We start from the raw sequence: 144,179 nt of genomic DNA on the forward strand, positions 1-144,179 counted from the left end.
ACGTAATTTTTATCTTCTTCAGGTCACTAATTTGATTGATAGTTAGGTAATGAATGAAGGCACACACGGTGAAATTTGTTACTTTGACCACCAACCGAATCACAAAATATAGAAGATGTCCCAGTAAGTATAGTCAATATTCACAAAGAAGTCCGGTAAACATCTGCTCGCCTTAAGAGCTATGAGCACTTGTTCATCTTCTACTGAACAAGTACTGATACCTCTTAACTTATGCACTTTAGAGCATGCTCTGAATGATCGGACATAACCCATTGGTATTTTTTGTGATCTCTCAAAGGCCTTTGATTGCGTAAATCATGGAATTCTTTTAGATAAGCTAAATCATTATGATTTGAGTGGGGCAGTGCACAAATGGTTTAATTCATACTTAACTGGAAGAATGCAGAAAGTTGAAATAAGTGGTTCATGTAATGTTAAAACAACAGCTGATTCCTCAAACTGGGGGGGGGGGGGGGGGGGCTATCAAGTATGGGGTCCCACAGGGTTCGGTCTTAGGTCCTTTGCTATTCTTGATATACATTAATGACTTACCATTCCACATTGATGAAGATGCAAAGTCAGTTCTTTTTGCCGATGATACAAGTGTAGTAATAAGATCCAAAAACCAAGAACTGAGTGATGTAATTGTAAATGATGTTTTTCACAAAATTATTAAGTGGTTCTCAGCAAGTGGACTCTCTTTAAATTTTGATAAAATACAGTATATACAGTTCCGTAAAGTAAATGGCACAACTCCAGTAATAAATATAGACTTTGAACAGAAGTCTGTAGCTAAGGTAGAATTTTCAAAATTTTTAGGTGTGTCCATTGATGAGAGGTTAAACTGGAAGCAACACAGTGATCGTCTCCTGCTACGTAAGCTATTAGGGTTATTGCAAATTTTGGTGATAAGAATCTCAGTAAATTAGCTTACTATGCCTACTTTCATTCACTGCTTTCGTATGGCATCATATTCTGGGGTAATTCATCATTGAGTAGAAAAGTATTCATTGCTCAGAAACGTGTAATCAGAATAATTGCTAGAGCCCGCCCATGGTCATCCTGCAGAGATCTATTTAAGGATCTAGGAATCCTCACGGTAACCTCACAGTATATATTTTCACGTATGAAATTTGTTGTTAATAATCCAACCCAGTTCAAAAGTAATAGTGTGCATAGCTATAACACCAGGAGAAAGGATGATCTTCACTATGCAGTGTTAAGTCTGACTTTGGCACAGAAAGGGGTAAATTATGCTGCCACAAAAGACTTTGGTCGCCTACCAAACAGCATTTAAAATTAAATTATAAGACTTTCTAGATGACAACTCCTTCTACTCATTGGATAAAATTTTAGATATAAATTAAGGGGAAAAACTTAAACATTAGTGTCATGCAATGTTTTGTGTAATGTAATATCTTGTACAGACATCTTTTATTAACCTGACACGTTCCACATCATTACGAAGTGTCGTATTCATGGTCTATGGAACAAGTATTAATCTAATCTAATCATGTTATTGCTGTCATTATCACTAAACAGTGACCATTCTTTTTTCCTTTATTGTGATTTCATTCCCCTACCCCACATGGGTAGGGGAGGGCTGGCAGTGACACAGTCCGCCGGCCTTCAGTTGAGTGACATGACAACAAAAGGAGAAAACTATACAAATAAAAAGACAAAAGGGGGACATAGAAACAGAATAAGTGGAGACAATGACCATTCGTCCTGGGACACCCTTTATAAAGCTCTTCATCGTCCTCACACAAGGCATGAGTTATTAGTGAAAACAGGAATGATGTCACTTCATTTGCGTATTTTTTCACAGTGCATTCAGGAGGAGCATAAAAGAAAAATGGCTTTCCTGTGAGAAGAATATCGATACTGATCGAATACATCAGAAGTTGCCACCCAACATATACATCATTGGTTGCCGTATTTGGTAAAGATACATTTTTTGCAAAGTCTATGTAGATAGGGACCTTATTGTTGTTTCCTTGCCTCGAGTTCATTGGGGGGGGAGTGACTGCATCAGTATTCTGTTTGTTCTGCCCTCTTGTGGCTGGATGAGTAATCACTGATTTGTCTGCTCCTCTCCCTTGAAAAATTGACGTAACTGGTTCTTTCCACTTACAGAAAATCTCTGGAAATGTTTAGGATTTTTTTTCTCTTATAGCCTTTTAACATTCATGTATGATCAGTCTGAATTGGACTGTAGCAGTAACTCGGTTTCGAGAAAAGAGTGACTTACCTGGCATTTTTTCCACTGACCCTTTACGCTTGTTTTCAGTCATTGAAACCTGCACTGTCAAAGGCCATTTACCTCCACTTTAAAGTGGGGTTATCTCCCTTGGAATGCATTGCCGGCCATGTCTCCGTATGATATCTCTTCCTCCTTAACATCTCAGGGACCATTTCCTGCAGTTTGCTACCATTTCGCAAAAACAGGCCATGTTTTCAAATACTGGATTTATATCTTGAGGCAAAATCGACATTCTGACACAATAGACCACAAGGTCCTTGACCCTGGTGATACATACCGCTTATTGAATTTGATAAGGATTTTGGTCTGTCTGAAAAGGCAAATGAACACTTCCGGAGCGCTGAGGTCACCAGCCACCCCTCTTTGTGCCGTGGCAAAGAAAGGCTGCATTTTGCCTACAGCCAGGCCAATAACCCGGTCATGAGCTTGTACCATAGGCGTTAAGTTGATTTTAGTCTCCCACAGAGAGAATGGCTGTCCTACATACGGCTTCTCTACAGATCTTTACAACACATGCTATCCTTTCACTGAGCACAGTTGTTGGTATCTTCTTTTATTAGTCTTCTTGAGTGGATGAAGGAGAATAATATATATATTTCATTGAATGCTCAATGCAATAGCGGGTAATGAATAAATCGCAATTTATTGTCTTCTTGAAGTAGATTCTCAGATCTTAAAATAAAATGACATTAGAAACGCTGACTGGCAATGCTTTGAAAGACGAAACAGCATTGTTTGTCTCATGATACTTATTTTAAATACAATTGTACGGATATTTTCACCATTATCTCTTGAATATTCTTTCTTTTGTCTACTGCCTATTGTTCAAAATAGGATACTGTGAAGCACTAAAGAAAATACAATATTGTATCAAATATTAATGGCATGTATAAGAAGTATCCAAGAAAGTCAGGAAACATTCCCCCATCTCGTGATGTTATGCTATGCATATTGGAAACAATTTGAATGCGTCCATGCAGTTACTGCAGCCATACTGTTACCTCAATACCAAACATATCAGTCACGAATAAGGGGTGAAGCTTATTTTCAAAGTGTGGAATAGCAAAAGGCCTACGAAGAAATTCTCCACTTTGAATTTTTGTCTCCATAAAGAGTTCTTCACTGTGGTTCGTATTACACTCCACCCAATCTTCTGAGAGCTTACATTCCAGCCCTCTCGCTGGCGGTGTGTGGAGGACGGAGCGAAACTCGCGTCGTCGCGGGTGCTGCCCTCAGACGGAGGGAGCTGGAAGCGGGAGGTTCGCCGACTGTGTGGGACCAGCTTGGCTGGCGTCATCGTCGCTGACGCTGCCGCTGGCCTTGGCGCTGACGTCAGAGGCCGGCTTGGGCCCCACGTGGAAGACGACTGGGGACAGCTGCACTTCCTCCGTGTCCTCCGAGGCGGCCCGGCGATCGCGCGCTGCGTGCTCCTGGGGGCGGTAGAAGCCGTCGTCGGCCGCCTCCGTGCCCTCGTCCTGCAACAGTGAGCGCAGGTTTTACTGCCGCAGCCGCAGGTGCTCCACTCCACCCATCATACACTCTGGAAGTCACAAAAGCTCCCTCAAATTCCATCATATCCAGTTTACATCCTTGTGCAACAAGTATCTTCTTTAGATAAGCTCTTTTCAAAATCCAGGCTATGCTATTGGATGAACTACTTGCAGATTCAGGCTACAAGACTTTTACCTAATAATTTACGAACCAACCGTAGCTTGTGAACTAGCATACAGAGCCAACATAATAAGCATCCAAAAGAAAGCCTACAGCAGACTACATTACTGGTTGAACATCTTGTAACGCCATAGCTTAGACACTATGTTCCTTTTGTTGATTCATTAAGCTTTCTACTTTGTTCAACATCCCATCGTTAAACTTCTATAATTAGTGTACGGTTAATTCGATACTGTAATGAAGTATAATCTCTGTAATGATATGTTTTGTCTTTCTTACATAATCTCTTTGGGTATCTTTAAAATTAAATAATTTAATTTAAATAATTTTTTGTAGAAATGTCAATATGTGCAAATGTTCTGTTTTAATTAACATGTTTGGTTACTGTTATGTAAACTGCTGATCCTCCTTTAGGGTTCTTAGTTATCCTGTATGTAAAAGTTGTTGTGGTTCCCCTCGGGAACGGAACTTAGTAGCGCACGCAAGTTGTGGTTGGCCTAAGTAGAAAAGGTGGAACAATAGTCAGTTGGGGACGAGCTACCAAACTGTGCACTGCCCAAGTAAAACTTGTATATTGTGCTGGTTCCGAGAGAGGCTTTTCCTGCCGCTTTCCTATGCCTCGGATGGGTGGATAAAGAGCTGGAACTATTCTGGAATTGATGTCTATCATCGCCACCAAGAAATGACAGAGTCCCGCAATTCTACCTACAAATCCACCTATCAACATGCAGTTGCCTCCACATTGCGCAATCACTGTAATGGAACACTATAGTCATGTACACTGAAGGATCAGCTTACTGGATGTCTTAGTGTTCACAAATATAAGGTAACTTATAACTGAATTTATGTACCAACCTTGATTTTTTTTCCTATCACAACACCTCTCAGGTTCCTCTCCATTTGAACTATGATTACCGAGTGTCCTAGTTTGTGGAAAAAATGAAAGCCTCAAAGCCAAATAGTTAATTAAATAATGTTGTTTGATCTTCGGTAAGAAGGGAGTATTCAGATTTACTGTGGATTTAGTGAAATTGTGGGAGGTAGTAAATGTAGTCTTGTGAAAGTCTCCCAGTGATGGAAACAGTCCAATTTAAAGTTTTTTTGGAGTTTGGAAATCACTTATTTAATCATTTACTTGAAACTAGAAGACTGTGGTAATAAAGACAATTTGCTGTTTCTTTTAAAAACTAAAAGTTCTTAAAACTGAGGCTTATAAAGTTTTGCTTAGTTAATGATCATAGTTCTGCCTGTAGTAAATTTTAAAAGGTGAATCAGTTTCTTGTAAATTTGTCGACATTGAGTCTCACTGCAGTAAAAGTCGTGAATTGCAGTTGTGGAAAGTTGGATGCTTGCTAAGCACTTGTTTCTTTTTGGTATTGAAAGTGCATATTAATAGTGTAATAAGATCCACAGGTTATCCTTTACCACTATTTATGAAAACAAAAATTTCCTTATTCAAAAGACAGTGAGAAGTAACCTGTTAGTGAATTCCATTTAACTTTCATTCTAAATAGAATAGTATTTAGTTGAGAGATATTTGACCTATGACCATTTCATAATTTTGCAGTGAATTACATTTATAATTTTACGTCAGCTAGGAAAATGTTTGAACAATAATACTGAAACTATGTACAATTAATGATTCTGCAGTGAACATTAATAGTAATGTTATGAAGACCATTCAGTTTGAATAAGCCCTAAAAGTAATAGTGTGTTTCGTTATCTGTTATATTTATGCAAATAGTTTGTTCAGCTCAAATCTTACCGTCAACATATGCAGGTTTCAGAGTTCATTGCACTCGCATGTAGCAAAGTATAGGTTGTGTTTGCCCGTTAAGGTTACTCATACTTAATTTCTTGAACAAGAACGTCAATCATCCTCTTGCCTAATGAGGCTAGCGACCGTTTTCCTTGTTTTTGAACAGTGTAGACAGGCAAAAATATTGTTTGTTACTGTTCGAATATTTACGTAATTCTGACTTTCATTTCCGATAAGCCATTTCGGTTGGGTACAACACGGTCAACCTAACAAAATTCCTCTCAGAGGGTAACACTACTCTGTTGCATTATACCATAATTGCTTTAATAAGATAGTTTTATTTCACAACCTGCCTCCAGTTTCGAGGTTATGGTATAGCTGTAGCAGACGCCAGGGTTATAAGTGGCTTTTTCCGTGACAGGACTATTTGTTCTGTTGGGGCATACTACGTAATGATTCAAACTTGGTATTTGATTACATAAGCTACGTAAATGCAGTTGCAGTGTTATAATCTCTCCATCAATATCCATCTCTACATAGGCTTGATCCAAACCTTCCTGTCCTATAGCAATACCCTCAATATTTGTTCCAACCACCTTCAGTCAATCCTTTCATACAATTGAATACAATACATTCAATTGATCTACCAGAACCCATACTCCTCTGTCTGAATTCCATGCTAAGTTATACAATCTCTGTCCCTCCTCACCCACATAGAATACCTACAAATGTGATACACATCCTGCAAACTTTGTACAAAAAAATCAATCGTTACCTCTGTAGTTACCAATTTTTGCAAGGTATTGTGAGTTGAAGATAAATAAAAATGAGTTTTCTAACATCGTCAGTGTACAATCGCTCTTTTCAATACTTTAGAGATTTAAAATATATTTTATCATTTTAATGTTTTTAAAACTATCCTACTAACTTTTTATAACAGGTTGGTGCAAAAGTTAGTAGCGTTTTTGTTTTGCTTGTTAGCACTCTCGTTGTTACGGGTTTATTTATCGATTGTCATTACTGATTTGTAGTTCACTTTTGCTATCTGAGGTTATTACGTATTGTCACTTTGCCATTTGGAGATAGCGAGTGGAACTGTGGATGCTACAACATAAAGAGCCAAGTGGAGAGGTCGGAATATTTCCGAGATAGTCTTCTGTATGAGTTCAGCAGAGATGTGAGAGTAGTGGAGGCGGCAAGAAAAATTTGTGTCATGTATGGGGATAATCCCATTGGAGAGAGCACGTCAATAAAATGGTTTTCTCGTTTTAAGGAGGATGGTTTTGGCATCTCCTCATACAGGGAGACCATCGGGGTTTGATGAAGATCGTTTAAACGCACTAATCCACAATTATCGACGTCAGTGTACTAGAGAACTGCCAGATGTGATGAATTGTGATCATTCGCGCGACATTTGCAAGCAATGGGGAAGGTTCAAAAAAAGATGTACGGGCACCTCATGCTCTAAGTCGAAAACACGAAAATCGACATGGGCCATTGTTATCCAGTATCATTACTGGGGATGACAAATAAATTGTATCTTTAAGCTAACATAACGAAAAGAAAGGCATGGTCGAGCCCAAACAGAGCAGCAAGCTAACATAATGACAGAAAGAAATGGTCGAGCCCAAACAAACAACTCCCCATACAAAGACACGTGCACATCCACAAAAGATAATGTTACGCATCTGGTGTAACCATTGTTGCTGACATTTATTGTCAACAACTGATACGTCTTGCAGACTAAATCCAAGAACACCTACCAGGAAGACCGTGTCACGCGATGCTACTGCACGATAACGCCCGCTCGTATTCTGCTAGACTGGACCGACAAATACCGCTATACGGGAGATGGGTTGGGAAGTCATTTTGACCTAACATGGGTCAACGAGTTCATTGCCTCAAAACCACGTGATTCCTACAATCGTGGAATCGAGAAGTTACGCCAACGTTGGCAGATTGTCGTAGACAGTGAAGGAGAATATACAGGATGATTCAAAAAGAATACCACAACTTTAGGAATTTAAAACTCTGCAACGACAAAAGGCAGAGCTAAGCACTATCTGTCGGCGAATTAAGGGAGCTATAAAGTTTCATTTAGTTGTACATTTGTTCGCTTGAGGCGCTGTTCACTAGGCGTTAGCGTCAGTTGATGCTAAGATGGCGACCGCTCAACAGAAAGCTTTTTGTGTTATTGAGTAAGGCAGAAGTGAATCGATGACAGTTGTTCAGCGTGCATTTCGAACGAAGTATGGTGTTAAACCTCCTGATAGGTGGTGTATTAAACGTTGGTATAAACAGTTTACAGAGAATGGGTGTTTGTGCAAAGGGAAAAGTTCTGGACGGCCGAGAACGAGTGATGAAAATGTAGCACGCATCCAGCAAGCATTTTTTCGCAGCCAAGGAAAATCGACTCGCAGAGCTAGCAGAGAGCTGCAAATTCCACAATCGACTGTATGGAGAGTCCTACGAAAAAGGTTAGTTATGAAACCTTATCGTCTGAAATTGGTTCAAGCACTGTCTGCAGCTGATAAGATTAAAAGAATCGATTTTTGTGATTTTATCCTTGCTCAAATGGAAACAGATGAATCTTTCGTTTCAAAGATTGTGTTTAGTGATGAAGCAACTTTCCACACTAACGGGAAAGTCAACCGTCACAATGTCTGTATATGGGGCACTGAGAATCCGCGGGAAACAACTCAGTATGAATGTGACTCGCCTAAGGTGAACGTTTTCTGTGCCATTTCAGCCAATAAAGTTTTTGGTCCCTTTTTCTTCGAAGGTGCTACTGTAACTGGACTACAGTATCTGGAGATGTTAGAGAATTGGCTGTTCCCTCAGCTCGAACAAGAAGCACAACAATTCATATTTCAGCAGGATGGAGCGCTACCACATTGGCACTTATCTGTCCGTAACTACCTGAACGTCAACTACCCGAGGCGATGGATCGGCCGCCAGGCAGCCCGTGACAGAGCACTTCATCACTGGCCTCCAAGAAGCCCTGATCTTACCCCCTGCGATTTTTTCTTATGGGGGTATGTTAAGGATATGGTGTTTCGGCCACCTCTCCCAGCCACCATTGATGATTTGAAACGAGAAATAACAGCAGCTATCCAAACTGTTACGCCTGATATGCTACAGAGAGTGTGGAACGAGTTGGAGTATCGGGTTGATATTGCTCGTGTGTCTGGAGGGGGCCATATTGCACATCTCTGAACTTGTTTTTGAGTGAAAAAAAACCTTTTTAAACACTCTTTGTAATGATGTATAACAGAAGGTTATATTATGTTTCTTTCATTAAATACACATTTTTAAAGTTGTGGTATTCTTTTTGAATCACCCTGTATTATTGATGACTAACGTCTCTGTCAAGTGTATCTGTTGTGTTTATTAAACTTAGGGAAGGGCGCTACGGACTTTTGCACCAATCTGATAAATTCTCTTGGCTGAAGAACGACAATATACAGCAGGCAGTTCAGACAAAGGGAATGAAATAATAATAACCCTTTGGCATTAGGAGTTGTTGTTGCAAGTAGCATCGATGGCTATAGGCAAACAGGCCCGGGCCAGTCTTCCCACCAATAACTGAGAAATGTTTCAGATGTACATCAACGTACTTCAACCCGTTCTAAACATATGCATATGTCAGTAAAATAGGCATCCGTCTTACTAGTCACTGGCAATCTCCAACTTTGAAATTAATGAAGCAAGTGTTCACTCACATGGTTTGCTGAGTGCCTGGCTTCATAGAGGAAAACGTACATTTCGAAGCAATAACATCCATCTGCGTTACTATGATCGGGATCTCAGAGACAGCTGATCTGAATCTCAAAGATGGAATAAAAGATTCGCCACGGCGATTTTTAGTGGAAATGGAGGGAAATTTGTTGTGCACTTTTCTTCGTCATTAGGACACGAGCCACTGTCTTGCATTAAAACTCAAACATCTCCTAAGTGTCTCATGGTATGAAGGTGAAGTAATATTGACAGTGCAACATGTGTTTTAAAGGAAACCAGTCCGTCATTGACCGAATTTTAAATTTTCCCTTCCTTATTCACTAAAAATATTACGTATAAATTCCACAGAAATTACCCATTTCGGCCGTCACAAGATGTCATATGTATCGTGGTTACGAATGCTACACCGCTGGTAATGCAAGGTTTGACGACATGACAAAAGCAGTCACGTGAGACGGTGTACTTACTTACCCGTCATTACAGCAGGGCTCACAGGAGCTGCCCCTAATTCAGTTTCTCATGAATGTATCTCAATACGGAAAGATGTCCATCGTTCAGGACCAAACGTATCAATACATTGACAGGAGTTATAATATGTTTGCGTAAAAACAAATGTAGTGTTTACAGAGAGCATGAACCACTACATGATGTCCAGAGAGTAAGAAAAAAGCCTTAGCAAAACCATTCTTTAATCATATATAATACTGTTTTACGACACTTCTTCGCGTAGTAAGTGAACTAATTAAATGAACATAAACTAGCGTTACAAATATTTTACCATCTGATAATTCTTAGCTACAATCATTTACTTTCTGATAAAGCTACAATGATTTATATGTTTATCACAATTACCATAGTCTGACTTGTTGGTCTAGTGCTAAAGTACGGACCTGGAGACCAAGATCAATGAATCGAATCCCGATCAAGTAACAAAATTTTTGTATCTACCTTTGCGCTAGACTTTACCTCTCAATGATTCGAAGGCATGCCGAGAACTCCACTTCGTACGGATTCCTGTTAAACGGTAGTTATTCATTCTCCAGTGGGATTGCTGCGGTGGGTTAAGGGCGTGCAAGTGCACGAAGTAGCGGCCAGTTGAAAGAAACTGCAAACACGTGCGTGAACAACCCTCTTGAAGGACTCGCAGCGAATCATGCCGTATGAATTACTTTTGTTTTTTATAACTAACTTATCACCCTCAGACTAGTTTTAAATATTTTAATTTGTCCCACATCCTTGACTGATGCTTCATTAAGGATCTTTGGAATGAAGCATGTTAGTCTAAGTATATTACTTATTGCGCATAATTTATATCCTTTGCTAGATGAGTAGTCCATCTGCTCCATCCCGCTTTCTGTCAGTCTCCTTCTGCCACCTCTCTCTGTCCATCTTCTCCCTCCCCCCTTCTCTACATTCATCTCTTCCTGCCCCTCTGTCTGTCCATCTGCTCCTCCTGCCCCTAGTCCCTCTCCATCTGCTCTTTCCCCTCTGTCCTTCATTTTGTTCCCTCTCTCTCTCCGTCTTCTATTCCCTTTCTCTGTCCATTACCTCCTGCCCATTTTCCTGTCCTCCTCCACCCTCTCTTAGTCTATTTCCTCCTCCCCCATAGCTGTGTCCTTCTCCTTTTTTCCCCTCCCTGTCTGCCCATCTTTTTTCACCGCTTCTCTGTGTACCTCATCACCCCAATAGGAGGTTGCTCTTTCTTACTCCAACCATATCTGTCTCCAAATAGTAAGTAATATTTGTGTTAAGTTTCTCTGAAATCGATCCAGTGGTTTAGGAGGAGATGTGGAACATCCATCCACTATTATAATGTGTATTGATTGCATTTCCTGGCATCCACAAAGACGGCAAATTACACCACTTTTCCTTTTTCTTTTCCATGTCAGTACAGGTCTAGTTGAGGGGCAACAAATAAAACACAACTTAATCTTTGGTGACCAGCCACCCAGAAGGCAGAGAGGACTAATCGTCAGCTGGCATAGCGTGAGGTGGCGCAGTGATTAAGAAACCTCACTAGTATTTCAGAGAAAAGGAACACACATTCACGTCAACCCGTACAGAACTAAGCCTCCCGTAGTTTATCTGAGTGGATCAAGGAAATCGTTGGGATTGTTTCTTCCCTTCACTGGTGCAATCCGAGCTTAGGCTGTAACCAGTGACTTCGTTGTCCACCGCCCATTACAAGCTAACCTTTCCCCCTCGCTGCCCCTGTTAGACGTGCCGCGCTACTCACGTGCTGCTCCACGACGTTGTCCCTCCAGTCGGTGCCGTTGTCCGCCCTCTCGTCGTAGTCCTCCGCTGGGGTCTCCGTGTGCTGCTCCGACCGGTAGGATCCGTCGTCCGACGCCTCCGTTGGCTCCACTGGGGGCGTCACCGAGTTCTGACCGCTGTCCGCCCGCTCGTCGTAGTCCTCCCCCTGCCACCAAAGTGCTACTCGAGTTTCTCCAGCAGACAGGAAATAAAGATACACTACTGGCCATTAAAATTGCTACACCACGAAGATGACGTGCTACAGACGAGAAATTTAACCGACAAGAAGAACAAGCTGTGATATACAAATGATTAGCTTTTCAGAGCATTCACACAAGGTTGGCTCCGGTGGCGACACCTACAACGTGCTGACATGAGGAAAGTTTCCAACCGATTTGTCATGCACAAACAGCAGTTGACCGGCGTTGCCAGGTGAAACGTTGTTGTGATGCCTCGTGTAAGGAAGAGAAATGCGTACCGTCACGTTTCCGACTTTGATAAAGGTCGGACTGTAGCCTATCGCGATTGCGGTTTATCGTATCGCGACATAGCTGCTCGTGTTGGTCGAGATCCAGTAACTGCTAGCAGAATGTGGAATCGATGGGTTCAGGAGGGTAATACGGAACGCCGTGCTGGTTCCCAACGGCCTCGTATCACTAGCAGTCGAGATGACAGGCATCTTATCCGCATGGCTGTAACGGATCGTGGAGCCACTTCTCGATCCCTGAGTCAACAGATGGGGACGTTTGCAAGACAACAACCATCTGCTAGAACAGTTCGACGAATTTTTGCAGCAGCATGGACTATCAGCTCGGAGACCATGACTGCGATTACCCTTGACGCTGCAGCACAGACAGGAGCGCCTGGGATGGCGTACTCAACGACGAACCTTGGTGCACGAATGTCAAAACGCCATTTTTTCGGATGAATCCAGGTTCTGTTTACAGCATCATGTGGTCGCATACGTGTTTGGCGACATCTCGGTGAACGCACATTGGAAGCGTGTATTCGTCATCGCCATACTGGCGTGTCACCCGGCGTGACGGTATAGGGTGCCATTGGTTACACGTCTCGGTCACCTCTTGTTCGCATTGACGGCACTTTTAACAGTGGACGTTACATTTCAGATTTGTTACGACCCGTGCTCTACCCTTCATTCGACTCCTGCGAAACCCTACATTTCATCAGGATAAGGCACGATCGCATGTTGCAGGTCCTGTACGGGCCTTTCTGGATAGAGAAAGTGTTCGACTGCAGCCCTGGCCAGCACATTCTCCAGATCTCTCACCAATTGAAAACGTCTGGTCAATGGAGGCCGAGCAACTGGCTCGTCACAGTACGCCAGTCTCTACTCTTGATGAACTGTAGTATCGTGTTGAAGCTGCATGTGCAGCTGTACCTGTACACGCCATCCAAGCTCTGTTTGACTCAATGCCCAGGCGTATCAAGGCTATTATTACGGCCAGAAGTGGTTGTTCTGGTTACTGATTTCTCAGGATCTATGCACCCAAATTGCGTGAAAATGTAAACACGTCAGTTCTAGAATAATATATTTGTCCAATGAACACCCGTTTATCATCTGCATTTCTTCTTGGCGTAGCAATTTTAATGGCTAGTAGTGTAGCTTAGATACGCGTGTTCAAAATGCACCATGTTTTATATATATTCACAATTTGATACGGGCGATACTAAGACACATCAAGCGCAGATCTATATGGTTTCCCAGGAGGAATGGCTGCTGTATAGATGTATGGTAGGAGCGATAATTTGGAACAAGAAACTTATATTCTGAACGGTTCCGTGACAGAACGCAAATTGTCATCGGTGTGGTCAGCCTGATGTACACATAAATAAAATTTTTCGTAGATGACTCTATACAGCTGTTAAATATTTTCAAAAGAAAAAGCCATAGTTGTGCCATCAGCTGTGCAATTGTACGTACATACGACGAAAATATATTTTTGATCCATTGATGTACAATATTTCTCACCAGTGAAGATGGCTGTAATAACAGAAACCGGCAGTGAATCAACATACAGCTGATGGCTCAAATATGCTTTTTGAAAATTATTAGCGTATATTCACCAAGACGATTACACACGTAAAAGAAAAGTGAAGTACCAGACATGCGGTACATTCACGTTAAAAAACCTTTAAAACAGCCTTTGCTGCCTTCGTTCAACACTGACGCAAGTCGTCCCTCAAGGTTTTGTTCTTAGTCCGCTTTTTCTGATCTTTGTTTATGATTTGCTCATCGGTGTCAACATTCCAGCAGTTCTTTTTGCGGATGATACATTTGTGCACAAGTTGGGTAGGGAAGATACATATGAGCGTACCACCAGTCCCGAAACAAATGTACATTAAGTGTGTTCTATGTCGGATATCATTAAGAAAGAGATTTATGTCCTTATGAAGTTTCTTACTTCAAATGAGCGTTCGTTCCTGCCATATCCCTAAAAATTGGGCATTCCTCTTGGGACACTCTGTACATTCTAGGATCTGTTCAAGGCTTTCATGGGAAGCTCAGAATTTGTGAACCACAGCTTGCCATCACATATCGTGTAATGTGTGATGTATATGAAGGGCTTATATCAATAGTGGTATAAGTCCATTACCTCCACTTTTCTGCCTATAATGCTTCTGAAATAAAGGATCCAAACAAACAGAAAGAAATGTTCATCTCTAGCAAGAAGCCATATGCTTGAATATTTCTGGTATCTCAACTGCAGATTTTTCAGCGCTCATTTAACTTTAATATTCTGCATCTCAATATGAACAGAAATGGGCTTGGACCAATATTGAAATAAGTCCTTCATATAGGGATTAACAGTCATGACATCCCAAGGAAGCATAATTCTTACCAACACCCTTAGTGTTCTCAGGCACAGCAGTCCGTCACAAAAAAGAGGAGAGTGTACTCAATGGCTGATGATTTTACAGTCCTAACTGAGACAGTCTGTAATGAGTTTGTTTCATTTCCCATTGTTATATTTTAGGTTGCTTCATTATGTCATTCCCACTCACCACTGTTATATTTTTTTACTACATGCACCTACATTTCAGTCTGTTTTGTGCAGGTAGTATGTCACAGCTCGAGAGCAATTGAAAAAAATTAAAATTTCAGAATCATCAAGAGCTGATGATAAGTCTTTATTAACTATCTGTTTGACTCAGCTGATAGTCTTTAGTTATCATAAAACGATTTATTGGGTCAGAAAAAAATCATGCACTTTACAACAGTCTGTCTGGCAACATTGTTCAAAAAACGGATAGGACAGCTGGTTTCCTACAACGGCAAAACCTTTTTATATATCTCATAGTACTCCAGCATAGTGACTATATCCGCAATCACAACGGATTTGATAGAAATATAGACAGAAACAGTCAGATTATTGAACGTTCTCACATTACTGACAAGGCGAACTGCTTGCTAGGAAACTGAGTGGATCATGATGTGAAATGACCCAAACCATGCCTCTGTTTCACTTATTAAATTGAAGTTATCGTATGTGTAACAGTATAATTTATGTAACATTTATCATTACAGGGCTCACTTCGAAGAATGATCACGACGAAGTAGAACCATAAAACATATGCAGCTTTCAACAGCTTTTGAACGTAATATCAGTTTCAAGTACTCGCACGTAGGCAATTAAACGACGTCAAATTGTCCAGCAGCGCTTTGCACCCCTTTTCAACCTGATGCCAGCGGCCATCCTGACTAATAAGCAACCAACCGACAGTTGTTGGAATTTTAGGAGAAGGATCCAAGGAGCGTGTATCTGTCACGTTAGTATCCGAGAAGTACTCAATGTGGCAGATGTCAGGTGAACCAAGAAAACGAAGCAATCCTAAAACTATTTTGGCGAGATTTGGATTCGGGGGCGAGCTGCAGTGTCTCGTTCAATGTACACGTGCCTATTGGAAACTGTAGGTGGACAAACACGAGTGCATGGTCAGATAGCAAGTTTCTGTTAGAGCACTGCGTCCACACATTAAAGCTGCATGAGCGGCAGTGGGTCTCTGTCATTCACTTTTCACGCAGGTGGGTGTTACTCTGGTGGTAGTTCTCTCACTCGCCTTCCCCCAGGCGAGATCGGGCAGCATGCGAAACAAAAGCGTGGTCTACGTGGGGAAGAAAACATGGGGATTAGAAACTTCACATCACAACACTAGGTGTAGCGGTAACTGAAGGAAGCTACACACACTGTGACCGAAGGAACCTACACACACTGTGACTTGGCCGCCTACGCGCAGGTGGGCACAGCTTAATGATACTTATTTAACTTACAATGTCAGGACATCAGCATGTCTGAAGCAATAGACTTTGTGAGTGAAAAGAGTGTTAAATGCCTGGACAGACAAAATGACAAGACTAATACTGATCTTGCTTCATTTTAGCCTCATATGTCACGGGGACTACGTAACGTACGTGCATAAGATATGTTGATAATCCTGAGAGAAAGTAAAACAGAATAACAGGATCTGCCGAATGGTATGAACAACGTAGTGAGTACCGAATGCGTATGAGAGTAAACCGAAGAAAGACGAAAGTAATGAGAAGTAGCAGAAATGAGAAGACTGGAAAACGTAATATCAGAATTGGGGATAATAATAGACGAAGAAAGGGAAAGCTGCTATCTAGGCAACAAAGTAACCCATAATGGGCGGAGCAAGGAGACCGTAAGAAGCAGGCTAACACTGACAAAAAGGGCACTGCTGGCTAAGAAAGTTTCGTAGTATCAAATGCAGGCCTCAGTTTGAGAAAGAAATTTCTGGGAATATTCGTTTGAAGCACAGCATTGTATGGTCGTGAAACATGGACTGTTGGGAAACTGAAACGGAAGAGATGTGGTGCACAGGTGAATATTGAAAATTAAGTGATCTAATAAACTAAGGAATGAGGAGGTTCTCCGCAGAATCGTCGAGGAAAGGAATGTATGGAAAACACCAGCAAGTAGAAGGGTCAGGATAATAGGATATCTGTTAAGCTAGCGGAAGCTGTAGAGATTAAGAACTGTAGAGGAAGACAGAGACTGGAAAATACCCAGAAAATAATTGAGGAGTTAGGCTGCAAGTGCTAACCGAAAAGGTTGGCACAGAAGAGGAATTCGTGACGGGCCGCGTCAAGCCAGTCAAAAGACAAATGAGGGGAGGGGAGAATTATAGACGGTGTGGCATATGGAGGTTCGGTTCGATCCTGGAAGCGTTTATAGGTAGGCGACCATTCACAATAAGAATGAAATCCACGTTAGAGCTCTGGTCCGCCACAAATTTTCATGTGTCACACATGGATACTGTATCTAAACCTGAAACAGCTAATGTCAAAGAACTCACCACCAGCGAATAATTTCGTACAACTGAGTGAATTCTGTATGGACATACTCTTCTAGCATACAGCTTCTCTTACACTCTTCGCTATTTGCTCGCTCTCTCGCACACCGCAGCTAAGTGAGGATCTGGCAGTTTACCTGGGATGGAAGTACCTACAGTACACCATTCTGTGCCTCCGCCACTCATGTCGAGTTCCCACAAAGTGGCCAAGATACCGTGAACCTTGCCCATTTCACTGTCGCACCAGGACAAGGTCTGAGGTCATGCCCATATTATGACATTTGTACTGTTAACATGTACATGTTTCCTGCAACTCAGTAGCTAGTTCTAATCCAGCAGGTCATGAGTTCATTTTTCAGTAACACGGAGACATGTTATTTACTGGAAGTGATTTGTTGAAAAATTCAGGAGGTTGCACCAAAGAAATTTTATTTCCTTACTAGTTACAGAGACGTTGCGCCCTTCTACAGAAGATTATAACTATCGCTTAAGCCAGCAGTCCGGGCTTCCCAGGCACGGCACCACTCCAAACGCAGCCAGTTGTGTTATGGTGTTAACGACAGCCTATTGTTCCGACGGTAATTTCCTACTAGCCGACCACTAGTGCGTGATAAGACAAAATGTTGCACGGAGTTCATTGTATATATAAACTGGTACACCTGCCTAATATCGTGTAGGGCCACCGCGAGATCGCATAAGTGCCACAACACGACGTGGTTTGGGCTCGAATAATGTCTGAAGGATTGCTGGAGGGAAGTGACACCATGAATCCTGCAGGGCTGTCCATAAATTCGTAAGAGTACTAGGCGGTGGAGATCTCTTCTGAACAGCACGTTGCAAAGCACCCCAGATATGCTCAATAATGTTCTTGTCTGGGAAGTTTGGGGGCTAGCGGAAGTGTTTAAACTCAGAATAATGTTTATGGAGCCACACTGTAGCAATTCTGGACGTGTGAGGTGTCGCATTGTCCTGATGGAATTGCTCAAGTCCGTCAGAATGCACAATGGACATGAGTGGAAGCAGGTGATCAGGCAGGATGTTTACGTACAAGCTACCACTCAGACTGGTATCTAGACGTCCCATATCAGTCCAACTGCACACGCACCACACTCTTACAAAGCCGGGACCAGTTTGAACAGCCCCCTGCAGACGTGCAGCGTCCATGACTTCATGAGCTTCTCCTCATACCCGTACCCTTTCCTTCCACTCGATACTATTTGAAACGAGACTCGTCCGACCGGGCAACATGTTTCCTGTCATCAACAGTCGAATGTCGATGTTGACAGGGCCAGACGAGGCGTAAAGCTTTATGTCGTGCAGTCATGAAGGGCACACGAGTGCACCTTCGCCTCCGAAAGCCCACATCGATGACGTTTCGTTGAATAATTCGCACGCTTACACTTGTTGATGGCCCAGCATTGAAATGTGCAGCACTTTCCGGAAGGGTTGCACTTCTGACACGTTGAACGAATCTCTTCAGTCGTCGTTGGTCTCATTCTTGTAGGATCTTCTTCCGGCCGTATCGAGATTTGACGTTTTACCGAATTCCTGATATTCACGGTATACTCGTGAAATGGTCGTACGGGAAAATCCCCACTTCATCGCTACGTCGGAGATGGTATGTCCCATCGCTCGAGCGTCGACTGTAACATCATGTTCAACCTCACTTATGTCATGATAACCTGCCATTGTAACAGCCGTAACCGGTCTAACAACTGCGCCAGACACTTGTTATCTTACGTAGGTGCTGCCGATCGCAGTGCCGTATTCTGTCTGTTTACATATCTGTGTGTTTGAATACGCTCTCGTATACAAGTTTCTTTCGCGCTTCCATGTATATTCTCAAAAAAGGACACAGATGTTATAGGTTTAGTACGTAAATGGTGTACAATGTGGTCATTCTCGCTTGTGGTGGTCACACGTAGTCGTCCGGAACTTTGACGGCAACTATGTATGCCCCGCGTCTCAATGTAGTCCGACATCGGGTCACTGCCACATCCGAATACCACACAGTTCAGGATGTTCCACGACTTACCCAGCTGGCCAAATGGAGACCCACAAGGAAACGCCTTTCAAGCTCTGTCAAGTGCTGATACCCCTGTCTCTGACTACTCAGTCTCCTTCATAGTGATCGCTTATGCTCTGACGTCCGTTATAGGTCCTACCAGGTCTGGCGACAACACTTAACAAGAACAACACTAAATACTAACAATACAGCCGGCCAGAGTGGCTGAGTGGTTCTAGGCGCTACAGTCTGGAACCGCGCGACCGCTACGGTCGCAGGTTCGAATCCTGCCTCGGGCATGGATGTGTGTGATGTCCTTAGGTTAGTTAGGTTTAAGTAGTTCTAAGTTCTAGGGGACTGATGACCTCAGAAGTTAAGTCCCATAGTGCTCAGAGACACTAACAATACTAATGCACTGTGGTGGCAGACCTACTTGCCACAACGGCTACCAGGTCTAATGTTTTACATACTCGGCAACAGTGTGTACTTGTACAGTTACACGGAAGTGACAAAAGTAGTGGAATGGCAATATGCACACACACACACACACACACACACACACACACACACACACACACATACACACACTCACAACCACCCACCCACCCTTACACATCCACACACACACACACACACACACACACTCACACACACACACATACACGCACACACTTGTCTGTGTGTGTGTGTGTGTGTGTGTGTGTGTGTATGTATGTTAGGTCATTCAGTATTTCCAGATCCACAGTGTCATGTTATGCCGAGAACACCAAATTTCAGGCATTAACCTCTCGCCGTGATCGACGCAGTGGCCGACACCCTTCACCTAACGACGGAGAGTAGCAGCGTTTGACTCGAGTTGTCGGTGCTAAAAGACAAGCAAACCTTTGAGAAATAGCGACAGAAATCAATGTGGGACGTACAATGAACGTATCCGTTAGGACAGCGCGGTGAAATTCGGTTGCAGACGACCAACGCTACTGTCTTTGCTAACAGAAGGACACCGCCAGCAGCCCGCATCTCGTGGTCGTGCGGTAGCGTTCTAGCTTCCCACGCCCGGGTTCCCGGGTTCGATTCCCGGCGGGGTCAGGGATTTTCTCTGCCTCGTGATGGCTGGGTGTTGTGTGCTGTCCTTAGGTTAGTTAGGTTTAAGTAGTTCTAAGTTCTAGGGGACTTATGACCAAAGCAGTTGAGTCCCATAGTGCTCAGAGCCATTTGAACCATTTGACACCGCCAGCAGCACCTCTCTTGTTCTCTTGGCCATATCGGTTAGACCATAGACGTCTGTAAAACCCTGGTCCGATGAGTACTGACTTCAATTGCTAAGAGTTGATGGTAGGGTTCGAGTGTGGCGCAGTCCCCACGATGAGATGGACGCAAGTTGAGGAAGAGGCACTGTACAAGCTGGTGGTGACTCCATAACAGTGTTGAATGTGCTTACATGGAAATGATTGGGTACTCTGGTCCAACTTAACAGATCATTGACTGTAAATAGTTGTGTCCGCCTACTTTGACAGCCATTCACGTACGGATGACAATGCACCAAGTCACCAGACCTCATTTATTCGCGATTGATTTGAAGACCATTCGGGACAATTCGATCGAATGAATTACCCACACAGATCGCCCTAGATGTATCCCATTGTACTTTTGTGGGACATAACCGAGAGGTCAGTTCGTGAACGAAATACTGCATCGGAAAAACTTCCGTTACTGTGGCTGGCTACAGAAGCAGCCTGGCCCAGTATTTCTACCGGGGATTCACAACGACTTGTTGAGTAAATGCCACGTCGAGTTGCTGCGCTACGTTGGGCAAAAGGACGTCGAAAGGTGGCTACACTGAGTCACAGCGCCAGAGATTGCGCCAAAGAGTATGATTCCGCTGCCTCCACTGGGCAGTGGTAGTTCAGAGGTTGCCGTGGGCAGTGCTTGTTGAGAGGATGTCGATAGCAGTTCTAGTTGAGGGTATGTCGTGTGCAGTTGTTCTGTTGGACGAGACAGCAGATGCTTTTCGATTGGGGGTGTCGTAATGATCTCACTGTATTTTTCGTCATTATATGTGAAGGTAACAAAAAAATTTTTATTTCAAATTTCCTAAATAACAATGCCTCTTGGTCACACGTTCAGTCAACAAAGCATCTGGCTTGTGTTCATGTATTAGACTGTAATTCTAGTTTCTATATGCAATCGTAGTATTTCTGGATTTTTTAATTAATTCATTGTAAATGGTGTTTAAAATATCTTGTCGTATTGAGGAAAAACCGTGCCAGATGTGTACGTTGAATCACACTTCCACACACAGAACAGTTACACTTGTACTTTGTTGTTTCGTAGCTTTTATAGTTGCTGGGGACTTAATTAATTAATTGTGTTAACGGAAATTTCCTTTCATACTTTATTATTATTCTCCGCAGTCAGATTGCGTACTAATACTACTCAGGGCCAACCGGTTACGAGGCTTCGTGAACGGACATTGAGCGACTAAAATTATTTGCATTATATTTAATTAAGCCCCCTGCAACGTTCGACACGATATTATGAGGAATTCCATGACTTTTGTCACCTCAGTGTATATTCATGAAGCAGAACTGTGCTAGCAATGTTTTCGGCGGCGGTACCTACCTTGTGGTGTTCCGGCCTGTACGACCCATCATCAGAAGCCTCTGACGTTTCTTCGCTGGGCGTGGCGCAGTCGCCGCCGGCGGTCACCGACCCCTCCGTCCAGTACCTGTCCCAGTCCTGCGCCGCCTCTGGAGCAGGCGTCTCGTACTTTTCCGGGTGGTAGGCTCCGTCGTCGCTCTGCTGCATTTTCTCCTCCAATGTCTGTAAACGGTACACATCACTATGAGTTCCTCCTACAATTCTCTTGTTTGCTCCTGGCTTACGCAGCGCACCACCAATCCCATCCGGGTCCGAGTTCCCGCTGTGACTTACGGTATCAATGTGGCCGACGTAAGAAGCTGCTCCGTACTGAAAACTATCGGCTCTTTCGTGTCGCCTCACGCGTGTGGTGGGTGTTTGCCTCCCCACGTCTACAACACCATTATAGACATCCGGTTGTAGCTGGATGGCAGCGTTAAGCTCAGGCGCCTTCTGAGCGTCTGATTCACTAAATGACCTCTCATGGATCTCAGGGTGGTATAGTCCATCGTCCTCCTGAGAGATGTCGCCGACATTTGCCTGATACGATCCGTCATCCTCTTCGGTGCTGCGGTAAGAACCGTCGTCACCGACGACCTTCTCGTACGTTTCTGGGTTATAGTCACCTTCATGATCTTCACTATGCGCGCTTGGGTCAGGATGATACAAGCCATCGTCTCCCATAGTTTTTTCGTCAACGTCCGGGTGATAGGCTCCGTCGTCCCCAACGACAGATTCGTAAAGTTGTGGATTGTATAATCCATCATCTCCCACGCTTCTCTCGTACTGTTCGGGCCGATACGATCCGTCTTCTCCTACAGACTGTCCATCACTTTCTGTGTGGTACGAACCGTCGTCCTCGACAGTTTTCTCTGCAATCTCGGGGTGGTAGGACCCGTCGTCGTGTTCCTCCAGATCAGCCTGTGGGTGGTACATACCGTCGTCGAAGCCCTCAACCGTTTCATATTTCTTCGCATCGTAAGTTCCGTCCCCAGCTGACTCGTCCGTCTCGTATTTATCTGGAATGTAGGCGCCTGCATCGTCTGCTCCCTGAAATACATCTCTTTTCATCAGTTTCTATAAAAAGATGTACAGTCACAATATTTTATTCTATGCTCTTGCTTCTACCTTTTCCTGCAATCACTGCTCTTAATAAATATTTCAGCGAATGACATTATGAACCAATCAATATACTCTCTTTTTTAAGCTGACCGTATCATTAACTACCACAAACACAAGAGAAATACAGAATTTAAATGAGACAAAATTATTGACAAAAATAATTCCTAGATAATGTTTTCAGATTCTTAATATGAGAAAACCAAGATGTTATAGGTCTTAATGCAACACATCTGAAACTCTTGTCTCAATTGAAGAAAAATTTCATATCGAACGGAAGAATTTAGCACAGCCAATTTGAAATTAGGCATTAAAATCAGAAACGGAAATACAAAAATAGTGGATAATGAATGCGAGTAAAATGAATGCATTGAAGTCATAGAAACCGTCGATGAGCAATTGTATTTCTGGTAGTTTGGAAGCAGTTTATTATAATGAGCCGGCCGGAGTGGTCGTGCGGTTCTGGGCGCTACAGTCTGGAACCGAGCGACCGCTACGATCGCAGGTTCGAATCCTGCCTCGGGCATTGATGTGTGTGGTGTCCTTAGGTTGGTTAGGTTTAATTAGTTCTAAGTTCTAGGCGACTGATGACCTAGAAGTTAAGTCGCATAGTGCTCAGAGCCATTTGAACCATTTTGTTATAATGACTTTGATGTTGTGTGACAGTACAACTGAAAGATTCTATAGTCCATGTTTTATTCAGTTACAGTAGCCTTATTTTTACCTGAGTAGTGATAAATTTGTCTTTAAGCAGTATTTTGAGCACAGGGCTTATCCAGCCAATCAAATAGCTTGGTGCCGAGTTTAGAGTTTGGTTGGACACTGTGGACAGGCGTCTTCTACGCCTGAGGTAAGAACATCGCATTACTTGCTGAAGCCATAGAAACAGTAGAAACGTTTATTGTGTTTTACTGAGAGGAACATTTAGAAGCTGCTTCGTCCAGGTTCATTGGCGATAGCGTTGTTTGGTCGCGGTACAATGGCGTAATTATAGATTACATTATTTTCAGGTTCATTTCTGGGGCTTACTTTGCAGCTGCGTGTTCATGTCAGGAAAATTAGATCTTTGGTTGATTCGAGTCTTTTCTTGACTAAACGAGGTTCAGTACATACTTTTCATTGAGTCATCCAAGCATATTGATCGTCTGTTACATTACTTTTTCGCTCTCTAAAAGGTATTACGGGCGATAGAAAGGATATGGGATCGACTGCTGTCTTAGGTATATGTGTGGTATTGTACATTCAAATGTTACTTATTATTCACGAACTTTTCCTATCCATTTTCTGAATATTAAGTGAATGCAAAATCAAAACTGTCATGATTGTTTTTCCCATCAAGTCAATGTTTTCACTCAATTGCACGTGCGCTCGTTTAAGCGTTGTTCTCCTAGCACCATATACGAGAGCAAGATAATTGAAATGAAGCGATTTCAGCAGAATTAATCTTTCGAGAAACTGCCTTCAGCAATCGCATTATTTTCCGGTATTATGTACAATTTCCAGCTAAATAAGGTGATTGCAAGTCGCAGTGAACTTCAGGATACGTGTTGCAACCATGAATAATTTTTATTTTGTTAGACGTTAGAACACACCGCATGCAGTCATATCTGCACTGGACGTCACATCGCTTTGTCAAATTTCATAGACAGGGAAATAATTTTGGGGTTTTAATAACTGTGTTATGACTTGGTATTCACTCACACACTGAATTCTGTGACTGGATGGGCAGGAAAAGAAATAAGCAGAGGAGTAAGAATGGACTGCAGTCCTTTTGGTAAGACGGGCAGAATTCTCAAAACAGCATATCCGATTTGTCTACAGACGCAAACATACAATCGCGCCACCCTGAATCATGGGGAAATAGCTGCTTCATGCGCGTGACATTAGTGACACGGAAACATAGCGCTTGCCTGACCTCTGGCAGCAAAAGGTCAAGGCGCTGCAGCCAAACCTGCTGGCAGGCTTGATCCTCTGAGTGGAGAGTGACGTCACGCGGACCTAGGCGCCGAAGAAACAGCACATATTCTTATCAGTTGGCTGAACTGTTCAACTTTGCACCTACATCCGTTTATGAAGTTATACGAGGGAGTCAATACGTTTCAGAGAGGAATGAAAGAAAGTGAGTTCCCATAAATCGTCTATTTTTTATGTATACACTAGTGGCAATTAACTATGCTACACCAAGAAGAAATGCAGATGATAAACGGATATCAACATCATCATCATCATTTAAGATTGATTATGCCTTTCAGCGTTCAGTCTGGAGCATAGCCCCCTATAAAATTCCTCCATGATCCCCTATTCAGTGCTAACATTGGTGCCTCTTCTGATGTTAAGCCTATTACTTCAAAATCATTCTTAACCGAATCCAGGTACATTCTCCTTGGTCTATCCCGACTCCTCCTACCCTCTACTGCTGAACCCACGAGTCTCTTGGGTAACCTTGCTTCTCCCATGCTTGTAACATGACCCCACCATCTAAGCCTGTTCGCCCTGACTGCTACATCTATAGAGTTCATTCCCAGTTTTTCTTTGATTTCCTCATTGTGGACACTCTCCTGCCATTGTTACCACCACTAGTACCTGCAATGATCCCAGCTAGTTTCATATCCGTAACCTCAACCTTATTGATAGAGTAACCTGAGTCCACCCAGCTATCGCTCCCATACAACAAAGTTGGTCGAAAGATTGAACGGTGCACAGATAACTTAGTCTTGGTACTGACTTCCTTCTTGCAGAAGAGAGTAGATCGTAGCTGAGCGGTCACTGCATTAGCTTTGCTACACCTCGCTTCCAGTTCTTTCACTACGTTGCCATCCTGTGAGAATATGCATCCTAAGTGCTTGAAACCGTCCACCTGTTCTAACTTTGTTCCTCCTATTTGGTACTCTATCCGTTTATATCTCTTTCCCACGGGTATTCATTGGACAAATATATTATACTAGAACTGGCATGTGATTACATTTTCACGCAATTTGGGTGCATAGATCCTGAGAAATCAGTACCCAGAACAACAACCTCTCGCCAATATAACGGCCTTGATACGCTTGGGAATTGAGTCAAACAGAGCTTGGATGGCGTGTACAGGTACAGCTGCCCATGCAGCTTCAACACGATACCACTGTTCATCAAGAGTAGTGACTGGCGTATTGTGACGAGCCAATTGCTCGACCATCATCGACCAGATGTTTCCAGTTGGTGAGAGATCTGGAGAATGTGCCGGCCAGGGCAGTAGTCGAACATTTTCTGTATCCAGAAAGGCCCGTACAAGACCTGCAACATGCGGTCGTGCATTATCCTGCTGAAATGTAGGGTTTAGAAGGGATCGAATGAAGGGTAGAGCCTCGGCTCGTAACACATCTAAAATATAACGTCCACTGTTCAATGTGCCGTCAATGCGAACAAGATGTGACCGAAACGTGTAACCAATGGCATCTCATACCATCACGCCGGGTGATAAGCCAGTATGACGATGACGAATACACGCTTCCAATGTGCGTTCACTGGGATGTCGCCAAACACGGATGCGACCATCATGATGCTGTAAACAGAACCTGGATTCATGCGAAAAAATGACGTTTTGACATTCGTGCGCCCAGGTTCGTCGTTGGGTACACCATCGCAGGCGCTCCTGTCTCTGATGCAGCGTCAAGGGTAGCAGCAGCCGTGGTCTCCGAGCTGATAGTCCATGCTGCTGCAAACGTCGTCGAACTGTTCGTGCAGATGGTTGTTGTCTTGCAAACGTCCCCATTTGTTGACGCAGGGATCGAGACGTGGCTGCACGATCCGTTACAGCCATGCGGATAAGATGCCTGTCATCTCGATTGCTAGTGTTACGAGGCCGTTGGGATTTAGCGCGGCGTTCCGCATTACCCTTCTGAACACACCGATTCCGTATTCTGCTAACAGTCATTGGACCTCGACCAAAGCGAGCAGCAATCTCGCGATACGATAAACCGCAATCGCGATAGGCTACAATCCGACCTTTATCAAAGTCGGAAACGTGATGGTACGCATTTCTTCTCCTTACACGAGGCATCACAACAACGTTTCACCAGGCAACGCCAGTCAACTGCTATTTGTGTATGAGAAATAGGTTGGAAACTTTCGTCATGCCAGCACGTTGTAGGTGCCGCCACCGGCGCCAACCTTGTGTGAATTCTTTAAAAAGCTAATCATTTGCATATCACAACATGTTCTTCCTGTCGGTTAAATTTCGCGTCTCGAGCACGTCATCTTCGAGGTGCAGCAATTTTATTGGCCAGTACTGTATAAAGAATATACACTGAGGCGACAAAAGTCATGGAAGACCTCCTGATGTCGGTTCGGGCATCCTTTTGCCCGACGTAGAATAGCAACGCGCCGTGACATGGATTCAACAAGTCGTTGGAAGTCGTCTGCAGAAGTATTGAGCCCTACTGCCTCTATGGGTATAAAGGCATGCTGGTAAAGTAGTTTGTACACGAACTGACCTGTCGATAAACGTTCGATGGGACTGACGTATGGCTATCTGGTGGCCAAATCATTCACTCGAATTATCCGGAATGTACTTTAAACTAATCGCGATCAATCGTAGCCCAGTGACATGACATCGTTGTTTCGGAGTATGAGTGGCTCCAAGTAGCCAAAAATAACGATTACCAGTAAATTATCGTTTTAGTTGAACCAGGAGACCCAGTCAGTTCCACGCAAACGCTGACCACACCACCATGGAGCCACCACCAACTAGCACACTGGCAAGTTCTGTCCATGGCTTCGTGGGGTCTGTGTCACTCTCGACTCTACCATCAGCTCTTACCAACTGACATGGAGACTCATCTGAGCAGGTCATCGTGTTAGAGTCATCTAGGGTCCAACAAATACGGTCAGTAGCGTGGTGCTGCAGGCGATGTGATAACAGCAAAGGTACCCTCGGCTGCCGTCTGCTGTCATAGCCCATTAACGGCAAATTTTACGGCACTGTCCTAACGTATGCGTTCTTCGTACATCTCACATTGACTTCTGCGGTTATTTTACGCAGTGTTGCTCGTCTGTTAGCAGTGACAACGCTATGTAAGTGCCATAGATCCCTGCGTTGTTCGTGGTAAGAGATAATGCCTGAAATGTATTAGCTCTGTAACTTCGCTTCCGCCGTTGTACAACAGACGGTAGTAGCGGCAAGTGGGGTACGGGTGGTTGGTCATTGGTGTAATACAATAAGCTTAGACATCTGTAAACATAATGCGATAAAAATATTAGTCGATTTGTGATTGCATCATAAGGTTATTCTCGAATAAGTACGTCAACTTACGTACCCATTTGTCGTCATTTATGGGAAGTTTTAATTTTCTGCTTTAACATGAAGAAATCTGCGGTTGTGGCTCTTAAAATGCTGGGTAAGACCAATGGTGAGGGAACTACACTCCTGGAAATGGAAAAAAGAACACATTGACACCGGTGTGTCAGACCCACCATACTTGCTCCGGACACTGCGAGAGGGCTGTACAAGCAATGATCACACGCACGGCACAGCGGACACACCAGGAACCGCGGTGTTGGCCGTCGAATGGCGCTAGCTGCGCAGCATTTGTGCACCGCCGCCGTCAGTGTCAGCCAGTTTGCCATGGCATACGGAGCTCCATCGCAGTCTTTAACACTGGTAGCATGCCGCGACAGCGTGGACGTGAACCGTATGTGCAGTTGACGGACTTTGAGCGAGGGCGTATAGTGGGCATGCGGGAGGCCGGGTGGACGTACCGCCGAATTGCTCAACACGTGGGGCGTGAGGTCTCCACAGTACATCGATGTTGTCGCCAGTGGTCGGCGGAAGGTGCACGTGCCCGTCGACCTGGGACCGGACCGCAGCGACGCACGGATGCACGCCAAGACCGTAGGATCCTACTCAGTGCCGTAGGGGACCGCACCGCCACTTCCCAGCAAATTAGGGACACTGTTGCTCCTGGGGTATCGGCGAGGACCATTCGCAACCGTCTCCATGAAGCTGGGCTACGGTCCCGCACACCGTTAGGCCGTCTTCCGCTCACGCCCCAACATCGTGCAGCCCGCCTCCAGTGGTGTCGCGACAGGCGTGAATGGAGGGACGAATGGAGACGTGTCGTCTTCAGCGATGAGAGTCGCTTCTGCCTTGGAGCCAATGATGGTCGTATGCGTGTTTGGCGCCGTGCAGGTGAGCGCCACAATCAGGACTGCATACGACCGAGGCACACAGGGCCAACACCCGGCATCATGGTGTGGGGTGCGATCTCCTACACTGGCCGTACACCACTGGTGATCGTCGAGGGGACACCGAATAGTGCACGGTACATCCAAACCGTCATCGAACCCATCGTTCTACTATTCCTAGACCGGCAAGGGAACTTGCTGTTCCAACAGGACAATGCACGTCCGCATGTATCCCGTGCCACCCAACGTGCTCTAGAAGGTGTAAGTCAACTACCCTGGCCAGCAAGATCTCCGGATCTGTCCCCCATTGAGCATGTTTGGGACTGGATGAAGCGTCGTCTCACGCGGTCTGCACGTCCAGCACGAACGCTGGTCCAACTGAGGCGCCAGGTGGAAATGGCATGGCAAGCCGTTCCACAGGACTACATCCAGCATCTCTACGATCGTCTCCATGGGAGAATAGCAGCCTGCATTGCTGCGAAAGGTGGATATACACTGTACTAGTGCCGACATTGTGCATGCTCTGTTGCCTGTGTCTATGTGCCTGTGGTTCTGTCAGTGTGATCATGTGATGTATCTGACCCCAGGAATGTGTCAATAAAGTTTCCCCTTCCTGGGACAATGAATTCACGGTGTTCTTATTTCAATTTGCAGGAGTGTATTAGTGGAAGGACTTGCAGAGAATGTTTTCAACGCCTTAAGAATGGTGACTTCGATGTCGAAGACCGGCATGGCGGTGGAAGACAGAACGTTTTCGTAGCTACTGAAACAGGCGAAGACAGTCACAGGACACCAGTATAGAAAGCAGTGCGTTCGAGCCCAGTACTGAAACACAAACGGGCACAATACAGCGATAGACACGTGAAGGTAATTTTGCTGCAGGTCAGTGCTCGACCCCATGTCGCAAAACCCGTCAAAATATACATGGAAACGTTGAAATGAGAAGTCCTATCCCTCCCGCCGTATTCTCCATACGTTGCTCTCTCTGACTACCACATTATTCGATCAGTGGCATACAGTCTGACTGATCAGCGCTTCCGATCATATGAACAAGTGCCAAATTGAATCGATTCATGGATCCCCATAAAAGACGCGCAGTTCTTCCGCCATGGGATTCGTATGCTATCCGAAAGATGGGACAAGTAGTGGCCAGCAATGGGAAATACTATGAATCATATTTTTTTTGTAACTTGTTCACAATAAAGTCCCGAACTTCGAGAAGAAAACGGCGTAATAAGTAAAGTTGTAGACCTAGTAGTAATCCTGGCACACACTTGACACTTTGGATCTCGGAATATTGAATTCCACAACGATTTACGAAATGCACTGTCCCATGCGTCTAACTCCAACTACCATTCTGCATTCAAAGTCTATTGATTCCCGTCGTGCGACCACAATCTGGTCGAAAGCCATTTCATGTGAATCACCTGAGTAAAAATGACAATTCTGCCAGTGCACTGCCCATTTATATTTTATGTATGCTTTACTATCGCCTTCTATATAGCCCATGACAGATGTAAGTATCCTAAGTAAGTGAACCCAATGGAGCAAATGGAATGATCACAAATTTGACGGGCTACTTTCAAACTGTAAGATTTTTTTCCTTCTAAACCGAGCCGCTTTCTTGAGTAATTCTTAGATTTTTCAGCCAAAAACCGAGCTACGTGGCAGGAGGTGGGACAGAGGGGTGGAGGGGGGGGGTGCTCAATAGCAAATATTTTGGAGGCATTTCCAGTACCTTCAGTAGCCTTACATCCAGCAGAAACCTCTTGGGAACCTGGGTCAGAACCGGGAAAAAGGAACTATTTTTAATCTAGTTAGAGGTGTATCCCAGAAAAAGCATTTAAAGCCTAGTGTGTTTGAAAGTGTGTTTGTTTAGGTAAATGTTGAGTAAAAATATATGATAGACAAAAATTTCCTCACGTCATCAGGATTTTATGCTCATCGTACTCTACCCGAGGATTTGATTCTCACGTCTACCACAAAGTGTTATCCGGTAAACTTAGTAGTAAGATTCAGCCACTTTCAACAAAAGTTTTGTGGGTATGTGACATCGTCGTCATGTTGTTTTACCGACCACTGTGGTGCAGATAAGAAGGCAAGGAACTGCCACTCCAGTCAGACGATGTAGTGGTAGCCCCTCCACTACGGTAACAGAAGAGGATTGGTGAACATTCTGTACTCTAAACAGCACAATGGATGTTAACTGTTCCACGAGGATAACGGGAGACACAGCAGTTTGTTATGAGTTAGCTGATGACAGTCATCACCAAGTCCGTGAACTGTATGCCAAACGACATGCACAAAGAAGCTCTGTTCCACATGCAAGAATGTTCATAATGCTGTTTCAGATAAGTATAGACATCTGATCATTCGCAGTAAAGACAACGAACTGTGATGGATCTAACAAAGTTCGCACGTCAGAGATGGAAGAACAAGTAGTGGCACATATAGAAAATGATCCTGAAAATAGTGCGCAAACCGGAGTTAGTGTAGGTATCAGCCGCAGTCTTGCGTGGTCAGCTCCGCGCGAGCAGTTGCTTTATCTCTATCTTACGCAATGTGTACAAGCTCTTCGCTCAGAAGGCCACCTTGCCAAATTACAGTTGTGCTAACGGCTTCTACAACAGATTACTGCATTTTTTTTAAAGATGAGGGAGGATTCACTAGAGGTGGGCTAGCAAATTACAATAATACACACGTTTAGGCAAATGCAATTCCTCTAGCAATCATAGAGGTGGAGGCATCAGAATCGCTTCAGTATCAATGTATGATAGGGAATTGTCAGTGACAGACTCTTAGGGCCATATACTTTAAGAATCAGTTTAAGAGGTTCTTCGCGATGGACTACCGACGCCACTGGAGAAGGTTACCCTTGCTCAAAGACAACAACTGTAATTTATGCTCGACAGCGCACCACACAGATTGTACGCCGCTCTCTCTGCCAACATTTCATGGCTGATGGATTGGTCCAGGAGACCCGATAGATGGTCTTTCCATTCGTCGGCTTGAATTCGTTAGATTTCGGAGCGTGGGGACATTTACATGCAGTGATATGATTCTAACCCATCGACAATGTGCAGACGACAGAAACGTGTGACCAACGTATCTGATACAGTCCGAATGGAACCAGGTGTATTTGAAAGAGTGTGTGATTCAGTGTCGACAAGGACTGAAGGATGTGTCAGGATGAGTAGTAACCACACGCAGCATTGTCTATAGTATCTAATTCTACGTAACAGACAGATGGGAGAGAGAGGGCAGTTTGGCCCACATCTGAACAGGTACGTATGAGCGACGTATCTGATGCTGTTAATTTGCACCAAGTATTTCGCGGCTGCGCTTGCAATTAACTAGATATTATTTTCAGTGCTATGTTAATGTGTTTTGTTATTTTGCTCTTCAAATTGTGTTTCTCTGTGTTATCGTGTGAAATATTGTGACAATAATGGCCTGTGAAAAACGTAACACTAGGCTCCAAAGTAAACTGAGAAATAATAGTGACGACGAGCGTAGATTGCCAGCACCACTGTGTAATGAATTAACAGACGTTCAAAGTAGTAATTTGGTAACTGTGCATAGGGAAATGGAGCGGGCTGCAAACAATGGCGTAGATAGTGAAACAGATAGTGAACAGGGAAGCATTATCGATCGATCGCTCGGCAACAGCTCGCCTCAGGATTCCGAAATGACAGGACACAATTTTGCAAATACTGTAGATTCAGGTTTTGCGTCCTCACCGTTTTCTCAAATGAGTCAAGACACATTTTCCGCTTGTCAAAATGTGAATGTTGCCGGTGCAAATTCACTGCCGAAAAGCACTGAGGAACATGTTTCAGACACCAGTGCATTGTTATTACAATTAATGCAACAAAGGGGACGTTTCAATGCACTCCGAATGGAAACAGGTGTATTTCAAAGAGTGTGTGATTCACTGTCAACAAGGGCTGAAGGATGTGTCAGGATGAGTAGTAACCACACGCACCACTGTCTATAGTATCTAATTCTACGTAACAGACAGATGGGAGAGAGAGGGCTGTTTGGCCTATATCTTAACAGGTATTAGTTTACGGACATGCTATCGTAGTAACGTTTCTCCTAGTTTTGACTTTTCTACCTTCCGTAGTAATATGGGAGGGTTTTTGTTAACAACCTGTGTTTACTACTGTGACAGTGATTCCAGGTCCTAAATTTAATTCTTCCGCTTTTGTCAATTTTTGTCACACTGAAATCCGGGATGATGGCTGGAGTGCGGGTGTAGGTTTTGTATTAATTGCTGTCGAATGGCACTTGCAAATGAGGGGCAAGACAGTACAGTGACATAGTATTTTGCTTCTATGGCGCACGATGAGCGCCTGCGACAACTCAGTGAGCTAGGTGTCTTCAGCGGCTGTGTTCACTGCATGCCGGCGTGGAGTGTTAGTGCCTGCAGCGGAGGCGATGGGAGCCTGCACCCACCATTCGCGATTCATGTTGGCAGACTACTCCGCAGTTTCAATTTCCTCTCGTGTCTTTCTCTTAGAGGTAATTGGCTGTCTAGCGAACTTACAGCAACTGTATACTTCTGCCTCACTCATTATACTGTTGCGCCACCGATGGCTTGCTACGTTGTTCGAGTCGAGTTTGCTATTCGTGTCCCCGAAGCATCTGCTGATGGGACGCCCCGTCTCAGACCTCTATACAATGTAAGTCTATCAAAAATATTGGCAACTAACTCCCACGAAGGGGAATTTGAGGTCGTCCACTCCACGGACAAAAGTGTTTACAGTGTTTGACTACTTGGTTACTGTTGAACGTAGAATTCATTGGCGTCTACGACTGGACTATAATATATATATATATATATATATATATATATATATATATATATATATATATATATATATATAATATTTATAAAATAATATTGGCTTCAGTCACGTTTATTTTCCAATATTTATTGAAACTACTACATATTTCGGTACGATGCTGTTATAATCAGGTGCCGAGCTGTATTTATTCATCAGCTGTTAATTACAGTTTAAAGTGAACTGCCAAAAATGTTTATGCTGGCTGTAGTGTAAAGTTGTGATGGAATCTTTCTTAACAGGTTCAAATGGTTCAAATGGCTCTGAGCACTATGGGACTTAACAGCTGTGGTCAGCAGTCCCCTAGAACTTAGAACTACTTAAACCTAACTAAACTAAGCACATCACACACATCCATGCCCGAGGCAGGATTCGAACCTGCGACCGTAGCAGTCGCCCGGTTCCGGACTGCGCGCCTAGAACCACGAGACCACCGCGGCCGGCTCTAAACAGGTGTAACAGCGATTCAGAACATAACATTACTAGCACATGCAGCATAACTTTTTTCTCGGGCTTCATGTGAATTAACTACTGGCGTATGAACAACAGTCCGGCACCTGATATGGCAGTATGGCAGTATGGCGTCGAAACGCGTCCTGCCAACAAACACTGAAAATAAACGTGACTGATGCTGATTAGGTGTTATTTCGTAAACTTGATTGATGTGTCACACCTGGAGCCGCACATTTCATGCACCACCTGCGTAAATAGCAGACGCTGAATCACTCTTTTGCATTGGCGCTTTGACTGGTAGGTAGCCGTTTCGAGTCTTGGTACGCAAAAAGCTTTTATATAACTGATGATTACCAGCTCGAGTACAAACAATGGAAATCAGAATGTAATGAACAGATCTATTGAGGGATCTGTACAAAATACGCAGAACACAGATTTCATTCAAAATGCTAGCGCGGTGACGCACAGGTATGACAGGTTGTATTGTGAAGGACGGTGGCTGAAGGTTTCGGCCAGCCGTCCAGATTGAGGCTTTCACTGAGGGCAAAGGGTAGAACGATTCCCTTGAAAGAGCACGCCCGATTTCCTTCTCGACCTTCCAGCAATTCTTCTCCATTGGTGGGGTATTATACCTTATCCTTCCTTCTCAATTAACAATAAACGCATGAAAATCACCTTGTGTACACAGACCGCAGGCAATACACATTGACACACACACACACACACACACACACACACACACACACACACACACACACACACACACACAATAACAAACTTCTGGATAATTAACTACTTAAGAAAAATAGTAAACTGCATAAAAAAGCTTTGGCAGAAGGAGAGGAAGTAGATAATAATATACATCTCTATATTACAGAATTGTTTTATCTATTGTAAGGAGCTGTCACGAAAGAGAAACTGAAAGACGACACAAACTGATACTGACGTTGTCTGACCACATACACATACAGTCGCGCCTCACTACACACGCATACACCCACGCCTCCCACGGACAAACAAAGGAACACCTCAGCAGTATACGTCAGAAGGCACAATAATTTGTGGTGGAAGTGAACATGTTTATGAAAGAGCAGGAGGTGCAGAAAGTAAATGTTTCCAACAGTGACGAGTGTCAGTTTCAGTACGAAATGTCTTCATCATTATCATTTGTTGCTGAGACAAGAAGTGTCATACTCCTTCGTTCTCTGCATCAGAGGGTCACAGTCGATCAAGGCCATGAAAAGAAGGCAGAGATAGTTCTATGTAATAATAAAACTAAGTCAGGAGTCGTTTCCCCTGACCAGAAAGCACGTACATGTAAGTGCACAAGCCGGCCTGGGTGGCCGAGCGGTTCTAGGCGCTACAGTCTGGAAGCGCGCCACCGCTACGTTCGCAGGTTCGAATCCTGCCTCGGGCATGGATGTGTGTGATGTCCTTTGGTTAGTTAGGTTTAATTAGTTCTAAGTTCTAGGGGACTGATGACCTTAGAAGTTAAGGCCCATAGTTCAAATGGTTCAAATAGCTCTGGGCACTATGGGACTTAACATCTATGGTCATCAGTCCCCTAGAACTTAGAACTACTTAAACCTAACTAACCTAAGGACATCATACAACACCCAGTCATCACGAGGCAGAGAAAATCCCTGACCCCGCCGGGAATCGAACCCGGGAACCCGGGCGCGGGAAGCGAGAACGCTACCGCACGACCACGAGCTGCGGACTAAGGCCCATAGTGCTCAGAGCCATTTGAACCATTTTGTAAGTGCACGAGACGGTGAAGACTATAACCTTTTGACTGTGTACAGATGCAATGGGTGTAACACTAAAAATACTATGTGTTTTTATTTTCACAGGAACATCCCAAATAACATGAAGGCAGATCTGACAAAAGGAGAATTTTTCTCAAGAATGAGAACAGAAAATGTTAAATCTCCATATAGAGAAGCTACAAGCCGTGGCATGCTGTGGAAGTACTCGCTAACAGCTGTATGTGGGTACTGGAAGATCAGCATAGGATGGTGTTTCGTGCGCCCAAGTAGATTAGACAGAAAAAGCGATCAAACACACAGTAAATGCACAAAAAAATCACAAACACCAAATGTACTTATTTGTAAGGCGAATATTTCCAGGAGCATAACTTCTGGCGTAAGCCCAGTAAAACTGAAACTTTAATGGTTAATCTTGGAAAAAGAATTTTTTGTTATTTTACTTCATGTAGTAAAATGAGGATTAAATATGATAATAGCTAAACTCTAAGAAAGAAAAGAAAAGAGGCACGCCCCGCGAAGGAAATATACGAATGGTACAGAAATTAGTAGATGTGATGTCCATTTGCAGACAAACAAATGATAACAGTTTCATAAAAATTAGATTAGCTATTCAAGAGAAAGATGTTCACTAATTGAGCAAGTCAATAACGCGTTGGTCCACCTCTGTCCCCTATAAAAGTAGTTACTTAACTTAACATTGGCTCACAGATTTGTTGGATGTCCTCTCGAGGGATATCGTGCAAAATTCTGCCCTACTGGCGAATTACATCGTCAAATTCCCGAACTGATTGGAGAGAGGTACGGCGATCTTGATGGACGAGGTTGTGTTTGACAATCAGAAAAACAAACAATAGAAACTTTCGCCGTGTGCGGGCGGTCATTATCTTGCTGAGATGTCAGCTCATGATGACTTACCATGTAAGGCAACAAAAGTGGCAGTAAAATATCATCGACGTAGCCCTGTGGTGTAAGGGTGCAGCAGATGACAAACAAAGGGGTCCTGCTGTCAAAAATCATAACACCCAATACTCACTTCTGGTTGTGAGGCCGTACGGCGGACGAAAGTCAGGTTGGTAACCGACCACTGCCCAGGACATGTCCAGACTCGTCTCCGCTGGTCATATTGGCTCATTTCGGAGCGGGACTCATCACTGAAGACAATTCAAATACATCCAATGAGATTTCAGGCCGAATGTGCCCAACACCACTGCATACGTGCTTGCTGGTGTCCAGAGGACAATGGTAGTCGGCGAAAGGGGCGCCGTGAGCTCAGCACCCTTTCCCCCGTGAAGCGTCTGTTAATGATTCTTGTGGTCACTGGAGCACTAGCTGTACGTCAGAACGATGGTAATTATGAATACGGGGCTCTGAGTGTTTCTCTGCCGCCTCCTCTGTCCTCACGTTCTGCTGTCCCGCTAGATCTATCGCTCCGTTCTTGGCGTTGTATTCGGCCAGGGTTCACCCATTCCCGTTAACATCGTCGAATATTGGGACTGCTCCTGTTCAAATGTCGGGCGATTACTCCAGCTGGCTTCTATGAGCCCAACTACATGTCGCCCCAAAAATTCTGGCTTCTGCATATGTTGTCACGAGCCTGTCTGCGAGACATACACTATATGATCAAAAGTATCCGGACACCTGGCGGAAAATGACTTACAAGTTCGTGGCGTCCTCCATCGGTAATGCTGGAATTCCATATGGCATTGGCCCACCATTAGCCTTGTTGACAGCTTCCATTCTCGTAGGCGTACTTTCAATCAGATGCTGAAAGGTTTCTTGGGGAATGGCAGCCTTTTCTTCACGGAGTGCTGCACTGAGGAGAGGTATCGATATCGGTCGGTGAGGCATGGCACGACGTCGGCGTTCCAAAACATCCCAAAGGTGTTCAAATGTCTCTGAGCACTATGGGACTTAACTTATGTGGTCATCACTCCCCTAGAACTTAGAACTACCTAAACCTAAGTAACCTAAGGACATCACGCGCATCCATGCTCGAGGCAGGATTCGAACCTGCGACTGTAGCGGTTGCGCGGTTCCAGAATGTAGCACCTAGAACCGCTCGGCCACTCCGGCCGGCCCCAAAGGTGTTCTATAGAATTCAGGTCAGTACTCTGTACAGGCCTGTCCATTACAACGATGTTGTTGTCGCGTAACCACTCGTCACAGCAGGCCGTACACTATGAACAGGTGTTGAAAGATGCAATCGCCATCCCTGAATTGCTCTTCAACAGTGGGAAGTATGAAGATGCTTAAAACATCAATGTAGGCCAGCGGTGTGATAGTGCCACGCAAAACAACAAGGGGTGCAAGCCCCCTCCATGAAAAAACACGACCACACCATAACACCACCGCCTCCGAATTTCACTGTTGGCACTACACATGCTGGCAGGTGACGTTCAGCGGGCATTCGCCATACCCACACGCTGCCATTGGATCGCCACATTGTTTACCGTGATTCGTCACTCCACACAACGTTTTTCCACTGTTAAATCGTCCAATGTTTACGCTCATTACACCAAGCGAGGGGTCGTTAGGCATTTACCGGCGTCATGTGTGGCTTATGAGCAGCCGCTCGACCATGAAATCCAAGTTTTCTCGCCTCCCGCCTAACTGTCGTAGTACTTGCAGTGGAACTCGATGCAATCTGGAATTCCTGTGTGATGGTCTGGATAGATGCCTGCCTGTTATACATTACGACAGTCTTTAATTGTCAGCAGTCTCTGCCAATCAAAAGACGAGGTCGGCCTGTATGCTTTTGTGATGTACGTGTGTCTTTACGTTTCTACTTCACTATCACATCGGAAACAGTGGAAGTAGGGATAATTAGTAGTGTGGAAATACCGCGTACAGACGTATGATACAAGTGACACCCAATCACCTGACCACGTTCTAAGTCCGTGAGTTCCGCGGAGCGCCGCATTCTGTTCTCACACAATGTCTAATGCCTACTGAGGTCACTGATATGGAGTACCCGGTAGTAGGTGGCAGCTCAGTGCACCTGGTCCGGGGAGTGGTCCGGATACTTTTGAACACATAGTGTAGTTTTTGTCTAACTGAGTACCAGGCATGAAATTGGCAAATACTTTATGCCCTGGCATCGATATCTCGCACGTTTACTAACCTTCCCAGTTAAGCGATGAAACTGCACTGCAGCATCATACATTCATGCATCGGTCACCAATGCTTTCCACTTTTCTTAGATACCTATAAGAATTTGTGACCAGTTTGCATAACGTTCTCGCTTCCCGTGCCCGGTTTCCCGGGTTCGATTCCCGGCGGGGTCAGGGATTTTCTCTGCCTCGTGATGACTGGGTGTTGTGTAATGTTCTTAGGTTGGTTAGGTATAAGTAGTTCTAAGTTCTAGTGGACTGATGACCATAGTTGTTAAGGCCCATAGTGCTCAGAGCCATTTGAACCATTTTTGAAGTTTGCATAACCTCTTCATCGTGCGTCGTTATTTTCGTCTTAGAGTGTTCTATCTTAATGACTTTGTGTCACAAAACTCATAATTTGATGATATTGTTTGAATAAATTCGTGTGTTATGAGGTAGGGGCCTTAAAAACCCCACTTATGCATTTTTGCGACTTCAGCCGGTAATGGATCCAATGGTCAAAATAAATAATAAAATCACAGCAATATACCTAGAACCAACGATTAGCGACCATGCGCGAATCTCAGTGATTGTTATTGCGAATTTATTACTTCCATGCCAAAAAAGATATTTTATATTTCGAATGGGATCATGCTTGGAACAAAAAAGGAATCTGGAGCGGTATTGATAATAACAAGCATGCAGTCTGGTAACATCGAACACGAAGCTCTAAGGAGAATCACACTGTACCGTATGTCTGGCAGCAATTCAAAACTAGTCGGCGCTTCCCGTGGTGACGAAACACACTCCACATGGAAAAACACTTCAAGGATAGGCGTCGCTGCAGAGACTGCGGAGTTCCCGCAAAAGGCAGCCCAACGGACCAGGAACTTTGTATGGCATGAACCGTTTTTCTGGGCCTGGAGAGGGCACTCCACTGTTGTTTCGGTAATCAGCACAAAAGATTGATTTGATGCAGGTCTGTCTTTGATGACTGCCGGCTGTCCTCTTCATTGCAGCACAACTGCTACATCCCTCCCCACCGGCGACCTGCCTTATACATTTATACCTAGGCCTGCCCCTGGCATTCTTTTCTTCCACCAGCCCCTAAAAACACAGTTTTCAGTAGCGAATCATTTCGAAATGTTCTCTTCTTCGATTTCTTTACTGGCCATTTCCATTAGGCATTCTTCTAATTGGCTCATCGTAGAGCGTCATTTGTTTTTTACTCGACCTCTCCATTTGATCACCATCAGTCTCGTTGTAATAGTTGTAACACCCTAATGAACCCCAAAACCCAATTAGGAAAGACCATCATGATGTTAAGTAGGGGAAAGCTATCCTGACTGGTACGACAACTTTGCCGATGATATGACACCAGAAAGTCTTGATAAATACCAGCATTAATGTCCTCTCGAGGAAGAAGAAAGAAAGCTCATCTTTAGATATTTTCCAAACATCTAAGTAATAATTGCAAATTAATACCATGAAAGTTAAGTCCAAAGAAATGTCGGTCAGAGATAACTTTTATGTGGAAGAGAGTTGTAAACGCAACGAAGAAATTCAATGCGCCTACAATACTCACTCACGGAAAAAGTAAGTCGCTTGCTAGCTATCGTGCTATCAAGTCATAGGAGAGCAGCTCTTGCCATAGTTGACTGAATGGAGTGCGACAAGTTTGATTTAATTTCAAGAGTCGTTGTTGCGTGACGTAGACGCACGGATTTTGTGAACTGATATTCAGACTAGAGACTTGAACCGAGATAGTATGCTGACTGTGTATACCGAGGTGTTGGGCTTTATTATCGGAAGTAGGCAATATTGGACTCAACATTCATATAAGTGAACGTATAGAAAGGAATGGACAAAGTTTCAAAAGATTATAATACAACGTTTAGTCTAGAGTAGGAGACATTGACAGGAATACATGCAGAAGATACAATTGCGCCGAGGGCTACAGCTGTCGTAATTGTCACGATACTTGAAACTAACAGAACTGCCAGTGCTAATTAACCGTGTGTGCGTGTGGCGTGATGGTTATAAAGTATTTAGCGAAAAGGAACAATAAAATTGTTCGTCAAAAGTGGAAATTCAACGTGTCACCTCCATCATTCTATGAATATTTGGTAATTGCTCATCAAAAGTTAATGAACAGTGACTATTTAACTTGGAAGTAAATTCGTGGACTGTTAGTTGTGAGAAGGAAGGTTTGGACATACATAATATTACGACGCAAGATGATTAAGACATTGTTAAAGAGTATCTGTGGATCTCGCGTCATATAGAGCGAACAATTTTACTTAGCAACGAACAAACAACGTTCAATACGACCTGCAATTGAACTCTTTCCTCGCTTTTGGTGATGTGGACGATGCGCATGAGGGAAGATTCATCAATTACTGCACTAAAGTGTTAACCGGGCACATAATAATTCAACTTCAAACCATAAGAGACAGAGTGCGCAGTTCGCATTAATAAGGAAACTTTGCGGACTCGCAATCAGACTTTAATCATTACGCGAGGAACGATTTCTTAAGAGCTTTTTCAGATCTTGCCTCTCGTTAGCCGACGGAGACTTCCATCATCGCGCGTCGCGTCACGACTCCACCGTCCGAGCTATAGCAGTAACAGCTCCACGGCATCGACAACACCAGCACGCGGCGGAAAGGGGACGTCACATAGTACTGTGTGTTTTGCACTTGTACTCTTTGACTTAGCGTGCGCTAGCGGGTGAGCAGTACCGTCAAATATTTTTTGTTGCACGCCTTTTTGTGGAGGCCTGGGGATCTGTGGAGTCGCGGCGACAATGCTTGCAGTGACTAGCGAGCAAAGTCACTAGTTGTTCCCGACCGACTAAAATCTGACGAAAGGGTCGCTGGGAACGGACAAGTAAAGTTAAAGTCGAAAATATTTAAACAGTTGTATTCGAGAGCGTTTCGTGTTGAACAGAAGTTAATTCATGGTATCAGATTGGAACTTATACAGCTGAGAACCAATTGCCAGCAAGGGTACTGGAGTAATTTATAGGCGACATTACTGTCTTATAATGAGATTCGTATTGGACTAACATGAACGGATAGTGGCTGCTATGGATTAAATTGCCTTTGATTTGTTACTTGTGTCAGTGTGAATGAGAAGAACACACACTGCACAAAAGAACTGAAGGATCACTTTTTGAAACGTCTTCATTCCGTCCCTACAGGCAGAAGCCAGAGCAGCAGCTTAGCGCCATTCAGCTTAAGGGTGTCATGGGGTTGATTTCCTGCAGGCGCTTAGGAGTTGGTCACGGGTTATCTCTGCACAGGTGCATTTTAAAAGCGGTCAACAAAGATGTGTGGGTGGTACTGAGGGCGTTGCGCAATTGGAAAATCTTAGTGGGATCGTTTTACGTTTTATTTATGCACGTGTCAATGTCTTCTCTCCCCCCCCCCCCCCCCCCCCCCGACCCGACTCCCCTGTCCCATCACATCGACGTGTGATCATGCCACAGTACAGAGCGAAACAGGAGGGCTGAACAAGGGAAACACGTTTTACTGCTTTGAATCGGGTTCAAATTTCGTCGAATGGTCTTCTGTGGTTTCACCCTGTATGCCAGAGAAAAGTTTGGTCGCACTACATTCTAAAGGAGTCATGCCATGTGCAATAGTTTTGCAGGCCCACGAAGTCCTTAGAGGAGGGCTGCATCGTCTGGGAGTGTCAGCAATGTCGAAGTTGTCATGAACGTCGCACAGGAAATGCTTGTGAATGAACACCCAATGGAGATAGTGGTTTCACTGATGCCCTTTATGCCAACTCCTGAGACCTTTTCTTGTCAGTCCTGTCAGGAAATGTATCTGAAATTTTTCTGTCGGCCTCTCACAAAAAAAAAAAAATTAAAAAATGCTGGATTTCAACACTGGACATTGTGGTTATGACCTCTATCGCAGAGGCTTCAAGAGAAGGGGTAATATGTGGGTAACACGGCATGTGACGACATTCCTATCATATGATTCGTCCAATGTGGCACTGAGCAGAATTTTGGTGAAATTTGGTGCCACTGTGACTTCATAAACGTACCCACCTGAGCTACGGCGTTTTTTTCGCTTGAGTCGTCACCTTGCTGTCTGAAGCGTCAGCCAGCCCCAGGGTGACGTCACAGGGCGCCAGGCTTTTGTACCGTGACAGAGGATGGTTGTAGGCACCTTTGAGTCAGAATTCTAAATTCGAAGGTGGAATGGAGGAAGATGACGAAGTTTAAAATAGTCACAATTTAGCTCTTATGTACAGGTTATTTCTGTTCTTTTTAAGTGTTATTATATGTACTGGTCACAATGTTAATTCGGAGATAAAAACCAAAAACGCTAGTTTAGAGGACTAATAAGATGAAAAATGAAGAAGTGCTCCGGAGATTCGGTCAGGAAAGCAATACCTCGGCAACAGTGACTAGGAGGAAGATGGTAGGGCATGTGTTAAGAGACCGGGGAATAACCTCCATCTTACGAAAAGAATCTGTACAGATCAAAAACTGTAGGGAGACTGAGAGAATGGAGTATATCCCACAAATAAATGATGAGCTTGAAAGAAAGTGCTGCTCTGAGTCGCATCAGAATCCCTCGCTCCCTTCACACTATCCCCAAAAGAATGATTACAACTAATGAAACATATTTGAGCGTGGAAACTAAGAATTATTAATGTAAAGACAGGATTTAATTTTTTAATCTTCTCCAAAAATTTCACAATGTACAAAAAATTATTCACCCTGGAGGTATCACACTCATAGGCTCGACAATGGCCGAAAATCGAGGAGGGAAAGATTCCACAAGATTCCTCATATACTTCATATCCAGCTGATGCGACCCATTGATGGTTAGATCACGCACAGCTACCAAGCTGCCAAGATGATGATTGCTATGCTTCACCTGCTGCTGCAAGTAGTCCCATTTGTCTATGGAATTAGGATCGGGAGGTATATTGGACCAGCCCGCCTCTGTAGCTCCACTGCACGTGTCTGGTCGCTGAGCGGAGAGCATTGGTTCGATCCCGGTACTCCCAGAGACTTCTCCTTCCTGGGAAAACCGGAATGCGGTGCACTCGGTGTCGTGAGATTAGCTACTGAGGAGCCGCTTGGTTGGTAAGTAGCCTCTCTAAGTCAAGAAAACCAATAACGACTGGGAGAACCGTGCTGACCCTCCTTACTGTATTCAGATGACGCTGTTGTCGGAGGACGACATGGTCGGTCATGATTTTTGCTTTTTTTTTCAATTATTCAAAATGACAGTCACAATCGCAATATTTATTTTGCCACCAACCAGTTTCCACCCGCGATGGGCTCATCTTCAGGGAAATTCACACCATTTGGTCGCTCGCTGGAGTCGTCACCCTGCCTGTCCACGGTAGTGATAGTTAACAACCGTGCACAGGCAGGGTGACGATTCCAGCGAGCGACCAAATGGTGTGAATTTCCCTGAAGATGAGCCCATCGCGGGTGGAAACTGGTTGGTGGCAAAAAAAAATAATGCGATTGTGACTGTCATTTTGAGTAATTGGGTATAAGTATCCAGAATGAGATTTTCACTCTGCAGCGGAGTGTGCGCTGATATGAAACTTCCTGGCAGATTAAAACTGTGTTCCGGACCATACCTCGAGCTCGGGACCTCTGCCTTTCGCGGGCAAGTGTCCGACTAACTGAGCTACCCAAGCACGACTCACGCCCCGTCCTCACAGCTTCACTTCTGCCAGTATCTCGCCTCCCAGTTCGAGTCTCGGTCCGGCACACAATCTGCCAGGAAGTTTCATACCAGCGCACACTCCGCTGCGCAGTGAAAATCTCATTCTGGAAACATCCCTCAGGGTGTGGCTAGGCCATGTCTTCGCCATATTCTTTCTTTCAGGAGTGCTAGTTCTGCAGGTTTCGCAGGAGAGCTTCTGTAAGGTTTGGAAGGTAGGAGACGAGATACTGGTAGAAGTAAAGCTGTGAGGACGGGGCGTGAGTCGTGCTTGGGTAGCTCAGGTGGTATGCCGGCACGGTAGCTCAGCGTGTTCGGTCAGAGAGTTAGCAGCCCTCTGTAATAAAAAGAAACTGAGTGAACCGATCAAAAACGAACTTAAAACGGATGTCTTACGACGATATAAAAAAAAAAAAAAAAGGTAGAGCACCTGCCCACGAAAGGCAAAGGTCCCGAGTTCGAGTCTCGGTCCGGCACAAAGTTTTAATCTGCCAGGAAGTTTCGATTATAAGTATATTAATCGCTTTTGTCTCCATACAACCGTGTTGTCTAAAATTTTTTCCTCGTTTACTTGATACAGTGAACCAGTCGATGGACGATGCGATGAGTGTTAGCCAAACTAGGAATGAATGTTTGCTGCTTTTGACTGTCGCATTGTTTGACGGTAGTATCTTCAGCATAATTATCACAAATATGTAGAAAAAATTGCCACATTTAGTTACTGGGTACATTGAAATGAACATTCTGAAAAAATATGGCTCTGAGCACTATGGGACTTAACATCTATGGTCATCAGTCCCCTAGAACTTAGAACTACGTAAACCTAACTAACCTAAGGACATCACACAACACCCAGTCATCACGAGGCAGAGAAAAGCCCTGACCCCGCCGGGAAGCGAGAACGCTACCGCACGACCACGAGCTGCGGACTATGAACATTCTGATTAACCATCTGTGTAGTCATAGTGTTTGTAGCTGCTGTGCAATTGTTAAAAGTATGTAAAATTCGTGTTTTCTGCCACTAACAAACAAGTATATCACCACACGGGTTTCGTTTTGTTGATGTAAGATATCACCTTTTCTATGAAATGAAACGCGTTTACAATACTGATTTGCTTTCTACGAGATCTAAAACAGTTCGTTAGGAAATATGTTAACTTCTTTTGTTTTTCTTCATTATCCTATTACATCTGAAAGTGTCGGCTGCTTTTGCTCTGAAATGTATTATATCTCGAAGGCAAACCAAAACTGAAAATATGCTTCATTCCAGACCATTGTCAGACCTGGTGGTCTACTGGTAAAGCGCGTGCGTGGAAACCGAGAAGTCGAGGTGTCGAATGCCAGTTGTGCCAAGGAAATTTTCAGTCTGCCTTTAGTTTATATTCACCTCTAAACGATGGGAATACTCGCTAGGAATGAGGTTTGGATTCCACCCTAAACTGTGGGTACCCTTTTACTGTGTGGATAAATGAGGTAGGATGCGGAAAATGTGCCGTTCTCTTGAAAGATTGCACTCGGCCATTGAGCTACATGAAATTATTATTATTCTAGAACACTGACAATGTTTTCTTTCAGTAAGTGGAAACACTCATGGTGGTATAAATATGTAATTTTTAGCAGCTGCAGAGACAGATTTTAAATACCTTTCATAATCCCGCATTACGCTCATGGTAAAGACCATGGGTTGGCCCAAGCCTTGGTAGGAAAAACAGCAAAATAACGCTGAAACATCACAGAACCACCTCACGGCTGAATTACCCTTCCCCACACTGTGCTTTAAACGCTTTATTGGCCCGTTGGGGCAACTGACGTTATGCATCATTCGAAAAGTGGCAAAATTGGAGCTGTTAGGACCAAACAATTCGCCTACAATATGCTGCTGTCTAGTTTCTTTGTTGTTTGGTTTAATGAAGCTTTACGTGCCCCTTTGTCCGGTAACCGACTCCAAATGTTAAGCTATTCCTCAATAGCGTGCATTTCCCTCCGCAGTACACTCTCGGAAACTGCTTGAGATGGACAAGCATTCACTGATACGCAGCGGCAGTTAGTGTCGGATTTGAAAGCGACAGCTATTGACATGGCGTGACACTCGTCTTCTGCCGCTGTTGGTCAAGATATTTCCACGAGCAGTGCTCTTGTAGCGTGTTAAATTGTTGCGAGTGGCTCACCATTCCTTGTGATACGTATGACAGTCCACGGTGATAAAGAAGCAAATCAGGCAACTTCGTTCACGGTACGGTCCTACACCAAAACTCGTTTCTGCGATTGTGTCACATCTCCACGTCTACACATTTCTCTGTGTTGATTTCTTATAACCGATTGACACATAGGCGACTCTACGGCGACTTCCATCAGCGGTAGAGGGCCAATTGAAAGGAGCGACAGTAAAAACACAGTTCCTCGATTTAGTGAGAATTAGTTTGGTCCTTCTGTCTGTAGTAGCTTCAGCTGTATTGTAAGTTGGTGACAAGAAGTTCCATTTGACGTGCAAGGAAGCATTTGTAGTCTATACTGCGTGTTCCGTAAGAGGGGGTAAAAAGGTAACAGGACACAGAAAATTCTCACTGAACAATTTGGGGTAGGGAACGGTGGTCGGAAAAGCCAGTTTAAGGAGCTGTGGAAGTAAATTTGTCTCGTCTTTGTCTTGCATTACTTTTTTCCAGCTTATTTACAACTAACATGCGTACAGGTTTACACGTAATGTGCTGTTTATTTACAAGGGTTGGAACTTTAACAGTGGCAATTATCTATTTACGGCTCGTACAAAATAGATACGTATTTCAAAGATTTTCTGACCTTCAAAGTAGTCACCAGCATTGTGCATAACCCGTTGCCAGCGATGTGGAAGTCGTAGGATACTCCCAGCAGTGCCAGTTGTGTTGACAGTTCATTTTTGGGACACAACCTACTACCAGCCTAAAGACAGAAGTGATGACACTTTCTGCAGGACCTGAACATCATTTTGCAAGACATTGCTCAAGCGCGTGCAGTGCAAGTTGTTACTGATTTGTTTGACTGATGGGGCTGCTAAGCGCTATACCACCTACTGCACTCCCATGACTTAAGCCCTCGTGAGCTCAACTCGATCGCTAAACGGAAGGAAACACTTGACGGCATTCGCTTCAGAACTGCTACAAATTCGTCGGGCACTAGGCCGCGCCACTCGAACTGTCAACACAACTGGCACTGCTGAGAGTATCCTACGACCTCCACATCGCTGGCAACGGGTTATGCACAATGCTGGTGACTACTCTGAAGGTCAGTAAAACTTTAAAACACGTATCTGTTTTGTACGAGCTGTAAATAGATAGTTGCCACTATTAAAGTTCCAACCCTCGTACAAGTACATTCTTTGTTTCCTGCAAGGAAACGAGAAGAACGAGCCTCATTACTAAGAAGTCATGATGTAGGTTTTGTTTACTTTATTTGTCCGTAAGGGGGCTCTGCTGTATCGTATTTACATTGTCTCATGGCAGAACGTGCTATGAGTCAACGACAGACACATTCATTATTTAGGGCGATTCATAGACGTACAGTACAATACCATGGAACAGCACCGGTACAGTTTCGCGGACTCACAAACACTCACCTTTTGTATGGGGAAGTACGTTGCAATACTCTCGCTGCTGAGAGGTTGTACAGGGAACGATTTCCTAACAGGTGTCATACGTCAGGATGAGTGTTCCTTTCTCTCCATCGACGAATTCTGGAGACTGATTCATTGGAAAGAAGAAGCGAGGGAACTGGCAACATGAGGACCATTCGCACACCAGGTTTTGAAGAGGAGGTGCTGGAACGTGTTGCAGCGGACCCCATAAGCATGTGAAATGCGCGCTGCATATACTAGCGTGCAGCGCCTACGCTACGAACAATAATTACATCCGTATCACCCACAACAAGTCCATGCTATTCTTGTGACTGACTTTGCACCAAAGGTCTCATTGTGTCAGTGACTGCTCCAACAGTGGACTTATCGTTTATATTTCCTCCAGGTCGTGCTGTCTACTGACGAGGCCTCAATTTATCGCGATGGAATTTAGAACAGCAGGAACAGCCATGTGTGGGATGAGGAAAACCTTCACGCTGTAGAAGAGTCACAGCGTTTTGTTGTAATATCTGGGCCGGCAGTGTAGGCGACAATCTCATTTACCCATATCTTCTACCTGCCCGTGTGAATGGCCACATGTACTTGGGGTTCGCACAAAGAGTACTACCTGAGTTGTTGCAGAACGTAATCCTGACTGTTCATGTGGACGCAGCATGACGGCGACCGCCTCAATTCAAAGTGGATGTCCGAAATCATCTCGGTGCTGTATTTCCTAGCCGCTGAACTGGAAGGGGGTGTCCTGTTCCATGGCCCGAATGTGTCTGATTATTTCCAATTGGGATATCTAAAGTCACTTGTCTATGGGACCCCAGTGAATACGGAGATGGAATTAGATCCCCGAATCGGAGCTATGATGTGACTCGAAACACACCAGGGATATTTGTCAGGGTGTATCAAAATCTTCTTCGCCGATGTCATGCTTGCACTGAGGCTGATGGTCGTCAGTTCAGCACATTTTGTAACAAACAGTACAAATAGTATGCTCATTGTGTCAATGATGGTATTTGCAGTCAAGTGTAACTAATGTAAATTCAAAAGTAGACAGTAACGCGATTTTATTCCTGTTATCACCTTAAGATGGCTTCTTCGTGCCCGGGCTCCCTACCTCAAATTGTTCAGTCAGTCATCCTCTGTGTCCTGTTAAATTTTTGCCGCTCTTACGGAAACGCTTGTATAAACTATTGGCCATTAAAATTGCTACACCACGAAGATGACGTGCTAAGGCGCGAAATTTAACCGACAGGAAGAAGATGCTGTCATATGCAAATGATTAGCTTTCCAGAGCATTCACAAAAGTTTGTCGTCGGTGGCGACTCCTACAACGTGCTGACATAAGGAAAGTTTCCAACCGATTTCTCATACACAAACAGCAGTTGACCGGCGTTGCGTGCTGAAACGTTGTCGTGATGCCTCGTGTAAGGAGGAGAAATGCGTACCATCACGTTTCCGACTTTGATAAAGGTCGGAATGTAGCCTATCGCGATCCCGGTTTATCGTATCGCGACATTGCTGCTCGCGTTGGTCGAGATCCAATGACTGTTGGCACAATATGGAATCGGTGTGTTCAGGAGGGTAATACGGAACGCCGTGCTGGATCCCAACGGCCTCGTATCAGTAGCAGTTGAGATGACAGGCATCTTATCCGCATGGCCGTAACGGATCGCGCAGCCACGTCTCGATCCCTGAGTCAACAGGTGGCGGCGTTTGCACGAACAGTTCGACGAATTTTTGCAGCAGCATGGACTTTCAGCTCGGAGACCATGGCTGCGGTTACCCTTGACGCTGCATCACAGAAAGGAGCGCCTCCGATGGTGTACTCAACGACGAACCTGGGTGCACGAATGGCAAAACGTCATTTTTTCGGATGAATCTAGATTCTGTTTACAGAAACATGATGGTCACATCCGTGATTGGCGACATCACGGTGAACGCACATTGGAAGCGTGTATTCGTCATCGCCTTACTGGCGTGTTTCCAGGCGTGATGGTATAGGGTGCCACTGGTTACATGTCTCGGTCACCTCTTGTTCGCATTGACGACACTTTGAACAGTGAACGCTATTTTTCAGATGTGTTACGACCCGTGGTTCTACCCTTCATTCGATCTCTGTGAAACCCTACATTTCAGCAGGATAATGCACGACCGCGTGTTGCAGCTCCTGTGCGGGCCTTTCTGGATACAGAAAATGTTCGACTGCTGCCCTGTCCAGCACATTCTCCAGATCTCTCACCAACTGAAAACGTCTGGTCAAAGGTGGCCGAGGAACTGGCTCGTCACAATACGCCAGTCACTACTCTTGATGAACTGTGGTATCGTGCTGAAGCTGCATGGGCAGCTGTACCTGTACACGCCATCCAAGCTCTGTTTGACTCAATGCCCGGGCGTATCAATGTTGTTATTATGGCCAGAGGTGGGATTTCTGGGATGTATGCAAACAAATTGCGTGAAAATGTAATCAGGCGTCAGTTCCAGTATAATATATTTGTTAAATGAATACCCGTTTTTCATCTGCATTTCTTCTTGATGTAGCAATTTTAATGGCCAGTAGTGTACATTGCTTTGGTTTACAATATTTATTGGTTTGGTGCAAAAATTAGCAGCGTTTTACCATAAGTTTATAAACACTATCGATACGCACAACTGTGATTTCAGTCACCAACAATACATTCTCATTCACTATTTAAAGAGCCGACCAACACTGGGGTAACTATTAGATTCTGCCTCTGCAGAAATAACGTAGTTTTGAGGCAAAGGGTTGTTTGACAGAGAGCAGAAAATTTGAAAATATGAGGGTGCAAGATCAGGTGAATAAGGTGGTTGCGTAATGACTTCGCAAAACAGTGCCTGTACAGTGTTTTTTGTCAGTCTAGCATCATGTGAGAGGACGTTATCTTGGAGTAGCATCACTTCACGCTGTCTTCCTGGTCGTTGTTCTTGGACTGCGTCTGCAACAGGGGTCAGCTGTCGTCAATAAATGTCAACAGTGATGGTTACACCTCAAGGAAGTACACCACACCGTCGCTGTTTCACCAGATGCATGACATTATCTTTTATGGATGCACAAAAGTCTTTGAACGGAGAGTAACTGTTTCTTTTGGGCTCATCCACATCTTTCTTTTACTTATTTTATCATAAAGAGACCATTTCTCGTTTTCATAAATGAAAAAGTGTGGGAATAATGGGTGGTGTTCACGATCCAATTTATGATGAACAAGCAGAGATGTACTAATGCCCACCAGCTGATTTTTGCGATTTTTGGTTTAGAGCATGCGATACCCACACACCCGATTTTTGAACCTTCCTCATAACATGCAAATGTCGCACTATTGTGAAATGACCACAGTTCATCACATTTGCCAGTTCTCGAGTACTGACGTGGGTCATTGTCTATTAATGCTTTTAAATGGTCTTCAGCAAACCCCGATGGTCTTTCTCAAAGTGAAGAGTCACTTATGTCAAAATGGTCCTCCTTAAACCGTGTCCAGTGGCATTATCCCACACACGGCGCAAATGTTTCTGGCTGCCCCTGCTGCTGTCACCCCTCTATTGAACTCAAACAGATGAGAATATCGGAAAATTTTCGATTTCTCCACTTAACACTCAACTTTCTATTGTTCGCAGCTGCACTCACTATCTCCAGACGACAAAATAACAATATGTAAACTAAATAGCAACATTGAACTACAAACAAAAATTAAAATTGAAAAAACAAAGCCCTTAGCAAACTGAATACCAACATGCAAAACAAAAAAGCAACCAACTTATGAATCTGACATATCTTCTTGTCTTTAGATGAGAATAATGCCATGCCACAGTGTTAATATGGCAGTGACATCGAAATCTTGTAATCTAGTAAAGAGAAGGATGTTTGGTGGGGGGATGTTAATTACAACAGTGATTCACTTTTTGAGGACAGGTTATGCACCGGAATTCATCAGCGTGGCTTAGCATTATATGGGCACCAGTCTAGCGCCGAAATGCATAGAAAAAGCATTTGTTACAATTTTGGGCAGTTCCTTAATGTTATCAATATATAAAGGTAATGTAATAGATACCAATGAACTCCTGGAAGGTTGTTGCAGTCACTGGTCCGTTTTACCTCTTAACAATGCAAGAGCATCAGTAAAACATTTTGGAGGGTTAATATTGTTTTGGCCCTAACGTTACACATAGTGCTGACGCACTAATTTTCTCTACGAACGATTATGTCCATATATTTTTTAGGAAGGATCACAATCTAGATCCACCGAAAGAGAAGAAGGAAGCAGGTAACAATTTCAGTGAAGGTCAAACATTAAGTAAGTTTTTCATTTAAAAAAAAAAAATTCTAAAACTTCAAGTTAGGAATAAAATATGTTGGACCACATTCTGTTAAAAAGAAGTAAAACAAATTAAAAAAATACATAGCTAAATATTGCTCGTTAGGTGTCTCCTAAATAATATTGCTATTCTGAAAGTCTTGTAGTAAAAACTGAATAAAATTGAAGTACAAAATTGTTATTGTTTTATTAGTATCACGACTACAGTTAACAAAAACTCCCACAGTCTCTTCTTGAGTCATTCACACATTTTGAATTGTAATTTATTTATGTGACGAGTTTTGGTCTTCTAGCTTTCTATTTTCTAATTCAAAAGTCGGAACCACTTGGTGTATGTACTCAGTCTGTACAGAAAGTTTGACATCGTTACTTTGTTAATTTTGTTGTAAGAATTTTTACTTGTTTCTTATGTTTAGCGTCTCTAGGATCCTAGTCTGTGATATAAGGTAGCAAAAGACACACATTTGCTCCCAAAACTTCGCCAGGTACCTTTTGACGAAGGCGATGCTAACGCACGATAGTAGGGACAGTGTTAAAAGTAATCAATTTTGTAGAATATGTTAGCAATTTTTTTAGCCATATCTCAGATTACGTATGTAAAAAAGAGTATAACAATTTGCAGAAAAAGTAACAAATAAGTCCACTGTAAAGGAAACGTTTACAGATGATTTCCAGATTTAACCAAAAATATAAAACACAATGACTGAAAACTGGTCTCTCGTATGTTAACACTACCTTCCACCGACTCCTTCCATTCTGCAGCACCTATAGCGCTCCAGAACGACGAGTGAGCTCTTTTAAGGGTCAGACTTAAACGTTCACTGGTGAGTTTTCTTCCAGTTTTCGAATATCAAATACAAAAGAATGAATTTTCTGGATGGTTCTGATGCAGTTATTCAGCTTATAACACTACCGTCTACTACAGCTATACTATAACCTCAAAACTGGAGCCAGTTCGTATTGTGAAATTATTTTTATTCAAGCAATTATATTATAAAGAAGCAGAGCAGTGCTATCTCCGAAAGGATTTTAGTTGTGTTGACCGTGAAATACCTAACGGAGGTAGCTTATCGGAAGCGAAAGTCAGAATTACGTAAATAGTTAAACAGTAACGAAGAATATTTTACCTATCCACACTGTTAAAGAAAACGGTCGCCAGCCTAATTAGGCATAAGAATGAATAACATTCTTGTTCAAAAAAATGGATATGAGTAACTTTAACGGACAAACACAACCTATACTTTGCCACACACGAGTGCAATGAACGTGGCACCTGGATATGTTCACGTTAAAGAAAGTGCTATCAATTATTAGAGAACATGGCTATTTGCATAATGGTAACAGAAAATGACATATACTTTTGACTTCAAGGCTTGGTCAAACTGAATGGTCTCAATAATATTACTATCAATATTCACAGTACAATCTTAAAATAGGCATAGGTTCAATATTACTTTTCAAACATATTCCTATCTGACAAAAATGTAGTTCACTGCAAAATTATGAACTTGTCATAGGTTAAGTCTCTCTCAGCCAAATACTTTTCTATTTAGAATGATAGTTAAATGTATTTCACTAACAAACAATTTCTTACTGAATTTTGAATAAAAGAAGTTACTGTTTTCATAGATAGTTGTCTTTTTCTTAATTGTTATTTATCATGAGCATAAAGGATAAACTGTGGATCCTACAGGGTGGCACACGAAATGTGTTACCATTTTGTTTTTGAATATAAACTTTATTGTCAATACAATCTGGAAAGAACATATACTGAAATGAAGAACCGTCCGTGGAGATTTGTTCTAACTCAACACATGCTCAATATATCCACCATTTCGTTTCCTAACTTCCTTCAAACGAACACTGAAGTTAGTGATTACGCTACAGCACATGCCTTCCGTAATTTCACTGCAAGCTTGAAGAATAAGGCTTCTGAGCTCCATTAAATCACGTGGACTTTTCGGGAAAATTTTTTCCTTTAGGTACCCCCAAAGATGAAAGTCACACGGATTGAGGTCTGGACTATTGGGGGGGCAATTATGTCCGTCTCTGAAGCGACCCGGAAACCTTAGTGAAATGATCCGCAAGCCGAAATGCTCGTGTAAAAACTTCAACACAGTGTTTGCAGTATGTGTCCTTGCTCCATCTTGCATGAACCACTGCGTGTTGAAGGGCAAGGCAGTAGCAAGAAGCTGTGGAATGAAGCTACTGCGAAGCATCCTCAAATAACGCTCGCTGTTCACAGTTTCTTCAAAGAAAAAGGGTCCAATAAGTCCGTGACTGGAAATTGGTGACCACGCTGTAATCCTCGGAGCATAATGTTGTCGTTCATGAAGCACTTGTCGGTTTTCAGTGGCCCAAAAGCGTACATTTTGTTTGTTAACCACACCGTCTAAATGAAAATGTGCCTTGTCTGAAAACCAAACGTTGTTGAGAGTTTCTTCCCTATCCTCCGCCCACTGAGCAAACAGTTGTCTCTGCTGCTTGTGATCTTCAGTGAGCTTCTGTGTACAGGTCATCGTGTATGGTTACATACGGAGATCACTTTTAAGAATGCATTGAACGGAGCGTCTGGACATTCCCAGTTGCACTGCTGCCTTTCAACACGATTTCCTGGGACTTCTCTGTACAGCAACTCGTACCGCTTCAATATTCTCCGGCGAACAAACGGGCTAAGGCTGAGGTCGCTTCACTTCCAATACTGTTCCTTCCTGTACACATTTATTGTACAACCTGTGGATGGTGTTCTTGCAAGGGACCTATCTTGTATTAAACAGTTGTCGGAAACGCCTCTGAGTCACAACAAGGCTTTTCGTTTCGTGAAAAAGTAACACAATTGCCGATCGTTGCTGTGTAGTCAGTCTTGAATTGTCAGCCAATGCTGCTTACTAGTCTCCTAGCGGCAGTATCGTGACGTACAAGTCATTTTGTAACTCATTTGTTTTTCCAGACTCTGCTGGTACCAAAGACCTTGTAAAAAATAACTAGACTCACTGATGGCGCTGCAGTCGCGGGATAATTTGAACCTTCGGCTGGACGCCATTATAGTGGTTGTAGTCTGATGTGTTGTGTAGTATTGTTGTTTATGAAGACCCTGGTTCTACGTTGTATATTTGTTGGGGCGTACATACAGTATTTGTTACTCGTAATTCTACTGTCTGTACGTTCCAATCAAAAGAAGTACAATGGTGAACAGTTATGCAGCGATGAATTGTACAAATAAATACGAGAAAGGAACGAATATTACATTTCACAGGTATGTGAATATTTTAAGTTGTTTTGTATGTCAGTGCACTTGCTTAATAAATGTTTTTGTAACACGGTATTTGCATAATGTCTGTGCATCTATTTGCAGGTTTCCTTTCTCAAAACCACAGCTGTTACAAAAATGGTTACACGCTGTCAGGAGGCAAGATTTCCGACCGACAGAATACCATTTTATATGTTCTGATCATTTTGAAGAAAGTTGGCTGATCGGTAGTGTTTTCATGGTCTAGGTTAGGTTGAAACTTCATAATTTGGTCGTGAGTTGCCAAAAAACTATGCCATATATAACGCACTTCTCGTCATAAAATCTAAAGCAAGGTAGAGTCAGAAAATATCTATTAACATAGTGGGCAAATCTTCGAGTATTTTGATGCATCTTGTGTACATCTATCGTAAATGAACTACGAAAAATGCTAGGGGGCCAGTATATAACTTTTAGCTACGGCAGATTCCATGTAGTACGTAAGATAAATTCATAAACAGTGACTAGTTGCTGTTTGTTCATAAATTAAAAAAGTATATTGTAGTAGCGTATTTAAATGAGGCATTATGTTGGCGACCTAACTCAAGGGAAGCCATTTTATAACCAAACGCGATGTATAAACATCCGAACTCCGCGCGTCAGTTTATCACTGTTATGGCCACCACCCAGCTTTTCAATTTGTCCGCTCTTCACAGTCTACCACTCTTGCGGTTGTGGGGGCCTGGCTGGTACTGCTGTAGAGATACCAGCGGGATATCTAATGTGCGTCGTAAATTGTGAAAGAAACAATTGGTAACATATTTCGTGCACCACCCTGTATTACACCATTAATATGCACTTTTAATACACATGAGAAACCCAATATTGTACAGAATTTGAATTGAATAGCAAGAATAATTGAAACTTTCTATAATTAAGTAACTTTGTGCATTTTTAACTACTTTCAAGCAGGGGGTCCATAATCTTGACCACTGTAGCAGAGCAGACTAAAAGCTGAGGACAATAGTATTAGGCTGCTACTGCCAGTGTCGGAGTACCTGCTGTTCTTCGGGTTCTGGGAGGTAGGCCCCGTCCTCGCCGGGCGGTGGCGCTTTGTACAGCCCGTCGTCCTCTGTGGTCGTGGCGGCCGCCCCCACGTCGCCGGCCGGGGCGCATGCGCACAACGACCACGTGGCTAGGACGCATAAGGTCGCGGATACCTGCAGGGCAGACAAACCTTACTGTACAAGACTCCTTCACGTAAATGGTCAAACGCTGAGCATTTCACGCCGTTACTGACTCTCTGCGTCTTTCAGGAAACAAGTATTGGATGTGGCTTCAATGCAAAGAAATAGTATCGGCAGCAATTGAGAGATTTATACCAAACAAATTAGCAAACGACGGAGCTGATCCGAGAACTGTTGCAGAAACAACGAAACAAACATGCCAAATCCAAACTGAAGGAACATCCCCAAGATTGGCGGTCCTTTACAGAAACTTAGCGCGGAGTTCAGTGCGAGACGCCTATAAGAGTTTCCACAACGAAACTTTGTCTCCAAACCTGGCAGAAAATCCAAAGAGATTCTGGTCGTATGTGAAGTATGTTAGCGGCAAGAAACAATCAGTGCCTTCTCTGCGCGATAACAATGGAGATACTATCGAAGACAGTGCTTCCAAAGCAGATCTACTAAACACAGCCTTCCGAAATGCCTTCTCCAAAGAAGAGGAAGTAAATATTCCAGAATTCGAATCGAGAACAGCTGCCAACAAGAGTAACGTAGAGGTAAATATCCTCGGAGTAGTGAAACAAGTTAAATCACTTAATAAAAGCAAGTCTTCTGGTCCAGACTGTATACCAATTAGGTTCCTTTCCGAGTATGCTGATGGATTAGCTCCATACTTAACAATCATATAGAACCGTTCGCTTGACGAAAGATACGTACCCAAAGATTGGAAAGCTGCACAGTTCACACCAATATTCAAGAAAGGTAGTAGGAGTAATCCAATAAATTACAGGCCCATAAAAACTTTGAGGTTCGCCGGTGACATTGTAATTCTGTCAGAGACAGCAGAGGACTTGGAAGAGCAGCTGAAAGGAATGGACAGTGTCTTGAAAGGAGGGTATAAGATAAACATCAACAAAAGCAAAACGAGGATAATGGGATGTAGTCGAGTTAAGTCGGGTGATGCTGAGGTAATTAGGTTATGAAATGAGACATTTAAAGTAGTAAAGGAGTTTTGCTATTTGGGGAGCAAAATGACTGATGATGGTCGAAGTAGAGACGATATAAAATGTAGAATGGCAATGGCAATGGAAAGGAAAGCGTTTCTGAAAAAGAAAAATTTGTTAATATCGAGTATAGATTTAAATGTCAAGAAGTCGTTTCTGAAAGTATTTGTATGGAGTGTAGCCATGTATGGAAGTGAAACATGGACGATAAATAGTTTAAACAAGAAGAGAATAGAAGCTGTCGAAATGTGGCGCTACAGAAGAATGCTCAAGATTAGATGGGTAGATCACATAACTAATGAGGAGATATTGAATAGAATTGGGGAGAAGAGGGGCTTGTGGCACAACATGACTAGAAGAAGAGATCGGTTGGTAGGACATGTTCTGAGACCTCGAGGGATCACCAATTTAGTATTGGGGGGCAGCGTGGAGGGTAAAAATCGTAGAGGGAGACCAAGAGATGAATACACTAAGCAGATTCAGAAGGAGTAGTTTGCAGTAGGTACTGGGAGATGAAGGAGCTTGCACAGGATAGAGTAGCATGGAGAGCTGCATCAAATCAGTCTCAGGACTGAAGACCACAACAACAACAACATCGTTAACGTCGATATGGAGCAGGATTTTAGAACATATACTGTGTTCGAACATTATGAATTACCTCGAAGGAACGGTCTATAGGCACACAGTCAACATGGGTTTAGAAAACATCGTTTCTGTGAAACACAACTTGCTCTTTATTCACATGAAGTGATGAGTGCTATTGACAACGGATTTCAGATCGATTCCGTATTCCTGAATTTCCGGACGGCTTTCGACACTGTACCACACAAGTGGCTCGTAGTGAAATTGCGTGCTTATGGAATATCGTCTCAGTTATGTGACTGGATTTGGGATTTCGTGTCAGAGAGGTCACAGTTCGTAGTAATTGACAGAGAGTCATAGAGTAAAACAGAAGTGATTTCTGGCGTTCCCCAAGGTAGTGTTACAGGCCCTTTCATATAGATAAACGATTTGGGAGACAATCTGAGCAGCCGTCTTAGGTTGTTTTCAGATGACGCTGTCGTTTATCGACTAATAAAGTCATCAGAAGATAAAAAAACTGAAAAACGATTTAGAAAAAATATCTGAATGGTGAGAAAAGTGGCAGATGACCCTACATAACGAAAAGTGTGAGGGCATCCACATGAGTGCTGAAAGGAACTCGTTAAACTTCGGTTACACGATAAACCAGTCTAATATAAAAGCCGTAAATTCAACTAAATACCTAGGTAATACAATTACGAACAACTTAAATTGGAAGGAACACATAGAAAATGTTGTGGGGAAGGCTAACCAAAGGCTGCGTTTTATTGGCAGGACACTTAGAAAATGTAACAGACCTACTAAGGAGACTGCCTACACTACGCTTGTCCGTCCTCTTTTAGAATACTGTTGCGCGGTGTGGGATCCTTACCAGATAGGACTGACGGAGTACATCGACAAAGTTCAAAGAAAGGCAGCACGTTTTGTATTATCGCGAAATATAGGAGAGAATGTCATAGAAATGATACTTGATTTGGTCTGGAAATCATTAAAGGAAAGGCTTTTTTCGTTGCGACGGAATCTTCTCACCAAATTCCAAGCACCAACTTTCTCCTCCGAATGCGAAAATATTTTGTTGACACCGAACTATATAGGGAGAAACAATCACCGCGATAAAATAAGAAAAATCAGAGCTCGTATGGAAAGATATAGGTGTTCGTTCTTTCCGCGCGCTATACGAGATTGGAATAGTAGAGAATTGTGAAGGTGGTTCGATGAACCCTCTGCCAGGCACTTAAATGTGATTTGCAGATTATCCATGTAGTTTTGAATGTAGGTGTACGATGGGCGTCCAATAATGTGTTACTGAAAACAGGTTGGTTTTATTCACGATTTCAAATTACTATATTATTCTCCGCTCTTTTGGCTAGAAAACCCTATTTTTCGACATAACCTCCGTTCAGTTTGGCTCCTTGCACCACCTTACTGGGATGGCGTGTGTGCCCGCTTGGTACCGCTCTACTGGTCGACACCGGCGCCAACGCCTTGCTGCATCAGTAGCTTCCCAATCATGCGCGTCGTGCTTCCACCTGCATTCTTCATTGAGCCAGACAGATGGAAGTCGGAATGTGTGAGATCCGAGCTGTAGGGTGGTTGAGGAATAATAAGCCAAATAAGTTTCATGAGCTCGACTCCGGTCCGCAGACTTGTGTGCGGCCTCGCGTTGTCATCGAGAAGGAGAAGTTCGTTTGCATTTCTGTGGCGGAGAACAAGCGGAAGTCGTCTTTTCAACTTCCTGCGGGTAGCACAGTGCCCTTCAGAGCTGATCGTTTCAACATGTGGGAACACATCAAACAGAATAACCCCTTCAGAGTCCCAGAAGACCGTGGGCATGACTTTACCGGCTGAGGTTACAGCTTTGAACTTCTTCTTAGTAGGAGAGGGGGCGTGGCGCAAGTCCAAGGATTGCCATTTTGTCTCCGGTTCGAAGTGATGAATCCATATCTCATCGAACGTGACGATATTCGACAAAAAACTGACGCGATCAGACTCTTAAAGCGCTAGCAGTTCCACGCAGATGGTCCTTAGTTACTCTTTACGGTCTTATGTAAAGCGGCAGGGAACCCAGGGGACACACGCCTATGAGTACCACAACACGTGGACTATATCATCACTGCCAACTGAGACGTCCGGTTGAGCAGCAGTGTGTTTCGTTGTGACCCTTCAGTCATCTCGAATGAGAGTGTCCGCACGTTCCAATATTACAGGTGTCATACCTGTGTGCGGCCGGCCGGCACGTGGGAGATCGTACAGATTTTCGCTACCTCGTTACGATAATCACAGTCGCCTCACCCAACGACTCACCGTGCTTTTGTTAACTGCCAGATTCCCGTAGACATTCTGCAAGTGCATATGAATGCCTGCGATGCTCTGGCTTTCCATCAAAATAATCTCAATGAGAGCTGTCTGGTTGGAACTCACCGCCGTTACGGACGCCATTTTGAGGGCCATGTACAGTGTCACCACACCCCCCAGGTTAGCCGAGAGCGCTAATGAGCTGCTTCCTGGACTCGAGTAAGCGCGCCGGCCTCAGATCGAATCCGCCCGCCAGATTAACGACGAGGGCCTGTGTGCCGGGCAGCCTGGATGTGGTTTTTAGTCGGTTTTCCACATCCCTCTAGGTGAATACCGGACTGGTTCCCACGTCCCGCCTCAGTTACACGACTCACAGACATTTGCAACACATCCGCACTTTTCCATGATTTACACTAGACGCAGACAGATGGGGTACTCTGATTCCGTCCTGGGGGGGGGGGGGGGGTATGGGGTGGTGGCAGGAAGGGCATCTGGCCACCCCTTCATATTAACATGCCAAATTCGATTTAACCACGCCAACCCCGCGCAGAATGCGGGAGAAAGGCGCAAGCGATAGAATAGAATAGTATAGCGTCACCACCCATCAGAACCTCGTGAAACTGTACGGTCTCAAGTGGGAGCATTTCAATAAAAATTGAGAATTTTTTCAACCGAAATTTTCCGAGAAAAGGTAGTGTTATAGTACTTACTGAACGCCTCTCATATAAAGCGGGAAATCCGGGTTCAAAAATTTTCATTTGTCACCAGTAGGTAATACCTTCATACCAAATGCAGCTAATGCCCAAAAGGTTCGGAAAACACGAATAAATTTCTTAAATACAGAGCGTTTCAAGAACGATATACGCTCTTAATATACCGTCAATATACATATTAAAATGTATTTTGTTCTCAAATTTGTCACTGTGCGACGGCTCAGGTATTTGTGGAACGAATACATTGTTAGCTTATACTCCTTGGCGGTAGATGTCGGTAGTCTCCTGTGTACTTGAATACCGTCACGTGCTGCGAAACGGCTACTCCGCAGCAAAATGTAATTTCGTGCTTTCCGCGAGTACAGTGCAAAGGCATTTGAGGTTGAGTTACCAAACTGATCCTCGGGATGAATGGAACATTAGCAGATAGTATCGACAGTTTGTAGACACAGGATGTGTATGTGAAGGAAAAAGTCCTTCCCACATTTCCGACTAAAATCTCACACCAAATCAAACCGCTCTTCAACGTAGTCCAACTGAAACAACTAGTCGTGCCAATGGGGAGTTACAGCTGCCTACAACAACAATTTGGGGTGTTTCGAGACGTCGGTTGGTTATGAATACGCACAGGTTGCAGCTGTTAAAGCCTTAACGTCATGACGAGAAACTCAAACGTGTGGCATTTTCTGACGTACTTCAGAATGCTGTTGACAGTTTTGTAGTACAGGACTGCTATTATTTTCTATATACGTGAATGATCTGGGGGGATAGGTTGGGCAGGAATCTGCGGCTATTTGGTGATAGTGCTGCGGTATGCGATAAGGTGTCGGAATTGGGTGACTGTAGCAGGATACAAGATAACTCAGACAGCATTTTTAGTTGGTGTGACGAATGACACCTAACTCTAAGTATAGAAAAGTGTAAGTCAATGCCGATGCATGGGAAAATCAAACCCATAATCTTCGGATATAGCATTAGTAGTGTTCTGCTTGACATAGTCACATCGTTTAAATAATTGGGCGTAACGTTGCAAAGCTATCTGAAATGGAACGAGCATGTCAGGATAGGGTGGGCGAATTGTCATTACGGTTTATGGGGAGAAGGTTGGGAAAGTATTGTTCATCTGTCAAGCAAAGCGCTTATAAGACATTAGTGCGACCTATTCTTGAGCTGCTTGATTTGTTACCAGTAGGTTCGAACAACACACACCTGTTACAGTGATGCTTCAGGAAATCAAATGGGAATCCTTGGAGGAAAGCCGGCTCGGGTGGTCGAGCGGTTCTAGGCGCTTCAGTCTGGAACCGCGTGACCGCTACGGTCGCAGGTTCGAATCCTGCCTCGGGCATGGCTGTGTGTGATGTCCTTAGGTTAGTTAGGTTTAAGTAGTTCTAAGTTCTAGGGGACTGATGACCTCAGATGTTAAGTCCCATAGTGCTCGGAGCCTTTTGAACCATTTCGAACCTTGGAGGAAAGACGATGTTCCTTTCGCGAAACGTTCCTGAGAAAATTTAGAGAACTGTCATTTGAAGCTGACTGCAGAACGGTTATACTGCCGCCAACATACAATTTATTTAAGGACCACGAAGATAGGAGACGTGAAATTAGCGTTTACACGGAAGCGTATAGTCAGTTGTTTTTCCCTTGCTCTATTTGCGAGTGGAATAGGAAAGGATATGATTAGTAGCGGTGCAGGGTACCCTCCGCCACGCACTGCAGGTAGCCTGCGGAGTACGTATGCATACGTAGACAATGATAACACATACGCACAACGCATTGTGTTCACTGATGAGGCGCTTTTTCACCTTACTGGCAAAGTAAAAGAACACAATGTGCGAATTTAGGGCTTACAGAACCCACATGCGCACAACATGTACACCAAAATTTCGTGCAATATCCTACTCATCTGTTTACGGCCCATTCTTCTTTGACGGAAGTACGTGTAACGGTTAGCATTACCTTGTTATGTTATAAAACCGGTTGTTCACGGGACTGAAGGAGGACAACTTCATTTTTCAACAAGACGGGCACCCACTCACTTGATTCGCCAAGTGTGTGAATATCTGAATGAAACTGTTTCGAGCCGTTGGTTTGGTCTCAAACAGCTTCGAAAACTTTTTACAGCTGACTTTCAAGGTCACCGGATTTGACGCACTTGTGACTTCTTCCTGTGCGATTTCATTAAGAAGAACGTCTATGCACCAACGCTACCACAGAACCTAGAAGAGTTGAAGAACAGGAACCATGCTGCCTTAACATGAGTGCTTACCCGAGTACGGTATGAATTCGAGTGTCGATGTTGTATTGTTCGTGTCGCTGATGAAGAACATATTGAATATCTGTAATCTAAACTTGAAAGATTCGTAAATATGTGTCCCAAACTTCATAGTGGTACTTCTTACACGTTAATAAAAATGTGCGTTCGAAATACGTACATTCTTTTGAAACACCCTCGGTTTGCCTCTTCGTACAAAAGGCGAGCGACCGCATTACACATGATTAGAACAGCGTGTTCAGATTGATACCGAGACAGCCGTCTGCATGTGAACAGAAGGTTTATGGTGGCCAGCAGCTGTGGAACCACCATTACATAGCAAAAAAAAAAAAAAAAAAAAAAAAAAAAAAAAAAAAAAAAAAAAAAAAAACAGCTAAAGACATATGAAAAGTCAAGTAGTATGAGATGGGAGCCTGTGCTATCAACATGGCCATTTTGGAAGCCGCCATCTTCGATGCAACTCGTAATTTTCAAATCGAAGGGGGACACACGACATATCAGACATATAGAGAATTAGGTTACACGAGGACTACTAGTGGTCTTCGTTCGAACATAGCTTCATTCACTCTCGTGTTCTGATTGATGTTTCTTCCTTACAGGTGTCTTGAAAGCTGATGTCGTTAGCGTAGCCTAAACCCATGGAGATCGTCCTGGTAGCTACTGGTGGATTTCAAGCAACGCCACACATGCAGACAACCCATCTCGAAAAATTTGATGAAACTGGCTGCATCGCAGACAAACCGAAGAGTGGACGATCGTAGAGCGCTAAGAATGTTCTGCTTCTCTTAACTAAGAGACTAGAGAGCAATACTCGCCACATCTTGAAGGAAATTGGGGCCAGCTGTAGGCTGTTTGGGTGCACCATATTTTACGTCAAGTTTTAGCGGCATTAGCATTACCGTCTACATTGCTGCAATGTGGCTGCAAGACACGGAAATTTTGCGGCATTTACATGTCCATCCTTCTGATTGGAGGTCTGAGGGACTTCGGCCATTCACTTATGTATTAAAATGAGACACCCACAGCCGATTTGTGAGGTTATTTATTATATGGCTGCCAGTTTCGTTGTTTCAGTGCACCATCTCCAGGCCTTATTTGATGGTGAGGGGTAATTGATGGTTTGAGACACGACATCGTTGTTACAGGTAGTCTGCGGAAACCAGTTCATAGTTGTTGGCCACTGATGACTCCTGTATACGATTGGAGTTAAACCCCACAGCGTCAGTTAAGGCCTGGAGATGGTGCACTGAAACACCGAAACTGGCAGCCATATAATAAATAACATCACAAGGACGGCTGTAGGCGCTCTGTTTTATTACATTTTTTGGTACGGCTGGAAAATTTTGCTGATACTGCACTCTGTTGCAGTTAGATGCCGTGGGGTTGCCAGTGTTGTCCACCAAGTGTGGAGAATATTTTGTAACGCAGGCCAAGATCTATCTTTGTCGGTCACGTTTCTCAACGGAAATAATATCGTAACACCTTTGCTCGAAAGTTCCTGCACGTACATAAAGTCACATGTTTTACAGTTGTTTGTTGTCATGAGCTTGTTCTGAACAGCAACGGAAAAGTAGACAAACGAGAACTACGAATTTTGTAAATGCGATACATCTACCACCAAAGCTAAGGTACGTCGAAAGTAATGCATACAAGGATCACAGCCTGAAAAAATAGTTGGGAAACTAGTGTGGAAGAACTGAAAAATCATTCTTTGATGAAGCGTACAAGAAATTCCGAAGTCTTCGAAACTATACCAGATACAAAGCAACGTAGCGCAAATGGCTCTTCAACTACATGGTGTGAGTTTGAAGTTCAAAATGATTCTAATGGCTCTGAGCACTATGGGACTTAACTTATGAGGTCAACAGCCCCCTAGAACTTAGAACTACTTAAACCTAACTAACCTAAAGACATGACACACATCCATGGCCGAGGCAGGATTCGAACCTGCGACCGTAGCGGTTGCTCGGTTCCAGACTGAAACGCCAAGAACCGCTCGGCCACTCCGGGCGGTGAGTTTGAAGTACCTGAAGCAGAAGTTGATAGTGTAAACAGTGGTGTGAACAATAATGAAATAGAAATAGAATTTGTATTCTTTTTTCAAACCTCTCGTAATGAAAACCTTTAGTCCTTGTGCCAAAGCATTGCATACTTCTGGTACCATGAGGCTTATTGATGAACAGTGAATTTTAATGAGGTAAGGCCGTGGATTCAGAAAAACCCTTGATAGTCTAGATCTAAAATTAATGTTATTTGATTACTAGTTTCGTCTTATCAACAAGCAACCTTCAGATCATCGCCCAATACATTGATTAGTGTACGACTGCCCAATGGCATCATAATTTTTATGAGACGGTTAGTTCGTTATTCAGCCCAATGGAACAATGATACAAATTATCCCAGGATAATCGGTCGTCATATGTAATACAAACTGACAGAATCAGACAGTATACATATATGGATAATGCGATCATATTTATCATGTTATGTTACTCTAGAGTCGTGAGCAGTGAGTGTTATGGACTCTGTATAACGAGATACCTGTTCCACACAAGAAACAAGTAGTATGTAATCTCCATACATGAATATAAACATCATATGTGACTCATGGCACAAGCCTCGGTAGACAAAAAAGGGCTCTTGGTTTTTATATGTTTTAGTCGTTTTCCTCCATTTTGTTTCATTAATTTGTTAAATGAATTAATTTCTGACCAATTCCGATATCTTCAGTCTGATACCTCGCTCTCTCATACGTGGCCTATTACACGCGTTTCGCCTTGCTTTCGTGTTGCCCGGGACTCAGAGCAGTCAAAACAGGTGCACTCTTTACTTTATCCAATTTTGGTTTCATTTCTTTCCAAACTACGTTCCATAGCATTCTGCCCTTTGCCCCTCACATAACTTCATATTTATTCAATTTTTCTTAATGTTATTTTGAACGTAGTGGTTTACGTCTCAACCTCTGGAGTTAAAATGCGAAATTTGTTCTAAAGCATGCACATTTAGCACTATTTTGGAACGATCGGGACCTTTCCTTTAAAGTATATAATAACAATATTTTTGTGAGAAACATTAAAATTTTAATCCTTACGTATCTCATGTAGACAATCTACTGGCCTCTGTAGATCGTGCATGACGCTGCAGCTTGTCATAATGCAACATCTGTGAGTCAATGGTCTGTGGTCAGTAACATTCCAGAAACGAAGTGGCCGGCCCATTGTCTAGACCTGAAACCAAAGGAGGGTCGTCGCGCAGATGCGCAAAACTATAGGCCTACATCTCTGAAATCGATCTGTCGTAGAGTTTTTGAACATGTTTTTTGCTCGCGTATCATGTCATTTCTCAAAACCCAGAATCTACTCTGTAGGAATCAACATGGATTCCGGAATCAGCGATCGTGTGAGACCCAACTCGCTTTATTTGTTCATGAGACCCAGAAAATATTAGATACATGCTCCCAGGTAGAAGCCACTTTCCTTGACTTCCGGAAGGCGTTCGATACAGTTCCGCACTGTCGCCTGATAAACAAAGTAAGAGCCTACGGAATATCAGACCAGCTATGTGGCTGGATTGAAGAGTTTTTAGCAAACAGAACACAGCATGTTGTTATCAATGAAGAGACGTCTACAGACGTTAAAGTAACCTCTGGCGTACCACAGGAGAGTGTTACGGGACCATTGCTTTCCACAATGTATGTAAATGACCTAGTAGATAGTGTCGGAAGTTCCATGCGGCTTTTCGCGGATGATGCGGTGGTATACAGAGAAGTTGCAGCATTAGAAAATTGCAGCAAAATGCAGGAAGATCTGCAGCGGATAGGCACTTGGTGCAGGAAGTGGCAACTGAACCTTCACATAGACAAATGTAATGTCTTGCGAATGCATAGAAAGAAGGATCCTTTATTGTATGATTATATGATAGCGGAACAAACACTGGTAGCAGTTACTTCTGTAAATTATCTGGGAGTATGCGTGCAGAACGATTTGAAGTGGAATGATCATATAAAATTAACTGTTGGTAAGGCGGGTGCCACGTTGAGATTCATTGGGAGAGTCCTTAGAAAATGTAGTCCATCAACAAATGAGGTGGCTTACAAAACACTCGTTGGACCTATACTTGAGTATTGCTCATCAGTGTGAAATCCGTACCTGGTTGGGTTGACAGAGGAGATAGAGAAGGTCCAAAGAAGAGCGGCGCGTTTCGTCACAGGGTTATTTGGTAACCGTGATAGCGTTACGGAGATGTTTAGCAAACTCAAGTGGGAGACTCTGCAAGAGAGGCGCTCTGCATCGCGATGTAGCTTGCTGTCCAGGTATCGAGAGCGTGCGTTTCTGGATGAGGTATCGAATATATTGCTTCCCCCTACTTATACCTCCCGAGAAGATCACGAATGTAAATTTTAGAGAGATGCGAGTGCGCACGGAGGCTTTTCTGCAGTCGTTCTTCCCTCGAACCATACGCGACTGGAACAGGAAAGGGAGATAATGTGTGTGTGTGGTTTGAGGTTTTCGGGCGCTAAACAGCATGGTCATGAGCGCCCAAACGCATAGAAACAGCAACACATGCGGTGAAGGGACGAAGACGGACAGCGAACAAGGAGAACGGCTAAAAGACACAGACCTGGCGCAGTTCCAAATCCTCACATACAGAGGCAAAACAAGAGGAGAAGAAATGCACTAAAAGAAGGAAAGGAAACACAAGGAAAAGAGAACAGCAATAGAAGTGAAACAAGTAGGTAATCGTGACTGGCGGACTCTTGCCTAATACCTGGGTGAGCCAGTCACCCAGCAGCACATTAAAATCCTCTCCCTAAAATCCGAGGCAACCAATTGGACAGGACACAAAACCGTAAGACCTTAACCACAGTCGTTGCCTCGTATTGCAAAATAGAGGGCAAATCCGGTGGCAAGGAAACCACCGCCCTCTGGTCAGAGAATAAAAGACAGTCAAGTAAAATGTGGCGGACAGTAATCTGGACGCCACAAGCACTGCAGATTGGGGGGTCCTCCCGCCGGAGTAAAAAACCGTGCGGTAAGGGACTCTGCCCGATGCGGAGGTGGGCGAGGAGAACCTCATCCCGCCTGCATGACTGGTAGGACGTACGCCATGGCCGCGTGGTGGCCTTGACCAAACGCAGCTTATTTTCACCGACTGCCAGCCACTCCTCTTCCCATTGACGCATAACACGAAAACTCAAAAGGGAGGTAACAGCATGGAGGGGGACGGCACATTCAACAACGTGAGGGAGGGAACATGCATCTTTGGCAGCCACATCCGCCAGTTCGTTTCCCGTAATACCCACGTGCCCCGGCACCCACATAAAGAAACCTCCTTCCCCTGCCGTTGCAGGTGGAGTAGGGCATCGTGTATGTTCCGGACGACCGTATCCACTGGGTACAAGTGTTGCATGGTCTGAAGGGTACTCAGGGAGTCAGAACAGATGAGAAACTTAAGACTGGGAACACATCTCATCTGCTCCAAGATCGCAAGCAATTCGGCATTAAAGATGGTAAACGCCGCAGGAAGCCGTAACTTGACGACTCGATCAGGGAAAACAACAGCACAACCAACAGAGTCCCCCTGTTTAGAGCCATCCGTAAATACTGGTACATGGTCGGGATGCTGGTTTAAAATATCGTAAAATAAGGAGGTAAAAACAAACGCAGGAGTGCAGCTCCTCCGGTACTCTGACAAGTCTAAAAGGACGCTGGGCCTCTGGAGCAATAAGGGAGGCAGGCGGGTAAAACCCTGGAGTTAGGGTGCCACACGCTCCACACCAAGGGACTCTAGCAAACGCTTGGCACGATTCCCAAAATGACAGTGGCACATAAAGTGCCCTCTGCCACACACCGTTGGGTGGCTTGCGGAGTATAAATGTAGATGTAGATGTAGATCACATTAATTTGTGATGAGAATGTCAACGTCACTGTAGACTTCAGCCTTCTCCTCTGGAGAGGAATAGGCTGCCACATCTTCGCCAACTCTCGCACACCTCACGGAAAGTGTTCCCAGAAGAATTCGAGGCAACCTCCGAGTTAGTTTTCAACAAAAGCTGCGTTTCCGTGCAGCGGCCAGCAGTGACTCGCGGACGTAAGGAGAGGGGGCACAAAAGCGCAGCTGGTCTCTTCGCAAGAAGCGGTCCCCCCAAGGCCGGGCGCCTTGTGTTCACCTGCCGACGTTGGGAATGCCGCGCACTGCCAGAGACAAGAAACCGCTCCGGAGTCGCTTCTCCTTACCGGGAGCTACCGCGCCTCGCCTCCCGACGCCACGATTTATGGTCGCGGTGGACGCCTCCAGCGGACGCCGAATGCAAAGTGGCCGCGCTAATGGCGGGTAATGCGCGCCGCCGGGCCTCATTCGCATGCGTCGCCACTTGTCCAAGTGGAGCTCCGCCGGGCGGCGTATGAATGTCAGTGACGCGCCGCGGTGACTTCCTTTTGGAGCGGTGGCGCGTCTGCGTTGTTCCAGCGCGAAGGTCAGGTGCGGGGGGACGAGGAATGCCAGAGTTGAACGCCTCTCTGAGAGCGAGGTCGTCGGTGATGCAGCGCTTTGAGCTCGGCTGGAGTGGGAAAGGCGCAGAGATGGTGCTCTGGCCGCGTCTCAGGATTCTAGGAAGGCGCCCGGACTTTGTCTTACACGTTAGGTAAACCGTCGAAAAACTGTCTAATTTCTTGTTGCTTCCATACTTGAGATCACGTTGCCAACTATCTTGTGGCGGATTACAAAATCTATCTACATTACTAAACGGCCAGCACGGTTCATTGTTCTTGGTGCATATATTGTTACAAGGACTATCCAAAGATGATAAGAACTGGAAGTGCAAAAGATGATATTAGCGTAAACTGCATGGGATTCGCTGATGACCTTCCTCTCTTAGCCAACACCGTTCAAGAAGCCAGGCAACAAGTGAAATCACTACAAGAAATAGCAGAGAAAGTAGGCCTTAGAATATCATTTGAAAAAACGGAGATTATGCTAACTGATCCACCACTTGCAAATAAAATTACAATAGGAGAACAGGAAATCAAAATTGTTGATAAATTTAAATATTTAGGCGAATTGCCGCCGCGGTGGCCGTGCGGTTCTAGGCCCTTCAGTCAGGAACCGCGCTGCTGCTACGGTCGCAGGTTCGAATCCTGCCTCGGGCATGAATGTGAGTGATGTCCTTAGGTTAGTTAGGTTTAAGTAGTTCTAAGTTCTAGGGGACTGATGACCTCAGAAGCTAAGTCCCATAGTGCTTAGAGCCAATTGAACCATTTAGGCGAAATAATAACATACAATCTAAATGAGAAGCCATCATGGCAGAATAGAATAAAAAAACTGACCTACGAAAATTACATTACCAAAACTACATGCAACAACAAAAGCCTATCTATAGATGCAAAATTAAAACACTACAAAACAGTTACACAACCAGAAATAACGTATGCAGCTGAAACTATCTTCAAAACAACTAATACAGCAGAAATTGACAGAATATTAAAGATAGAAAGAAGAATAATTAGGACATGTATAAATAAACAGTATGAAATAAATGGAGATTGGAGAATAGCATCACATGAAACAGTATATAAGAAAATAGAACCAGTCATGAGCACTATCAGGAAGAAACGCATCTCATTCTTTGGACATCTGATGAGAACTCCAGAAAACAGAATTATTAAAAAAATAATTCAAAAATTGTGGAATAGCCAGAGCGCCATTAAATGGATCACAGAAATTAAGGAAGACATAAAAGACCTCCAAATTACAGTAGATGACCTAAAAAACAAGGCAGAGGAAACCAGAATACTGCAAGACCCACTAACCAGACTACAAGTGAAAATCAATAAAAGGAGTACAGGAAGAGTGGTCTCAGATGAAGAAAGAAAGAAAATATCTGAAAGAATGAAGAAATATTGGGCAGACAGAAGAGCAAAACACCTTTCATATTAGAATAGACTCTAACAATTATATTACCTAAATATCATATTAAGTTATTGTTGAGCCAAATTTTATCCCTGTGTAGCAACTTGTTTACAAATTTGTATTTTTGACTAGAGTGTCCAATGAAGGCCATAAAATAAATAATAAAACATGTTGTCTTTCTAATAGCTTCCAGAGGCAACAAAATTTTGGTATCCGGATTTCATACAATTACTGACTGAACTAAAAAATTTAAAATGCTGCGATAAACTTTTTTGTTTATAACCTTATCTTACAGGTTTAACACCCTAAGACAATGATTACAGCTAGAAACTGGATACAGCTTTAAGCAGTGTAATTAACGACACATCATTTACCCAGACTACATTCATCCAATATTGGTAGGTGAGCGCACTTAGCGACTTCCGAAAAACTTCATACAAACACTGAAGAGCCAAAGAAACTGGTACACCTGCTTAATATCATATAGGGTCCCCCTCGAGCACGCAGAAGTGCCGCAACACGACGTGGCATGGACTCGGCTAATGTCTGAAGTAGTGGTGGAGCGAATTGATACCATGGATCCTTCAGGGCTGTCCACAAATCTGTGAAAGTACAAGGGGGTGGAGATCTCTTCTGAATAGCACGTTGCAAGGCATCCGAGGTATGCTCAGTAATGTTCATGTCTGGGGAGTCTGGCGGCCAGCAGAAGTGTCTAAACTCAGAAGGGTGTTCTTGTAGCCACTCTGTAGCTATAATGCACCTGTGGGGTGCCACATCATTGTGCTGGAGTTGCCCAAGTCTGTCGGAATGCACAATGGAAATGAATGGATTCAGGTGATCAGACAGGATGCTTACGTATATGTCACCTGTCAGAGTCATATCTAGATACATCAGGGGTCTCACATCACTCCAACCACACACGCCTCACACCATTACAGAGCCTCTACCAGCTTTAACAGTCCCCTCTCATGACATGCATGGTCCATGGATTCATGAGGATGTCTCGCCATACCCGCACATGTCCATCCGCTCGATACAATTTGAAACGAGACGCATCTGTCCAGGTAACATGTTTCCAGTCATCAACAGTCCAATGTCGGAGTCGACGGGCCCAAGCGAGGCGTAATGGTTGATGTCGTGCATTCATCAAGGTTATACCAGTGGGCCTTCGGATCCCAAAGCCCGTGTCAATGATGTTTCGTCAAATAGTTCGCACGCTGACACTCGTTGATGACCTAGCACTGAAATCATGTGCGGAAGGGTTGCACTTCTGTCACGTTGAAGGATTCATTTCATTCGTCGTTTGTCCTTTTCTTGCAGGCTCTTTTTCTGGCGGTAGCGATATCGGAGATTTGATGTTTTACTGGATTCCTGATATTCGCGGTACACTCTTGAAATTGTTGTATGGGAAAATATCCACTTCATCGCCACCTCGGAGGTGCTGTGTCCCATCGCTCATTCACCAACTGCAACACCACGACCAAATTCAGTTAAGTCTTGATAAAAATCTTGATAACTAGCAGTTGTAGCAGCAGTAACCGATCTAACAACTGCGCCAGACACGTGTTGTCTTACATAGGCGTTGCCACCCGCAGCGCCGTATTCTGCCTGTTTACATAAATCACTATTTGAATACGCATGCTTATACCAGCTTCTTTCGAGCGGTCTCTATGTTCTTCCTCAGAATGATGAAAGGGAGCATGTTTATCATTTACTTCTTCTTTGCTGCTTACGCAGTAAAACTTCAGCACCAAGCACGACGCTTTAATTCATTACTTCTTCACTGCTAACTCTGTTTGCAGCACATTATGCTAACAGCATCAACATATACCACTGGATGCACATGTAAAATTAAGTACGAACTTCAATATATACCAAAATCGCGAGAAGTTCACAGGTTATATCAGACAGAAGTGGGCTACAAAGCTAGCAGAGAACTTTAAAGGGAAGGGCGTGGGGTCGATGATGAGAATCGGTGAAGAGACTAATGGAGAAGTAGTTTAAGGCGTGAGGTAAACCGTACTTAAGTCTTTCACGCTGGTGGACTCTCGTTAAAGAGATATAGTCCTCAGAAAGTGGAGAAGCATGGGTTCGATTATAGTCTACAGTGAATTTTGACTTTATACTCTCTTTCTTTATTCTTGCTCTACTTTCGTTCCGGTTAACAATTTTAATTAACATGGTATCTAAACAGACGACAGAGATAGAAAATAGATATAATTTCATATTTAATGTGCACCATATCCGAAACAATTCATTTATTGTGGTATTACATTTATATTTTTTAGACTGATAGACGTACTAAAAATTAATTGTCCTTACTTCATGAACATTGAACGGATACATTGCCACATCGGCATTTAATTTTGAAAAAATTAAGGTGACGCTGATGTCATTAATATTGTGCAATATTGGTTCTTCATATATTAATTTAGTAGCCATAGCCCGGTGTCTAAAGAATTCATTGGTTGAAACTGCCTGGCAGATTAAAACTGTGTGCCAGACCGAGACTCGAACTCGGGACCTTTAGCCTTTCGCGGGCAAGTGCTCTACTGGCGAAAGTAAAGCTGAGAGGATGGGGCGTGAGTCGTGCTTCGGTAGCTCAGTTGGTAGAGCACTTGCCCGGGAAAGGCAGAAGGTCCCGAGTTCGAGTCTCGGTCCGGCACACAGTTGTAATCTGCCAGGAAGTTTCATATCAGCGCACACTCCGCTGCAGAGTGAAAATCTCATTCTGAATTAATCGGTTATTTCACTTATTTTCTGTCTCATAGCACAGCGTATAACTCGCTTACGAGAATACAAACAATAAAATAATCACGCAGTTGGTACTCAATCAAACTCCTCAACCACGTCTATTTGACATCGTAGACACTTGGCCGACTCACCACTACCAGAAACTGGCTAGTTAAACTAACCACTGCTGGCATTAGGTGTGTTTCGGTGTATTGGGCTCAAACTGATACCGCCCTGTTCCAGAGGATGGTCTCTGCCATATCAGAGTACATGCCTGTCACATTCCAATTTGCCGGCCGAAGTGGCCGTGCGGTTAAAGGCGCTGCAGTCTGGAACCGCAAGACCGCAACGGTCGCAGGTTCGAATCCTGCCTCGGGCATGGATGTTTGTGATGTCCTTAGGTTAGTTAGGTTTAACTAGTTCTAAGTTCTAGGGGACTAATGACCTCAGCAGTTGAGTCCCATAGTGCTCAGAGCCATTTGAACCACATTCCAATTTGTTGTCCAGTTTCTGCCCCGACTCGTATCCTCTCCTTGTGAGACAAACTGTCTGTTGTTGTGGTCTTCAGTCCTGAGACTGGTTTGATGCAGCTCTCCATGCAAGTTTCTTCATCTCCCAGTACCTACTGCAACCCACATCCTTCTGAATCTTTTTAGTGTATTCATCTCTTGGTCTCCGTCTACGATTTTTACCCTCCACGCTTCCCTCCAATACTAAATTGGTGATCCCTTGATGCCTCAGAACATATCCTACCAACCGATCCCTTCTTTTAGTCAAGTTGTGCCACAAACTTCGCTTCTTCCGAATCCAATTCAATACCTCCTCATTAGCTATGTGATCTACCCATCAAATCTTCAGCATTCTTCTGTAGCACCACATTTCTAAAGCTTCTATTCTCTTCTTATCCAAACTATTTATCGTCGATGTTTCACTTCCATACATGGCTACACTCCATACAAATACATTCAGAAACGACTTCTTGACACTTAAATCTATACTTGATGTTAACAAATTTCTCTTCTTCAGAAACGTTTTCCTTGCCATTGCCAGTCTACATTTTATATCCTCTCTACTTCGACCATCATCAGTTATTTTGCTCCCCAAATAGCAAAACTCATTTTCTACTTTAAGCGTCTTATTTACTAATCTAATTCCGTCAGGATCACCCGACTTAATTTGACTACATTCCATTATCCTCGTTTTGCTTATGTTGATGTTCATCTTATATCCTCCTTTCAAGACACTGTCCATTCCATTCAACTGCTCTTCCAAGTCCTTTGCTGTCTCTGACAGAATTACAATGTCATCGGCGAACCTCAAAGTTTTTACCTCTTCTCCATGGATTTTAATACCTACTCCAAATTTTTCTTTTGTTTCCTTCACTGCTTGCTCAATATACAGATTGAATAGCATCGGGGACAGGCTACAACCCTGTCTCACTCCCTGCCCAGCCACTGTTTCCCTTTCATGCCCCTCGACTCTTATAACTGCCATCTGGTTTCTGTACAAATTGTAAATAGCCTTTCGCTCCCTGTATTTTACCCCTGACACCTTCAGAATTTGAAAGAGAGTATTCCACTCAACATTGTCAAAAGCTTTCTCTTTGTCTACAAATGCTAGAAACGTAGGTTTGCCTTTCCTTAATCTTTCTTCTAAGATAAGTCGTAGGGTCAGTATTGCTGCTCGTGTTCCAATGTTTCTACGGAATCCAAACTGATCTTCCCCGGGGTCGGCTTCTACTAGTTTTTCCATTCGTCTGTAAAGAATTCGCTTCAGTATTTTGCAGCTGTGGCTTATCAAACTGATTGTTCGGTAATTTTCACATCTGTCAACACCTGCTTTCTTTGGGTTTGGAATTATTATATTCTTCTTGAAGTCTGAGGGTATTTCGCCTGTCTCATACATCTTGCTCACCAGATGGCAGAGTTTTGTTAGGCCTAGCTCTCCCAAGGCTGTCGTTAGTTCTAATGGAATGTTGTCTACTCCCGGGGCCTTGTTTCGACTTAGGTCTTTCAGTGCTACAAACTGTCTATGAAACAAGTTTCAGAAACTGTCTATGAACACTTGTTTTTTAGAAGTTACCGAATGAAGAATTTATTATGTACGAACAAGTCGTGCAGTTTGAATAAAAGCAAATTGCATTAGAGTTTTATCAAAATATGTGGCATCAGAATGAATGTGGCTAGCGGTCTCTAGCGCAGATGCAGGTCGACAATGCATGTGACACAGAATCTGTACAATTAGTTCTGAATATCAATTACAGCAAGATCAAAATTATGTGTAACCAAAATGTCGAAAATGAGTTAGTAAATATTTACAGCGAAGTCATGGAAGCAGTACTTGAAGTGTTAAATTTTGCGCAGTTGCAAAGGAAGCCTGGAGAGCCCATGTGTCTGGATCTAGAAGTGTTGTTCGGATCGTAAAGATGAGGCTAGGTTGCAGTAAATGCTAAAGACGGTGTTGAGAGGAAGAACTGTGTGGTTATTAGTTAATAATGATGTGTATAAAAGTTGAGCAGGAGGAGCGAGTGTGAGCCCTTCTAATGTGACTAAAACCGAAGTTAATAATTAGAAATTACGGCAATTAACACGCAATAGGTGACAGATGTAAACTCTGAAACTGTGGGCGAGAAAAGAAACAGCACCAATTACATGCTAACTTCGCCTGAATGATAAAATTGTCAGCGTGGGTTGTAAAAATATGGGCGTGGGGAATGCATTATTAAGAACATTCATTATTGGTAAACAAACTGAGTTTATGGACCTCGTGTATTTATAGCAGGTCTTGATCATGCGTAATTATCAATTCCTTGGCTGTGAACTACAGACACGTCGCGGAAAATAGTGATCTGTTGTAAGTTGTCTCCCTCAAAATCCGATCGCCGAACAACTAAATAAACCGCAATCGATGTAAAATTTGAAGTGGAGAGCTTACAAGAGCAAAAAAGCGCCTTTATGGCAGAGGTGAAGTGAAACATGGACGGTTCGTAGGACGTGTTCTGAGGCATCGAGGGATCACCAATTTAGTATTGGGGGGCAGCGTGGAGGGTAAAAATCGTAGGGGGAGACCAAGAGATGAATACACTAAGCAGATTCAGAAGGAGAAAGTATTTGTATGGAGTGTAGCCATGTATGGAAGTGAAACATGTACGGTAAATAGTTTGGACAAGAAGAGAATAGAAGCTTTCGAAATGTGGTGCTACAGAAGAATGCTGGAGATTAGATGGGTAGATCACATAACTAATGAGTAGGTATTGAATAGAGCTGGGGAGAAGAGGATTTTGTGGCAAAACTTGACTAGAAGAAGGGACCGGTTGGTACGACATGTTCTGAGGCATCAAGGGATCACCAATTTAGTACTGGAAGGCAGCGTGGAGGGTAAAAATCGTAGAGGGATGATGTAGGCTGCAGTAGGTACTGGGAGATGAAGAAGCTTGCACAGGATACAGTAGCATGGAGAGCTGCATCAAACCAGTCTCAGGACTGAAGACCACAACAACAACAACATCGCAGAGGTCGCTAATACAAGTTTGTGTAGAGGACTTTTACTTGCAGGTGCGTCTGTTCGAATCCTGGTGGTGGAAAATATTCACTGCCAGTATTTAGTCGGCAAGTGGAGGGAGGTGATGTTGTAAACTTCTTGACTACTAGTCTTTGCGCAAATGTCCTGGATTAAATTCCAAAACTCTCCGAATTGTCTCATGTAGTGAGAGCCTGTTACGCTATTCGATGGTGATACGCCGGTCGGAAGAGGACGTCAATTTCGGCGACCTCCTTGCCTTCCCTTCATCCGTTCAACATAAATCCAACGCTACACTGTTAATGCACTCATCACAGCCATGCGCGTGGCCGGCCGGTGTGGCCGAGCGGTTCTAGGCGATTCAGTCTGGGACCGCGTGACCGCTACGGTTGCAGGTTCGAATCTTGCTTTGGGCATGGATGTGTGTGATGTCCTTAGGTTAGTTAGGTTTAAGTAGTTCTAAGTTCTAGGGGACTGATGACCTCAGATGTTAAGTCCCATAGTGTTCAGAGCCATTGGAATCATATGCGGGACACACACACTTTGCATTTCGTAGCATGTCGGAGGAAGGCTACGGCAAACCATCTCCACTAAGACGTGGCTTCCAACGTACAACAGCGATTCAGTAGTTCAACATCTGCTCCGCTACTCTCATTTTCAGAGTGCTAGACAACAGAAAGAGAATGCATAAATTGCAGAATAAAAATGGCTTGAAGGCCTTTAGGGAAAGTAGATCATGTTTTCAAAATTAATGTCCCAAAGTGTTTGTAAATGATGTTTTATGATGAGTGTGCGTTACTAGTTCTGACTTACAGATATAGACTTCTAACATGAACGCCATACAAAAACCTGTTTTCTCAGCTTACAGTGACAAGACGCACGGTTGGACTAACCAGGAAAGATACGAAAACAAAGAAACAGATTAATGACAAACTAAGTGGAATATGTAATTATTACTCTACTGGATTCTGGAGATTGGCGAGAAATGTAGTCAGAGGAACTGATGGCAAGTAGATTAATGATGTTATTTCCTGGATTCCAGGAGATAAGAAACGTCCATGATGGCAACCCACTGAAAGGCGATTCGATAACATTAGAAAATATGGTTTCACTGATTCATTCCACTATCACCGGCGTCTCACAGCTGGCAACGGAAACTCACATCTCCGACGAACGCCGGTACAGGGCGCGCGAGGTCCCGGCAGATCCAATGAAGGGTGCCCGGTGTTCCACGCCTTCAGCAGCTGCGACTGAGATCGCCCTCGGCCACCACATTAAAGAATTGGCGGCGGCAGCTGCACGCCCAGTCTCAGTCGCAGTCGTTGGCAGTCTTCAGTCTTAGTCAGCTTTCGACAGTTCGCTCGTACATTAGTAGCGGGAGCCTCGCCCTGTACAATGGTGTCTTTGCTTCTTGCAATAGTTGGACTTCATTCCCTGTTTGCTCTTCGAGAAAGCTATAAATTAAATAAAACTTCTGTTTGTTGTATTTAAGTGTCACTAATCATTTCTGATCCTGAAACTTCCTGGCAGATTAAAACTGTGTGCCGGACCATACCTCGAACTCCGGACCTTTGCCTTTCGCGGGCAAGTGCTCTACTAACTGAGCTACCCAAGCACGACTCACGCCCCGACCTCACAGCTTAACTTCTGCCAGTACCTCGTCTCCTACCTTCCAAACTATACAGAAGCTCTCCTGCGAACCTTGCAAAACTAGCACTCCTGAAAGAAAGGATATTGCGGAGACATGACTTAGCCACAGCCTGGGGGATGTTTCCAGAATGGGATTTTCACTCTGCAGCGGAGTGTGCGCTGATATGAAACTTCCTAGCAGATTAAAACTAAGTGGTGGACCGAGACTTGAACTCGGGACATTTGCCTTTCGTGGGCAAGTTCTCTACCAAACTGTGAAGACCGCTGGTGAGTTGTGCTTGGGTAGCTCAGTTATCCGGCACGGTAGGTCAGCGTGCTCGGTCAGAGGGTTTAATTGCCCTTTGTAATAAAAAGACTGAGGTAATAGATTAACAATGAACTTAAAAAAAATGGCTCCGAGCAGTATGAGACTTAACATCTATGGTCATCAGTCCCCTAGAACTTAGAACTACTTAAACCTAACTAACCTAAGGACATCACACAACACCCAGTTATCACGCGGCAGAGAAAATCACTGACCCCGCCGGGAATCGAACCCGGGAACCCGGGGGCGGGAAGCGATAACGCTACCTCACGACCACGAGCTGCGGACAACAACGAACTCAAACGGGTGTCTTACGACGTCCGCACCGAGCAAATGCAACGAACGAAATCTAACAAAATGAGATTAAAAGAAGTTGGTAGAGCAGTTGCCTGCAAAATACAAAGGTCCTGAGTTCGAATCTCGGTCCAGCACATAGATTTAATCTGCTAGAAAGTTTCATATCTGCGCACACTCCGCTGCAGAGTGAAAATCTCATTTTTGATCCTGTCCAGATCCCCTAGGACGACAGCTGCTGCGCCACGCTGTGGGTAGCCTCCCCTTACTGTTGTGTTTGAAGCAGTAGACATCAGAAAACGTCTATGAGCAAAACGTATGTGTGCGTAAAGGTCTACTAAACACTTTTGTTTGGCAGTGGACGCCGAACATCATCTGAGGCGTTAAGTAGCTGAAATATGATAAAACGTTCGTTTGATTTTAACGTTGCCTTCTAACAGAACAATGAGACGGCAGATACATTTAGGAACTCAAGTATTCAAGGAATTGAAAACTGGAATAAGGTAAAATAAACACGAATCATTAGATGTGTGGCATTCTAGCCAACAATTGTGGTATGACATTTGCAAGGGGGTACTTCTTATTGACATATGTCTTGTTAGTGCCCATGCGAATTCGTCTTTTTGGGTTAAAACACTGTCTGACAAAAAAAGTGAGGCAACTAGCAGACATTGTTGGATGATAGTGTAGCTACGTACATGCACGCGCCATCAGGATGGGATGTAAGTGATAACAATTTCAGTTCTCTGTGACAGGTAGTGCGGGAAACAGTGACATATCTTGCTTAGCGCCGTTACCAGGTATACAAGTGTCGTGTACAGCGTCAGCCGTTGAGATCGCTGTGAAGGACGCGGAGAGCCCGTGTACTCAGGTGACACAGCGCTATTGGCACCTGACAGAGTTTGAAAGGGGCCTCATTGTGGGTATCCGTTTGTCTGATCCGTCGAATCGTGTGATATCCTGATTTGATGGAATTCGAATGTGTCATTGACCTGATCACCGACTGAATGAGAACGTCAGGGTAGGCACACTGGTCGAATGCCGCAAAGGAGGCATCGCACCGTAACCCTTTGATACATGTACCTGCCGTCCAAGAACAAGTAATGGACTCAGGTGTCATCCCGCACACTTGGTCGAAAATTAAGAGCGGCCGGACTGCGGACTTATCGTCCCATCCTTAAGCTGTCGCTGACACCACAATACAAACAGCTGATTTTAGAGTGATGTCATGACTGCGAAACACGGACTGCTAACGAATGACGTAGCATTGTGTTCTTCGCGGTTCTGCACTTGCCCACATGACCATCGTCATCGAATATGGTGGCGACCTGGGGAGAGGCCCCTTTCTTCCATTGTCTTGGTGACGCACACTTTTAGTTACTCCTGGCATCACGGTGTGAGGAGCCATCGGGTATGGCTTCAGATGGTTCATATGGCTCTGAGCACTATGGGACTTAACATCTGTCCCCTAGAACTTAGAACTACTTAAACCTAACTAACCTAAGGACATCACTCACATCCATGCCCGAGGCAGGATTGGAACCTGCGACCGTAGCAGCAGCGCGGTTCCTGACTGTAGCGCCTAGAACCGCTCGGCCACAACGTCCGGCCCATCGGCTATGACTTCAAGTCACTGCCGGTAGTGGGTGACGGAAGTTTAGCGGTAAAGCGGTACATCCAGGTATTCTGTATCCTCGTGTGATACATGCCATGCGACAGTAGAGCTATTTTTCAACGTGACTTGCGATCGTCGACACCTGGCATTTGCCTCTGTGAACAATCTGAGTGATTTGTAGGGACTCCCATGGCCAGCAAGAAACTCATATGTCAATAGGCCTATGTTTTCATTAGGCGGTGCCCCAGAGCTCCTATACATATTTGAAAAATGTCATATTATGGCCTTGAGCTGCTAGTAAGAAACTTAAATTTCACAACTAGTTTCAGTAGTCTGAGCATCATCAGGTTCCCATATATCAAATAACATAAGACGTAAGTAACACTGCAGGCTTAAACTGTCACGAATCTGTTGTTATTGTTGTTGTAAAGCACGTATCTGTCAAGTGATGTAAATTAATAGCAACAACACATAACGGATGTTTTCAACCTCAGATATGTATCTGATAGAACATACGAGGTGTGGCTAGAAAAAAACCGGACTAGTACTGGTGAAACAATAAAACGAATGCAATAAGGCTGAAAGTCGCGTGGCCTGTCACGTCACTCTCGCTCCGCCTACTGCTCGAGTTTCATCTGCCTCCTGCACTCAGTCTGCCCGTGGCGTCTGTTTTAAGTAGTTGACGTTTTGTCTGTGCGTCGGAAAATGTTGAGTGTACAGAAAGAACAGCGTGTTAACATCAAATTTTGTTTCAAACTAGGAAAATCTGCAATTGAAACGTTTGCAATGTTACAACAAGTGTACGGCGATGATTGTTCATCGCGAACACAAGTGTTTGAGTGGTTTAAACGATTTAAAGATGGCCGCGAAGACACCAGTGATGACACTCGCACTGGCAGACCATTGTCAGCAAAAACTGATGCAAACATTGAAAAAATCGGTAAACTTGTTCGACAAGATCGCCGTTTAACAATCAGAGCAGTGTCTGAGTTAACAGGAGTTGACAAGGAAAGTGTTAGGCAGATTCTTCATGAAAGTTTCAACATGAACAAAGTGTGTTCAAAAATGGTTCCAAAGTGTCTCACAATTGAACAGAAGGAACGCCGAAGAATGATTTGTTCTGACATCCTGGAAAACATTGAAAGTGATCCCACCTTCTTACAAAATGTTATTACTTGCGATGAATCGTGGTTTTTTACTTACGATCCCGAAACTAAACGCCAATCGATGCATTGGAAAACTCCTGGTTCTCCACGACAAAAAAAAAGCACGAATGTCAAAATCGAAATTCAAGGCAATGATGACTGTTTTTTTTTTGACATCAAAGGGATTGTGCACATTGATTGGGTACCAGAGGGACAAACAGTGAATCAGCATTACTACATTAGCGTCCTGGCTACCCTAAGTGAGCGAGTACGGAGAAAACGGAACGATTTGTGGAGAAAAAAGTCATGGATCCTTCACCAAGACAATGCCCCAGCTCACAGTGCGTTGTCAGTGAAGACGTTTTTGGCAAAACACAACATTCCCATCTTAGATCATCCACCCTACTCACCTGATTTGGTCCCCTGTGACTTTTTTCTTTTCCCTAAAGTCAAGTCAGCTTTGAAAGGAACTAGATTTGAGACTGTTGAAGCAGTAAAAGAAAAAGCGACGGAAGTAATGTATGGACTTACCGAAAATGATCTGCAGGATTGCTATGAACAGTGGAAAATTCGTATGGAGCGGTGTAGAGACCGAGGAGGAGAGTACATTGAAGGAGATAACATGAAATTGTAAATAATTGTAAATAAATATTTTTTCCAGCATCAGTCCGTTTTTTTTCTAGCCGCACCTCGTACGTCATACGTGGGACTGGCTCGGACGTGAACTCCGCCCCAGTGCCAGCATCAAGGATGCTAAGAACCAATTACAACATATTACAGATCGAAACTTGCCACCATTAAAAATGTTAAGCGATCAAGACTGCTTCCAGTTTATTTATAATAATCGCAGATCGCTGTTTTCCTATATAAGGATTGGGCCAGCGTGCCTCAAGAGAGGATACAGCGGCTTAATGACAGCCTCCCCAACCGTATCAGTGCATCCACCGAGGCCAGAGGGGTGTAACGTCGCAGTCCTAAGTCGGCTCATACCGCAAAATTCTTAGCAAATTTCATTCTAATTTGCAATCACTGAAATAACGTACGATTATCTCTCAACCCGTGAAGTTTCATTTAGTTTCCTTCTACCATTCTGAGTGTTTTACTTTTTTGGTTAGTTGGTGTATCAGTAGTTTATTGCGAGGTAATAGTTGAGAGACGAACAGTGGCATGGAATCAGGCGTTCTATCGCCCAGGCTGCATCTGCCTTCGAAGTTACGAACGTGGTCCACTCACACTATGCGTGCTGCCTCTGGTTTTCTACCAAGTGTTTTGTAAGCATTACTGTACGGTGGAAATATTTACGGGGGAAGCAGGCGTTGAACTATTGTCGCCCGCGGCTTTGCTCTTTCGTTGCTGCTTTTACTAATGCGATACCATATCCTCTGCAAATGAGTCAGTTTACGTAACTTTTCAGTTTGTCATGTACCAAGGTTGTACCACAGTTTAAGTGTCAGTTATACCGGGTGATCAAAACGTCAGTATAAATTAGAAAACTGAATAAATCACGGAATAATGTAGATAGAGAGGCACAAATTGAGACACATACTTGTAATGACATTGGGTTTTATTAGAACCCGAAAAAATACAAACGTTCATAAAATGTCCGACAGATGGTGCTTCATCTGATAAGAGTAGCAATAATTAGCATAACAAATTAAGACAAAGCAAAGATGATGTTCTTTACAGGAAATGCTCAATATGTCCACCACCATTCCTCAACAATAGCTGTAGTCGAGGAATAATGTTGTGAACAGCACTGTAAAGCATGTCCGGATTTATGGTGAGGCATTGGCGTCGGATGTTGTCTTTCAGCATCTATAGAGATGTCAGTCGATCACGATACACTTGCGACTTCAGGTAACCCAACGCCAATAATCGCACGGACCGAGGTCTGGGGACCTGCGAGGCCAAGCATTACGAAAGTGGCGGCTGAGCACAAGATCATCACCAAACGACGCTCGCGAGAGATCTTTCACGCGTCTTGCAATGTGGGGTGGAGCGCCATCCTGCATAATCATCGTACGTTCCAGCAGGTGTTTATCAGCCAGGCTGGGGATGATGCGATTCTGTAACATATAGGCGTAACTCTCACCCGTCACGATAGCAGTTTTGCTGTCCAGTGCCATCTGTCGGACATTTTGTGAACTTAGTTTTTTATTTTTGTTCTAATAAAACGCCGTGTCATTCCAAGCATGTGTATCAATTTTTACCTCTCTATCTACATTTCTCCGTGGTTTATTAAGTTTTCAAATTTATGCTGACTTTTTGATCACCCTGTAGAGCCCTCATCAAGTCCGATCATACTATTATATCCATTACAGATAAAATAGTGAAATAGGACAAACAGTTCACTTAAGTACCAACGCTTCCGTAGGTAACAAGGCTCGTCCCGGCGTTTCTGTTTTTCATTAAAAGTACTCTCTCGTGTAGAGACGTATGATATTGTAGAACCTACCACGAACCGTCTGTACTACTCACACAAGCAACGATCTTATTTTGACAGACTCAACTGATTGATCGTCTGGAAGAACTCCCTAATACTTTCTGCAGGAGCCATTTGGCAAGAACAGTCAACTAAATTTAAACGTAGCTCAGGATGGTTCCTGTAGCGACGCATAGGCTGTGAAACAACCTCTGATCACAGTTTGACAGGGATACCCTTACGCCTAATGCATAATATCAGTTAGAACTAGTAGTCGTGCTGTATGAGCATCGGTATCTTTCACAAGACTGTCTCATTTACCTCATCACCGTGCAAAACGCATCCGATGGTTTAGAGAACGGTGAAACTGGATGGATAAATGAAGCAAACGTGTTTCAGTGATGCATAGAGGATCCGTTGCAGCATCATTGATGGTCTACCAGAATAGCGGTAGCTACCGACTTTTACGAGTTGACACTTCCTCTTGGAAGAGATATGTAGCTTCACTTAGCGTCACGCGGTTGGGCGAACTCTAGAAGGTACTGACATAAGTGATAGTGGAGTAGGAACTAATTTCGTTAACAGTGCAAAGGCGTTAGGACTTGATGAAGCACAAGTGTGATACTATATAGACGATCCGAAATAACTTCCTTGCTTCTCCTCCTAGCAACTGTTTGTCGCAGGTCGTTGGAGATAGTAATGTTTCAAACAGTTGGAAAAAAATGGCAGATTTTTTCCGTTTCCAGTACGTCGGATATACGCGTATAAATATAGGTCTATGTCTCTGACGTCAGTCACTTGCAGAAACACGGAATGCGCTTAATGCCCTGTTGTTATGATTATTTGGAGAAGATACAGTTTTTACTCCTTGACTTCCAGGAGACGGTTTGGCACTGTCTTTTATTGAACAAAATGTGAGCTTAAGGAGTATCCAAGCAAGTTTGCAACTGGATTCAACACGTTGCAGCTGATGGAACTCGCCGTATTGTTCGTAATTCGCCGACATCGTCAGATGTAGAAGTGCCTTCTGGACGACCTCGAAATTGCTACAAGACCCTTACCGCTCACGACGTATGTACAGGGTTATTACAAATGATTGAAGCGATTTCACAGCTCTACAATAACTTTATTATTTGAGATATTTTCGCAATGCTTTGCACACACATACAGAAACTCAAAAAGTTTCTTTTAGGCATTCACAAATGTTCGATATGTGCCCCTTTAGTGATTCGGCAGACATCAAGCCGATAATCAAGTTCCTCCCACACACGGCGCAGCGTGTCCCCATCAATGAGTTCGAAAGCATCGTTGATGCGAGCTCGCAGTTCTGGCACGTTTCTTGGTAGAGGAGGTTTAAACACTGAATCTTTCACATAACCCCGCAGAGAGAAATCGCATGGGGTTAAGTAGGGAGAGCGTGGAGGCCATGACATGAATTGCTGATCATGATCTCCACCACGACCGATCCATCGGTTTTCCAATCTCCTGTTTAAGAAATAGCGAACATCATGATGGAAGTGCGGTGGAGCACCATCCTATGGTACGTTTAGCTCCCTGCTTGCTTTATTCGTCGACTTCCGCGGGCTACGTGTGAAACTTGCCCGCACGCGTTCGACGGTTTCTTCGCTCACTGCGGGCCGACCCGTTGATTTCCACTTACAGAGGCATCCAGAAGCTTTAAATTGCGCATATCATCGCCGAATGGAGTTAGCAGTTGGTGGATCTTTGTTGAACTTCGTCCTGAAGTGTCGTTGCACTGTTATGACTGACTGATGTGAGTGCATTTCAAGCACGACATACGCTTTCTCGGCTCCTGTCGCCATTTTGTCTCACTGCGCTCTCGAGCGCTCTGGCGGCAGAAACCTGAAGTGCGGCTTCAGCCGAACAAAACTTTATGAGTTTTTCTACGTATCTGTAGTGTGTCGTGACCATATGTCAGTGAATGGAGCTACAGTGAATTTATGAAATCGCTTCAATCATTTGTAATAGCCCTGTATAAGCGACCGGTCTTGTTCGTTTAGAATATCGGGTTACGTGTTGTGGTCGTATCACAAACCATCTGGTTGTCATACTTTACGTTAGACCTAATGATGTAAAACCACGAAAGCGGTCGTAACCTTATAAATGTCTACTGATACAGCGGTGGTGGTTTTCAGTTATCATTCATATCCATGTCTATTAGCTGCGTAGCTTAACATGATAAAGATTGTGTTCAGTAAAATCTAAAACTTTCAGAGAAATACAGGGAGAGATGGAGAAGGCTATTGCTTGGTGCAATTAGTCCCAGACACAAATAAGCATAGCGCTTTTATTGGTGGAAGGGTTTGTTGTTATTCGATTACACTATTGGATATAAATCAGTGGCAACAATAACAGTTGTTACACATCCGAGACTAGCCGGCCGGAATGATTTAAATTGAATCGACTACGTAAAACTACTTATCGGAATAACTACGTCAGAGTATAATTCGTATGAAGAACCCTAAATGAACGTAATTCATTCAATAAACAAGCGGTTTACCAAATATTCGTCTCACTGATTCTTCAATGATTTTCCCAGTCTGTGATCCAAACCACACGGAACTAACACAAGAGAAACAGAAAATTCAAAGGGGAGTTACACGTTTCGTCACTGATTCGTTTAGTAAGTGCGAGTACACCACGAAATACCCACATAGCTCCAAAGACTGTCGCTACAAACTCAGTGTTAAGTATCGTGGAGATCCTTACTAGTAAAACTCCAAGAGCTTACGTTCTACGTAGAGTCAGGTAGGATGCTGATGCTGCCTGACAGAACAGCCTGTGTTAAGAGAGACACATTACCAGCTGAAAATCTGTCACAGGTGTCGATACCCCTTCTCTACAACATCTCCTTGATATAACTCAAGCTCTTAACAAGACATCGGCAGTCTTTTCACCCGCACCCTGTTTCCCATTTGAAGAGGAAAGAGCGTAAACTATAATGCTAACTAAGGTGTCCTCCATCATACACCAAAAGGTGGCTTGTGAAATAGAAGTATAGAGGAAGAACTCATAGATTAACAGGAAAGGAATACTAAGGTCTGCCACACTCAATACCGTGCTTCGGGCCAGAAACATTTCGAATACGTTACGCATTCTGGTTCGTATTCTCCTTTCCGGAGACACCACTCGGCATGAACAAGGAGAAGAGAAGATATCGAGTCGATGTGGTAAAGAAAGATATTGAAAACTGTGTCTCCCTCATAGCTCGTCTCTTCCAACAAATGCCGAGACGTCAGCTATAGTCAAACACAGGTTTCAGCATTCAATTATACGCAGTAAAGATCCCAGCCGTAGTAGTAACTACTATTATAGTACGTTTAAGAGAATGTTAGAAAATAAAAAGCCCTAAATTAACATAATTTTTAGAACATGCGACGGCATATGACATGTGCATTGAGGAGAATCACTTACCTTATAAACAGTTTTCAGGACAATTAGCAGTTAATCTTTCAAAATACTAACACTGATCAACAAGTAATAGTTTCATAATATTTAGCAGATGCTTAGGAAACTGTTCTCTGACTTTCATTCAAGACAGGCAGCACTCATAATTGTGATAAGTGGAAATAATACAGAGCATGTTAGCCAGTACCAGTGAGAATACTGAGGAAATTGTGGGGCGTGAAGGAAGCAGTAGAACTGATGAGAAAGATGAATCGAAAATGTAAATAGTTGGTTGTATTTTGTATTCCTGCTGAACGTTATTGATGCATAGGAGGCATGTAGTTATCAACAGTAACACTGAAGGTAGATGCTTGGCTGTCCAATCTTAATATTTCATTACAGAAATGTTACGTAAATCAAGAACAAAAAGTAAGAAATGACGCTTGAGGACTAGTGTTAATATCCTGACAACAATATACACGTTATACAAACCTTTCTGTGGAATTTTGAATTTTTTTACTTATCATTTATTAGAGAAATTAAGTTTCAAATGTTACGAGCAATCGTTCAAACATTATTGCTTTCTTGGATGACATACGAAGTTGGTTAGGTACTTTTTCCTTTATAAGACCTATATCAACTACGTAGAAAAAAATATGAATGAATTTAACAACTCCTCCATCTACGTTTTCCTCCAACTGTAGGGTATGAGTAAATAAATTCAAGTGAACAGTACGACCACTCTGGTCTTTGTTACCTGCATACCTCGTATGATACTCGAGCTGTAGAAAAGTAGGGAATAAAAAGTGCTAGAAAATCTGAATCTCTCTCTATGCATCTTTGTTAGTATTTGAAAGGTTGACTGCTAATTGTTCTGAAGACTGTATTTATACGGGAAACATGCGGGATGCTGCGTTTGAAGACGTAGGCTCAAACCGAATCTGCCTCCACTATTTTAATTTCTCGATAGTTTCATACGAATCCCGACAGCTATTATAAAAGAAAGTCACAAGTAACATCGTACCGATATGAGAGTGAGACAGATGTTGGAATGACTTTCGCTAAAACGAGGTGAAAAGGACAGAAATTGTTGCTTCGGAATCTGTAAAATCCCCGCAGGGAATTGCAACCGAACGATTATTGAAGTCAGTGTGTAGAGCCTTTGAGATTGGAGCCATACTTTGAGCCTCTCAAAGGTAGTACGGACAGATAAATACGAGACGGACCAAACAAGTAGTTTTCCTGCTCTCATGTACAGAGGCAGATGATTAGAACTGTATACCTGAAACCGAAAAAAACTACGGAGCTGGCTTTGCGAAAGGTAAAGACACTAGAGACACAGTTCTACTGTCACGTATGATGTCGGAAGCATAATCATGGAGAAATAGAGAGATTTTTGTCGGCCCATGAAAGGAACGACCGATAATGCTATGTATAGTAAGGTGTTTAAAATCATCAGCAAACAGTCATACGATGTGAGGAAAAGCCGGTAACTTGAAATGCGTAAAAGAACCGAGAGTGAATAATAAGAATTAAGCACCACGAGTGAAGTGCTCAGATGATGATAGGCGCAAGGCAATATAAAGTCTCTCTCCTCAGCCTGTTCAAAAGTATATCGAAGAAGCAATGAGGAAAATGAAAGAGAGATTCAGAAGGGCGATTAAAGGTCAGGGTAGAAGGGTATCATTAACAATATTAGCTGAATACGTTGGTTATGCTCTGTGAAAATCGGAAGAATTAAAGAACCTGCTGAATGGAATAAACAGTCTACTGGCAACAGAATATAGATTTAGACTAAACCAAAGAAAGTGAAGAGTATTGACGAGTATCGGAAATAAGATTAACGACATACTTAAAGTTAACATTAGGGGCCGCATAGAAGATGAACTACAGTTCACTACCTTGTATGCAAAGTGACGTATGACGAAGGAAGCAAGGAGAACTTAAACAGCAGAAAGCCAAAGTGGAAATTACGCTGTAAAAGCCGGCCGTGGTGTCCGAGCGGTTCTAGGCGCTTCAGTCCGGAACCGCGCCACTGCTATAGGCGCAGGTTCGAATCCTGCCTCGGGCATGGATGTGTGTGATGTCCTTAGGTTGGTTAGGTTTAAGTAGTTCTAAGTTCTAGGGGGCTGATGACCTCAGATGTTAAGTCCCGTAGTGCTCAGAGCCGTTTGAGCCATTTTTTACTCTATAAAGGAAATCTAAGTCATACATGGGCCTTAATTTAACAAATACATTTCTTTTAATATTTGTTTGAGATTGTTGGGGGCGACCTGAAGCATCAAGTTTGTCAAGATCACTAGCAATTCTTTTTATTACTATTACCGATTTCAATAGATCTACGCTGTAATCATCGTATATTGTAACGTTTTATTTGACCCAATATCTCTATGTGACTTTCAGTATAGTGGAAAACGGGGTATACCCAATAATGTTACAACATCAGATGATGACGGGGTAGATCTGTCGTAGTAATAAAATGAATTGTTAGCGATCTTGGCAAATTTGATTCTTCAAGCATAATATTTCTGTGAATATTCGTCTACCGCACATAATTTTGCAAAAATGAATCATCAATACGAGGAAAAACACCAGATTAACAGAATCAAAGAGATTTAGTTTGTGCGCCACAAAAGGATGCTGAAAATTAAATAGGCTGTTAAGATAAAAAAAAGAGGTGTTACGCAGAATCGGTGGTCAAAAGCAATCTGTGGCAAACACTGACTAGAAGAAACATGACGATGAGACGTGTGTTAAGAGATTAGAGAGTAACACCCAGAAGTTGACAGCATTAACTTAAAAAAAAAAAAAGTTTACTCATTTGTGTCTGTTTTTCGCCACCTGTTCTTTACAAATCATTGACTTCCTTCACCTATATTTTCGAAAAATCGAGAGCATAATCACATCTTTCTTTCTTTATTTCGTATTTTGCTTGTAGATTGATTCTTTTACTGTGATCTTCAGACAGTTGTTTAGATGCAAATATACTACTTCGTGTATCCGTAACCAAGTAATTACCATTAGAAATACGCTTCTTTGCGTTTTAGAAATTCACTTTCGCGATCGATGGCCTTAGTTTATTTAGGAAAGATTACGCGCTAATTCAATACATATTCTGGTTGGTAATTATCGTGATCTTCTATTGAACAGTACGGGGAACTACAAATGGAAATGATTCTGAGGAAAATAAATAACAATCAGCCGCATTTAGCATCACCTTATGGTGTAAACGTGTACAGCGTTTCGACTAATCCAAGTGGTCATAATCGGGGTGATGACATACTTTGATATACCATGACGCTATCAGGGCAAATAAACATGAAATATATAGAGACAGCCTTTTAAAATGTATTCCCCTATTAGCGAGACTGGCAAATTTATTTGGTGCATATTTTGTAAAGCAGTGCTCCATCATTGCTATGAGGCAGAACTATTAACAAACGTAACGACTATTCGGAAATGAACATTTCTACATTATATGCACCCCTTCTTTTTTTTGGTCATCAGTCTACTGACTGGTTTGATGCGGCCCGCCACGAATTCCTTTCCTGTGCTAACCTCTTCATCTCAGAGCAGCACTTGCAACCTACGTCCTCAATTATTTGCTTGACGTATCCAATCTCTGTCTTCCTCTACAGGTTTTGCCCTCTACAGCTCCCTCTAGTACCATGGAAGTCATTCCCTCATGTCTTAGCAGATGTCCTATCATCCTGTCCCTTCTCCTTATCAGTGTTTTCCACATATTCCTTTCCTCTTCGATTCTGCGTAGAACCTCCTCATTCCTTACCTTATCAGTCCACCTAATTTTCAACGTTCGTCTATAGCACCACATCTCAAATGCTTCGATTCTCTTCTGTTCTGGTTTTTCCACAGTCCATGTTTCACCACTATACAATGCTGTACTCCAGACGTACATCCTCAGAAATTTCTTCCTCGAATTAAGGCCGGCATTTGATATTAGTAGACTTCTCTTGGCCAGAAATGCCTTTTTTGCCATAGCGAGTCTGCTTTTGATGTCCTCCTTGCTCCGTCCGTCATTAATTATTTTACTGCCTAGGTAGCAGAATTCCTTAACTTCATTGACTTCGTGACCATCAATCCTGATGTTAAGTTTCTCGCTGTTCTCATTTCTACTACTTCTCATTACTTTCGTCTTTCTCCGATTTACTCTCAAACCATACTGTGCACTCATTAGACTGTTCATTCCGTTCAGCAGATCATTTAATTCTTCTTCACTTTCAATCAGGATAGCAATGTCATCAGCGAATCGTATCATTGATATCCTTTCACCTTGTATTTTAATTCCACTCCTGAACCTTTCTTTTATTTCCATCATTGCTTCCTCGATGTACAGATTGAAGAGTAGGGGCGAAAGGCCACAAGCCTTGTCTTACACCATTCTTAATACGAGCACTTCGTTCTTGATCGTCCACTCTTATTATTCCCTCTTGGTTGTTGTACATATTGTATATGACCCGTCTCTCCCTATAGCTTACCCCTACTTCTTTCAGAATCTCGAACAGCTTGCACCATTTTATATTGTCGAACGCTTTTTCCAGGTCGACAAATCCTATGAAAGTGTCCTGATTTTTCTTTAGCCTTGCTTCCATTATTAGCCGTAACGTCAGAATTGCCTCTCTCGTCCCTTTACTTTTCCTAAAGCCAAACTGATCGTCACCTAGCGCATTCTCAATTTTCTTTTCCATTCTTCTGTTAGAGTTATAAGATTACTCATATCTGTGATGAATTATTTTTTCTTGACTTGTTAGAGTAAGGCAGAATATTGACTTCCAGTTGTGTTCTTCCTCTGTGAAAAGCTTCATCAAAGTTCATCAGCCAAGTGGCGGTAGATAGGGAATTTAGTTCAGACGCAGGAGAAGGACTGAACACAGAGGAACGTGGACGCAAATGAACTCTACATTGAACGTAATCATCACTAGTTAAACATGTGAAGTAAACAAAAGTTTTCAGCTCAGAATGGTTTCCCCAGTGACAGAGTACACGATATTTTCTGAGGGTGCGAGCAATCAGATCTGTTGCAAAATGTTTATCCACAGTTAATGAGATTTTCGAGTTCATTAAAGTTTTCAGAGTGTGAGGACACATCTTCAGGTCGTGAAACAGACTCGCTGTAACACCTTCTGAAAAATATTTCCTCAGTATTATAGGTCAGTAAGCTTCAATAACTGGACGCACAACGTTCATAAGAATGGACATCTGTCAGCACGGTAAAATTCAGGACCGAGAAAAGAAATTGGCAAGCGTTCGTTTAATTAAAAGAAAAGGCACTTAGTATTCGTATTATTACCTGGACTTAAGATTAATTTTTTTGGTAAATACTCTTTTCTGCGTGCAGAAAGTTAATCATTGAATACCGTCAACGGAACAGAAACTTTCGTAAAGTGGATGTACTGTAAAGTGAATGACAAATGAGGTAGTCCTTTGGCATGCCAGCAGAGATTCACCTGTCACAACTATCCACTATGACTAAGTAGAGAAAGACGTAAGTTACTTAGGACCTAAGTTACAAATAAAGTGAAGTATACCTATTATAGCAGCAGTTAATTGAATACGAAACTGAAAGCGGAAGAGGAACGAGAAGAAAACGGACGTCTTGGTTGCGAAACGGTGGACAAAGAAGGGACTGCGTGATACTCACTCATTGGGACACGCCGCAGGAAACCGAGAACCTATGAAATATATGAGCGTAAATGTCCGTTAGTGTATGTGCACAGTAATGTGAAAAATGACACTTTTTTGTTCGGAAAATACTAATCACGAGTTTTCTGTTAAAAAACTGTCTTTCTTCGATTTAGGCCCTCCGTACTACAGGGAACCCAGTATGTGGGGAAGTTCATGGACAAAGGGAAATAAAATTGGACATAATTTCATTCAACTGCATTTAGATCTGTTTAGTCAACGTTTCGAGTCGCTATGACACGAGTTCTTCCTTAGGTTGTGAGAATACACATTGTCCACCAGATTAAGATCGCCCGTAAATGGAGGCACGAAACGAAGAGTGTTACACAGGACCATGCCGTCACAGCCAAAATTTATTGCAAATAAATTGCTGTTCTAACGAATGCCGTCCAAAGTAGAAGACATTTATTGAAACAAAAAGTGTTTCAGAAATGTCTAAATTTGAATGCTTTCGCACAGGGGAACAGAGGTTTAGTAACTGTAGTAGGAAACTATGCTGACATATAATAATGATTGAAAGTGAGTGGCAAATTGTGCGAGGATAATCGTGATCGGTGGAACATACGTGTCCTATCAACATACCTGCTTCCGAATTCTCACAGGGACTAGATCGTCCCACTTTCTCGTCATGCTGCAAAGTGGTGTGTTCACGGTTAATTTGAAGTCACCAGGCCCACGATTTTTCTTTTCTTTATAATGATATATTGAGTACGTTATTTATACGCATTTTACGCTGTTTTGCTTCGGTTTTGAAGAGATAAGTCCAGTGAGGACATGTCTGAAGATTTCTTACGTTATTAGTACATACACAGTGTGTCCCAGGAGGAATGCTCAATATTCAGAGTTATGACAAGAACGATCATTCGAAGCAAAAAAGTCTAGTAACCATGGGCTCTAAAATGCATGCCCTAGGAGCTGTGAACAATTTTTCATCTTCGCAACTGAGAAACAAATCTCTTCTACTGCAAGCTCTTTGCTTTCCATATTTTGATAGGTGGTAGTATTGACGAAAAGGAGAAAAAGTTGTCCAACAAACATGGACTCACAAGAGCATAACTTCAGAGCTGTGAGGACATATTCACGTTTGATATTGTGAACCGCGTTACTCCGGTTGAAGAAGTGCACATAACTCTTAAGGCATGCACTTTAGAGCCCATTACCACAATACTTTATTTGTTTTGGTCCATTCCACCACCTCTCAAAATATGGGCAGCAAATAATTGACAGTAGAAGAGAAATTTATATGAAAACGAGTCAGGTATGCATTTTATAGCCCATATTAATTAGGCTTTTTTTTTTTACTTCGAATGATCAGTCCTGTCACATTCCTTAATAGTGGCCAGTCCTCCTGGAATACCCTGTATACTGTTAGCTACATATTTTCAATTATAAACTATCGCTGAAGTGTGTCGTACATGCAAAATGAGCATGAGCGCTGTGGTGACTAAACATTTGCATTATCTTTCATATTTTCTCTTAGTGCACTCAACAGTGTACCTAAACTTCATGTGGAGCTATAGTAATTTAATAATTACTTGTAATGTTACCAAGTAGCTTTCCTCCTCGCTCTCGTAAGACAGTTGTAAGTCATACGTAAAATAATAAGACCGGTTTGGCAAACCAGGAATTGGTGTTCTTGAAGACGTGCAGCTTCAAACAGTAGGAGACTAGCATCCAATAAACAGCACAAGAAGACGGTACAGACACTGAAGCAGACGGAAGGAAGAAATAAGAATTAGTATCATTTAAACTCACTGCAAGGAGTCATTAGACGTCACCATCGCTTTGAAAAAGCTCCTACATGTTAATTTCTAAATATTAATGTCTGACACAGTATTATTGCTCGTCAATTTATTCCTACATATCTCCCTCATTGGAAGGATTTATTTTATTCCAGTCCTGCTGAACATATTAGTTCCACATAAAATTATGTTAAAACTCTAAATATTAGGCGAAAATTAGAATCTTTGGTTTACTCACAATGCATTCAAGAAACATTTCGAAAAGAGGGTGTGTGTAAAGTGTCTTGAAAATAGTTTATAAAATAAACGTACACAAAATTAAAGCAATTATTAATGGAATAGAATTAAATTAAGCCTGATGGTGCGAGGGGAATGGGATTAGGAAATAGAAGACGAGTTTTGCTATGATGAAAGAAGTAAAATGAATATAAAATACATTTTGGCAATAACAAAATAAAATTTCCTGAAAAACAGAGATTCGTTAACATGACGTATGAAATTAAGTGTTAGCTAGTGGTTTTTGGAATTACTTTTCTGGATTGTGGTCTTATATGAAAGTGCAATATGGACAAGGAGTAGTATCGACAAAAAGAAAATAGACGCTATTGAGATGTGATGCTACAGGAGACTGCTGAAAATTATATGAGTGAGTCGGGTAAGAACTGTAGTCGTTATGAAAGGAAGATATAAGATGGACGTCAACAGAAGCAAAAGGAGGATAACGGAATGTAGTCGAATTAAATCGGGTGATGCTGCGGGAATTAGATTAGGAAATGAGAGGCTTAAAATAGTAAAGGAGTATTGCTATTTGGGGAGCAAAATGACTGATGATGGTCGAAGTAGATAGGATATGAAATGTAGACTAGTAATGGCAAGGAAAGCGTTTCTGAAGAAGAGAAATTTGTTAACAGCGAGTATAGATTTCAATGTCAGGAAGTTGTTTCTGAAAGTATTTGTATGGAGTGTAGCCATGTATGGAAGTGAAACGTGGACGATAAATAGCGTAGACAAGAAGAGAATAGAAGGTTTCGAAATGTGGTGCTACAGAAGGATGCTGAAGATTAGATGGGTAGATCACATAACTAATGAGGAGGTATTGAACAGAACGGAAGAGAAATTTGTGGCACAACGTGACTAGAAGAAGGGATCGGTTGGTAGGGCATATTCTGAGGCAACAAGGGATCACCAATTTAGCATTGGAGGGCAGTGCGGAGGGTAGAAATGGTAGAGGGAGACCAGGAGATGAATACACTAAACAGATTCAGAAGGATGTAGGTTGCAGTAGGTACTGGGAGATGAAGAAGCTTGCACAGGATAGAGTATCATGGAGAGCTGCATCAAACCAGTCTCTGGACTGAAGACCACAACAACAACATTAATCGAAAATGAGACAAAATCAACTTTATGGCATAATTTGATTACAAGAAGGAACAGTTTGATTGAACACATCCAGAGATATCTAGTAGTACATAAGGCAGTGGTAGAAGGGAAGAGACTTCCAGTAGCATGGAGAGCTCCATCGAATAAGTCCTCAGACGAAAGAACCCAACAGCAACAAGGAATATAGATGGTAATCGCGTCATGGAAGGGCTAATGGAGCATTTGTCAGTTGTGCGTGGGTTACGTACTGTTATTGGAACGGTGCGTGTGGGGTTGGCCACCCTGCCGGCGGTACTTACCCGCAGCGCGGCGGTCGTGTTGCGGCTGCGCGGCGGCATAGCGTCGGCTGGGCAGCGTCTGGCGTGCTGAGCGCGGCACTCGGCGGTCAGTCAGTGCTGCCAGCCGCCTTCCCCACCACCTCCCCCACCACGGCGCCGAGGCGACCCCGACCGCGCCCACAAGATCTGCCGCGGCCTGATGAAATTCTGATCGCCTGGACCGCGGCCGGCGAGCGACAGGTGCCCGCACTTTCGGGGAAATACCAATTTTTTCCACGTCGACAACTGGTTTAGGTATTCGCAGAAGACGCACTTCCTGGAAGACTCTCCCGTCAGTATGGTGTAATTATTTCTGGAAAGCTACAATCTTCTCGAAAATCAACTAAAATTTGCCCGGCGTTTACAGTTTCTGATGAACAAACAAAGCACATGCCTTATCGATACAGGTGATTATTAGACACACACACGAATTCTTCAGTAGAGAAGTTATATCGCTATAATACAAGGAACTGTCGAATTTGGTATTTATATAATTATTATTTCCAAGTAATTGAGGCCCCATGAGATTAGTATGTAGATTAACACATCCACAACTTTCGCGGCGACAATTATCGTTTTGACCTGCAAGCTACACTACTGGCCATTAAAATTGCTACACCACGAAGATGACGTGCTACAGACGCGAAATTTAACCAATAGGAAGAAGATGCTGTGATATGCAAATGATTAGCTTTTCAGAGCATTCACATAAGGTTGGCGCCGGTGGCGACATCTACAACGTGCTGACATGAGGAAAGCTTCCAACCGATTTCTCATACACAAACAGCAATTGACCGGCTTTCCTGGTGGAATGTTGCGATGCCTCGTGTAATGAGGAGAAATGCGTACCATCACATTTCCGACTTCGATAAAGGTCGGATTGTAGCCTATCGCGATTGCGGTTTATCGTATCGCGGCATTTCTGCTCACGTTGGTCGAGATCCAATAACTGTTAACAAAATATGGAATCGGTGGGTTCAGTAGGGTACTGCAGAACGCCGTGCTGTATCCCAACGGCCTCGTATCACTAGCAGTTGAGATAACAGTCATCTTATCCGCACGGCTGTAACAGATCGTGCAGCTACGTCTCGATCCCTGAGGCAACAGAAGGGGACGTTTCCAAGACAATGACCATATGCACGAACAGTTCGACGACGTTTGCAGCAGCATGGACTATCAGCTCGGAGACCAGGTCTGCGGTTACCCTTGACGCTGCATCACAGACAGGAGCTCCTGCGATGGTGTACTCAAAGACGAAGCTGGATGCACGAATGTGCAAAACGTCATTTTTTCGGATGAATCCAGGTTCTGTTTACAGCACCATGATGGTCGCATCCGTGTTTGACTACACCGCGGTGAACGAACGTTGGAAGCGTGTATTCGTCGTCGCCGTACTGGCGTATCACCCGGCGTGATGGTATGGGGTGCCATTGGTTCCACGTCTCGGTCACCTCTTGTTCGCATTGACGGCACTTTGAACAGTCGGCGTTACATTTCAGATGCGTTACGACCCGTGGCTCCACCCTTCATTCGATCCCTGCGAAACCCTACATTTCAGCAGGATAATGCACAATCGCATGTTGCAGGTCCTGTAAGGGCCTTTCTGCGTACAGAAAATATTCGACTGCTGCCCCGGCCAGCCCATTCTCCAGATCTCTCACCAATTGAACACGTCTGGTCAATGGTGGCCGAGCAACTGGCTCGTCACAATACGCCAGTCACTACTCTTGATGAGCTGTGACATCGTTTTGAAGCTGCATGGGCAGCTGTACCTGTACACGTCATCCAAGCTATGTTTGACTCAATGCCGAGACGTATCAAGGCCGTTATTACTCCCAGAGGTGGTTGTACTGGGTACTGATTTCTCAGGATCTCTGCACCCAAATTTCGTGAAAATGTAATCACATGTCAGTTCTAGTATTATATATATGTCCAATAAATACCCGTTTATCATCTGCATTGCTTCTTGGTGTAGCATTTTTAATGGCGAGTAGTGTATTTGTTTTTCGTTTTGAATACTTTTGTGTGTTTGTACCAACGAATAACTTAAAAAATGCGGTGTCACCGCCAGACACCACACTTGCTAGGTGGTAGCCTTTAAATCTTCCGCGGTCCGTTAGTATACGTCGGACCCGCGTGTCGCCACTATCAGTGATTGCAGACCGAGCGCCGCCACACGGCAGGTCCTGAGAGAGACTCCCTATCACTCGCCCCAGTTGTTCAGCCGACTTTGCTAGCGATGGTTCACTGACTACATACGCTCTCATTCGCAGAGACGACAGTTTAGCATAGCCTTCAGCTACGTCATTTGCTACGACCTAGCAAGGCGCCATATTCAGTTACAATTGAGATTGATATTGTGAATCATGTACCTTCAAGAGCGACGTTCATCATTAATGGATCAAAGTAAAGAATCAAACTAATTACGTCCGCTTTCTGAATTCTAATTCCTTGTCATGTTCGAGACCTCACGTCAGTATAGTTCTTCCCTCCTCACGCCAGCCTGCATGATCTAAAACGCGTGCATTTCGGCCTCCTCTAGTAACACGGTGTTGGCTCTTCTGCCACGACAACAAAAAACTTTGTGCAGTGCTATTTATCATACTAACCAAATCATTATCATCATTAAGTAAATTTACAGGGTTTCCGTAACCAGGCAATTTAAAGGTGGTCGTACCATCTTCTTCCTGGTCATCCTATACTTCTTACACCATTTTATGTGTAGTCGTAAGTTCTCCTTGGCATTCGACTTTGATCAATATGTGGTATAGGTCATGCCAACCCTTTTTGTACTGTTTGATCTTTTCCACTATTCTCGAAACATCTCAGGTTTCTCTTATAATCTTTGAATTTTTACCTAACCAAAGGTCATAGAAGTTTCATTTCTGCCCCTTTAATTCTCTGTAATTGTTTGGTCGTTAAAGTTCATACTTCGGATCCGCGGAGTATTATTAAATTTAAGTACTGTCTCTCTCTTGGTTATGTTCAGGACCGTTCACTTAAACACACCAAACAAATGTACTTTATATTGTAGTTTCTTTTAAGGATCATTATCATGATATAACAGCCAAGGTGGCTGAATATATAAGCTTGTTCTAATATGTTATTCTCGATAATGATTTTAGTTCTAAGATATTCTTTTCCACAAAAGACCGTAGATTTTCTTTTCTTCGCAGATATTTTTAAATTACATTTTATTGTCGTTACTAGCCTTATCCATAATACTTGACCCTCTTATGCGGTTGGCATGTATATTGTACACATCTCCACCACCTCCTCCTCCTCCTCTCTTTGTTCACTTCTTCGTCTGTCTGTCGACGTCGTTCCCCAACTTCTATCTGTCTACCTGCTCCTCCTCACTCTATTCACCTCCCCCTCCCCCTCTCTTTGCTTATTTCCTCCACTCCCTCCCTCTGACCATATCCTCCTACTCCTCTCTCTTCATCTCCACCTCAACAACTTCTTTTTCCAATTGCCTACCACCCCTCTATGCCTTCCACCTACCCCATGCATCTCCACTTCCTCCTCTCTCTCTGTTTATTTCCTCCTCGCCGTCGCTTTACACTCCTCCTCTATCCATTTCAACCTGTCCCCGGTCACTGGTATGTGTAGCCTCTGCAATACAGTTCGATAGAGCAGCCGATACTACACCCACAACACATCTGTAATGCAGGGCAAGCTACACATCAGAGGCATGAAAATTATTTATTTGCCTGTGACAAACAGCTCATCACAGAAAGCACATCAATGAGGCAGACTGATACTATTCCAGCACAACATGCCTGCCACACAGGGCAGCCTACAAGTCCATTAACAGAATACTGTATTTTGACTCTGACATGGAAGTTAACCTGCAAAGCAGGTTCATTTGGCAGGCTAATACTGTTCCCACATAACATTTAAACTACTGTTACATGTGCAACCCTGTTAACAAGCAAAATATTCAGCTGGTATGCAATCTCGTGCCACACACTCTGCAACATGTCTTGTGTGACTGTGCCAATGGCACCTCTGAAGTGTTGTTGTAATGTCACATTATCAGGAACTGCTATTCTGTACACAGTATCTTTCACATACCCCCAACGAACGAAAGATGAGAGGGTAATGTCAGGCTGTCTCAGGGGCCATGGAACTGGGCCATATCTGCCAGTCCTCCTACTAAGAAAATCATGGACTTCCAGATCCCAATGGGGGGAACAATTTGCTGAAAGATGATAGTGTGTTGCGTACCCTATACATGGGGAACAGCGTTATTCACCAACACATCTACGTAAACATATTCATTAACAGGGCTTTCAAGGATGGAAAATGGGCCAATCACTCGATCATGCATTAACCCACTCCAGCCATTAACCTCTGGACTGTTCTGAATGTGCTGTCATACGAATTGAAGATTTTCTGATCCTCACATCCATACATTATGGCAGTTAATTGAGCCACAAACATGAAATGAAGCCATATCGGAAAAACACATGCTCTTCAAGAAATAATTATCCTTATCCAAGAGGTTCTGCATGTCCACTGCAAGTTTTTCACTTTCTGGTAGATCATCTGGTTTTAATGCCTCAACAAAATTTGATTGTGTATGCATACGCAGACTTCATGAAAATCTATATGCACTTTACTCTTTGGCACTTGAAGCACCACTAAATTTGTCTGATAGATTTCTGTGGCGACCTTGTGAATGTGGTTTGAACAGCCTGCACAGTTTCCTCTGAAACCTATGATCCACTGCTGTTTCTCTGCTTCTGAACCGATCCTGGTGCTAAAAAGGTTTCATCGATGTACTGATTAACTTGATACCAGGTGCTTTCTTTCCATAATGGGACACAAACTTTTGCTGCACAGTAATCAGTGAGGGGTTTCTGCTAGCCACACAACGCACTGAGCTTTCTCCTGCGGGGGGCGGGGGGGTGGAGTTATTTTCATGATAGTATATATATCATACAGTGCTCCTTGTGGCGATGTGGCGGAAATATTGACTGAGAAATTAATGTTTAACGTTGAAATCAGGATGTAATTTATGGACACACTGTATAACAAATGTGGTATGTACAAGGGTTGCGCAGAAAGTAGTGCATCACATTTTTTTCTTCAATAATTCTTTATTCAACGTAATGAGATTTACACACACGAAGGAATGGTGTTTCATCTACACATACCATTCTATGGCCTTCCTCCAGCGCGACACAAGGGTGTGTGTGCCCTGTCGGTACAAATCCTTGTCCTGGTGGCGGAGCCAGCGCTGCACTGTGTGAAGCACCCCTCCATCGTCCTCAAAATGTCTTCCATGAGTGACATCGTTAATGGCCCAAACAAATGGAAACATTTTATGTTCTTTGGCCAAACACTGGCCGAAAATGTAATATATTTGAAATCAGTGTTACCATCAAGAAATTACATGGAACGAAAACACTAATGTAAGACACATAATACACATTGGTTTACCATATTCTTCACACTGACTGCCACATTCTGCTCCTAACCAATCAATTTCATCATCCTCTTACTGTCTTCGTGATTTGTAAAGTTATTGTTACAAAGGCAAATTAGATGTAATATGGTGACCTTATTTTGATTTCAAATGATGTTTTCAAATTGTTGCTCTAGGAAAGGGGACACTTTTCTGTATAAGTCAGGTAATCACAAAAGAAAGAGGAGCCCCTGAGAGAGTGCTAGTTATGAATGCATGAAAATCATGTTTCTAATATATATATATTGAATCTGTTTGAAATGAGACAAAAAGTTCTAATGATATAAAACACGAAAAACAAAATTCATCATCTCTCTCTGTTTGTTTAGTTGATTCTGACTTTTCATAACCCCAATGAACTGATGCATTCCAGTTTCTTCTGTCTTGCACTTCCTCCTGCACATTCCAGGCTGGAAGCCATTCTTTTCTGCTGCCACTGATCCATCTCATCCTTTGTCGCCCTCCTCTCGTGGCTTCAAGCATCCCCATTATTAAGATCCTTTCCAGTGAATCACGCTTTCTCATGATGTGCTCACAGAGGGTCAGTTTTTGTTTTAGTGTCAGCTTCCAAGGAGGAATCTGGTTTTATTTCCTATGATATTGATGTAATTTTTTTGGACCATATAATTATATGTCATCAGAATATGTAGTTGCCAATGCATGCACTTTCCACAACCACAGTCGAGCTTTACCCTCAAAATAAATAAATACCTTCCTCTCCAGCAGCTCTGCTAGACTGAGGATTTCTCTTCCCAGTACACAAGTCAGGAAGTAGGGAAGGGGAGAGTGGAAGTGGGAGGTGTGGGAGTCCAACAGTGTCCTCCGGTGGTGGTGTTGTGAACTAGATATCCAAAATTTGAAATTCTCGTCATTTTGAATTTACCACAATTTTTGAAATACCTTCCTTTTTTAATTTACCGCCATTTTGAATTTAATAAATCTGCATAATTAATTTAATTAATTTGCATAGCAATTTAATTAATTTGTATGCCAATTAGATTGCGACATTACCATGTCTACATACCAGGGGAGAGGAGGTGGAGGGCAGCCAAGAAGAGCCACCACCTTGAATAAATTTGGCAACAACACAGACTGCACCAGTGCAAGCTTTGCTCCCCTACTCCAAATTCTTCAATTTTTTGACAAACATCCTGTATGGAGTCCATCCTGGAAGTCCACTTTGTGGGCACAGTTTCTGGAATCCCACGCCCGTCAGTTGAACCGCATTTCACTTTCTTTGTCATCATTAACGTTGCTCTCTTGTCATATCAGGCCATACACCATACCAAAATTTATCACTTCGCTTATGTTGTAAATTTGGTGAATTCAGCAGCATCCATTCTGTCTTCCAATGTGAGCATCTCTTGTAAGTTAAGATGAACACCTTTTGCTTAGAGGAAATAATGATCAGTAGCATGAAAATATGGTAGTATCTTCTTAATGCCGTTTAAAAGAAGATTCCAGTTTCCAGTACGCTCAGCTTCAATGATCTCTTCTGTGAGCGTAACCATGCGATAATATTGCACCCATAATTCAGTTGCTTTTCGTCTTGCTTCAATGCTGCAAATCATATTATCAAACTTAGTTATAACAAGTATGTAACCGTCGTTTCCATGGTATTTAAATACTGATTGTCTGTTATGGGGAGCAACAGTTCCTCAATTGTTTTCGTTACATCTTCTCGAAGTCAGCCTCCTGAAAGATGTAATATGAAAATATCACGACAACCATTCTGTGAACTCTTACTGCTCGGGCGTACGGATACCCACTCAAAACTTCATCTAAACTGTTTTCAGCAAATATTGTGGACAGTAATTATCTCAAGTCACTTCCAAACATTATTATATCGATGCATCCCAAGAAGGACATTAGAAGGTGGATCCAACCTAATCGTACAACGACGACATGTTTTACTGCCTTCGCTTTTAGAATATCCATCGCTGTCAGATAAAGTGGCTGATGGAAAGTGAATAAACACGTTTTTAGGCGTTTTTTTCAATATTGTTAGAAGACGTATAAAGATATTGTGTCGTACAAAGTTGGAAGATAATTTGAAAATGGGAGCCACATTATTTTTGAAGGAACCGACTATCGGCTTCATCCAAGAATCCCTTCCACTTTGACACATCAGTGAATTTCTTCCACTTTCCATGAGGCCACAGAATGTCATACCCAAAGAGCGGTACTTCAAGCACTTAGTGTCGTCGTAATTAAGATCCTTTACAATAATTATGTTTAAGCCAACACCATTTACTTCTTGAGGTGATCAACTGAGGTCACCAGATGTAGACAAAAACGTTGTCTAAAAATGGATCAAATGGCTCTGAGCACTATGGGACTTCACATCTATGGTCATCAGTCCCCTAGAACTTAGAATTACTTAAACCTAACTAACCTAAGGACATCACACACAACCATGCCGGAGGCAGGATTCAAACCTCCGACCATAGCGGTTACGCGGTTCCAGACTGAAGCGCCTAGAACCGCATGGCCACACCTGCCGGCTGAAAACGTTGTCTTTTCCGATCAATGCTATTATCAGATGTTTTAGCTGTGTAGGGAGTCACTGTCATGATTGGTCCCATGGAATGGAAAGTATGCAGTTCATCAGCCGCGTAGATGTTAAAATCGGCGTTATCAAAGACGAACAGGATGAATACTTCACAGTTATGTTAGATTGTTCAGGTCGTGCCATAGAGGACGTCAAATAGGAATTCTTCCATATATGGAACTATGAATCCAGTGTCACTAAGAGTTCCGACAGTAAGTCTGCAACCGAACCACTTTTTACATGAATATACTGACCCCAATCAATAATGATGATAGAAATGATAGTGGCCTTACAGCAGAAATCACTGCATGTTTGATAGCACCAAGCAACACACTTTTTGTGTTTATCTAGGGTTCCTCGTTTGTTTATCTGACTCAACGACTCACAGAAATGAAGCAATAATTCAAGGATCACTCGTTGGATATCTGACAAGAAGTAATCATATGGGTCTACTTTATCACACGCCTGAGTACGGATGTCCTCACGAAGTATATTTACAGTCGGGAACCGCGCGAACGCTACGGTCGCAGGTTCGAATCCTGCCTCGGGCATGTATGTGTGATGTCCTTAGGTTAGTTAGGTTTAAGTAGTTCTAAGTTCTAGGGGACTGATGACCTCAGAAGTTAAGTCCCATAGTGCTCAGAGCCATTAGAACCATTTTGAAGTATATTTGCAAAAGCCCGTACAATTCTCAGACGCCCTTCTCGTGGATCGATAGCTTGCTATGACAGAGACTGTCGGACAGTATTTTATAGACTGTACTTTCTAAACGCAATTTTGTGCTTTTTTATGTCTGTGAACAATCACTATTTCTTAACCATACTTCCGGAAGAGAAGGGGTTATATGTGCCTCGAAGACATTCGTGATTTGGTCCTTTAACTTTCGCAAAGTAAACTAGCACACATCTGATTATTTGATTTAACAAGAAATCATTTCCAGTACTTCATATTTCTGTGTGGATCAAGGACTTCCTTGTTTTCCTGCACCCACGATTGGCTGGTAAAAATCCCTCTGGCAAAACCAATGATACTGAGCATCTATAGCACAAAAGTCCGCATCACGGGTTCGTTTCAGTACTTCACGAGCCCTGTCATCATTTGACCTTTCAGCAAGCCAAATAACAGTACGTCTTAATACAAGTTTCATCACTTTATGAGCATTATTCCGCTTTCCATAGGGAAGTCTGCTAAGTTCCTCCCAATTACTCTCAATTTCCACTCCAGAATAAAAGCTGTGTGTATTTAAGTCAAATAGTTCTTGTGTGACCGAACATTCGGCATTGACGATGCAGGGCCTTTTGTCAAAGATGATCTAATCAGTTTTAGGTTAGTGTACTTCTTCTGACAAGCACTGTGCACTTCAGCTTCAGCCAGACCAATTCATAACGTACGATGTGCTGCGATTTTCCTATCCTTACTAGATTGTAGTAACGTTTCCAGTCCTTTCTGGTTCAATTCAACCACATAACCATCTGCGAAACTGCCGTCTCATATAAAACACATCTGTGTACGATCTGGAGTATTCGTTTTAAATGCACTGACCGCACAAAAAAAGTAAACTCAAACGAAGAAACGAGAAATCTGCAACACACTGGAAGACTGAACGCGGCTAACAGTGCAAACAATAAAAAAGAAAGGAAGAGGACGGCAGCCTAACTTATTTACGGCATTTCAATCGAGGGAGACCTGTAGATACTTTTACACCCGAAGGTGGGGCAGAAAAATGTCTTTCTATTGGAAGTTTAATTTCAATGAACAGTTTTGGCTTACAAGAAACAACAAAATAAAATTACTTTGGATTTCAAGTGTACGACCGCTTTATAATGCCTAAAACTGGAAAACTAGATGCTTTTGTAACATGGAATTTAATGCTCTACAACGTTGGTAACTTGAAATTTTTCATTTGGAGTACACCTTTTTGAGTTACAGACGTTGCAACCGAAGCTATAGCAAAGTTATCAAAAATACCCGAACCTCGACAACTGACGGCTGCATTGCTTTTGACATAAAGTCCATTCGACACAAAATTTAATGCTCTTTCGCTTTGATAATGGTAACATTTCCAGTAGCTTGCATAGTTTCTGAGTAACAGGCGGAAATCGGAAAAAAGTGCCAAAATTTCTTGTTTCTTTGCAGACAACTTTGCCCTGAGGGTTTTCAAGGTCGAAAATTTTACGTACTCTCAACTACATTAACAACATAAAAACGTAGAATCTTCTAGCTCATTTTTTGCATTCAAAGACCCATTTTCGTGATGCCGTTACTGGACTAGAAGACAATTCATTAGTCCTTCTCAAAGCAGTACGCCGTCGTTCATTATCCGCCGCACTCCTGCAACACAGCAATATGTCGACGCTATTTACGTCCCGTTTTATTTCCCCTCTCGGCAAGTCTCCCGGGATTACGTGTCCAGCGAGATAATTCCTGCCCGCACATGGCGAGAGTTTCCACTGCTTGTCTCCGTGCTTGCCAAACACTGCCATGGCCAGAAAGTTCGCAGAATATCTCCACAACAGCAAAGTTTGGAGCATTATGGGCAGTGCCCTCGAACCATCCCAGAATTCTGAAAACCTAACGCGCCAAGTGGACAGAATTTGGCACTATTTTCCTTAGGAGAATTCACGTTAGTATTTTGCAGCTGTGACTTATTAAACTGATAGTTCGATAATTTTCACATCTGTCGACACCTGCTTTCTTTGGGATTCGAATTATTATATTCTTCTTGAAGTCTGAGGCTATTTCGCCTGTCTCATACATATTGCTCACCAGATGGTAGAGTTCTTCCAGGACTGGCTCTCCCAAGGCTGTAGTAGTTCTAATGGAATGTTGTCTACTCCCAGGGCCTAGTTTCGACTCAGGTCTTTCAGTGGTCTGTCAAACTCTTCACGCAGTAGCATATCTCCCATTTCATCTTCATCTACATCCTCTTCCATTTCCATAATATTGTCCTCAATTACACCGCCCTTGTATAGACCCTCTATATACTCCTTCCACCTTTCTGCTTTCCCTTCTTTGCTTAGAACTGGGTTTCCATCTGAGCTCTTGATATTCATGCAAGTGGTTCTCATTTCTCCAAGGGTCTCTTTAATTTTCCTGTAGGCAGTATCTATCTTACCCCTAGTGAGATAAGCCTCTACATCCTTACATTTGTCCTCTAGCCATGCCTGCTTAGCCAGTTTGCACTTCCTGTCGATCTCATTTTTGAGACGTTTGTATTCCTATTTGCCTGCTTCATTTACTGCAATTTATATTTTCTCCTTTCATCAATTAAATTCAATATTTCTTCTGTTACCCAAGGATTTGTACTAGCGGTCGTTTTTTTACCTACTTGAGCGTCTGATGCCTTCACTACTTCATCCCTCAAAGCTACCCATTCTTCTTCTAGTGTATTTCTTTGCCCCATTCCTGTCAATTGTTTCCTTACGCTCTCCCTGAAACTCTGTCCAACCTCTGATTTAGTCAGTTTATCCAGGTCCCATCTCCTCAAATTCCTACCTTTTTGCAGTTTCTTCAGTTTTAATCTACAGTTCATAACCAATAGATTGTGGTCAGAGTCCACATCTGCCCCTGGAAATGTCTTAGAACTTAAAACCTGGTTCCTAAATCTCTGTCTTACCATTATACAATCTATCTGATACCTTCTAGTATCTCAAGGCTTCTTCCATGTATACAACCTTCTTTCATGATTCTTATATTAGAAGAAAGATTAAGTAAAGGCAAACCTACGTTTCTAGCGTATGTAGACTTTGAGAAAGCTTTTGACAATGTTGACTGAAATACTCTCTTTCAAATTCTAAAGGTGACAGGGGTAAAATACAGTGAGCGAAAGGTTGTTTAGAATTTGTACAGAAACCAGATGGCAGTTATAAGAGTCGAGGGACATGATAGGGAAACAGTGGTTGGGAAGGGAGTGAGAGAGGGTTGTAGCCTATCCCCAATGTTGTTCAATCTGTATATTGAGCAAGCAGTAAAGGAAACAAAAGAAAAGTTCGGAGTAGGCATTAAAATTCATGGAGAAGAAATAAAAACCTTGAGGTTCGCCAATGACATTGTGATTCTGTCAGAGACAGCAAAGGACTTGGAAGAGCAGTTGAACGGAATGGACAGTGTCTTGAAAGGAGGATATAAGATGAACATCAACAAAAGCAAAACGAGGATAATGGAATTATGTCGGGTGATGCTGAGGGAATTGGATTAGGAAATGAGACACCTAATTCAGTAAAGGAGTTTTCCTATTTGGGGAGCAAAATAACCGATGATGGTCGAAGTAGAGAGGATATAAAATGTAGACGTGCAATGGCAAGGAAAGCATTTCTGAAGAAGAGAAATTTGTTAACATCGAGTATAGATTTAAGCGTCAGGAAGTCGTTTCTGAAAGTATTTGTATGGAGTCTAGCCATGTATGGAAGTGAAACATGGACGATAACCAGTTCGGACAAGAAGAGAATAGAAGCTTTCGAAATGTGGTGCTACAGAAGAATGCTGAAGATTAGATGGGTAGATCACATAACTAATGAGGAGGTATTGAATGGGATTGGGGAGAAGTGGAGTTTGTGGCACAACCTGACTAGAAGAAGGGATCGGTTGGTTGGGCATGTTCTGAGGCATCAAGGGATCACCAATTTAGTATTGGAGGGCAGCGTGTAGGGTAAAAATCGTAGCGGGAGACCAAGAGATGAACACACTAAACAGATTCAGAAGGATGTAGTTTGCAGTAGGTACTGGGAGATGAAGAAACTTGCACAGGATAGAGTAGCATGGAGAGCTGCATCAAACCAGTCTCAGGACTGAAGACCACAACAACAACAACATTCCTTGAGAGGACAACTCTATCAGCCAGTCAGTGCCAAGTTGAATAACTGCTTGTGTAAGGAGCAGAAGAGGATCGTTGACATGACTTACTCAATTTGTCTAAAACTGTATTTGTTTGTCTGTAGATGTAAATCGCATCTACTGATTTCCCGTTTTCTTTATCTTTGCGTGAATTTCCAAAATATTTTGCAGACGAGGATGCCATTATTAAGACACAGAGTTACATGGCCCAGGAAAATGGAGGGTGTAGTTACCCGTAGCTTTCATCCGTTCGCAGTTCCAATATAGCAGGGACATATGGGCTTACGTTATATGGCCAAATAGGGTATTGCCCTTGCAGCTACTGAAAAAGCCGCTGTTCCTCTTCAAGAAACACAGGTTGGTCTGGCCTCTTCATAGGTACCCACCAGTTGCCGTTGCACCTACGGTAAGGCTATCTACGAGGGCGTGCTTAACAGCAATGCCTCCGATTTTTGTATGTCAAATCTCTTGAAGCTACACACGTAAAAAAATATTACATCACCTCAGTTCCAAGCTCTCCTAAACACTGACTAGAATATGTATATTGTATCACTAACACAGTTCTTTGGACTGTTCGTAGAAGTCACTGAACCGACACAAAGATATAATCATGTATGCAGGCGCAGTGCCTATGCGACCATATGCGTAGGCGATCAGTTCCAGTCAAAACACCGGGATGGAAGCACACCATTTGTGTTGTCTGTAGTTCTGAAATGCCCGGAAGGCATCGTATCAGCATTTTTCCATGGTGTCAGGAAGGGCTCTTACCAAGGGAGGTCTTAAGAGTGAATCAAAGCTGTGCTGTTCGGTCATGTCTCAGGCACAGAAGTATAGAAACTGTCGATGACTTGCCCGCTCAGGCCGTCCAAAGGCTGCTACTGCAGCCGACGACCGTTACTTATGGATTTCAGCTCGGAGGTACAGTAAGAAAAACGCTACATGACGTCGCGTTTCGACTCAAACTGTAGGACATAGACTTCATTCCCAGCGTCCATGAAGAGGTCCAGCACTGAGGCCAGGATACAGCGCAGCTTGGTAAACATGGGCCAAACAACATGCTGAACGGACTCTTACAAGATTGGTATCAGGACCTGCACTCCTGGAAATGGAAAAAAGAACACATTGACACCGGTGTGTAGGACCCACCATACTTGCTCCGGACACTGTGAGAGGGCTGTACAAGCAATGGTCACACGCACGGCACAGCGGACACACCAGGAACCGCGGTGTTGGCCGTCGAATGGCGCTAGCTGCGCAGCATTTGTGTACCGCCGCCGTCAGTGTCAGCCAGTTTGCCGTGGCATACGGAGCTCCATCGCAGTCTTTAACACTGGTAGCATGCCGCGACAGCGTGGACGTGAACCGTATGTGCAGTTGACGGACTTTGAGCGAGGGCGTATAGTGGGCATGCGGGAGGCCGGGTGGACGTACCGCCGAATTGCTCAACACGTGGGGCGTGAGGTCTCCACAGTACATCGATGTTGTCGCCAGTGGTCGGCGGAAGGTGCACGTGCCCGTCGACCTGGGACCGGACCGCAGCGACGCACGGATGCACGCCAAGACCGTAGGATCCTACGCAGTGCCGTAGGGGACCGCACCGCCACTTCCCAGCAAATTAGGGACACTGTTGCTCCTGGGGTATCGGCGAGGACCATTCGCAACCGTCTCCATGAAGCTGGGCTACGGTCCCACACACCGTTAGGCCGTCTTCCGCTCACGCCCCAACATCGTGCAGCCCGCCTCCAGTGGTGTCGCGAAAGGCGTGAATGGAGGGACGAATGGAGACGTGTCGTCTTCAGCGATGAGAGTCGCTTCTGCCTTGGTGCCAATGATGGTCGTATGCGTGTTTGGCGCCGTGCAGGTGAGCGCCACAATCAGGACTGCATACGACCGAGGCACACAGGGCCAACACCCGGCATCATGGTGTGGGGAGCGATCTCCTACACTGGCCGTACACCTCTGGTGATCGTCGAGGGGACACTGAATAGTGCACGGTGCATCCAAACCGTCATCGAACCCATCGTTCTACCATTTCTAGACCGGCAAGGGAACTTGCTGTTCCAACAGGACAATGCACGTCCGCATGTATCCCGTGCCACCCAACGTGCTCTAGAAGGTGTAAGTCAACTACCCTGGCCAGCAAGATCTCCGGATCTGTCCCCCATTGAGCATGTTTTGGGACTGGATGAAGCGTCGTCTCACGCGGTCTGCACGTCCAGCACGAACGCTGGTCCAACTGAGGCGCCAGGTGGAAATGGCATGGCAAGCCGTTCCACAGGACTACATCCAGCATCTCTACGATCGTCTCCATGGGAGAATAGCAGCCTGCATTGCTGCGAAAGGTGGATATACACTGTACTAGTGCCGACATTGTGCAGGCTCTGTTGCCTGTGTCTATGTGCCTGTGGTTCTGTCAGTGTGATCATGTGATGTATCTGACCCCAGGAATGTGTCAATAAAGTTTCCACTTCCTGGGACAATGAATTCACGGTGTTCTTATTTCAATTTCCAGGAGTGTATTTACAGACGAGAGCACCATATGGCTTCAACCAGTCAATCATCGGAGACATTTTTGGAGGTAATCTGGTCATCCTGAACTTCTTAGACACACTGTCCAGCGAGTGCAGCAAGGTGATGGTGCTCTGATGTTTTGGGGTGGTATTGTGTTGGTCCAACGCACTCCACTGGTGGTCGCTGAAGGCAATCAAACAACTATAAGATAGGATGACATCCTCCGACATATAGTGCAATAGTGCAACCTTATCGGCAGCATTTCGGAGACGGATTAGTTTTAATGGACAACAGTTTAGCACTCGTCGTGCACATCTTATGAATGCGTTCCTTCATGATAACGAAATCGCTAGATTAGGATGGCCGGCGAAGTGGCACAATACGGACCAACAGTTTCTTCAGTGTGGACAGGATGCCACGACAAATACAGGCATGCATCAATGCAAGTGGACCTGTTGTCGGATATTAAAGGTACTGGTCTATGCAGCCATCTGGAACACAAATTCAGAGAGTTTACATTATTACTGTGGAATTTGTACATTTTTGTTTTCATGGGCGCTAAAGAGGGCTGAAATGTTGTTTTTGTATGTCTTCCACTTTTATGTAAAAGGTCAGGAAGTCCTAGAACCGCGCTGAGACAACGCATTTATTGATGTGTGTATTTAAATGCAGCATATGATATTAGCGGTCTACCTCTGTATTCTTCTAAGTTTGAAGTCGGGTAACAAATGCTGTAAGAAAATTTTTTTCGTATCATGTATTTAACAATTATTAATTTTCAGATTTTTGTATTTCTTTTACCTACACTGTGAATGCCTGTTTCTTGCCAAATTTCGCGATTCCCGATCAACGGGAAGTACCTTATGGGTTTTGATGAGGGAGATTGTGAATATCAAAATATGTGACATAAAGGGCCGTATCTTGTGACTGAAGTGACCTAGGAGGCTAACATTTTTATACCACCAAGGGATCACTGACTTAATATGTCATATAAATTTCAACTCTATTCGTCTAAAAATGCACCTTAACAGACAACGAATAGAGACAGTCAATAACGAATGAAAAAAACGTCGTATGATATAATTATCAATCGACAACTACGGTTTTCCTCTCTATTTGTACCACGAATCCTTTTGTCTTGTCAGTTGTCTTGATTCTAGGCCAATGGGAAAGACACTACGAGTTTTTATGAGTAAGTTTGCGGCTATCAAACTATGAGAAATAAATGGCCGTTTCATTCCACTGCACTGACCTAGAATCTTACAGGTAATAAAAAGCTAAGGTACTATATGATACAAACGTACGTTTGATACTTCTACTCGTTCCTCAAGAGAAAGGACCACAATAGACGGACGGACAGACAGACAACCAGACAGTAAGCGACAAAAAATTTTTTCTAATGATACAATTACATATTATAGAAATTCACAATTTTAGGATTTTTTCCTTTAGTTTTACTCGTCAAACCTTGCTTCTTGCCAAATTTCACGGATCTAAGTCAATGGGAAGTACGCTATAGGTTTTGATGAGTGACTTTTCGAGTATCAAAATGTGTGACGTAAGGGGTCTTATCTTTTGACTGCACTGACTTCGAAGCTTCAATACCTTACACAGCCAAGAGAATCCAAGAGAATCTTGATATCAGTACGTGACATGAATTTTAACATGATACTTCAACCTGTTCCTGAGAAAAACGGGTCTTAGCAGATGGTCGGACTGACAGTCTGATAAAAATTATATAGAAATGAAGTCCCATGCTTCTTGGCAGAGCGTAGGGGAACGATGCGGGAGACCCACACGGCCGTAGTAGGCAAGGTCCTAATGGAGGCGGTTTGCCGTTGCCTTCCTCCGACCGTAACGGGGATGAATGATGATGGAGACGACACAACACCCAGTCACCTCGGGGCGGGTGAAAATCCCTGACAACGCCGGGTATCGAACCCAGGACCCCGTGCTCGAGAAGCGAGAACGCTAACGCGTAACAACGGGCTGCGGACAACAACAACAACAACAACAACAACAAAAAAACTGACTCGTTTATAGAATTACAATTTCACAATTTTCGCGTGTTTCTCCTTTTTGTTGCACTATAGAGCCTTACTTCTTGCCAAATTTCGTAGTTCTAGGTCAATGGGAAGTACCTATAGCTTTTCGTGAATGAGTTTTAGTTTATCAAAGTCTGGGACATAAATGACCACATCTTTTGAATGCATTGCCTTAGAAGCTTCAATTTTTGACACCGGCAAGAGACTGTAGGCCTTATTATGAAGTTTTTTAACATTAGGGCAGTCAGAAAGACAGACGGACAACAAAGCAATTCAATAAGCGTCCCGTTTGTACCGATTCAGGCAAAGTGCCTTAATAAAAATAGAATGTTTTTAAGCTTTCCGGCTCCCATTCGTTCCAGTTTATTAGCAAAAAAAAAAAAAAAAAAAAAAAAAAAAAAAAAAAAAAAAAAAAAAAAACCAGGATCTGAGAATAGTGGTTTCGTTCGATGTTTACGTACATGCAGAATATTAGGAATGTAACAGCAGGACACTGTAGGAAAGGAAAAAAACACAGCGACTTGAGCAGAGCACAAGGAGATGCCGACAGAAATTCCTCGAGATCGAGCTTCTCCGTTGAACAGCAACTCATAAATCACTCGGTGATTAATACAGTATGTCAGGAAACGAGGAAGTCTTACTTGAAAGTCCGACAATCGTAAAATGAGACAAATTGCTCCATTGTACTATTATCGACAGAAATTCTCTGAATTAGCGGTAAGAGATTTCTGTCGTAGTTTACTAGCTTTTTTTGCACGTCGTATATAATGCCACAATGTAAGAGGAAGATAATTCGTAATTCAGTCATAATGCGCATGAGTATTGAAACAGTTATTTACGGGCTCCGGAAGCAATCGAATAACGTGTGAAGTTCAACGACTTTTTAACGTCCATCTTCAAATCGTGGACTAGATGTTAGCCCATTTTATACGCATTAATTGCCGTACATTTTCCTTCATTTCTTCTACTAGCCCATTTCCACGCCAACGTAGAACGGAGAACTCTTATATAGTTCACTTGTAAATGTCCGTAGTAGACAACCCGGAATTTACACACATCAAAAGAAATTTTGCACCACCTCGGGTCCGAGAGTTTCGGAACCTGTACAGAAAACTGGAATAGAGACCAACATAAACATCGTTTCCGCCCTTTTTATTGCTCATGAAAACCACACATTGCTTGTTGTACCACCATACAGCGAGACCTTCAGCGGTGGTGGTCCAGATTGCTGTACAAACCGGTACCTCTAATACCAAGTAGCACGTCCTCCTTCACTGATGTATGCCTGTATTCGTTGTGGCATACTGTCCACAAGTTCATCAAGGAACTCTTGGTCCTGTTTGTTCCACTCCTCAAAGGCGATTCGGCCAAGATCCCTCAGAGACGCCGTACTAATATCCGCAGGACAGGAAAAGTAGTAGGAATTGTGGAAGGGGGCCAGAAGGAGCGTCTGTCAGTTACACTCCAAACATAACACTTATTTAGTCGTCCAAACATTACAGCGCCACTTCTAAGATTGACTACGGACAGAAAACGTCTTTAATTCTAAATAGGCAGAAATATAACTGCTATATATATATATATATATATATATATATATATATATATATATATATATATATATATATATATATATATGTGTGTGTGTGTGTGTGTGTGTGTTGAGACAGAAGGCTCCAGGCTTTAGCCTTAAATAGTATTTAAGGCCAAGCGATGTAAGATTTGACTAGTCAGATAGATAAATTTAAAACAACATAACTACAATAACCTTTCAATAGGCAGGAGGCCCAAACTTTATGACCAATAAGAAATCTTACTCCAAATTGGCTGAAGGCCTTTGTTTAACAAAAAATAGCTGCAACCAATTTTCCAAGGTAGAGGGCCCAAAGCTTTTAACCTTCGTAGTATTCAAGCCCAAGTGATGTAAGACTTGATAAGTAACAACCCAAAATTTTAAAGCGGCTGAAGGCCCATCATTTTAAGAACAATACAACTACGATAAATTTTCAACGGGCAGAGGGCCCACAGCTTTATCTTGAAAGAATGTAATACTTGATAAGTAAGAACCTTAAAACTTAAAGTGGCCGAGGGCCCATGCTTTTAAAAAACGACACGACTACAGGCCGAAATTCCACAGCTTTATCTTCCAAAAGGCAACACTTGATAAGTAGGATCCTTAAAACTCAAAGCAGCTAAAGATCGATGCTTTTAAAAACAATAGACTACAATAAATTTTCAACAGGCAGAAAGCACACAGCTTTATCTTCCAAAAGGTAGTACTTGATAAGTAAGATCTTGAAAGCTGAAGGCCGATGTTTTAGAACAATACAAGAAATTTTCGGCTATGAGCTATTAAAAATACGCAGTTAAACGCCAAGAAGAAAGGCAGTAAAGGCAATGGCACTCAGAAGTTTCCAGAAGGCTCAGTGTGGCCTTGAAATCTTAATGTTCGTTTAGGTGAGACAAGAAGTCGGCCCAACTATACTCGATCCGCCGGCAACACAAACAAAAGACAGTCATGGATACACCCACAAGACGACTTGCTAACCACCGACCAGTATACGAGATTCCAAAGCCAAAACGTTACAGGCATAGCCGCCCACAACCAAAAGTACATTAAGCTGTCAAAAACTACACACCATGTTGGATAGCGACAACGGGTGAGGAAAGGACACTACCTGAATTTACGTCAGCGACCAGGGCAGGTAAATGGAACACTAACGGCCACAAGGCAGAAAATTCCACTGGTGCACTTGAATTTCAAACCGAAAATATAGTTAACTCCACCACATGGCAGCTAAATCTTCAGCAACCCCAGACCAGCACTCGCTGTTGCTCCCAGGAATACCGCCAACAGCGAACCTCCAACTAAGGGGACAACATGAACACACGTGGCTTCGGTAATTAAATCATCACACTACTTTCATGTCCTGAGTCGGTGAGCCAAGAACCTCGTAGAACTTGGAGCAGAGCCCCACACGCTCCGACATTGCATAGAGACCGCCAGCAGGCCCGGCCGACTGCGTTGCGTGGAGACTTGCTTGCTGATCCACTCCAACTTACCGACTGGCTACACACCGCCAAGCCGGAACTCTAAAACCCAGACCAAAGGTGGTATACAGTGCAAATATCCATAAACACCGCTGGTGCCACACATACAAAGAGGAAGAACCACGGCATAACTGCAAAAACCACAGGAAACCAAACGCAGAGTAAAAGCCAAGTTTTAAAGCAACACATAAGCCGTGGTCAGCATGGCTCACCCTCAGAATGGTTGGTGGGTTACATCGTCCATAAACAGCCCTGTCCACTCTATCCCAGGCTTCTTCGATATAATTCATGTCTGCGGAATACAATGGCCACTGTAGTTGAGCGATGTCGTTATCCTGAAGGAAGTCATGCAGGAGATGTGCACGATGATGGAACGAATTGTTGTCCATGAAGACGAATGCCTCGCCAATATGCTGGCGATATGGTTGCACTATCGGTAGGTGGATGGCATTCACGTATTGTACAGCCATTACAGCGCATTCCATGACCACCAGCGGCGTATGTCGGCCCCATATAATGCCACCCCAAAACAGCAAAGAACGTCCACCTCGCTGCACTCATTGTACAGTGTGTCTAAGGCATTCAGCCTGAACGGGTTGCCTCCAAACACGTCTTCGACGATTGTCTGGTATATGTGACGATTGTCTGGCATATGCAACACTCATCGGTGATGAGAACGTGATGCCAATCCTGAGCAGTCCATTTATAATGTGGTTGGGCCCATCTGTACCGCACTGCATGGTGTGATGGTTGCAATGATGGACCTCGTAATGAACATTGAGAGTCAAGTTATGCATCAAGCAGCCTATTGCAAACAGTTTGAGTCATAAAACGATGTCCTGCGGTTGCACAAAAAGTATGATTCAACATGTTCGGGTTTCTCTGACCCATAATCCGTAGGTAGCGGTCATCCACTGCAGTAGTAGCGCTTGGGTGGCCTGAGCGAGCCAAGTCATCGACAGTTCCAGTCGCTCTGATCCATGTCCGCACTACATCGCTTGGTTCGCTCTGAGATGCCTAGACACTTCCCTTGTTGAGAGCCCTCCTAGCATAAAGTAACAAAGCGCACGCGATCAAACCGCATTATGGACCGTCTTGGCATGATTGAACTACATACAACATGGGCCGTGTACCTCATTCCTGGTGAAATGACTGGAACTGGTTGGCTATCGAACCCCCTCCATCTGATAGGTGCTGCTCTTTGGTCGTGTTTAGTGACATCTCTGAACAGTCAAAGGGTTTGTGTCTGTGATACAATATCCACAGTCAACGTCTATCTTCAGAATTTCCAGCGACTGGGGTATTGTGAGGTAACAGGCGAATTATGGCACCGTGAAATTATTCTAAGTTCAGAGTTGGCATGGGCACATGGGCAGCTCGGCAGGCCGGGGCCCAGCAGCAACCACGTGCTGCTGAACGTCAGCCAGGGTCCAGGCCGAGCATGTGACTGGGAATTCCTTGGTGACGCTGTATCGATGAAACAGACTTGTATGCCGGGAGTGCCAAGGATGGCCTACTTTGTGAAACCACCATAGCAGATATTTCACAGTTCGTATAGAAATTAATAGTAGCCAGATGAATCACGATACCTCAAAAAGAAACATCTACATTTCCATTATTTGGAAGATGGTTCTGATGGTGTAATCAGATTTTCAATATCTTTATTAGTTTAAAGTTTTGTATCTGAAGATAAATTATACAAGTAACAGCCAGCAACGAATTTCCAAAATCTAAACGCTTCATCCGATTTTGTTGATCAGCATGTCTTTAGAAACTATTAGTGTAAACCTATATTGGTATGAATTACAAGCATGTCACTTCAATAGTACATGTGTTATTGGAGGTCAAAGTGGCCAATTACTATTGATCGCGTCAGGCCATAAGTACTCCACAATTACACAAACAAACCGAATCAGCATGCTTATAAATATATTTATTCATCTATGTCTTTGTTTATATCCGATATATGCAATTCATGAAGAAATTGGTCAATTAATTACTGTGTTTTAGAAAGCACTGAGTCGTTAGGCTAATGGCCTACTTCTGCTTGCTATTCCTTTGATATATGCCTATTTAATTTGTTTATGTATTTAATAATGTGTGGTAGAGAGTGTTTATGGTCCAGCTGTACCAATAGTTATTTAAATGCAAGTTATTTAAAATGTAAATCCAGTATTTCGAAAGTTTTGTCATATGATGACATGGCTGGAGAGTGTGTCTGTCATTTGAAGACAAAAGTGGGTGGTGTTGAGATGGCAACCAGCCACGAATTTATTTTCAGTTCCTTTATTCAAAAGGTACCATTATGGGTCTCAAATAATTACGATTCATCTTCAGACGGTTTTCATGCTTCCATTACAACATGTGGTGCGTTTTTTTACAGATCAATTGTCCTAAAATATAAATAATACATAATTATATGCACACAAATGTTTGTGTTACAGATTTGCATTTGATGTGACTTAGGTGAAATGTCGCTTTGGAGTGTTTGTTTTGATAGTTTTCGTCCAACGGTTCTGAATACATTCCCACTGCATTCTTATCGTTGCACAGTAATTTTTTCTCACTGAATACCTTAGATTTGTCACAGAATAGATTTCTAACTTGTACCACAAGTTTTGATACCTACAAAGTGCTTACAAACATATGAGTGTCAAAGATGCTATGATATATCGTAACATTATAAAGATGTCCCATGTATGGAAAAGGGCCATATATTCACTTATGCAACTGAAACGCCTTTTACACTAGTACAGAGAGACATCGATTTTGTGGGTTTTAGAGTGAATACTGTTGCATTAATTATAAAGTTGTTCCTTTTGTAGAGTACTGTATAGGTAAGACAGTACATTATTTATATACGTTTAGCATCATGAGTATCGTAGCAACATATAAATTTGCTACTTGATCTGCAGATAGGCGTAGGAATATTATTTGCTTTGGAGGGTGGAAAATAATTTTTGGAAATTTTTCGGGAAAGGGGTGTTAGCTAACTCGGTTTGTTCATTAAGAATATAGTCTGGGGTGCTTTTTTGCGTGTGTGTATTTCTATTTCTTCTAATATATTCATTGTGTCTCCTTTTTCTGCTAGATGTGAAATTTTTAATTCGTCAATGTTTCTCACTGAATGGTTTTCTTCAGCAATATGGGCTCCAAATGGAGATTTGTTCCAGTTGCCTAGCCTTAAAGCATCAATGTCTTCTTTGTATCTATCTTCAAAACTTCTGCCTGTCTGTCCAATGTAGAATTTTGGGCATGTATCACATTTGAGTTTGTATATTCCTGATTTACAGTAGGGACTCTTGGAGATATTTACATCATGGATTACTTTTTGTTGTAATTTATTATTTGTGGAAAATCTGATTTCTCCTTTTTAAATAAGGTTGCTATTTGTTATGATAGTGGGTCTATGTATGGGATAGCAGCATAATTACGTTTGGCTTCTGTGGCACACTTATCTGGCTTGGAGTGCATGTTGTGTGGATTGCCGTGAAGTGAATCTGTGGTTTTTGTTTGCAATTTGTTGTGGAGATTTTCTGTTATTATTGGTTTGTATGCATTATTATGAGCAACTGTTTTAATTATATTGATTTCATTTTTTTGGTCTGTGTCACTCATTGGTACTTTTTTAATTTGGTGTACCATGGCTCTGAAATGTGCCATTTTTTGATGGTGGGGGTGGCAGGATGAGTTGTCAATACTGACATCTGTGGTGGTAGGTTTTCTACAAATACTAAATTGATGTTTATGGTTACTATTGCAAATCTTCAGGTCACGAAAGTTAACGCTTTTATTAGTTTCATGTTCAACCATGAATTTAATATTTTTGTGCATTTTGCTAAGATGTGCTGCTATAATGTACAGGGTGTTTCAAAAATGACCGGTATATTTGAAACGGCAATAAAAACTAAACGAGCAGCGATAGAAATACACCGTTTGTTGCAATATGTTTGGGACAACAGTACATTTTCAGGCAGACAAACTTTCGAAATTACAGTAGTTACAATTTTCAACAACAGATGGCGCTGCGGTCTGGGAAACTCTATAGTACGATATTTTCCACATATCCACCATGCGTAGCAATAATATGGCGTAGTCTCTGAATGAAATTACCCGAAACCTTTGACAACGTGTCTGGCGGAATGGCTTCACATGCAGATGAGATGTACTGCTTCAGCTGTTCAATTGTTTCTGGATTCTGGCGGTACACCTGGTCTTTCAAGTGTCCCCACAGAAATAAGTCACAGGGGTTCATGTCTGGCGAATAGGGAGGCCAATCCACGCCGCCTCCTGTATGTTTCGGATAGCCCAAAGCAATCACACGATCATCGAAATATTAATTCAGGAAATTAAAGACGTCGGCCGTGCGATGTGGCCGGGCACCATCTTGCATAAACCACGAGGTGTTCGCAGTGTCGTCTAAGGCAGTTTGTACCGCCACAAATTCACGAAGAATGTCCAGATAGCGTGATGCAGTAATCGTTTCGGATCTGAAAAATGGGCCAATGATTCCTTTGGAAGAAATGGCGGCCCAGATTAGTACTTTTTGAGGATGCAGGGACGATGGGGCTTTTCGGTTCCCCATATGCGCCAGTTCTGTTTATTGACGAAGCCGTCCAGGTAAAAATAAGCTTCGTCAGTAAACCAAATGCTGCCCACATGCATATCGCCATCATCAATCCTGTGCACTATATCGTTAGCGAATGTCTCTCCTGCAGCAATGGTAGCGGTGCTGAGGGGGTTGCCGCGTTTGAATTTTGTATGGATAGGGGTGTAAACTCTGGCGCATGAGACGATACGTGGACGTTGGCGTCATTTGGACCGCAGCTGCAACACGGCGAACGGAAACCTGAGGCCGCTGTTGGATCACCCGCTGCACTAGCTGCGCGTTGCCCTCTGTGGTTGCCGTACGCGGTCGCCCTACCTTTCCAGAACGTTCATCCGTCACGTTGCCAGTCCGTTGAAATTTTTCAAACAGATCCTTTATTGTATCGCTTTTCGGTCCTTTGGTTACATTAAACCTCCGTTGAAAACTTCGTCTTGTTGCAACAACACTGTGTCCTAGGCGGTGGAATTCCAACACCAGAAAAATCCTCTGTTCTACGGAATAAACCATGTTGTCTACAGCACACTTGCACGTTGTGAAGAGCACACGCTTACAGCAGAAAGACGACGTACAGAATGGCGCACCCACAGACTGCGTTGTCTTCTATATCTTTCACATCACTTGCAGCGCCTTCTGTTGTTGAAAATTGTAACTACTGTAATTTCGAAAGTTTGTCTGCCGGAAAATGTACTGTTGTCCGAAGCATATTGCAACAAACGGTGTATTTCTATCGCTGCTCGTTTAGTTTTTATTGCTGTTTCAAATATACCGGTCATTTTTGAAACACCCTGTATCAATTTCATTGTTTGTACCATTAAAAAGCAAGATTGTATCATAAACATATCTTCTGTAGTAGATTATTTTGTCTGAGATGAGCTAAGCTACTTCCCATTTGGATTTACCACATTACATTATGGTGACCACCAGGTGTTATCATTGATTTATCACGCAGGACGCTCAGCACCAGTAAGGGCGATCGTACCCTGTGCGTTTTCACACAACACATGTTCTCAAAATGTACCCAAGAAACTAGAAGAGTCTTTGAGTGATATGGGAGGATAAATTTCTTTTGATGCTTAGATGCCGGCCGGTGTGGCCGTGCAGCTCTAGGCGCTTCAGTTTGGAACCGCGTGACCGCTACGGCCGCAGGTTCGAATCCTGCCTCGGGCATGGATGTGTGTGATGTCCTTAGGTTAGTTAGGTTTAAGTAGTTCTAAGTTCTAGGGGATTGATAACCATAGATGTTAAATCCCATAGTGCTCAGAGCCATTTGAACCATTTTTTTGATGCTTAGATCTTCTATAGTAGACACACTGGTTCGTCTTTCTGTCCACGGGGACCACATCTCGAAGGCTTCAGTGCAGCACCTATCAACAGCTTTCGCTGTATACACTCCTGGAAATTGAAATAAGAACACCGTGAATTCATTGTCCCAGGAAGGGGAAACTTTATTGACACATTCCTGGGGTCAGATACATCACATAATCACACTGACAGAACCACAGGCACATAGACACAGGCAACAGAGCATGCACAATGTCGGCACTAGTACAGTGTATATCCACCTTTCGCAGCAATGCAGGCTGCTATTCTCCCATGGAGACGATCGTAGAGATGCTGGATGTAGTCCTGTGAAACGGCTTGCCATGCCATTTGCACCTGGCGCCTCAGTTGGACCAGCGTTCGTGCTGGACGTGCAGACCGCGTGAGACGACGCTTCATCCAGTCCCAAACATGCTCAATGGGGGACAGATCCGGAGATCTTGCTGGCCAGGGTAGTTGACTTACACCTTCTAGAGCACGTTGGGTGGCACGGGATACATGCGGACGTGCATTGTCCTGTTGGAACAGCAAGTTCCCTTGCCGGTCTAGGAATGGTAGAACGATGGGTTCGATGACGGTTTGGATGTACCGTGCACTATTCAGTGTCCTCTCGACGATCACCAGTGGTGTACGGCCAGTGTAGGAGATCGCTCCCCACACCATGATACCGGGTGTTGGCCCTGTGTGCCTCGGTCGTATGCAGTCCTGATTGTGGCGCTCACCTGCACGGCGCCAAACACGCATACGACCATCATTGGCACCAAGGCAGAAGCGACTCTCATCGCTGAAGACGACACGTCTCCATTCGTCCCTCCATTCACGCCTGTCGCGACACCACTGGAGGCGGGCTGCACGATGTTGGGGCGTGAGCGGAAGACGGCCTAACGGTGTGCGGGACCGTAGCCCAGCTTCATGGAGACGGTTGCGAATGGTCCTCGCCGATACCCCAGGAGCAACAGTGTTCCTAATTTGCTGGGAAGTGGCGGTGCGGTCCCCTACGGCACTGCGTAGGATCCTACGGTCTTGGCGTGCATCCGTGCGTCGCTGCGGTCTAGTCCCAGGTCGACGGGCACGTGCACCTTCCGCCGACCACTGGCGACAACATCGATGTACTGTGGAGACCTCACGCCCCACGTGTTGAGCAATTCGGCGGTACGTCCACCCGGCCTCCCGCATGCCCACTATACGCCCTCGCTCAAAGTCCGTCAACTGCACATACGGTTCACGTCCACGCTGTCGCGGCATGCTACCAGAGTTAAAGACTGCGATGGAGCTCCGTATGCCACGGCAAACTGGCTGACACTGACGGCGGCGGTGCACAAATGCTGCGCAGCTAGCGCCATTCGACGGCCAACACCGCGGTTCCTGGTGTGTCCGCTGTGCCGTACGTGTGATCATTGCTTGTACAGCCCTCTCGCAGTGTCCGGAGCAAGTATGGTGGGTCTGACACACCGGTGTCAATGTGTTCTTTTTTCCATTTCCAGGAGTGTATCTCTATCGATTCCCTTACAACACTGTCCCAAATCTGGCTATCTGTATTAGTTTCTTGGTTTCTTCAGAATTCATGGCGTGACGTAGTTCTAAACAGTGTTCAGCAATGGCTGACAGCATGACCTGTCTCAATCGAGTGTACCTCTAATGTTCTTTGCACTTGATATCCATTATTATTGCCGCCTGCCCAATGTAGGACATGCAACATTGACAAGGTATATTGTAAATCCGTAGTTTCCGTAATCCCAGGTCGTCTTTAACATTCTCCATCAGTCCCCCGATCTTGCTGGACGGACAGAAAACACACTTGATGTTGTGTTTATGGAGGATCCTACAGATTCTGGCAGAAACAGAACCAGAATAGGGCAAATGCTCCACCTTTATTGCTTCATCTTGCTCTGCTTCTGGAACCGGTTATATAGTGGCTGGTTGGAGTGCCTTCTCAATTTGTTTGGTCGTGTATCCATTTCTACAGACTACAGTTTTAAGATGCTGTATTTCTGTCCGTAAACTCTCTTGATCTGACAGGGCAAGTGCTCTCTGGATCAATGTCTTACGTACCCCGTTCTTCTGTACAGGGTGGTGACAGATGGTGGCCTGCAGATATTGATGAGTGTATGTGGATTTTCGATGCACACTGTGGCCAATTGATCCATCTGCTTTCCTTTTGACTATTACTACCAGAAACGGCAGCAGATCATTCTTCTCCACTTCTATGCTGAACTTGATATTTGGCTGGCCTGGCGTTGGTGACAGCCCTGCGGATTTCCTCTGCCACATTATGTGGAAGTGTGTCTGCAACTTGCTCTATTGCACTGACGAAACCTGAAATGGGCACATTTCTAGACGACGCTGTGAAGTTGAGACCCTTGCTGAGTATCCATATGGTTATATCATCAAACTGTTTGCCACTTAGATTAGTCTCCTCCATCTCCTGTGCTTCCTTACTCATGCAGTCAGACTTTACAGACAGGCAAGACGTGGTATTCCTTCTGGCTCGCTCCACTAAGAACCAGGAGGCACGTTTTACCTAGTCCCAATCTTCCCGTGCTAAGGAGGCTGCCATGTACAGATGGTGGTGTAGTAGCTCCCTTGCTACAGTATCTTACAACATCTCGAATCCTCTCTTTCATCAGTGCCATGCTTGCTCTGCGTTTTATCTTCTTTGCTTTTCCATAGTTGATGTGATGTTTACTTCTGGCAAATACTGGTGCCACTTCTCCATGTCTTTTTTGCTGAGATGTCGGGATTGCACCGATATTAACTAAGTAACTAGTAATTTTCAAGTTTGGGTCTGTCTTAATAATTTCTTCAAGAACATTGACACCAACTAAGTTATTCTTGTTCATATCCTTTGTAATGGAAGGTGGACTTCACAGGCGTCAGATATTACATGCTACCATTCATAGGTAATCATGGCATTCATTACTATTTTTTCCCTGATTTATCAAAACAAAAGCACGATTCCAAGGCAGAAAGCTGTGCCCCGAAACGGTAAACTGATGTTCTACTGTTGTAAAATACCCCGCCAAACATGGTAGAAAAGTATCAAATGGTTCAAATGGCTCTGAGCACTATCGTACTTAATTCTGACGTCATCAATCCCCTAGAAGTTAGAACTACTTAAACCTAACTAACGTAAGGACATCATACACATCCGTGCCCGAGACAGTATTCGAACCTGCGACCGTAGCGGTCGCTGGGTTCTAGACTGTAGCGCCTAGAACCGCACGGCCACTGCAGCCGGCTACAAAAGTACCTTTGTCCAATTGTTTTTATAGCCAAATCAACAGCCAAACGTAGCAAATTACTCTAGTACAAAATTTTTTCGTCATGATGATATTCAACGTTCTTATAATTACCATTTTCGATGTAATTTTTTCAGGCACGTCTTCAGCAGCTGCAGAAATATAAGACTATGCGCTTTTATTCCCACTTTTGTTGACATTCTGCTTCCAAGATGGTCGACCTATTTTCCTTCATATCTTTTATTTAAATACACTCCTGGAAATGGAAAAAATAACACATTGACACCGGTGTGTCAGACCCACCATACTTGCTCCGGACACTGGGAGAGGGCTGTACAAGCAACGATCACACGCACGGCACAGCGGACACACCAGGAACCGCGGTGTTGGCCGTCGAATGGCGCTAGCTGCGCAGCATTTGTGCACCGCCGCCGTCAGTGTCAGCCAGTTTGCCGTGGCATACGGAGCTCCATCGCAGTCTTTAACACTGGTAGCATGCCGCGACAGCGTGGACGTGAACCGTATGTGCAGTTGACGGACTTTGAGCGAGGGCGTATAGTGGGCATACGGGAGGCTGGGTGGACATACCACCGAATTGCTCAACACGTGGGGCGTGAGGTCTCCACAGTACATCGATGTTGTCGCCAGTGGTCGGCGGAAGGTGCACGTGCCCGTCGACCTGGGACCGAACCGCAGCGACGCACGGATGCACGCCAAGACCGTAGGATCCTACGCAGTGCCGTAGGGGACCGCACCGCCACTTCCCAGCAAATTAGGGACACTGTTGCTCCTGGGGTATCGGCGAGGACCATTCGCAACCGTCTCCATGAAGCTGGGCACAGGTCGGATTGTAGCCTATCGCGATTGAGATTTATCGTATCGCGACATTACTGCTCGCGTTGGTCGAGATCCAATGATTGTTAGCAGAACACGAATCGGTGGGTTAAGGAAGGTAATACGGAACGCCATGCTGGATCCCAACGGCCTCGTATCACTAACAGTCGAGATGACAGGCATCTTATCCGCATGGCTGTAACGGATCGAGCAGGCACGTCTCGATCCCTGTGTCAGCAGATGGGGACGTTTGCAAGACAACAACCATCAGCACGAACAGTTCCACGACGTTTGCAGAAGCATGGACCATTAGCTCGGAGTCCATGGCTGCGGTTACCCTTGACGCTGCATCACATGCTTGAGCGCCTGCGATGGTGTGCTCAACGACGAACCTGGGTGCACGAACGGCGAAACGTCATTTAATAGGATGAATGGTTCTGTTTACAGCATCATGATGGTCGCATCCGTGTTTGGCGACATCGCGGTGCACGCACATTGGAAGCGTGTACTCGTCATCGCCGTACTGGCGTAATACCCGGCGTGATAGTATGGGGTGCCATTGGTTACACATCTCGGTCATCTCTCGTTCGCATTGACGGAACTTTGAACAGTGAACGTTACATTTCAGATGTGTTGCGACCCGTGGCTCTATCCTTCATTCGATCGCTACGAAACCCTATATTTCAGCAGGATAATGCACGACCGCATGTTTCAGGTCCCGTACGGGCCTTTCTGGACACAGAAAATGTTCGACTGCTGCCATGGCCAGCACATTCTCCAGATCTCTCACCAATTGAAAACGTCTGGTCAATGGTGGCCGAGCACCTGGCTCGTCACAATAGTCTTGATGAACTGTGATATCGTGTTGAAGCTGCATGGGTAGCTGTTCCTGTACACGCCATCCTCTAGCTTTGTGTGACTCAATGCCGAGGCGTATCAAGGCCGTTATTACGGCCAGAGGTGGTTGTTCTGGGTACTGATTTCTCAGGATCTATGCACCCAAATTGGGTGAAAATGTAATCATGTGTCAGTTCTAGTATAATATATTTGTCCACTGAGTACCCGTTTATCATCTGCATTTTTTCTTGGTGTAGCAATTTTAATAGCCATAATGTATTTTTCTTTCGTGCTGCTCGAGAGTGGAAAGGTCGAGAAACAGTCTGAAATTCTTTGTACGTCATGCCTAACGCTTAACTGGGAATTGCAGAGCAGTCAATCAGATGTAGAAGTGGACGGGCCCCGGTGTCTGCTCTGCCCTGGTGCCGAAACACGGCGCGCGCTGACCCTCACACCGGAGCCCGGAGGTCGCACGCCGCCTGCAGTGGCAGGAAGCTCGCCGGGCAGCCAAGGACACGCGGCCAGCCCACTGCTCTGCGTGTCTCGCGCCTCTGTCCCGGCTACTACTCAGCAGTGACTGCCGAGTCTCAGCAGCGCCACGTTTCCTCCTACTGTAGTTCTTAGCTGTGACGCACGGGAGTACCTTGTCAGAAGCGAAGCCTGCGTCCAGTGTACCTCAAGACAATGGCAGAGGGCTGCTGCTGATCGTGGAATACACACAGGGTTTGTCGAAGTTGAAGCCGAAACTTAGAGTGGTGGAACTACGCGATAATAGAACCAATATGTTCGATGAAACACGGGACAGCAATCGGGCCGTTTGCGAGTACATACACCAACAAATGTCTTGCATCACCCCGATACGTCGTGCCGGTATGCTAGTGTTGTCATTGTTCCTGTAACGGTCGGAACGTCATCCCTGACGTTGTTTGAAGATCTTTCTCGAAGAAGGTTGTAGATCATGTTGTTGGCAAAGTTGGGTTTTTTCTGGATAAAGTGACACATGCCAATGAGATATGCTAACACAGCAACGGATTTCTTCTATTTAAAAGTTGAGCTATTATAATTCTAAAGCTGACCACCCTGTAGGAATATACTTATATGGACATGATGTCTGTTCTTTAGGACAAGCCCAAATAACAGACACCAGATCCATATAAGTACACTACTGGCCATTAAAATTGCTACACCAAGAAGAAATGGAGATGAAAAACGAGTATTCAATGGACAAATATATTATACTTGAACTGAGAGGTGATTACATTTTCACGCAATTTGGGTGCATAGATCCTGAGAAACCAGTACCCAGAACAACCACTTCCTGGCCGTAATAACGGCCTTGATACGCCTCGGCATTGAGTCAAACAGAGCTAGAGGATGGCGTGTACAGGAACAGCTACCCATGCAGCTTCAACACGATATCACAGTTCATCAAGACCATTGGGATGAGCCAGGTGCTCGGCCACCATTGACCAGACGTTTTCAATTGGTGAGAGATCTGGAGAATGTGCTGGCCAGGGCAGCAGTCGAACATTTTCTGTATCCAGAAAGGCCTGTACAGAACCTGCAACACGCGGTCGTGCATTATCCTGCTGAAATGTAGAATTTCGCAGGGATCGAATGAAGGATAGAGCCACGGGTCGTAACACATCTGAAATGTAACGTCCACTGTTCAAAGTGCCGTCAATGAGAACAAGAGGTGACCGAGACGTGTAACCAATGGCACCCCATACCATCACGCCGGGTGATACACCAGTATGGCGATGACGAATACACGCTTCCAATGTGCGTGCACCGCGATGTCGCCAAACAAGGATGCGACCATCATGATGCTGTAAACAGAACCATTCATCCGATTAATTGACGTTTCGCCATTCGTGCACCCAGGTTCGTCGTTGAGTACACCATCGCAGGCGCTCTAGCCTGTGATGCAGCGTCAAGGGTAACCGCAGCCATGGACTCCGAGCTGATAGCCCATGGTGCTGAAAACGTCGTCGAACTGTTCGTGCAAATGGTTGTTGTCTTGCAAACGTCCCCATCTGTTGACTCATGGATCGAGACGTGGCTGCACGATCCGTTACAGCCATGCGGATATGATGCCTGTCATCTCGACTGCTAGTGATACGAGGCCGTTGGGATCCACCATGGCGTTCCGTATTATCCTCCTGAACCCACCGATTCCATATTCGCCTAACAGTCATTTGATCTCGACCAACGCGAGCAGCAGTGTCGCAATACGATAAACCGCAATCGCGATAGGTTACAATCCGACCTTTATCAAAGCCGGAAATGTGATGGTACGCATTTCTCCTCCTAACACGAGGCATCACAACAACGTTTCAGCAGGTAACGCCAGTCAACTGCTGTTTGTGTATGAGAAATCGGTTGGAAACCTCCCTCATGTGAACACGTTGTAGGTTTCGCCACCGGCGCCAACGTTGTGTGAATGCTCTGAAAACCTAATCATTTGCATATCACGGCATCTTCTTCCTGTCGGTTAAGTTTCGCGTCTGTAGCACGTCATCTTCGTGAAGTAGCAATTTTAATGGCCAGTAGTGTAAATACCTCATAAGTGGTTCAAATGGCTTTGAGCGCTGTGGGACTTAATCTGAGGTCATCAGTCCCGTAGACGTAGAACTACTTAAACCTATCTAACCTAAGGACATCACACACATATCCCTGCCCGAGGCCAGATACAAAACTGTGACAATAGCAGCAGCGCGGTTATGGATTGAACCACCTAAAACCGATCGGGCACAACGGCCGGCCTAAACACCGCAATGTTTCGGCGAGGTTTCTCTTATTTTATTACGACCCTAATTTCTCCCTTGCTGAGATGGTAGCTGGAAAAATGTTATCATATTCGGAAGAATAAGTTGGTGATTCAACATTTGTGCAAAGATTTCGTTGGAACAAGAAACGCCTTAGTTTAATGGTTGTCATACCAACTAATGTATCATATCTGTTACGTTCTCTCCACTTCTTCCAGATAATATTGAGCTGATGCGTGAGTTTCGTAGTGTCTCTCCATAGGGTTAATAAACACAGCAGCCGCGGGGGATTAGCCGAGCGGTCTCGGCGCTGCAATCATGGACTGTTCGGCTGGTCCCAGCAGAGGTTCGAGTCCTCCCTCGGGCATGGGTGTGTGTGTTCGTCCTTAGGATAATTTAGGTTAAGCAGTGTGTAACCTTAGGGTCTGATGACTTCAGCAGTTAAGTCCAAAAAGATTTCACACACATTGGAACATTTTTTGAATAAACACAACAGATACGCAGAACATATAGTTCAGTCACCAGTGGTATATTCTCCTTCATTATTTACTACAGTCTGCTAATGCTGGGGTAGCTTTCCGATTGCGCGACTGTACAAATCACGTGGTTTGGAGGCGAAGGACTCGTCGATCCATGTTCAGAGCTCATTTTCATCTGGAAGAGAAGTTCCTTATATGTCTCCAGAATGAGATTTTCACTCTGCAGCAGAGTGTGCGCTGATATGAAACTTCCTGGCAGATTAAAACTGTGTGCCGGACCGAGACTCGAGCTCGGGACCTTTGCGTTTCGCGAGCAAGTGTTCTACCAACTGAGCTACCCAAGCACGACACACGCCCCGTCCTCACAGCTTTACTTCTGCCAGTACCTCGTCTCCTACCTTCCAAACTTTACAGAAGCTCTCCTGCGAACCTTGCAGAACTAGCACTCCTGAAAGAAAGGATATAGCGGAGACATGGCTTAGCCACAGCCTGGGGGATGTTTACAGAATGAGATTTTCACGCTGCAGCGGAGTGGTAGAGCACTTGCCCACGAAAGACAAAGGTCCCGAGTTCGAGTCTCGGTCCGGCATACAGTTTTAATCTTATAAGTCGTTCAATGTAGAGGAGCGGAGAAGGTGGAAAGGGCGAAAGCTCAGCTGAATAACGTTGGTGCTTAATGACTTCCAAACACAACTGCTGTTGAGTGCTTTTTGTCGGCCTAGGAGAATGCGGGCGGGCGTTGTTGTGGAGTAGCATCACTTCACGCGGTATCACTGGGCGTTGATCTTGGATTGCGTCTGCGAGACGTGTCAGTTGTTGGCAATAAATGTCAGCAGTCATGGTTACACCTCGGGGAAGCATTTCATAGTATACGACACCGTCGCTGCTCCACCAGACGCACATTTTGGGGATGCGCGCAGTTCTTTGTACGGGGAGTGGTTGTTTTTTTTGGGCTCAGCCATTACTTTCTTTTTCTTATCTCAGCGTAACGACACAGGACAGGAATGGTCGGTGTTCTTCACGAGCCAACTGATGACGAGCAAGCAGAAATGCATCTATAGACGGCGGCTGACTTTTGTGATTTGGCTTATAGCATGCGGTGCCCATACACACGACTTTTGAAACTTTACCATTGCATGCAAAAATCACACAATGGTGGAATGATCACAGCTCATCATCAGAGTTGATCACATTTGCCAGTACTCGAGTACACTGTGTACTAATGCGGTTAAAGGCTCTTCATCAAGCCTCAGAGGTCTAATGTCAACACGATCCTCATTGAAAGGAGAAAACCATTTTTCTTTCGTGCCCTGTCCAGTGGCATTATTCCTAAACGGGGCACAAACATCTCTGGAGGCCTCCACTGCTGTAACCCCTCTATTGAACTCAAAAGAATATGTCGGAAATATTCCGATTTCTCCAGGCGGCACACGATTTTATAGGATACACACCTCCACTCACTATCTCCAAATGGATAAATGATAATATTTAAATAGGAACAGTGAACTGTTGTTGTTGTGGTCTTCAGTCCTGAGACTGGTTTGATGCAGCTCTCCGTGCCACTCTATCCTGTGCAAGCTTCTTCATCTCCCAGTACCTACTGCAACCTACATCCTTCTCAATATCCTTAGTGTAGTCATCTCTTGGTCTCCCTCTACGATTTTTACCCTCCACGCTGCCCTCCAGTACTAAATTGGTGTTCCCTTGATGCCTCAGAACATGTCGTACCAACCTGTCCCTTCTTCTAGTGAAGTTGTGCCACAAAATCCTCTTTTCCCCAGTTCTATTCAATACCTACTCATTAGTTATGTGATCTACCCATCTAATCTCCAGCATTCTTCTGTAGCACCACATTTCGAAAGCTTCTATTCTCTTCTTGTCCAAACTATTTACCGTCCATGTTTCACTTCCATACATGCCTACACTCCATACAAATGCTTTCATCAACGACTTCCTGACACTTAACTCTATACTCGATGTTAACAAATTTCTCTTCTTCAGAAACGCTTTCCTTGCCATTCCCAGTCTATATTTTATATCCTCTCTACTTCGACCATCATCAGTTATTTTGCTTCCCAAATAGCAGAACTCATTTACTACTTTAAGTCTCTCATTTCCTAATCTAATACCCGCAGCATCACCCGATGTAATTCGACTACATTCCATTATCCTCGTTTTGCTTTTGTTGATGTTCATCTTATATCCTCCTTTCAAGACATTGTCCATTCCGTTCAACTGCTCTTCCAGGTCCTTTGCTGTCTCTGACAGAATTATAATGTCATCGGTGAACCTCGAAGTTTTTGTTTCTTCTCCCTGGATTTTAATACCTACTCCGAATTTTTCTTTTGTTTCCTTTACTGCTTGCTCAATATACAGATTGAATAACATCGGGGAGAGACTACAACCCTGTCTTACTCCCTTCCCAACCACTGCTTCCATTTCATGCCCCTCGACTCTTACAACTGCCGACACGTTTCTGTACAAATTATGAATAGCCTTTCGCTCCCTGTATTTTAACCCTGCCACCTGTAGAATTTGAAAGAGAGTATTCAGGTCAACATTGTGAAAAGCTTTCTCTACGTCTGCAAATGCTAGAAACGTAGGTTTGCCTTTCCTTAATCTAGTTTCTAAAATAAGTCGTAGGGTCTGTATTGCCTCACTTGTTCCATTATTTCTACGGAATCTAAACTGATCTTCCCCGAGGTCGGCTTCTACCAGTTTTTCCATTCGTCTGTAAAGAATTCGCATTAGTGTTTTGCAGCTGTGACTTATTAAACTGATAGTTCGGTAATTTTCACATCTGTCAGCACCTGATTTCTTTGGGATTGGAATAATTATATTCTTCTTGAAGTCTGAGGGTATTTCGCCTGTCTCATACATCTTGCTCACCAGAACAGTGAACTACAAATGAAAAACGAAAATCAATAAATAAACCCATAGACCGGAATATCAACACGCAATACAAAAAACGCTACGAACTTATGCACCAACGTAATACAAAACGAGTTGCGCTTTTTTAAATTTTTTCGATTTTCACATTGTCTGCGAGGACCCAAAGTCGCATTGCAATACTGCAGAAGAGAACAGAGAAGCGTAGTGTAGTAAGCTCTTTAGTACCGAGCGATCTGGTGCAGTGGCTAGCACACTGGACTCGCATTCGGAAAGACGACGGTTCAATCCCGCGTCCGGCCACCTGATTTAGGTTTTCCGTGATTTCCCTAAATCGCTCCAGGCAAATGTTGGGATGGTTACTTTGAAAGGGCACGGCCGATTTCCTTCTCCGTCCTTCCCTAATCAGATGAGACCGATGACCTCGCTGTCTGGTCTCCTCCCCCAAACAACCCAACCCTCTTTAGTACATTTGTGGCACCTTAAAGTGTTCTAGTACTAAAACGCCTTCCCCACTACTTTTTCTGTGGGGTGGTTCGAAATGAAGTTGTTCATCCGTAGGTATTTAGTTGAATTTGACAGCCTGTAGATCTGTGCAACCAAAATTAACGCGTTCATTTCAGTACTCATCTGGATAACTCCCACTTTTGATAATTTACGGTCAGTTGTCACTTTCCTCACCGTAGAGATAGCTTGTCAAAATCATTTTGCAGCTTCACTCTATTTTGTACCACAGCTTAGATTATAAATTATTACTCTAAAAACAGTCCATAAATTTTCCAAAATACTCTCAGAAATCATTTAAATGTTTTTTTCAGAAAATAAAAGAACCATCTTCAAGGCCTTTAACTTTATAGAGATTACTTTCTTTGGCAACACATCCGGTTTCGCACCATTACAGGTGCATCTTCAGGTGATGATAACTTTTAAGGCTGGATAATCCGGGTTTAGCCATTCGATGATCAACCTTTTAAGAGGTTACGCAGTCTTTCGGTTTAAAACTTGTACATTGGGTTATCGTACATTCTCTCTATCCTTACGAAGTGAAAGGTTATTATCACCTGAACATGCACATGTAATGGTGTGAAACAGGTTGAGTTCCCTAATAAAGAAGCCTCTATACGGCTAATGCAGCCATGAAGAATTTTCACTCATTTTGAGAAAAAAATTTCAAAAGTTTTTAAGATTATTTTGGAGAACTTTTGGAAATTTCTTTAGAGTAACAGGTTTACAATTGGTTTTGATTTTCTGATGACTTTACAGGACGGCAGACGACAGCATCATAACGGAACTGTGGGTTAAAATTCCCTTCCAAGCCCTCCTGCTTCTCAGTTGTATCTAGCGTATATGATACGCACAAGATTCATAGGCAGCAATTCGAATGAAACAAAATTATTTGTATGTAGACAGGGGCTGCTTAGCGGACCCGCTTGTCTGCTGAGGGACCAAGTTTGCTATTACTGCACTCTCTCTGCTGATGTCCGGCAGTACCATAGCAGCCGGTGGCCGAGCGGTTCTAGGCGCTACAGTCTGGAACCGCGCGACCGCTACGGTCGCAGGTTCGAATCCTGCCTGGGGCATGGATGTGTGTGATGTCCTTAGGTTAGTTAGGTTTAAGTAGTTCTAAGTTCTAGGGGACTGATGGCCTCAGATGTTAAGTCTCATAGTGCTCAGAGGCATTTTTGTGTACCATAGCAGACGGCGGACTCGTAGGACCCGTCGGAGCCGTCGGATAAGGATGCCGTTGAACCCGAGAATAGGCGGGCAGTGTATGAGGACTTATTGACTAATGCGTTAAAGACAAGTGTCAATAAATGAAAATAAAAATTATAGCGTTCATTTGTCAAAAGAGAGTAAACAAACTCTCTCGCAATGTGAATTGGTACACTTTATATGCCAAATGCACTGTGATTTGGTTCACCACGCCAGAAGCAGTGAAATTTCTGGAAGACTCCAACCAGATATGAACGCTTGTGTAAGATACATGCGATAAATTAGGTTGTTTGATCACACCAGTCACTCCTGTGCTCAGGTGGGACGCGACCGTACAGGCAGCGTGATTTCATACGCTCAGTTTACTTCGTCGGTTTCTTGGTGACTGCTGTCTTCAGTGACCTATCATCGTTCCATAACTGAAATATCAGATCAGATACGTCCGGCGTCTGGCCTGTACCTTTGTGTGACACTAAATCTTTCTCCCTCTCCAGCGTCATTTCAGCCACACGGATGTGCTATAATCCGCGTCTTATCCTATAATGCTCTACAGAATATGAAAGCCTTATCTTTTTACTAGCGGCATAGTTTCCATCTCGGCACATCCCAGAATTTTTCTGTGCGTCCAACAGGAAAAGGTAACTGTGTCACATTGTAAACTATCTGTCTTATCGTCAAGGAACAAATTGTGATAATGGTTATTTTAATTAAACATGAGAAAGTTACTGAAATTAGATTTGAAAGAAAGCAATTTCTACTTTCAATACCAGAATGAAAGTTGTGAGATATTTAGCGTCGATCTCTTCAGCCTTCTGTTTTACGAAGCTTTCCAAATACGAAACAAGTTGTTTGTTATTTAAGAACCTTTAACATCGCAGAGCGTCAGCAATCGTTGATTAATATATTAAAAAAAACTAGAAACCCGCCTCGATTGCAAAAAAAGCACCTAGTTTTAACCTAGGTTTCGGCGCAGATAACTACACCTTGTTCTGAAGAAGGTGTAGTTATATATGCCGAAACTTAGGTTAACACTAGGTGCTTTTTCGCAATCGAGTCGGGTTTCTAGTTTTTTTAATATATTTGTTATTTACCTTTGGCTTCAGAAACTAAGCAAGTGAAACTGACCAATTGATAGTGCAAAGTGACCTCTCACAACGATATTTCACGATCATCGTATTAAAATTTACCAGACACAACTTTACGTTCACACAGATATCTTTCTAATTTGAAATAATATCTTGAAAGGATTTAGGTACATCTGAAATATTTTAATACAAGTAGCTATAAATTATTGCTGTATTGTTTCTCCAAAAAACACCATCACCAGACTCTTTAACATGCCTTTGTCTCCCTTAACAATATTAAAGGTAAATTTGAAAGTCGGTAGCTGCCCTCTAAGCTGCAGTGCGGTCATCAGTATTGTGGACATTTGCTTTCTAGTATTTTGAGCTTTCGCAGTATTTTGACGTCTCCCATTATACATATTGACAAGTGTGATATACTCTCTATTTTTAGAACAATTCTTGGTGTTAGTGTGTTGCAGTTCCTGCAGTACTCCATTTTGTCTGGAAATATCTTACGTCCAACGCTACAATTGATAAGAATGTACTTGCTACTGCAAAAGGTGCTAATCATCGCCTTTCTCCACAAATTCTACCAAATTTTGTCACAATATCAATATCATAAACAGAACGTGAAATAACTTTATAAATCAAAATGCACATAACTTCTAAAATGGCGGGCCTAAAAATAAGATTAGAGTCAACTGTCATCGGTTCTATAAAATAATTATACCTTATGAGAAGCTAGTTATAAATATAAAATAAATATAATTAAATTATACCTTAAAAGATAAGGGAGTCAAAGAGACAACAAAAGAGATACCAGAATAATTCACAGCAACGAGGCTCAACTCCTTTAATAAGGGACACCATTATAAGCTGAACCTCCAAAGAAACTGGTATAGGCATCCGTATCAAATACAGAGATATGAAAACAGGCAGAAGATGGCTCTGCAGTCGGCAATGCCTATATAAGACAACAAGGGTCAGGCGCAGTTGTTAGATCGGTTTCTGCTGCCAACGGTAGGTTATCGAGATTGAAGTGAAACTTCCCGGCAGATTAAAACTGTGTGCCGGACCGAGACTCGAACTCGGGACCTCTGCCTTTCGCGGGCAAGTGCTCTACCAACTGAGCTACCCAAGTACGACTCACGCCCCTTCCTCACAGCTTTACTTCTGCCAGTACCTCGTCTCCTACCGTCCAAACTTTTTAATCTGCCAGGAAGTTTCATATCAGCGCACACTCCACTGGAGAGTGAAAATCTCATTCTGGAAACATCCCCCAGGCTTTGGCTAAGCCATGTCTCCGCAATATCCTTTATTTCAGGAATGCTAGTTCTGCAAGGCTCGCAGGAGAGCTTCTGTAAAGTTTGGAAGGTAGGAGACGAGGTACTGGCAGAAGTAAAGCTGTGAGGACGGGGCGTGAGTCGTGCTTGGGTAGCTCAGTTAGTAGGACACTTGCCCACGAAAGGCAGAGGTCCCGGGCTCGAGGTATGGTCCGGCACACAGTTTTAATCTGCCAGGAAGTTTCATATCAGCGCACACTTCGCTGCAGAGTGAAAATCTCATTCTGGAAACATCCCCCAGGCTGTGGCTAAGCCATGTCCCCGCAATATCCTTTCTTTCAGGAGTGCTAGTTCTGCAAGGTTCGCAGGAGAGCTTCTGTATAGTTTGGAAGGTAGGAGACGAGGTACTGGCAGATGTAAAGCTGTGAGGTCGGGGCGTGAGTCATGCTTGGGTAGCTCAGTTAGTAGAGCACTTGCCCGGAGTCTCGGTCCGGGACACAGTTTTAATCAGCCAGGAAGTTTCAAAAGTTGAATTAAATAGCTAGGAATTACAATTACGGACAACTTAAACTTGAAGGAACACATGGGAAATGTTGTGGAGAAGGCTAACCAAAGCCTGAGTTTTATTGGCAGAACACTTAGAAAATGTAACAGAACTGGTAAAGAGACTGCCTACACTACGCTTGCCCGTTTTCTTTTAGGACACTGCTGCACAGTTTTGGATCTTTACAAGATAGTACTGACGGAATACATCGAAAAAGTACAAAGAAGGGCAGCGGGTTTTTTAGTACGCTGAAATACGGGAGAGAGTGTCACTGAAATGATACAGGATTTGGGGCGGATATCATTAAAACAAAGGCGGTTTTCGTTGCGACAAAATCTTCTCAAGAAATTTCAGTCACCAACATTTTGCTCCGAATGCGAAAATATTTTGTTGATGTCGACCTACATAGGGAGAAACGATCACCATCACCGTAATAAAATAAGGGAAATCAGAGCTCACATGGAAAGATATAGGTGTTCGTTTTTTCCGCACGCTATACGAGATTGGAATAATAGAGAATTGTGTAGGTGGTTCGATGAACACTCTTCCAGGCACTTACTTGTGATTTGCGGAGTATCCACGTAGATGTAGACGTAGGCTTTCATGCGAAAACATTTTTGCATGTCTACCGCTCAGCAAGTGCTCGATGTGAGATCTACTACGTGTGAGACAAAGCCATGACAGTGTCCGCTACGCGAGCAGGCGACCTTTCAAGCCACACGGCGCTACGCAGAGCGGCGCCGACTCATCAGAGCGCCGCTAAATGTCAACCAGAGCGGACCGCGCCCGCTGGCCGCCAAGCACTGACAGACCAAGGTCGCGGGTTCGTGTCCAGGCGGCGCGGCGCGCGTGGGTGCCCCAGTGAGCCCTGGCTGGGCCAGGTCTCTCGCGTTCCGGTAGCCTATATACAGCGGGCCATCACACACGCCGAGCAGCTACCTGCAAAGACGACGAACCGCCAGCGCACGAGAGGGTCAGGTGCTGCATCTCGTGTCTCAAAATGCGTCCGTGGCTGAGTAGGCTGCTTATGTGACCCGACGATGGGGCGCTAGTCACGGTAGCACGCTGTTCTAATCTACATCTACATCGACACTCCACAACTTCTAAAAAAATGGCTCTGAGCACTATGGGACTTAACATCTATGGTCATCAGTCCCCTAGAACTTAGAACTACTTAAACCTAACTAACCTAAGGAAAGCACACAACACCCAGCCATCACGAGGCAGAGGAAATCCCTGACCCCGCCGGGAATCGAACCCGGGAACCCGGGCGTGGGAATCCACAACTTCTCATATGATGTGTGATGGAGGATATTTCTCGCACCATTAATATTTTTCGGCCTCTGGTGGCCGAGCGGTTCTAGTCGCTTCAGTCTGGAACCGCGCGACCGCTATGGTCGCAGGTTCGAATCCTTCCTCGGGCATGGATGTGTGTGATGTCCTTAGGTTAGATAGGATTAAGTAGTTCTAAGTTCTAGGGGACTGATGTGGTTAAAACATCAATGCAGGCCTGTGCTGTGATGGTGCCACGCAAAACAACAAGGGATGCAAGCCCCCTCGATGAAAAACACGACCACGCCTTAACACCACCACCTCAGAACTTTACTGTTGGCACTACACACGATGGCAGATGACGTTCACCAGGCATTCGCTATACCCACACCCTGACTTCCGATCACCACATTGTGTACCGTGATTCGTCACTCCGTCACTCCACACAACGTTTTTCCACAGATCAGTCCTCCAATGTTTACGTTCCTTACACCAAGCGAGGCGTCGTTTGGCATTTACCAACGTGATGTGTGGCTTAAGAGCAGTCGCTCGACCATGAAATCCACGTTTTCTCACCTCCCGCCTGTCATAGTACTTGCAGTAGATCCTGATGCAGTTTTGAATTCCTGTGTGGTGGTCTGGATGGATGTCTGCCCATTACACGTTACAACGCTCTTCAACTTGTAATCTCCCCACGGAAAATTACCCTCTACCACGCAATAATTAATAATGGTCAATCAAATCATCCACATTTATTCACTTTTGAAAAGTATCTGATCGGATTTTCTAGTAATATATGCGCCGACAGCTCGTCTACGCCAAGGTATTTTTCTAGTACGTTTATTCTTTGGAATAACAGAGATACATATATGTATTCTCCATGGTTATTAGAGAGGGGTAAGAAGGACAGCTTCGGAAATATCTGTTGGAAGATTGACGGGCTTCTAAAAGAGACATATTTGCTTTTCTTCTCGCTAAAGCGAGCTATTAACGTTTGTGCCACTAGCGGGTTATTTGAAGAGAGAGAAAGACTGTAAACGCAAATTAAGTAAGACTTGGAATCAACAGAAAACGGAACATGTAATGGAGATGGATTGAATATACAATTTTCCTCAGAAATAAGGTTTGTGACCCTTTTATTCTAGAGTGAATGACGAATGAGTTCTTTGTCTGAATCATTGACGATCGCCTTGGCCCTGTAATTAGTGGGGAAGTTTCAGCTGTGTCGAAGAGAGCCTGCAGTCACGGAGTTTGTATAAAATCGTCCTAAAAGGCTTCGTCCACATCTGAAATTCTAAATCTGTCGTAAAATGAACGAATTGTTCAAACGATCGATTTTCCCAACTGAATGCAGCGCTGAACAATAATAGCAAATGTAAAGATCTTTTCCAGCAAGCCAGCCGCTGAATATTAAGACGAAGGGCTCCACCAGAGATTCTATTGGGCTGATTTCACGTAAATGAAATATTATATTTCAAACTGTACATAGATAAAGGACAGAGAGAGAGAGAGAGAGAGAGAGAGAGAGAGAGAGAGCGAATGAAATTCGAGAAAATACTCAGATTCCTCCATTAGTATAATTGTTTGCCTGTCTTATCACGGATCAGCCTAAAGATAAAACAGGAGGCCCTAACTTTATTGTACCGATTTATGTATGAGAGTGAAGGGGTAATAAAGGCGACAGATACACCTCTGTACAGACAAAACATTACACCAAGTTAGCGGCAAGCTGCATTCACATATATTCATCAGTCAGTAATATAGATATAAAGATATTCTCCCAATAACATTATATAATTCATCATAATGGCGACCGTGACAGGAGGGTACACACATCAAGAGGGTACAGACATACCATGTCGGAGAGAAGGTACTAGTCAAAAGACATACCAAATCATCCTTAATAAAGAAAAGTATAAAGAAACGGAAGTTACTATATACTGGCCCATACATAATCCTACAAATTCCGAATCCTGGGGCTTATCTGTTAGCATACCCGGGATCGAACAAAATAAAAGGTTTATTTTCCCATAACGACTTGAAAAAATTTAATGAAGATTAGAAGATAGGGAGGAATGGTGTTGCGAGTGACAGAGATGAACGCTCGTAAAAAAAAAAAAAAAAAAAACAAAAAACAAAAAAAAAACTGTGTGTGTAGTGTTAGAAAACTTTAAATTGAAATAGTTAATCAGTGACATAGATTATAGAAATAGGGACTAACTATTACTATCGAGTGTTGTAAAGAAGATAGTGGAGATAGGCTTCACCTGTGGTTTGGGTGAACATGGAACTTTAGCATTGCTAATGTCATCAAGATTTATAAAGGATCTAACTGACCTTCAAGAAGAATGAAATGTTTCCCGCAAATGACGCTGAATAATCAAAAGAGGTTCCGAGTGAATGTTCATATATAATCTCAAGTACACGCTTAGATGTGTAAACGTGTGAAGGGATGTGTTGAGGCAGTGAATCGTGAGTGACGGTTAACGCCGCAAAGATAATTTCCCGCGCAAAACAGTTGACGTCGGCGCGAGAGTTAAAATCGATATAGACGACACAGATATGCTTTGTAAGAGACTCGCATCAAACGCGAGGGTAAACTGATTCATGTTGAACTTTAAAAAGAAAAGGTTTTATAATTAGAAGTTAAGAGTTTTTAATTTATTAATGAAT

The 144,179-nt window shown here is 43.5% G+C and overlaps 1 protein-coding gene across 2 annotated transcripts; it reads right to left on the reverse strand.

Moving 5' to 3' along the window:
• Positions 1–2,887: 2,887 nt before the first annotated feature.
• LOC126419857 (uncharacterized) lies at positions 2,888–98,304 on the reverse strand. 2 transcript variants are annotated; one of them, XM_050087116.1, is made up of 5 exons: positions 98,174–98,304; positions 57,021–57,182; positions 21,643–21,843; positions 11,668–11,850; positions 2,888–3,738 (listed from the first exon to the last, which is right to left on the reverse strand). In XM_050087116.1, exons 1-5 carry the CDS (start codon positions 98,210–98,212, stop codon positions 3,496–3,498), a joined length of 828 nt encoding a protein of 275 aa, XP_049943073.1. In that variant the 5' UTR covers positions 98,213–98,304; the 3' UTR covers positions 2,888–3,495. The 2 variants fall into 2 exon arrangements, with proteins under 2 accessions (XP_049943073.1, XP_049943071.1); XM_050087114.1 differs by having other exon boundaries at positions 21,643–22,710.
• Between the last annotated feature and the right edge of the window lie 45,875 nt (positions 98,305–144,179).

This window comes from Schistocerca serialis, chromosome 9 (genome assembly GCF_023864345.2).
Source record: "Schistocerca serialis cubense isolate TAMUIC-IGC-003099 chromosome 9, iqSchSeri2.2, whole genome shotgun sequence".
Taxonomy (NCBI): Eukaryota; Metazoa; Arthropoda; class Insecta; order Orthoptera; family Acrididae; genus Schistocerca; species Schistocerca serialis.

What these genes read in the sequence shown, in the direction of transcription:
- LOC126419857 (XM_050087114.1), bottom strand. Translation starts at nt 98,212, where the DNA reads ATGCCGCCGCGCAGCCGCAACACGACCGCCGCGCTGCGG. An exon ending in CAGAACCCGAAGAACAGCAG is followed by an intron (nt 22,711 to 57,020) that starts GTACTCCGACAC and finishes GATGTATTTCAG; the next exon opens with GGAGCAGACGATGCAGGCGC. An exon ending in ACAGGCCGGAACACCACAAG is followed by an intron (nt 11,851 to 21,642) that starts GTAGGTACCGCC and finishes CTTTGGTGGCAG; the next exon opens with GGGGAGGACTACGACGAGCG.